Raw genomic sequence first — 144,179 nt, forward strand, 5'->3', positions numbered from 1 at the left:
ACGCTCCAGGTCATAAAATCATTGTTTGTTTATATGTTGATGACATGTTGATAATGAGCAAAAACATGGCAGATATAAATGCTACTAAGCGCATGTTGGCTAGCAAATTCGATATGAAAGACTTAGGAGTTACTGATGTGATCTTAGGAATCAGAATTCACAAGACTCCACAAGGTTTAGCATTATCACAGTCTCACTACATTGAAAAGGTACTTGACAAGTTCAAGTATTTGGATTTCAAAATTGCCAAGACTCCAATTGACGTGAGTTATGCACTTCAAAAGAATGAAGGTGAAAGTGACTCACAACTGAACTATGCAAGAGTATTGGGAAGTTTGATGTATATCATGAATTGTACGCGACCAGATATAGCATGTGCTATTACTAAACTGAGTCGGTTTACAAGTAATCCCAATCACATACATTGGATGGCAATGAAACGAGTTTTGGGGTATCTCAAATATACCCAAAATTACGCTTTGCATTATAACAAATATCCCTCCGTGATCGAGGGATATAGTGATGCAAATTAGATCACTGGATCATCTGAAGTTAAATCCACGAGTAGATATGTTTTCACAATTGGGGGTGGATAAGTGTCTTGGAAATCATCCAAACAAACATGCATCGCCCGTTCTACAATGAAATCTGAATTCATAGCTTTAGATAAGGCCGGTGAAGAAGCTGAATGGCTCCGGAATTTCTTGGAAGATATTCCATTTTGGCCCAAACCTTTAGCACCTATTTGTATACATTGTGATAGTCAAGCGGCAATAGGCAGGGCAGAGAGCGTTATGTATAACGGAAAATCTCGTCATATACGAAGGAGACACAATACCGTTAGACAACTACTCTCTAGTGGTGTTACCACAATTGACTACGTAAAGTCAAGAGATAATGTGTCGGATCCACTTACAAAAGGCCTATCTAGAGAGGCAGTTGAAAGATCAACAAAGGGAATGGGGTTAAGGTCTAGGACAAGTCATCATGGCGGTAACTCTACCTAGCATACTGGAGATCCCACGAGCTAGGTTCAAAGAGATCAAACAAAGTTATGAATGACGGTTCAACATTGTCAAATAAGTCAACTCATTCTCGTGATGAAGACAATGTTCAGAAATTGAGGTAAAGCATTAAGGCTTTTTTATGAGTCAACAAAGCTTAAAGGTTTTTTAATGATTTGCTAAGTCTTGCAGGATATGACCAGATAGTGTGTCAATAGGATTACACGTTTAGAAATCACCTATGTGAGTGTGAAGTGTAAGCCGCTTCAAGGAGAATGAAAGTAAAGGCTCATTCTCTAAGCACTCATGAAACTATGCGGTGTTCATGGCTGAAACGAACACAACCGTGAGAACCATATATGGTTAAGGATTGACTGTGTGACTTATGTTGTCTAGGTATACAACAAAGCTCGACGGTTCAAAGATATCAAATCTACCGATTGACCGAGTATATCCGATATAAGTTCACTACGGAAAGTTCAAAGGGAAAACTACTTATCCAGATGCAATTAATTATTGCATGTAAAACATACACGCGTCCGTGCATTCCTTTATTTTATAGCCATTCCCCATTCATGTGGGGGATTATTGGGATTTTAAGCTTGTGTAGCTTAAAGATGGTGAATGAGAAATGGAGGAAAAATGAAATATTTGAGTTTTCCTCCTTGGCAAAGGGACATTGTCCCATATTGGAGGAAGAAAAGGCTTTTGATGGGTATATATATAATTGCTCTTCTTCTAGCTCTTAAAGAGTTAAGAAGAAGGCAAGCCTCGCGCCGCCGCCGTCGTCGCTCGCTCGGCTCGGCTTCGGCTTCGGCTTCGGATTCGGTCAACGATTGATTGATTAATCTTTTTGGACAAAATTTCTTTCAATTATTTATTTAATTAATTAAATAATTAACTAAGAATTCAATCCGGAATAACCCATGACCCGCGACTCAGTCCGGTCAGGCCCGTTTTCTTTCTCGAATTATTTTAAATCCATTTTCCCGCAATATTTCAAACAACCTGTTCCAACAGCCATGGCTGTTTCTGAAAGGTTGCAAACCTTTTCAAAAATAATGCCAGCAACTCTATAAATATACTTTGAATCCCAGAATCTTTGCTTATGAAATTTTCTGATCTTCTTCTTTTTCTTCTACACAAAAAATTCCAGTGTGTTTTACAGCCTTCGAGTGGCTCGTTGTTCACCGGCGTTTTTGATACCAACACTCCGGTGAGTTAAATCGTTCTATCCTGGGAAGATATATTCCAGCACCTCGGGTACTTGAGGGGAATAATTTTCTTAAGGACACACTGTGTATTCAGTGGGCTCGATTTATTCCTATACTATTTTTTCCAGAATTTATTTCGTTAAACAAATATTACTAACCTTATGTTTTGTTTATATATTTCAGAAATTTTAATGGTTTAATTGTTTATTATAGCAATACAGATTTATAACAATATCGTGGGTTAGCTAGCACACAATCACACACAAAGTAAATAGAGAAGAAAAATCAACACAAAGATTTAACGAGGTTCTGCTAAGTCTAATCCTCGGGGCAGAAGCAGAGAGAGTTTTCCACTATGAATGAGGAGAAAAACACAATACAATATGTAGAATCCCCAACTACAACCCATATATATATATATATATATATCCCAAATAGTACCAAACCTATAAGAGAAATGTTTCCCAATTTGACAAGGACTATATGTTTTCCTTTCCCAAATCTATTAGGACAATGAGTTTTTCTAAACCTATAGGGATTATGAGTTACCTAAAAATACAAGCCACAAAATAACATCAAATAAAATCTTGTTTAACTCTTAATTAATAATAACTACATTGCATCAGGCGAAACATACCAGGTGGCAATCTTTCTAGAAGGATGTCGTTGCCACTGCGTTTGTATGTATGTATGCATCTTTGTCTTTCTTTCTTGCATGTGACGAAAAGGAGAAGTTAATTGTGGTGGAAATCAAGAGACTTCTTGTGCTATTCAATGATTAAACTAAAGGGTGACATTTCACCACACCTCAACCGCCCGGCCTTTCAGCTATTTCTTATGTGCATATGTATAAAGGGGAGACCCCTCTTCACTTCTAAGGCAGTATAATGGAAATGGCTTACTACATAGTGTTATCCTTGTTTGCAGTTACATCAGTAATATATGTGTGGAAGTTGTTGAATTGGGCATGGTTTAGGCCAAGGAAATTGGATCAGTGCCTGAGACAACAAGGTCTCAAAGGGAACTCTTACAAACTAATATTTGGAGATCTCAAAGAGTTGTCCAAAAGTATTGAAGAGGCAAAATCCAAGCCATTAAATGTTTCTGATGATGACATACCCCCAAGAATCCTCCCTTATTTCATTGAAGCTATAAAGAAATATGGTAAGTTTTCAAAACTTAAAAAGAATTAGGGTGTGTTTAGTATGTTTTCCTGGAAAACGAGTAGTTTTATTTCTATTTTCTCATGTTTAGTTGGTGAGTGAAAAACTTTTTCGAGTGGGTGTTGGTGGGGGTGGGGGTGGGGGTGTTTGTGGGGTGAGGTGGGGAATAGGGGGGAAATAAATTCATGGGAAAAATATTTTTCAAAATATTTAAGCCAATTAAACATAAAAAAGTTAGAATATTTTTCGAAAAATATGTTTCATTCCTACCAAACATACCCTTAATGTAACAAAAAGTTGATGAGCAAGAATGTTGGACTTACCATATATGTTACAGGTAAAAACTCTTTTATATGGCTTGGGCCGAATCCTTTGGTATTTGTAAGGGACCCTGATGTACTAAAGGACGTGCTTACTAAACATTCTCTTTACCAAAAACCAAAATCTACTCCCCTGACAAGGTTGCTGGCACAAGGAATTGTAAGCTATGAAGAAGATAAATGGGCAAAACACAGAAAAATTCTCAATCCTGCTTTCCATATGGAGAAGATAAAGGTATTCCACCCCCCCCCCCCAAAAAAAAAAAGCAAAAGATTTTCTCACGTATTTTAGCCTACAAGAAAATAGCAAGGCTTACACGCGAGACATGTGGAAGATTTAGTTTAAATGTTAACTGAACACAGTTCAAAAAAATAAAATAATAACACCCTCATCTCCAAGGAAGTTAAAAAATGGTTTAGACTTGTATCGATATCACAAATTTATAATATCAACTTTGCTTTGTTTTTGGTTTTTCTTTTTTCCTTTTTTTTCCTCTCTAGCTTGCAAATATAGCTAGGTTTTCAGGAGAGAATTTTTATAAAATTTCTACAAGATGTAGTTGACTTGTATTAATGAGTGGTTTACAAATGTGTAGCATATGCTTCCAGCAATTCAATTGAGCTGCAGTGAGATGGTGAGCCAATGGAAGGAGGCTGCATCAGTGAAAGGATCCTGCGAACTCGATATATGGCCTTACCTTCAAAGATTGAGTAGTGATGCAATTTCTCGGACAGCCTTTGGGAGCAACTATGAAGAAGGCCGAAAGATATTTGAGCTTCAAAAGGAACAAGCTGAACATGTCATTGCAATTTCTAGCACCTTATATATTCCAGGATGGAGGTAACAAAATGTCCATTTTTCCCGAGTTTAAGTTTTGTATACTGACAGTCACTGCGGAGCTACCCTTATGGAAGGGGTGTCAATTGGTCAAATTTGCGTAGATGTGCATTGGATTATTTGATGGTGATTACATGTATTTGTTTGTTAATTAATGTAGGTTTATGCCAACTAAGAGAAATAGAAGGATGAAGGAGATTGAGAAAGAAGTTCAAGCAACAGTTAGGGGTATCATTGATAAAAGAGTGAAGACAATGAAAGCAGGGGAGGCAAATGCTGATGACTTATTAGGCATATTGTTGGACTCCAACTTCAAAGAAATTGAACAACATGGTAGCAAGAATTTTGGTATGAGTACACAAGAGGTCATTGAGGAGTGTAAATTGTTCTATTTTGCTGGGCAAGAGACCACCTCTGTACTGCTTGTATGGACTATGGTTTTGTTGAGCAGGCATCCAGAGTGGCAAGCTCGTGCTAGAGAAGAGGTTTTGCAAGTCTTTGGCGATGGCATGCTAGAATTTGATGGATTAAACCGCTTAAAAATTGTAAGTTATTTATAATTTACCTTCTTTAATTTCAAAATCTCCACAATATATGGTGTTAGTTCTATTCTGAGGTGGATCTAAGATTTAAGTTTGATGAGTTCAATGTTTAAGGTTCTTAGCACTAAACACATTGTACATTATGGTTCAGAATTTAATATTTGTTGAAATTGTAGTTGTTTTTACATCTATATCTATATTTTGTGTCAAAAATACTGGGTTTAGTTGAACCCCTCGAACATAATCTAGCTCAATCAGCTTCTCATTCTATGTTCTTGCTTTTTTATTACTCTGCTAATTCAATAGTTAACTCCTTTTAACCATAGGTGACAATGATTTTGCACGAGTCGTTAAGGTTATATCCACCAGTTGGAGCGCTTGGTCGAAGGATTACAACTAAAACCAAGTTAGGGGAACTAAATTTACCAGCTGGAGTGATGCTGTCTTTGCCAATGCTTTTAGTGCATCATGACGAGGAAATTTGGGGCGAAGATGCAAAAGAATTCAAGCCAGAGAGATTCAGTGAAGGCGTTTCAAAGGCAACAAAGGGCCAAATGACGTTTTTCCCATTTGGTGCAGGACCTCGGATATGCATTGGGCTAAACTTTGCAATGATAGAAGCGAAGATGGCTATGGCTATGATTCTGCAACGCTTCTCCTTTGAGCTATCTCCATCTTACACACATGCTCCACAGTCTGTAATAACTATGCAACCCCAATATGGTGCTCCTCTTATATTGCACAAATTGTAAGTGTTTAAGACTTACATGAATTGCCTTATCGGATGAATAACTATGTCAAGCAAACATAAGTTTAAGATATTTTGAAACTATGGTCTATGCTTTAATTCGATCACAGGCTAGATTATTCAATTCGCGTTTATTTATGTGGAACAATGTTAAGAATTATCTTAATAATAGTTACAGTGATCTGAGTAAAATTTCTGATGGACACCAACAACTTGCTAAGTACTTCTGTATTAATGTGAAACATTAGATTATTACTTGTATTATAAGTATAATGTACAAGAGTTAAGGAAACAAGAATTTGATATTGCACCTTTCTTCCCAAATATTTGGTTCATGGACATAAGTAACTTAGTATAATTGGAGAAAAGAACGAGAAGAAATCATTACACAATCACTTCAATATTGAGGCACCAAATCCACTGTGAAGGCTATTTGTGTGACCACATACATTATAAGAAGTAACTACTCACTCAGATTTTAAAACAACTATTTCTACGCCACAATCCCAATCCCAAGTAAGTTGAAATCGCTCAGAATTTACAAGTTACGTAATATTACTTGTGCTCCATATTGAGCTTGGAGTGTCACCACAAGAAAAGGAGCATGTGCATAAGATGGGGAAAGTTCAAAGGCGAAATTTTGCAAAAATGTTGCAAGTGCGACTTTAGCTTCCAACATAGCAAAGTTTTGTCCAATGCATACTCGAGGACCATAGCCAAATGGGAAATAACCAAATTTTCCATTTGTTGCACTTGCAACACCTTCACTAACTCTTTCTGGGTTGAATTCATTAGCATCATTGCCCCATATTTCTTTGTCTCGATGCATGAAAAGTGTAGGTATGCAGATTTGAACTCCAGTAGGTAAAGTTATATTTCCCAATTTGGTTGTTTCGTCAAGCACACGTGAAAACATAACTCCTGGTCGATATAGCCTTAGAGTCTCAAGTAGAACCATATTGACCTGTGAAAAGAGTTTATCAGAAAGAGTAGTAGTACTATTTTTGGGACAGTGAAGCAAATGAAAGAAGAACGTTGTTTTAGGAGTGTCAGATGAGCAAGTTGACTACATTTTGGCTAGTTAAAATGGATCGAATCAATGAACATGATGAGTTTCATAATCCGTTCAATATTTTCTTGGATGAATATGGACTGATCAATCTGGACTACTAACTAGTAGGTCATAACCCAACTTGCCTGACTTAAAACCGTTTTTCATTTGTGTATACGGTCGAAATAGATTTCAGCATTGGCATGTCCGATCGAGTTCGAAGGGTGATGTATCGAAGTAAGATCCCGAAGGGGGGACGAACTAATCTCGAACCCGGGGAGGCCGGTCCGTGTCGAGATCGATATCATAATCAAACTCGAATAAGAATCGAACCATGATGCAGGGTAGACCTATCGTGCTGATAATCCAGAGACCAACCAACATTGACCTGGAATCAATTCGAGGGCTCGAACCAGGATTGGGCTCGAACCAAGATCACAAGTTCGAGCCGAAATCAAGCTCAAACCAAAATCGAGGATTCTAAGCAAGATCGAACACGCAGACAAAAACCGTTGCAATCCCACTAGAGAGAATCTTGGCAGAAATTATGGAAAAGCTGACTTATCATGGGTCTCTCACTGAATGTTTATTTTATTATGCTTGGAGCCGAATCCCTCCACTATAAAAGGGCTTGGTTATCATTTCTGTAGGACAAGTTTTCTGAGACTTATATTGTAATAAAAGTACTATATTCTTCTACAGTAAAGAATCGCTCTTTCAGTTTCTTAGATTGATTCTATTTGTCGAATCCTAAGGTTCATTGTTCTTGATAACCTTATCTAGATTGCATTCTCTCCAATCAAAATTTATATTTTATTTATCCTTGCATTTTGTATCAAGTTATGCCACATATCCTCGGAACTGCATATAAATTCAACTCTATCCATTTTTCGGGTAAACAATTTGGCGCCCACCGTGGGGCCGAGGATAACAGTGGTCATTTGATATAAATCTGGAAAAAAAAATATGCCATTGTGCTTTGCACTTATTTCCGAAAACATCTAGAATTTCGGGTCAGCTACGAATAACCACCGATTGAATGGCTTCACCGATCGATTACGAAGCCGACCTTCAAGATGAAACCTACAACTTGGCACCCGAGGCTCGAATCGAAGTACCTGAAATTCGAGCCGAAATACTATTGGATATCAATTCACAAATAGCTTTGGAGGCGAACCAGCATTCCGAACCGGAAAGAAGCATTCAGGGCGGTACTCGATCCGTAGCCCGAGACACCCAAAACCCAGGGGAAATCGGGGCCAGCTTACGTATGATCTTCAAGATGCTGCAAGCCAAACAAGCAGCGATAGCTCAGCTACAGAGCCAAACTAGCGCACAAAGCAGGCCGGTTTCCAATCCACTTCGAGAAGTCACCCCCAGAACAGAGCCTGCCATAGTGAAATCTAACGAGCAAGAATTGGGGACTACTCCCGGAATTACTAAATTGCTCGAGAAACTCACAAAATGAGTCAAAGCCAACGACAAGAGGGTGAAAACGTACAATGCCAGGATCGACCAAATCCCGGGGGCTCCACCAATGATAAAGGGGCTTGATTCAAAAAAATTCATACAAAAGCCTTTTCCGTCGAGTGCGGCACCGAAGCCAATCCCCAAAAAATTTCGTATGCCCGAAATTCTCAAATATAACGGTACGACCGATCCTAACGAACATGTCACCTATTACACATGTGCCATAAAAGGCAACGATTTGGAAGACGATGAGATCAAATCCGTCCAGTTGAAAAAGTTCGGGGAGACCCTCTCGAAAGGAGGTATGATCTTGTACCACAATTTATCACCGAATTCCATCAATTCTTTTGCCATGTTAGCAGATTCATTCGTAAAGGCATATGTTGGTTCCATAAAGGTTGCAACGAGGAAATCATACCTCTTCAAAGTAAAGCAAAGGCAGGATGAAATGCTGAGGGAATTCGTATCCCGATTTCAAATGGAACGCATGGAATTACCCCCGGTCACAGACGACTGGGCCGTACAAGCCTTCACCCAAGGGTTGAACGAGCTAAGTTCGACAGCATCACATCGGCTGAAACAAAATTTGATCGAGTATCCAGCGGTAACTTGGGCAGATGTGCACAACCGATATTAATCGAAAATTAGGGTCGAGGATGATCAGTCGGGAGCCCCGTACGGACCCGTTCATCAGAACATGACAGTTATTAATCAAAAGTAGATCGACAGAGAACAAAGGTCGAACAGAGACCGATATAGACCGTACGTCGCAGATCGGGTGAACAACGGTTCAGCACGCAACACAGTTCGGAACAATCGAAGGATTGATCGAGGACAAAATTCTCAGGGGCTTATGAGTAAGAGCGACTTCGATAAATATGCCGATCCTATAGAAGCACCTCGATTATCAGAATATTACTTCAGCATTGGTGCATCCGCTCTCATGTCGGCCATCGGACGCATCAAAGACACTAAATGGCCTCGACCAATGCAGACCGATCCTGCCCGAAGAAATCCCAATCAAACGTGTGAATATCATGGTACAAAACGTAAGATTGCAAGCAACTAAGAGAGGAAATAGCTCGCTTATTTAACAAAGGGCACCTTCGGGATTTTCTGAGTGATAGGGCAAAGAGCCATTTTAGAAGTAGGGATTTCAGCAAGCAAAACGAGCAAGAAGAACCGCAGCACGTCATCCACATGATCATCGGCGGCATCGATACCCCTCAGGGACCAATGCTTAAATGCACTAAAACATCGATGGTGAGAGAAAAGCGATCTCGGACTCAAGATTACGCACCCATGGGGACTCTGTCCTTTGATAATGAAGATGCAGAGGGGATCATCCAACCTCACAACGACGCACTGGTAATATCCGTACCCGTGAATAAAACTAAAATTAAGCATGTGCTAATCGATCCTGGTAGCTCGGCCAACATCATCCGATTGAAGGTAGTGGAGCAGCTCGGCCTACAGGATCAGATCGTACCCGCAACTCTTGTCCTAAACGGGTTCAATATGGCATGCGAAACCACCAGAGGTGAGATAGTCCTACCAATAAACATGGCCGGAACCATCCAGGAAATAAAGTTTCACGTGATCAAAGGCGATATGAGATATAACGCCCTTTTCGGAAGGCCATGGATCCACAACATGAGAGCTGTGCCTTCGACCCTATACTAGGCCCTCAAATTACCGACGTCGGGAGGTGTCAAAATGGTGTACGGAGAACAACCATCCACGAAAGAAATGCTCGCCGTCGACTAAGCTAAGCCAGTGTCCTCACTTTCGCCGATAAAAGGATCGGGCCCGGAAGGAGAACGGGACACCAAATAGCAATCATAGACATCGGCTTCAACCCAGCCAGACAACCAGAAAATCGAAGAGGATAGTGATCAAAGGGTCCCTCGATCTTTCGTGATTCTCGATGACTCCGACGCCACAAAATAGACGATCGAGAAGCTAGAGCAAGTCATATTAATCGAGCACTGGCCCCAGCGAAAGGTATACTTGGGAATGGGGTTGAGCCCTGAACTCAGGAAGAAACTCGTTCAATTTCTTATCGATAACATCGATTGTTTTGCCTGGTCCCATTTAGATATAACAAGGATCCCGCCGGACATAACGACACATCAGCTAAGTTTGGACCCCAGGTTCAGACCGGTGAAGCAAAAGAGAAGACCCCAGTCTGATAGAAAGCACGCATTCATAAAGGACGATGTAACCAAACTTCTCAAAGTAGGGTCCATTCGGGAGGTGAAATATCCCGAATGGTTAGCCAACGTAGTTGTAGTCCCTAAAAAAAGGGAACAAACTTAGAATGTGCGTGGACTATAAGGATTTGAACAAAGCATGCCCCAAAGATTCCTTTCCGCTGCCCAATATCGATCGCATGATCGATGCCATGGCCGGCCACGAGATCCTCACTTTTCTCGATGCCTATTCCGGGTATAATCAAATCCAGATGAACCCGGAGGACCAGGAAAAGACTTTATTTGTCACCAAATATGGAACGTATTGTTATAATGTGATGCCCTTCGGGCTAAAAAACGCAGGGGCTACTTACCAACGCCTAGTAAATAAAATGTTCGAAGAACAAATAGGAAAATCAATGGAAGTTTATATTGATGACATGTTAGTTAAGTCCCTGCGCGCAGAGGACCATTTAACTCATTTGCAGGAAACGTTCTAGATTTTAAGGAAATACAACATGAAGCTCAACCCCGAGAAATGTGCTTTCGGGGTCGGTTCGGGCAAGTTCCTCGGCTTCATGATGTCACATCGGGGAATAGAGATTAACCCCGATAAAATCAAGGCCATCGAAGACATCATCGTTGTGGATAGCGTGAAGGCCGTACAAAGGCTAACGGGTCGGATTGCGCCTTAAGCCAGTTCATCTCAAGATCATCTGATCGAAGTCATAAATTTTTCTCTCTATTAAAAAAGAAGAACGATTTTTCTTGGACCCCGGAGTGCCAACAAGCATTAGAAGAACTAAAGCGATATCTATCAAGCCCACCACTGCTTCACACTCCAAAAACAGACGAGAAACTTTGTTTGTACTTGGCAGTATCGAAAGTCGCCGTAAGCGGTGTCCTAGTTCGAGAAGAGCAAGGTACGCAATTCCCCGTTTATTATACGAGTCGAACCTTAGGAGAGGCAGAAACTAGATATCCGCTCCTAGAAAAATTGGCACTTGCACTGATAAGCGCCTCAAGAAAGTTAAGGCCGTACTTTCAATGTCATCCCATATGTGTATTGTCCACTTACCCACTTCGTAATATTTTTCACACACCCGAGTTATCAGGCCGGCTGGCCAAATGGGCCGCGAACTCAGTAGGTACGATATCGAATATCAACCCCTCACAACCATCAAGTCTCAAATTTTAGCAGACTTCGTGGCCGATTTCACACCAACCCTCGTACCCGGATTCGAAAAAGAACTGTTGAAATCAGGTACATCATCAGGGGTATGGATCCATTTTACGGACGGGGCTTCGAACGTAAAAGGGTCCGGGCTGGGCATAGTTTTGAAACCACTCACGGGTAGCACTATTAGGCAATCTATTAAAACTATCAGGTTGACTAACAACGAGGCCGAGTATGAAGCCATGATTGCAGGTCTCGAGCTAGCTAGAAACTTGGGAGCAGAAGTCATTGAAGCCAATTGCGACTCCTTGCTGGTGGTGAGTCAAGTAAACAAAACCTTCGAAGTTCGAGAAGGTAGAATGCAAAGGTATTTAGATAAACTGCTTATCACTTTGCGCCATTTCAAACAATGGACTTTACGTCATGTACCACGGGAACAGAATAATGAGGCCGATGCGCTTGCGAATTTGGGGTCGTTAGTCGAGGTAGATGATACGGGCTCGGGGAATGTTATTCAACTTTCGAGATCGGTAATCGAAGAAGGTCACGCCGAAATAAATTCTACAAGCTTAACTTGGGATTGGAGAAACAAGTATATTGAATACATGAAAAGCGGAAAACTCACATCGTACCCTAAAGATTCCAGAACCCTACGGACCAAAGATGCTCGATTCACGTTGGCTTCGGACGGAACGTTGTACCGAAGAACGTTCGATGGACCGTTGGCGGTATGCTTGGGTCCGGGGGATGTCGATTACGTCCTACGGGAAGTGCATGCGGGTACTTGCGGGAATCACTCTGGAGCCGATACATTAGTCCAAAAAATAATCAGAGCAGGGTATTATTGGATCGATATGGGCAAAGATGCGAAGGAATTTGTTCGTAAATGTGACAAATGTCAAAGGTTCGCACCGATGATCCACCAGCCCGGAGAGCAACTCCACTCAGTCCTATCCCCGTGGCCATTCATGAAATGGGGAATGGATATCGTCGTCCCTCTGCCATCGACCACAGGTAAAGACAAATTTATTTTGTTTATGACTGACTATTTTTCTAAATGGGTTGAAGCGCAAGCGTTCGAGAAAATAAGAGAGAAAGAAGTTATATACTTTATTTGGGATCATATCATATGCCGATTCGAAATACCCGCTGAAATAGTATGTGACAATGGAAAACAATTCGTTGGCGGCAAAGTAACAAGATTCCTCGAAGACCACAAGATAAGAAGGATACTGTCGACGCCATACCACCCCAGTGGGAATGGGCAGGCCGAATCAACAAATAAATTTGTCATTCAAAACTTAAAGAAGAGGTTGAACGACGCTAAAGGGAGATGGAGAGAAATCCTGCCCGAAGTCCTTTGGGCATATCGGACAACGTCAAAATCCAGTATGGGGGCGACCCCGTTCTCCTTAGTATATGGGTCCAAAGCATTGATACCAGTCGAAGTTGGTGAACCCAGTGCCAAATTTTGATTCGCGATGGAAGAATAAAATAACGAGGCTATGAATACAAGCCTCGAACTATCGGACGAAAGACGAGAAGCTGCTCTCGTCCGAATGGCCGCCCAAAAGCAGCGAATCGAAAGATATTATAATCGAAGAACCAAGCTCTGCCATTTCAAACCTGGGGACTTAGTGTTGAGAAAAATTACCATCAATACCCGAAATCCGAATGAAGGAAAGCTAGGACCGAATTGGGAAGGACCATATCAGGTACTCGAGAACATCGGAAAGGGGTCGTACAGGATTGTTGTTATAAACGGCAAACATCTATCAAGCAGCTGGAATGTATCACATCTAAAACGGTACTACTGCTAAGGTACAACCTTTCCATATTCATTTATATCTCAAAACTGACCCCTGTAGAAGTCCGAACAAGGGACGGATCTCTCGCTAGAAAGCACGCGTTGCACTCTTTTTCCCTTAGACCGGTTTTATCCCAAATGGGTTTTTCGGCAAGGTTTTTAATGAGGCAACTATTGATCGTGCAGCATTTACGACAATATCCGACGTCCCGCAAGAAAGTTATTTCACAGCAATAGGGTCCCAATAGGAAAAACTGTAAGAGCCAAATAGTCGAAGCGAACCATGCTCATACAGATTGGCCCGAACCCAGGCGTGTAATAACGTGCGAAGAAAGTTCTCTTCATTATCGGTATCTTATATCCAATGAAAATTCCTCTATTTTGAGATTTATTGTGCAATCAGAATTAAGATACATTCGACCATTAAGCCTACGGGCTACATTACTTCGAGTTCGAATCATTCACTCGACCAAGCCTACGGGCTATTTTTATTTCGAGTTCGAGCAAACACTCACTCGTCCATTAAGCCTATGGGCTACATTACTTCGAGTTCGAATCATTCACTTGACCAAGCCTACGGGCTATTTTTATTTCGAGTTCGAGCAAACACTCACTCAACGATTAAGCCTACGGGCTACATTACTTCGAGTTCGAATCATTCACTCGACCAAGCCTACGGGCTATTTTTATTTCGAATTCGAGCAAACACTTACTCGACCATTAAGCCTACGGGCTTCATTACTTCGAGTTCGAATCATTCACTCGACCAAGCCTACGGGCTATTTTTATTTCCAGTTCGAGCAAACACTCACTCGACCATTACGCCTACGGGCTACATTACTTCGAGTTCGAACCATTCACTCGACTAAGCCTATGGGCTACATTGATTCGAGTTCGAATCATTCATTCGACTAAGCCTACAGGCTACATTAATTTGAGTTCGAATCATTCACTCGACTAAGCCTATGGGCTACATTAATTCGAGTTCGAATCATTCACTCAACTAAGCCTACGAGCTACATTTTTGAGTTCGAGCAAACACTCGCTCTACCATTACGCCCATGGGCTATATTTCTTCAAGATCGAATCATTGACAACTAATAAGCCTAAAGGGCTACATTGCCCTAAGTTTGAGTAAATGCTCGCTCGGTTACAGAGGCTACGAGGTCCAAATTTGATTAAGTTGTTTAAAACATTGTGGAAACATTCATAAGGCGAATAAAGTCCTCGCAAGACGGGAAACAAAAACAGAAGCGAGTCGGCAAAAGGGGAGATATGTCTATACACAAATTTATCTGCATGGGTGACTACAACATAAAAACTAAGAACTAAATTTCTCGACCGGGAGCGGTCTCTTCTTTATCAGGTTCCCCCCCATTTTCGGATCCGCTCTTGCTCCCATCATCATCGTTATCACTATCAGAAACCAGAGCTTCAGCATCAGCTTCGAGTTCTTTTGCCCTTTTTTATCTCTTCAGCGAGATCGAAGCCACGAGCATGAATCTCCTCGAGAGTTTCCCTTCTGGATCGGCACTTAGCAAGTTCGGAGACCCAATGCACTCGACTATCGACGGACTCGGCTGCCTCTCTTGCCTGGACTTGGGGAGCTTCAGCATCGGCCCGATAGACGGCCACGAGCGCATCTGCATCGACCTTTGCCTTTTCAGCATCGGATTCGGCCTTGGCGAGTACAGAGGCCAACCGAGCCTCAAGTTCCTCAATTCTTCTTGCTTGAACCAGGCCTTTTTCCTTCATTTTCTGAAGTTGGGTTTTGGACGATGATAACTGGGCTCGAGCAGTCTCATTTTCTGCAGCAAAGCGGTCCATACCTTCTTTCCACCGCAAGGACTCCATCCTTATCACGTCGACCTCCTTACAAAGCTTCCCGATCATCTCGATTTTTTGCTGCAACTGTGAAATCAAAATATTAGCTATAGTTCCGGTATCAAGCCCATAGGCCTTCAAAAGCATCATTACCTGCTCAGACAAATCATTCTGATCTCGATAAGCCTTGGCCAGCTCAGCTTGGAGGTCTTTTATTTCCTCATCTCTCTGCCCTAAGGAAAGTCTAAGGGAGTTCCTCTCGTCAGTAGCGCGGTATAGGTCGGCCGCGTATCGATGCAGCTCATTCTGGGAACGAGAACATTGTTCTCGATGGACTGCCGCTTCCTACAAAGAAACAAGAAGCGAAGTTAACGAAAAATGAACATAAAGATAGTACCGACAAAATAATTTTAAAGGCTCACCTGATTCAAAGCCTGCCGCAATCCGTGAAAAAGAACCGATTCATCACCGGCACCAGCAACGTCCTCAATACGGGTAAACAGGTCACGAAATGGATCTTCTTCATCGTGAGGCCTGTCTAGATCGAGGGCTCCCAGAGCTTGAGCTTCCCGAATCACCCCTGCAGAAAAAGCGGGAAAGGTAGGCGAATCCTCGATCGCTGCTGCCCCAAATGACTCGCTTGGAGCATTCCCCTTGGCTCGGAGGGGTTCAAGGGGATCTTCGATCGTATCCCCTGCCGGTTGACTCCGATGAGAGGCATCTTCGACATCCGATAGTTCGGGGACTCGACCTGAATCTTTCTCCGGTATATCTTCAGTTCGAGGCGGAGCCTCATAGAGCATCATCGATCCAGCCGGCGATGAGGCATCGATAGCTCTCTTCGTTTGGACCGCCAGCGCGGACTCATTGTTCTCTTCTTCTTCTTTTTCTTCTTCATCTTCATCCCTTAGACGCAGAATGGATTCCACGGTCAAAGGAATGACATTTTTATTCGGCTTACGAGCCGTCCTCTTCTTCGATTTTGGATATTCGGGAACCGAGACTCTCTTCCTTTTATTTTCCTTCACCGGCTTTGGGATAGAGGACGAAACATCCTCCTCATTGGATAGGGGCCTCAAGACCGCGTCTTTACCCAAACCTGCATATGGGAAACCTTATAAAAAATATTTTGAGAAACGCATCCTTCGAATCATCAAAGTCCGAGAAATGAGCTTACCGTGATTTTTGGCCTCCCACCGACCCTTTGACAAATCACGCCATGAGCGCTCGGCTTATGTGGAGGTCGAAACAAGAGCTCGTACCCAAATTTTGAGATCGGGAACCGCTCCGGACATCCAGGGAACCGCTACATCACAAAAGAAGGAGTGTCGATAAGAGAATAAATGGAAGAACAAAATAGAAGCAACAGCAAGATCACACTTACGTTTCATATTCCACTCCTCGGGAAAGGGCATCTTTTCAGTCAGAATCAGGTCCGAAGTTCTTACTCGAACGAACCTGCCCATCCAACCCCGGTCCCTGTCCTCATCAATACTCGAGAAAAGAGCCTTGGTAGCCCGACGCTGGAGTTTTATTAACCCTCCTCGAAAAAGTCAGGGACGGTACAGCCGGATAAGATGATCGAGGGTGAACGACATCCCCTCGATTTTGCTCACAAAATATCGGATCAGGATAACGATCCGCCACAAAGAAGGATGGACCTGGCCTAGGGTTACCTGATATTGTCGACAGAAGTCAATAATGACGGAATCGAGGGGACCCAAAGTGAAAGGGTAAGTATATACATTCAAAAACCCTTTCACGTAAGAAGTGATATCTTCATCAGGGGTAGGTATTATTACTTCTTTTTCACCCCAATTGCAATCCTTCTTTAACAGATCGAGGTGCTTCTTGGTTAGCGAACACATGTACCTCGATACCGGCTCATACCGGTCAGGGACCGATGAACCTTTATCAACCTTAAAATCTGAAGTAAGGACGCACGCCCCGGGAACACACTCCTCAGGCCGTGGTTCTGCCGGTGTCTCATCGGCGACACACTGTGAAGATGAAGCCTTCTCTTTCTGAGGAATGGTTTGCGATGTTTTCGCCATTTTTGAATTCAAAAGTAAGGAATAGAAGAAAGTGACAGAGATTTGGTAGAATTGAAGAGGGGTTTTTGCGGAAAGAAATCACAGCTTTACTGGTAAGTTGGAGAGTACGAAGAAGAACTTGGGAAATTTTGGAAGATAGAAGATGTAAAAATAGTAAAAGATAAAAGTAAGGGTTATTTATAGGTTCAAATGATGGCGGTTCAGTATCAGCAGTGACCGACCACCGCCTGGCATGCATTAAATGCCTTAAAAGACTAAACCGACGGGACAGCTACCACATGCGTCATGGTCGAACCCGATGGAAACGATAAGATATAATCCGATCGAGCTGTTGAAAATCATATCGTTTCTCGCCATATTCTTTCTGAGAAACGAGAGGACTATCTGTATACGGACGAAATAGATTTCAGCCTTGGCATGTCCGATCGAGTTCGAAGGGTGATGTATCGAAATAAGATCCCGAAGGGGGGACGAACTAACCTCGAACCCGGGGAGGCCGGTCCGTGTCGAGATCGATATCATAATCAAACTCGAATAAGAATCGAACCATGATGTAGGGTAGACCTATCGTGTTGATAATCCAGAGACCAACCAACATTGACCTGGAATCAATTCGAGGGCTCGAACCAGGATCAGGCTCGAACCAAGATCACAAGTTCGAGCCGAAATCAAGCTTAAACCAAAATCGAGGATTCTAAGCAAGATCGAGCCCGCAGACAAAAGCCGTTGCAATCCCACTAGAGAGAATCTTGACAGAAATTATGGAAAAACTGACTTATCATGGATCTCCCACTGAATATTTATTTTATTATGCTTGGAGCCGAATCCCTCCACTATAAAAGGGCTTGGTTATCATTTCTATAGGACAACTTTTCTGAGACTTACATTGTAATAAAAGTATTATATTCTTCTACAGTAAAGAATCGCTCTTTCAGTTTCTTAGATTGATTCTATTTATCGAATCCTAAGGTTCATTGTTCTTGATAACCTTATCTAAATTGCATTCTCTCCAATCTACATTTATATTTTATTTATCCTTGCATTTTGTATCAAGTTACACCACATATCCTCGGAACTGCGTATAAATTCAACTCTATCCATTTTTTGGGTAAATAATTTGTTTTTTTTTTAATTTAATTGTTTAATCACCATACGGAACGAATAAAACTAAGCTTTTTCTTTCATTTATCATGGCTATATCAAACAAATCAAACTGAAAAAAGCTTATTTCCCCATGTTCTGATAAATATTCATATGAGCCGGTTTAGGATGTGTGGGTTTATTTGAGCTTCATATCAACTCAAACTGACCCAAGTTTTTAGATAGATTGACCTGGATTATGTCAAAAATGACCTGCAAATGAATATCTATCTATTTCAACCCACTCAAATTTGGACGAGTTGGATGAACTATATATTCATGAGCTAAATTTGACATATCTAAATTTTATGAGTTTAATTCCAGAGAATGAGAGGATGACTTTTAATCGAGATAAATCATCAAAATCTGGTTTTTGGCCTCCAAGAACTTGTAAAATCTCTTCTCTAGCACGTTTTTGCCAGTCCAAATGCTTAGATAATAGAACTAATGCCCACATAATCAGAAGTGACGTTGACTCGTGCCCAGCAAAATAGAAAAATTCACATTCTTCAATTACTTCGTCCATACTCATTCCCAGATTCTTGTTTTCATGACCTTCTTTAATTTCCCTTAAATTGGATTTTAGTAATACTCCCAGTAAGTCATCATTATTCCCAACTTCTTTTGCTTCCATTACCTTCAACCTTTGACTAATAATACCTTAAGTGAAGATCTCACTTCCCTAGCTATCTCCTTTACCCTTCTATTTGTTTTAGTTGGCAAATAACTACAAGTGAAAAATAAGCTTGTCAATGGACATATAAAGATATTTCTCTATTTGGATTTTACTTATGAACACCAACAGAAGGAGAGCCTTGGAGCAACACTAAAGTTATCTGTATGTGATCTATAGGTTACGGATTCGACTGGAATCAGCACTGATGCTTGCAACAGGTAGACTGCCTACATCACACCCCTTAAGGTGCGACCCTTTTCCGAACGCAGGATACTTCGTGCACCAGGCTGCGTTTTACTTATATACATGCACCAACATGCATAAAATATTTTTATACTATCATTGTATTTTAATAAGTTAATGTGTGAATTGAGGAAACAGGATGGTGGTGGTAATTTTAATTACCTTGCTCCTGGAAGAGGAAATGGTTTCATAACTAGCTCAGTGAGTTCCATTTTGGAGATCAAATACCTTTTTACCTTCTTCATAGTTTGAACCAAATGCAGCTCGTGTAAGTGCATCAGAAGTCAAAGTTTCAAGATTGGGCCACAAATCCAACTCATATGACCCTTTTTCTAAGACAATCTTCTCCCATTTGCTCACCATATCACAACAACTTGAGTAAAATATTGGTACCTGAATCTATGAAATATAAAAAAAACTTTATCAGTGATAATAATAAATAAATATAAGTATATCCAATTGAGAATATTATTCATCTAAATTAACAAACCTTAAGCTTTTCAAGGTGGAAAGCAGGGTTGATGATTTTACGGTGTCTCGACCATTTGTCTTTGTTAGCTGCTGCTAATCCTTTTATTAGAAGCTTAACTATATGATAATTCTCCTGCTTCAGAAAATTGTAAGGCTTTGAGAAAATCTCCTTAACGATTTCAGCATCATTGATGAACACAGCTGATCTTGGCCCAACCCATGTAAAGGCAATTTTACCTGCAATTATTAATTTGGTTATACCAAAAAAACCTCAAAATATATGCAGGCTAGCTAGACGAATATTTAATACTTTAAGCGGAAGGATGATAGATTGGGTTTTTCCAAAATGTTCACAAAGCTTTTTCGCCGAATTTGGTTCAGGATTTAACTTATGTACGCTGAATCATCTAAATGTAACTATATATAGTTGTTCATAATAAGTGAAACAGTACCATATTTTGTGAAGGTATTATGGATGAGAGGTGAGACTCGTGGTGCAATATCGTGGGAGAAATTCATTGTTTTGGACATGGCTTCTTTAGACAACATGTAACCTTCTTTCAGGTCTCCAAAGAATAACCTATACGAGTTTCCACTGAGACCTTGTTGCCTGAGGTATTTCTCTACCTTCCTTGGATTGAACCAAACCCAGTTCAAGAATTTCCATACCCAAATCCCAAGAAATGCTGCAGAGAACACTGCAATTGTGCTGGTTATTGTTTCCATCTTTGGTTATTTGGTTTGCAAATATCACAGTATGATTTATGACGAATCTTTGGACTAGTATAACTAGTATATAGACATATGCTGCACCTAAGGGTGGTTTACCAAGGGGTTTTTAGACCTCCACCCCTATGTTAATAGTAGATAAAATATAGTATAATTAAGTTATATATATAGTCAGTGTAAAGCACTATCAGAGTTACGGGTTCAGCCGAACTCGTAACTTTTGCTCAAACATTATATTTTGTGTTAAGAAATTTATTAAATATGTACAATATTAAATTTAAAATTCAATCATTACTACTTGAAGTTCTAAAATTTATTAAATTGCCGTTCTAAAATTCAGAACACATAAATTTAAAATTCTTGCTCTGGCTCTGCATAAAATGTGAGATTTGTAATCTCGAAAATGAGTAAGGTAATCCACTACAACAGGTAAAGATGCCATGATTTTGTAAAACACTGCATACGAATGATGTATATATACATGTACATATTGGAGAGCGGACATGATACCTGTTGAGGTTTTTTTTGTTTTTAAGATGAAATAGTTTTAAAATGAGGGTGAATGGGAAATGGAGGGAAAATAAAATTTTTGAGTAAAATTTTAAGTTTTCCCCTCTTGACAATGAGACATTGTCCCATATTGGAAGAGTAAAAGATTTTTGGTGGGTATATATATAATTGCTCTTCTTGTAGCTCTTAAAGAGTTAAGAAGAAAGCAAGCCTCGCGCCGTCGTCGTCGCTCGCTCGGCTTCGGCTTCGGCTTCGGCTTCGGATTTGGACCAAATTTATTTGTTAATAGTAAATATTAACGTAAGATTATCCGCATTTGTAACGGATATTTTTCAATCCGTGTATTGACCACCAGCTGCAATAGCAGCCGCCTAATGCTCTTCCCACCATGAATGTGCTTGCTCCGCAAATAAGTGCTTGCTCCACAAACAAGCTAATGCTTGCTCCACCATGGAGGGTGGACGATTGTTCTTCTTCAACACTGGCTGCTACATATATGTGCAGCAGCTGTTGAAGAAAGATACACACAATACACAAGACACAAAACTGAAATCGCTCAACAGATTTGGCTATATATTGCACTCCTTCCTCTCAGCATTTCCATATGATTTTCTGAGTTTCTACTCCTTCGTTCTGCATTATTTTAACTTCAAACAAAGCAACTGTAAGTGTAATTTGCTACCGAACTTTGTGTTCGCTGAAACACTGGGGTTTGAAGTACCACTACACCAGTGTGTTATTCGTTCTATCCTGGGAGAAAATAATCCATAACCTTGGGTACTAGGAGGGGATTAAATTCCTTAAGGAAACACTGTGAATTCAGTGGGCTCGAATTAATTACTGTTTCATTACGATAACTTTTATTTTTGCAGAATTGTTATTTACAAATACAGCAATATTGACGGAAATAACAATCTTAAGGAATTTAAATATTTATTTCTGTATTTGTGTTATTCTTATTATTCTGCAAACTAAAACCTTTGTGGTTTTGTGTACTCTTGTATTAGAGAGTAAAGCCTTCGTGGCGTTTTGTTGGAGATTCAAATCTACGTGATTTTTACTCCAGTTTGAAAACGTGTATTAAACGTTTGTTTGTGTCATATTTTTTTTTTCCAGAAAAAAAAAATGACGACTGAAAGCGAAAACCAAGCTATTCCGATGGTGACTGCCAACGCACCGACAAGCCGAACACCGGCGTTGGCACCGGCAGAAAAACCCGAAAAATTTTCTGGGATTGATTTCAAGCGCTGGCAGCAGAAGATGTTCTTCTACTTAACTACGTTATGTCTACAGAAGTTCATCAAGGAAGATATTCCTGATCTGCCAGATAAAACTCCAGAGAATGAACGCTTTATCGTGATTGAAGCATGGAAGCATTCTGATTTTTTGTGCAAGAATTATATTCATAGCGGATTGGATGATAATCTGTATAATATATACAGTGGCGTGGAGACGTCAAAAAAATTATGGAATGCGCTTGAAAAGAAATATAAAACTGAAGATGCCGGGATGAAGAAATTCGTTGCCGCAAAATTTTTGGACTACAAAATGGTAGATAACAAGTCTGTTATTACCCAAGTCCAGGAATTGCAAGTGATTATTCATGATCTACTTGCTGAAGGTCTTGTCATCAATGAAGCATTCCAAGTAGCAGCAATGATTGAGAAGTTGCCTCCGTTGTGGAAGGACTTCAAAAATTATTTGAAACACAAACGAAAGGAAATGTCCCTTGAAGATCTCATTGTTCGGTTGAGAATCGAAGAGGACAATAAAGCTGCTGAAAGGAGAGGCCGTAGAAATTCAACAATAATGGGAGCAAATATTGTTGAAGATAACAAAAAGAGGAAGAAGGCTTCTGGTCCGAAATACAACCCAAGCAAGAAACGGTTCAGTGGAAACTGCTACAACTGTGGAAAAACCGGACACAAATCTACGGAGTGTCTTGCTCCAAAGAAAGACAAGAAAAGGTGTCAAGCAAACATGGTAGTAAACCATGATGATGTTGATAACTTGTGTGCCAAGCTTTCTGAATGTAACTTGGTGGGAAATCCTAAACTGTGGTGGTTTGATTCAGGAGCCACTCGCCATGTTTGTGCAGTTAGAGAAGCTTTTGCTACTTATGCTCCTGCTGGACCCGGAGAGACAGTTTATATGGGAAATGCTTCAACAGCAAAAGTTGAAGGATATGGGAAGATATTTCTGAAAATGACTTCTGGCAAGGTCATGACTTTGAACAATGTCCTTCATGTTCCCGAAATGAGAAAGAATTTAGTCTCTACTGGACTTCTTGTTAAGCACGGTTTTAAGTGCATTTTTGTGTCCAACAAGGTTGTCATAAGTAAGAATGAAATATTTGTAGGAAAATGTTACTTCACCGAGGGCCTTTTCAATCTGAATGTAATGGTTGTGGAAAACAATAATAATATTTCAGCTTCTTCTTACTTACTTGAGTCAAATGATTTATGGCATATACGTTTGGGTCATGTCAATTATAAAACCTTGCGGAAAATGATTAACTTGGAAGTACTGCCTAAGTTTGAATGCGAAAAATCAAAATGTCAAACATGTGTGGAATCTAAGTATGTTAAACATCCTTATAAGTCAGTTGAAAGGAATTCAAATCCTTTAGACTTAATTCACACAGATATTTGTGACATGAAGTCAATACCATCTCGCGGTGGAAAGAAGTATTTCATAACTTTTATTGACGATGGTACTCGATATTGCTATGTTTACTTACTGAATAGTAAAGATGAAGCAATAGACGCATTCAGGCAATACAAAAATAAAGTTGAAACGCAACTTAACAAGAAAGTAAAAATGATAAGAAGTGATAGGGGTGGTGAATATGAATCTCCTTTTGAAGAAATATGTTTAGAATATAGAATTATTCATCAAACAACAGCCCCTTACACGCCCCAATCTAATGGAATTGTGAAAAGAAAGAATCGCACATTAAAGGAGATGATGAACGCATTGTTGATAAGTTCTGGTTTGCCACAGAACTTGTGGGGGGAAGCCATTCTTACGGCTAATCGAATATTAAACCGAGTGCCCCATAGCAAAACACAATCCATTCCATATAAAAAATGGAAAGGAAGGAAGCCCAACTTGAATTATTTTAAAGTGTGGGGGTGTTTGGCAAAAGTGCAAGTTCCTAAACCCAAAAGGGTAAAGATAGGACCGAAAATCATTGATTGTGTTTTCATAGGATATGCGACAAATAGTAAAGCATATCGATTTCTGATTCATAAATCAAAAAATCCCGACATTCATAATAATACGGTTATAGAATCAGATAATTCTGAGTTCTTTGAAAATATATATCTGTATAAAAAGGAATGTGAGTCGTTTGGTGAAGGATCTAAACGACCTCGGGAAGAAACAAAAGAAAGTATATGTAATCAGGAGGATCCAAGACGTAGTAAACGTCAAAGAACGTCTACTTCATTTGGACCAGATTTTGTGACTTTCTTATTGGAAAATGAGCCTCAAACATTTAAAGAAGCTATGACTTCTTCGGAATCATTGTTTTGGAAAGAGGCAGTCAATAGTGAAATAGAATCCATATTAAACAACTATACATGGGAATTGGTTGATCTTCCTCCTGGAAATAAACCTTTGGGTTCTAAATGGATTTTTAAGAGAAAAATCAAAGATGATGGCACTATTGATAAATTCAAGGCAAGACTCGTAGTCAAAGGATATAGACAACAAGAAGGTCTAGACTACTTTGATACATACTCTCCAGTTACAAGAATTACGTCCATACGGATGTTAGTAGCATTAGCTGCGGTGTATGGTCTTGAAATTCATCAAATGGATGTTAAGACGGCCTTCTTAAATGGAGAGTTGGAGGAAGAAATTTTCATGGAACAACCTGAAGGGTTTGTGGTTCCAGGTAAAGAAAAGAAGGTATGTAGACTTGTTAAGTCTCTTTACGGACTAAAACAAGCACCCAAATAATGGCATGCGAAATTTGACCAAACAATGTTGTCAAATGGTTTTAAGATAAATAAATGTGATAAATGTGTGTACATTAAAAATATTCCAAATCACATAGTCATTATTTGCCTATATGTGGATGATATGCTGATAATGAGTAATGACATTGCCAACATAAATGCTACTAAGCGTATGCTCAATAGCAAGTTTGATATGAAAGACTTGGGAGTTGCTGATTTAATTCTGGGAATTAAGATCCATAAGACTCCTCAAGGTCTGGCATTGTCACAATCTCATTATATTAAGACAGTACTTGAAAAATTCAAGCACTTGGGCTTTAAAGTTGCAAAGACTCCAATTGACGTGAATCTTGCATTAGCAAAGAACAAAGGCCAAAGCATATCACAATTGGATTATGCTCGTGTGTTGGGATGCTTAATGTATATCATGAATTGTACACGACCAGATATAGCTTGTGCTATAAGTAAACTGAGTCGATATACGAGCAATCCAGGCCAATCTCATTGGATGGCAATGAAACGAGTTTTGGGATATTTAGAACATACCCAGAACTTTGACTTGCACTACAGTAAATTCCCTGCGGTGATTGAGGGATATTGTGATGCAAATTGGATCACCGGTTCAACTGATTCTAAGTCCACGAGTGAATATGTATTCACTATTGGTGGAGGAGCGGTATCTTAGAAGTCGTCCAAACAAACATGTATTGCCCGCTCTACAATGGAGGCTGAATTCATAGCCTTAGATAAAGCCGGTGAAGAAGCTGAATGGCTCCGGAATTTCTTGGAAGACATTCCATTTTGGCCCAAACCATTGGCACCAATATGCATACATTGTGATAGTCAAGCGGCAATTGGAAGGGCTGGGAGCGTTATGTATAACGGTAAATCTCATCATATACGACGAAGACATAAAACCGTTAGGCAATTACTCTCTAGAGGAATTATCACGATTGACTATGTAAAGTCAAGTGATAATGTGTCGGATCCACTTACAAAAGGCCTAACTAGAGAGGTAGTTGAGAAATCATTAAGGGGAATTGGGCTATGACCGAGAACAAGTCATTGTGGCGGTAACTCTACCTAGAAGACTGGAGATCCCAAGATCTAGGTTCAAGGAGATCAAACAAAGTCATTAATGATAGTTCAACATTGTCAAATAAAATTTTAGTCTGTTCTCGTGGTGAGACAATGTTCAGTACCAAGGATAAAGTATTAAGGCTTTTTAATGATTTCTAAATTTGATACGGGGTATATCAAATAGTGTATCTATAGGATGACACGTTTAGGAATCACCTATGTAAGTGTGAAGTGTTAGCCGCTTCAAGGAGAACTTTGTAAGGCCAGTTCTCTACGCACGTATGAAACCAGGCGGTGTTCATGGCTGAAACGAACACAACAATGAGAACCAAAGACGATTAAAGGTTGATTGTGTGACTTATGGTTGTCTAGGTATACACCAAAGATCGACGGTTCAAAGATATCAAATCTACCGATTGACCGAGTATATCCGACATAAGTTTACTACAAAAAGTTCAAAGGGAAACCTACTTATCCAGATGCGATTAATCCTTACTTGCAAATCACACAGTTTTTCCATGCATACTTCCGTGATATAGCCATTCCCCATTCATGTGGGGGATTGTTGAGGTTTTTTTGTTTTTAAGATGAAATAGTCTTAAAATGAGGGTGAATGGGAAATAGAGGGAAAATGAAATTTTTGAGTAAAATTTTAAGTTTTTCCCTCTTGACAATGAGACATTGTCCCATATTGGAAGAGGAAAAGATTTTTGGTGGGTATATATATAATTGCTCTTCTTGTAGCTCTTAAAGAGTTAAGAAGAAAGCAAGCCTCGCGCCGTCGTCGTCGTCGCTCGCTCGGCTCTGCTTCGGCTACGGCTTCGGCTTCGGATTCGGATTCGGATTTGAATTTGGATTTGGATTTGGATTTGGTCGAATGATCGATTGATTGATTAATTTTTTGGACCAAATTTATTTGTTAATAGTAAATATTAACGTAAGATTATCCGCATTTGTAACGGATATTTTTCAATCCGTGTATTGACCACCAGCTGCAATAGCAGCCGCCTAATGCTCTTCCCACCATGAATGTGCTTGCTCCACAAATAAGCTAATGCTTGCTCCACCATGGAGGGTGGACGATTGTTCTTCTTCAACACTGGCTGCTATATATATGTGCAGTAGCTGTTGAAGAAAGATACACATAATACACAAGACACAAAACTGAAATCGCTCAACAGATTTGGCTATACATTGCACTCCTTCCTCTCAGCATTTCCATACGATTTTCTGAGTTTCTACTCCTTCGTTCTGCATTGTTTTAACTTCAAACAAAGCAACTGTAAGTGTGATTTGCTACCGAACTTTGTGTTCGCTGAAACACTGGGGTTTGAAGTACCACTACACCAGTGTGTTATTCGTTCTATCCTGAGAGGAAATAATCCATAACCTTGGGTACTAGGAGGGGATTAAATTCCTTAAGGAAATACTGTGAATTCAGTGGGCTCGAATTAATTACTGTTTCATTACGATAACTTTTATTTTTACAGAATTATTATTTACAAATACACCAATATTGACGGGAATAACAATACCTAATCTCCTCTCGTGTGTTTGGAATGAATATTCCAATTCATTACGAAAGTTTCAGTTTTAAGGGTGTAGTTTGTACGACGGAATTCATTTTTCTAGAAAATGTTCACTAGATAATGACTAATTTTTCACAAATATTTCTTGGAGATGTTTTCAAGTTTTTGGTTAGAGACTTTTAGAGTGTGAATTAATTTTAGAAAAAAAAACATTTACTTAAGATTAATGACAAGATTAGCAAATCTGTGCTTTTATAATATTCTTGAGTAATAAAGATTGACAATAATATCTAATTGTTGATTAAAGAAGTAATATATAAAATTAAGAGTTGAGATAATTGTGAATTAAATTAAATGACTGCTGCATAATGTCCCCCTTTTGATGATAATGTTTTCCCTGAAAAATATTTCTTGACCACAAAGCCCCAGAAAATTATATAATTTATGTTCTGAAAAAAATCCGAAAAATATTTTCCATCATACTACACATATGCACTCATTCAATGAATACCTATTCGGTTTGTAACTAGATAAAGCAATCCACTTATGGCCATTATTAAGTCGCTACAATTGTGAGGAAAATGTTCTTTAACTCACACTATCTGGTGGCAAAGTTTACTTAATCAAACTCTATATGAAGAATGTTTGTTGAGTTGAATCTATCCGTTTGTTAGTATTAACTAGAGGAATCTTTCAACAAATTTAGTTCCTTTTTGTTTCTTCCATATTAAGAATGGTAGCTTTTATAAATATAAATTTTCTGTTTAACTGTGATGACCCAAAAGGTCATCTTATGTTTTAGAACTCGAATCTGCGCTCTTAAGCCTTAAAAATCTCATTTTTACCCTCCTCGATTTGCGTGCGCAGTCCGGGCAGGTTTCCGAAAAGCTTTTGTGTTGAAAACTAATAAAAATAAGAATTTTTGCCTTAAAAGTTGATTTTAATTGATTTCGATCAACATTTTTGGTAAACGGGCCCGGATCCGTACTTTGATGGTCTCCGTAGGTCCGTATCGAATTTTGGGACCTGAGTGTATGCCCGGAATCGAATTCGGAGGTCCCTAGCTCAAGATATGAATTTTTGATGAAAATTAAAAGTTTAGAAATTATTTATTTTTAAGAATTGATTGATATTTGACATTGTTAGTATCGGGTCCGTATTTTGGTTCTGGAGTCCGGTACAGTTTTATTATGATATTTAAGACTTGTCTGTGAAATTTGGTGAGAAACGGAGTTGATTTGACATGATTCGAACGTCTAGTTGAGAAGTTATAGATTTTAAAGTGTTTTTGAGAATTTCATTTGAATTGGTGCTAAATTAAAGTTCTAGATGTTATTTTGGCGATTTGATCGCGTGAGCAAATTCGTATGATATTTTTAGACTTGTGTGCATGTTTGGTTTGGAGCCCCGAGGGCTCGGGTGAGTTTCGGATAAGCCACGGGATGTTTTGGACTTGGGAAAAATCTGGATTTCTGCAGATTCTGGTATCTGTCATATCCTTCTTCGCGTTCGCGAAGAGTAATCTGATGAGGCTAAAACTTCTTCTTCGCGAACGCGAAGGTCTGGTAGCGAACGAGAAGTGATGAGGGATTTACCCTTGGCGAACGCGACTGGCTCAACACGAACGCGAAGCACGTGGGGGCCTCGGGGAGGGTTGGTCGTTCCTTCATCGCGATCGCGAGCAACGTCTCGTGAATGCGAAGGCCAGAGGGGCGTAACCATCGCGAGCGTAATCTGGGTCTCGCGAACGCGACAGCGGCCTCGCGAACGCGATGCACACTGTCGCCCAGTGCATAAAACAGAATCAAAACACGGGTTTAAACCATTTCTTCAACATTTTTCAAGAACCAAATGGGTAGAGGCGATTTTCAAGAGCCATTTTCTTCCCCAAAGTGTTGGTAAGTGATTCTAAACCATTTTCTTTCAATTACCCATTACATTTCTTGAATTTTCGACCAAAAATCTAGCGTTATTTAGTGGTTAGGGTAAAAAATAGGGATTTCGGGAATTTGGGGATTTAGACCTCAATTTGAGGTCGGATTCCAAAACTAATTACATATTTGGGCTCGAGGGTGAATGGGTAAAAAGATTTTGGTCTGAACCTCGGGTTTTGACCAAGCGGGTCCGGGGTCGATTTTTCGACTTTTGGAGGAAAAATTGGAAAATTTAATTTAAGCAATATAATCGATTCTTTTAGCAATATTTGATATTATTGAGTCATTTTTGAATAGATACGAGTGGTTTGGAGGTGAATTCCAAAGAAAAAGCTGTGATTGAGAATTAAGTGGCCTTCGGAGCGAGATAAATGTTGTGTCTAATCCTGACTTGAGGGAATTAGGAACCTTAGATTATTTGCTAAGTGAAATTCATGTGAGCGGCGTATATGTGAGGTGACGAGTACCTATGTGTCGCCAACTTACCTGTTTTTCCATGTTTCTCTGTTTTTCGTATATTGTCTTTTCCTATGTCAAATTGCTATGTGTTATACTAGTGTTGTTCAAATTATCGTTCTTATCATGTTTACGGAAATTTTCTGGTGATAATTGAGTTTTTATTTCAAGTTGAGATTGATAATATGGAATCAAATATTGAAGTAAGGTTTGTATTTGTTATTCTATCTCCCTGTTGTTATTTATGCATTGCATTATGGTAAGAGAGAGTGTTAATGCAGGAAGGGTGATGTCGTGCCATATTGTGAGTGTTAATGCATGAAGGGTGATGCCGTACCAAATTGTAAGTATTAATGCACGAAGGGTGATGCCGTGCCATGATATGAGAGTAAAAGCACGAAGGGTGATGTCGTGTCGTTTCTATTAATTTTATGGTGAGATTGAGAATAAAAGCACGAAGGATGATGACGTGCATTTTTCTTTACTGTATTCACTATTCCTGTTGATTCATGGTATATTGATTGCTCCGATAATCATTTTATTGTAGTTCTTTATCTTGTATTCCCCTCAGTATGTTTCCCCTCCCAACATTTCCTGTTTAGTTCTTCATTACTGTTATTTGCATATACACTGTTAAATTCTACAGGTTGATTGTAGGTGCCTTGCCTTAGCCTCGTCACTACTTCGTCGAGGTTAGGCTCGACACTTACCAGTACATGGGGTCGGTTGTACTGATGCTGCAATCTGTACTTTCTGTGCAGATTTTGATACCGGCTCAGGTTGATCGAGATTTGCTGTTGGTCCACTGTCCGGAGACTCAAGGTAGATTTGTCGGCGTTCACAAACCTTGAAGTCCCCGTCTATATTTTTATGTCCTACTGTTTTCTTTCATTCAAACAGATGTATTTCATTCAGACTATTACTTGTAGTAAATTCTAGAATGCTCGTGAATTGTGACTCCAGATCCGGGTGGTAGTAGTTCATACAAATTTATGAAATCACGCACTTGTTATATTTCATTGTAGTTAATTAATGTTAATTATTGAATGGAAATAAGAATTTGGTAAATGGTTCTCTAACGTTGGCTTGCCTAGCAAGTGAAATGTTAGGCGCCATCACGGCCCCGTCGGTGGGAAATTTCGGGTCGTGACAGTTGGTATCAGAGCACTAGGTTGCCTAGGTCTCACGATTCACGAGCAAGCTTAGTAGAGTCTGGAGGATCGGTGCGGAGACGTATGTGCTTATCTTCCAGAGGCTATGAAGTTTAGGAACAAGTTTCACTTATATTCTTCTATGTCGTGCGATTTTTCTTTCTCAATACTGATTGAACTCTTATACTCTTATTCTCTCACAGATGGAGAGAACGAGTACTGCTTCCTCAGCTGAGCAGCAGCCAGAGCCTCCAGTGACAGCTCATACGCGGGGTAGAGGTCGAGGCCGTGCCAGAGACCGAAGCAGGACTTCAGGACACTTTGGTCCGTTTGGTGGGCCTTATGGAGAGTGTGGCCTAGACTAGCGCATTTACCATGGCACCAGCAGTCTCTCACGCTAGAGGAGGAGCCCAGACTCCTACAATTCCCGCTCCGGAGCAGATAGCTCCCCAGTATCAGGTTCCAGCAGCTCAGCCAATCAGATTAGTTCAGCTGGTTATTGCGGCACAGGTCGGAGATGGGCCAGCTATGTCTTCTGAGGCTTTATAGAGATTGGATAGGTTTATCAAGCTCTTTCCTGTTCACTTCAGTGGTGCTCCTTCAGAGGACCCCCAGGAGTATCTTGACAGCTGTCATGAGGTTCTACGGAATATGGGTATAGTGGAGACCAATGGGGTCGATTTTGCTGCATTTCAGATGACTGGTTCCGCCAAGAAATGGTGGAGAGATTACTTGTTGACCAGACCAGCTGGGTCGCCTGCTCTTACTTGGGACCAGTTCTCTCAACTCTTCATAGAGAAGTTTCTGCCTATCACATTGAGAGAGGAGCATCGCCGTCAGTTTGAGCGTCTCCAGCAGGGCAGTATGACTGTTACTCAGTATGAGATCCATTTTGTGGATTTGGCCCGACATGCTATTCTTCTGCTTCCCACTGAAAGAGAGAGAGAGAGTGATGAGGTTTATTCATTGGACTTGCTCAGCCTATCAGATTGGAGATGGCTAAGGAGACTAGGAGTGAGATTTCTTTTCAGACGACTGCCAATGTCGCCAGACGAGTCGAGATGGTTCTTACTCAGGGAGGTCAGGGGTCTGACAAGAGGCCTCGTCATTCCGGTGAGTTCAGCGGTGCCTCATCTAGAGGCAGGAGTACTTTTGGTAGAGGCCATCCTCCCAGGCCGTTTCATTCAGCACTCCAGGCATCCCACGGTGCCTCAGGTGGTCGTGGCCCTCAGATGCACTATTCCGACCAGCTTGCCTACAGTACACCACCAGCTCCTATTAGTGCACCTCCACTCCAGAGTTATCAGGGTGGTTATTCAGGTCGACAAGGTCAGTTTCAGGGTCAGCAGTCACAGTAGACGAGATTATGTTATACTTGTGGTGATCCGAGGCACATTGCCAGCTCACAGAATCAGAGTTCTCGTGCCATGGTTTTGGCACCAGTTGCTGCACCACCTGCTCAGCCAGCTAGAGGCAGGGGTCAGGCAGCCAGAGGTAGGGGCCAGACAGTTAGAGGTGGAGGTCAGTCCATTAGAGGTGGAGACCAGCCAGCTAGAGGCCGTCCCAGGGACGTAGTTCAGGGTGGTGGGGCCCAGCCCCGGTGTTATGCTTTCCCAGCCAGGCCTGAGGCTAAGTCATCTGACGCTATTATCACAGGTACTGTTTCAGTTTGCAGTAGAGATGCTTAAGTTCTATTTGATCCGGGATCTACTTACTCCTATGTGTCATCCTATTTTGCTTCCTATTTGGTTGTGCCCCGTGATTCTTTGAGTTCTCCTGTGTACATGTCCACACCAGTGGGAGATGCTATTATTGTAGATCATGTTTATCGTTCGTGTGTGGTCATCATTGGGAGTCTTGAGACTCGTGTAGATCTTCTACTTCTCGACATGGTTGATTTTGATGTCATACTGGGTATGGATTGGCTGTCACCTTATCATGCTATATTAGATTCTCACGCCAAGACGGTGACCTTAGCCTTGCAAGGGTTGCCTCGATTAGAGTAGAGAGGTAATCTTGGCCATTCTGCCAGCAGGGTTATCTCTTATGTGAAGGCTCGGCATATGATCGAGAAGGAGTGTCTAACTTATTTGGCCTATGTCCGCGATTCTAGTGCGGAGGTTCCTTCCATAGATTCGGTGCCAGTTGTTCGTGAGTTTCCAGAAGTGTTTCCTGCAGACCTGCCGGGGATGCCACCCGATAGGGATATTGATTTCTGCATTGATTTGGCTCGGGCACTCATCCGCCATATCGCATGGCCCCACCATAGTTGAAAGAATTGAAGGAGCAGTTGCAAGATTTGCTTGATAAGGGCTTCATTAGACCTAGTGTCTCGCCCTGGGGTGCACATGTGTTGTTTGTGAAGAAGAAAGATGGATCGATGAGGATGTGTATAGATTATCGGCAGTTGAACAAAGTCACCACCAAGAACAAATATCCATTGCCGAGGATTGATGATTTATTTGATCAGCATCAGGGTGCCAAGGTGTTTTCAAAGATTGATTTGAGATCTGACTACCATCAGTTGAGGATTAGGGCATCCGATGTTCCTAAGACAGCTTTTCGGACCCGGTATGGGCATTATGAGTTTCTAGTGATGTCATTTGGGCTAACAAATGCCCCAACAGCATTCATGGATTTGTTGAACCGGGTGTTCAAACCTACCTGGATTCCTTTGTGGTTGTGTTTATTAATGATATCTTGATCTACTCCCACAGTCGAGAGGAGCATGAGCAGCACCTTCGGATCATTTTTCAGACTCTGAAAGACAGCCAGTTATATGCTAAGTTCTCAAAATAGGAGTTTTAGTTGAGTTCAGTTGCTTTCTTGGGTCACGTTGTATCAGCATAGGGTATTCAGGTGGATCCCAAGAAGGTTGAGGCAGTCCAGAATTGGCCTAGACCCACATCAGCTACAGAGATCCGTAGTTTCTTGGGTTTGGCAGGCTATTACCATCGATTTGTGAAGGGGTTTTCATCCATAGCAGCCCCGTTAACCAGATTGACCCAGAAGGGTGCCCCGTTCAGGTGGTCGGACGAGTGTGAAGCGAGCTTTCAGAAGCTCAAGACAGCTTTGACTACGACACCGGTATTAGTGTTACCCACAGGTTCAGGATCTTATACAGTATATTGTGACGCATCTCGTATTGGTCTGGGTGCGGTATTGATGCAGGGTGGCAAGGTTATTGCCTATGCTTCACGGCAGCTGAAGGTTCACGAGAAAAATTACCCTGTTCATGATCTAGAGTTGACAGCCATTGTTCACGTGCTGAAGATTTGGAGGCACTATCTTTACGGCGTGCCATGTGAGGTATTCACTGATCATCGGAGCTTGCAGTATTTGTTCAAGCAGAATGAACTCAATTTGAGGCAGAGGAGGTGGCTAGAGCTATTGAAAGACTATGATATCACCATATTGTATCATCCCAAGAAGGCCAATATGGTGGCCGATGCTTTGAGTAGAAAGTCAGTCAGTATGGGTAGCCTTGCATATATTCCAGTTGGTGAAAGGCCGCTTGCATTGGATGTTCAGGCCTTGGCTAACCAGTTCGTGAGGTTGGATATTTCTGAGCCCAACCGTGTTCTAGCTTGTACAGTCGCTCGGCCTTCCTTGTTTGAGCGCATCAGATATCGGCAGGATGACGATCCTCATTTGCTTGTCCTTAGAGACAGTGCGGCACGGTGGTGCCAAGCAGGTTACTGTTGGAGATGATGGAGTTTTAAGGATGCAGGGTCGTATTTGTGTGCCTAATTTGGATGAACTTCGTGAGTTGATCCTTGAGGAGTCTCACAGTTCCCGGTATTCTATTCATCTGGGCACCGCCAATATGCATTAGGACTTGAGGCACCATTATTGGTGGAGGCGAATGAAGAAGGACATAGTTGCCTATGTAGCTTGGTGCCTAAATTACTAGCAGGTAAAGTATGAGCATCAGAAACCTGGTGGTTTACTTTAGAGGTTAGATATTCCTGAGTGGAAGTGGGAGCGTATCACTATGGACTTTGTTGTTGGACTCCCACAGACTCAGATGAAGTTCGATGCAGTTTGGGTCATTGTGGAAAGGCTGACTAAGTCAGCGCATTTCATTCCTGTGGCAGTTACCTATTCCTCGGAGCGGTTGGCAGAGATTTATATTTGTGAGATCGTCCGTCTTCACGGTGTGCCTATGTCTATCATTTTTGATCGAGTTACGCAGTTTACCTCACACTTTTTTAGGGCAGTTCAGCGTGAGTTGGGTACGCGGGTTGAGTTGAGCATAACATTTCATCCTCAGACGGACGGGCAGTCTGAGCATACTATTCAGATCTTGGAGGATATGACCTGTGCCTGTGTTATTGACTTTGGAGGTTCTTGGGATCAGTTTTTGCCGTTAGCGGAGTTTGCCTACAATAACAGCTACCAGTCGAGCATTCAGATGTCTCCCTATGAGGCATTATATGGTAGGCGGTGTAGATCGCCAGTCGGGTGGTTCGAGCCGGGGGAGGCTCGGTTATTGGGTACATATTTAGTTCAGGAGGCCTTGGACAAGGTCAAGATTATACAGGATCGACATCGTACAGCATAGTCCAGGCAAAAGAGTTATGCTGACCGTAAAGTTCGTGATATTGCATTCATGGTTGGAGAAAGAATATTTCTTCGGGCATTGCCCATGAAGGGTGTTATGAGATTTGGGAAGAAGGACAAGTTGAGCCCTAGGTATATCGGCCCATTTGAGATCCTCGAGAGAGTGGGGGAGATATCTTATAAACTTGCGTTGCCTCCAGGGTTATCCTCAGTTCATCCGATATTCCATGTGTCTATGCTTCGGAAATATCATGGTGACCCGTCCCACGTGTTAGATTTCAGCTTTGTCCAGTTGGACAAGGATTTGACTTACGAGGAGGAGCCGGTGGAAATTCTAGCCCGGCAAGTTCGCCAGTTGAGATCAAAGAGCTACCCTTCAGTTCGAGTGTAGTGGAGAGGTCAGCCTATTGAGGCAGCTACTTGGGAGTCTGAGTCCGATATGCGGAGTAGATATCCCCACCTTTACACCAGCCCAGGTATTTTTCTATGTCCGTTCGAGGACGAACGGTTGTTTTAGAGGTGGAGAATGTGATGACCCAAAAGGTCATCTTATGTTTTAGAACTCGAATCTGCGCTCTTAAGCCTTAAAAATCTCATTTTTACCCTTCTCGATTTGCGTGCGCAGTCCGGGCAGGTTTCCGAAAAGCTTTTGTGTTGAAAGTTAATGAAAATAAGAATTTTTGCCTTAAAAGTTGATTTTAGTTGACTTCGGTCAATATTTTTGGTAAATGGGCCTGGATCTGTGCTTTGACGGTCTCGGTAGGTCCGTATCGAATTATGGGACCTGGGTGTATGCCCGGAATCGAATTCGGATGGCCCTAGCTCAAGATATGAATTTTTGATGAAAATTATTTGTTTTTAAGAATTGATTGATATTTGACATTGTTAGTATCGGGTTCGTATTTTGGTTGCGGAGTGCGGTACAGTTTCATTATGATATTTAAGACTTATTTGTAAAATTTGGTAAGAAACGGAGTTTATTTGACGTGATTCGGGCGTCCAGTTGAGAAGTTATAGATTTTAAAGTGTTCTTGAGAATTTCATTTGAATTGGTGCTAAATTTAGAGTTCTAGGTGTTATTTTGGCGATTTGATCGCGCGAGCAAGTTCGTATGATGTTTATGGACTTGTTTGCATGTTTGGTTTAGAGCCCCGAGGGCTCGGGTGAGTTTCGGATAGGCCACGGGATGATTTGAACTTGAGAAAAATCTGGGTTTCTGCAGATTCTGGTGTCTGTCATATCCTTCTTCGCGTTCGCGAAGAGTAATCTAATGAGGCTGAAACTTCTTCTTCGCGAACGCGAAGGTGTGGTCGCGAACGCGAAGTGATGGGGGATTTACCCTTCGCGAACGCGACCGGCTCAATGCGAACGCGAAACACTTAGGGACCTGGGGGAGGGTTGGTCATTCCTTCATCGCGAACGCGAGCAACGTCTCGCGAACGCGAAGGCCAGTCGGGCGTAACCATCGCGAAAGCGAGCAACGTCTCGCGAACGCGAAGGCTAGAGGGGCGTAACCATCGCGAGCGCGATTTGGGTCTCGCGAATGCGAAGGCTTGGCAGCCAGTACCCTTCGCGAACGCGATGCACACTGTCGCCCAGTGCATAAAACAGAATCAAAATACGGGTTTAAGCCATTTCTTCAACAGTTTTCAAGAACCAAACGAGTAGAGGCGATTTTCAAGAGCCATTTTCTTCCCCAAAGTGTTGGTAAGTGATTCTAAACCATTTTCTTTTAATTACCCATTATATTTCTTGAATTTTCAACCAAAAATCTAGCGTTTTCATGGTAGAATTAGTGGTTAGGGTAGAAAATAGGGATTTCGGAAATTTGGGGATTTATTCCAAAACTAATTACATATTCGGGCTCGGGGGTGAATGGGTAAAAAGATTTTGGTCCGAACCTCGGGTTTTGACCAAGCGGGCCCGAGGTCGATTTTTCGACTTTTGGAGAAAACATTGGAAAATTTAATTTAAGCAATATAATCGATTTCTTTAGCAATATTTGATATTATTGAGTCATTTTTGAATAGATACGAGTGGTTTTGAGGTGAATTCCAAAGAAAAAGTTGTGATTGAGAATTAAGTGGCCTTCAGAGCGAGGTAAGTATTGTGTCTAACCCTGACTTGAGGGATTAGGAACCTTAGATTATTTGCTAAGTGAAATTCATGTGAGCGGCGTATATGTGAGGTGACGAGTACCTATGCGTTGCTAACTTACCCGTATTTCCATGTTTCTCTGTTTTTCGTATATTGTCTTTTCCTATGTCAAATTGCTATGTGTTATACTAGTGTTGTTCAAATTATCGTTCCTATCATGTTTACGGATATTTTCTGGTGATAATTGAGTTTTTATTTCAAGTTAAGATTGATAATATGGAACCAAATGTTGAAATAAGGTTTGTACTTGTTATTCTATCTCCCTGTTATTATTTATGCATTGCATTATGGTAAGAGAGAGTGTTAATGCACGAAGGGTGATGCCGTATCATATTGTGAGTATTAGTGTACGAAGGGTGATGTCGTGCCATATTGTGAGTGTTAATGCACGAAGGGTGATGCCGTGCCAAATTGTGAGTGTTAATGCACGAAGGGTGATGCCGTGCCATGATATAAGAGTAAAAGCACGAAGGGTGATGCCGTGTCGTTTCTATTAATTTTATGGTGAGATTGAGAGTAAAAGCACGAAGGGTGATACCGTGCATTTTTCTTTACTGTATTCACTATTCCTGTTGATTCATGGTATATTGACTGCTCCGGTGATCATTTTCTTGTAGTTCTTTATCTTGTATTCCCCTCAGTATGTTTCCCCTCCTGACATTTCCTGTTTAGTTCTTCATTCCTATTATTTGCGTATACACTGTTAAATTGTACAGGTTAATTGTAGGTGCCTTACCTTAGCCTCGTCACTAATTCGTCGAGGTTAGGCTCGACACTTACCAGTATATGGGGTCGGTTGTACTGATGCTGCACTCTGCACTTTCTGTGCAGATTTTGATACCAGCTCAGGTTGATCGAGATTTGTTGTTGGTCCGCTGTCCAGAGACTCAAGGTAGATCTGTCGGCGTTCACAGATCTTGAAGTCCCCGTCTATCTTTTTATGTCCTATTGTTTTCTTTCATTCAGACAGATGTATTTCTTTCAGACTATTACTTGTAGTAAATTCTAGAATGCTCATGACTCCAGATCCGGGTGGTAGTAGTTCATACAGATTTATGAAATTCCGCACTTGTTATATTTCATTGTAGTTAATTAATGTTAATTATTGAATGGAAATAAGAATTTGGTAAATGATTCTCTAATGTTGGCTTGCCTAGCAAGTGAAATGTTAGGCGCCATCACGGTCCCGTCGGTGGGAAATTTCGGGTCATGACAGCTGGTATCAGAGCATTAGGTTGCCTAGGTCTCACGATTCATGAGCAAGCTTAGTAGAGTCTGGAGGATCGGTGCGGAGACATATGTGCTTATCTTCCAGAGGCTATGAAGTTTAGGAACAAGTTTTACTTATATTCTTCTATGTCGTGCGATTTTGCTTTCTCAATACTGATTGAACTCTTCTACTCTTATTCTCTCGCAGATGGCGAGAACGCGTACCGCTTCCTCAGCTGAGCAGCAGCCAGAGCCTCCAGTGACAGCTCCTACACGGGGCAGAGGTCGAGGCCGAGGCCGTGCCAGAGGCCGAGGCAGGGGCAGGGCTCAGCCTAGGGCCTGAGCAGCAGCCCCAGCAGTGGAGCCTCAGATAGAGACTGACGAGGAGGTTCCATCCCAGACTGTTTCTGTCGGGCCAGCTCAGGTTCCGGAGGGGTTCATTGCTACCCTATTACTTCAGAATGCTTTGGTCCGTTTGGTGGGCCTTATGGAGAGTATGGCCCAGACTGGCGCATTTTCCATGGCACCAGTAGTCTCTCAGGCTGGAGGAGGAGCCCAGACTCCTACCACCTCTCGCTCCGGAGCAGATAGCTCCCCAGTATCGGGCTCCAGCAGCTCAGCCAATCGGATTAGTTCGGCCGGTTATTGCGGCATAGGTCGGAGATGGGCCAGCTATGTCTTCTGAGGCTTTATGGAGATTGGACAGGTTTATCAAGCTCTTTCCTGTTCACTTCAGTGGTGCTCCTTCAGAGGACCCCCAGGAGTGTCTAGACTCAAAACTTTAGGTACAGTTTATTGCAACAAAAAAAACGACAATTTTAGACGTTGGTGTCTCGCTGCCGATGGTAGAAGAAATAAATGAAGAAAGAAGAAAAAGAAAAGGAATAAAGAAACGTTAAAAGTGCATTACGGATTGTTTTTGAAGGATTTAATAGGCACAATTTTTGAAGAAATGACATCAGATAGCCACTCTAAAGGGCTGTTATTTAAAAATTAACCGGTGTATCCTGAATTTGAATTTTTCGGTTCAAAATTTCGAGACAAAAATGTTCAGAATTGTCCTGAAATTAAGATTATTAGTTTAAAATTTCGACTGGTTAATTTTTAAATAACATCCCTGAAAATAGTTATTTGTGCACTTACCCCACAATTTGAGCATATCCTAAGTGTTCATTGTTCAATAGGTCAAAAGCTTAATGTAAGTGAATAATTGAATAACTTTAAGAATTATCTATGTATTTCACCTTTAACTTTAAGTTTGGCTTCGTTCATGCTTTGGACCCTCAAAATATATCTGTGGTGACAGTTTTCTCAATAACGCCCCGGCCCAACACAAAAAATTAATATTTTGGTACTCTGAAAGTGATATTTTATAAATTAAAATGAAAATCGGTTCTCTCACAATTACTGGGTAAAGGGAAAGGAAGATTCCCTATGAGGGACAATGAAATATCATGAATACGCTATGGAATTCTTCACAGGTAGCTTAATTTTTCATAATTCCTTTTTTCCCATTTCTGAAACGTAATGTAGAAGTAGAACCTACGTGTTGCTATCCAGAATTCTCACCCTCGATATCGTGATAGCGCCTAACTATTCATTTGTTAGACAAGCCAACGTTATAATAGCTTTTTAGCCTTTTTCAATAAATCAAATTAACTGATACCAATTAAACTAAAATAACTGAAATAGAGTGTGAAAAGTCATAACAACCGTAATATCTAGATACAACCCCAGATCTGGTGTCACAAGTGTACGAGCGACTAGAATAGTACAGATATTGGTCTGAAAGAAAGTAAAACTGTCTGAAAAGAAATAAACAGCTAGAATAAGGTAGAAGGGGACTTTAGGGCTGCAAACGCCGAGCAGTTGTAACTCAAGTCTCCGTCCTATAGTCAATCCGAGCAATCTACTGATCGTCGCTGTGACCGACTCCAAAATCTGTACAAGAAGTGTAGAGTGTAGTATGAGTACAACCGACCTCATGTACTCTGTAAGTGTCGAGCCTAACCTCTGCGGAGTATAATAATAATAACAGGAAAGGAATACAAGAAAGTAAGACAGTTAACTTATGAAAATAAACTCAATCCTCGGAATCGGTAAAACTAGAAACACCAGTACTCAGAATCTCGTATGAAAGAATCGAAAGCTAATATAGTACAACAATGAATACAAAACACACAATCCGTTGCGGCGCACAACCCGATCTCACCGTACAAACACAATCGTCCCTTATTTCACCCGTTGCGGCGTGCAACCCGATTTCACCGTACAAACATAATCATCTCTTATTTCACCCGTTGCGGTGTGCAACCGATCCCATCATACAAACACAATCCTCCTTTATTTCACCATATCAATAACAATAATAACATGAAAAATCTGTTGCGGCGCGCAACCCGATCCCGCCATATAATCAGAATCAATATCATATTCCTCCCTTAATTCGCTATATCAAAATCACATATAAAATCTATTGCGGCGTGCAACCCGATCCATAAATAAAAATCAATAATTATAATCAACTCAGTAACTCAAATCACAAGAATCTCTACAATTAACAAATAAGAAAGCAAAACCATAAAGAAATCTCGTACCAAATCAAGAAATGCTACAATTAATACTGAGCAACTGTAATAACTCGATTTTTTTTAATATACACTTATTAAGTGTGAGATTAGCGAATTAATTTAGTTTCTAACTATTTGGCCAAGTACTAAATTAGCGAAAGATAATTTATACAAGATAGTGTAGTATATTAAATAAGTAGCTAGTAGGCCTATGTCATATTATAAATTTTGGTTATCATTTGAAAAGATTTAGAAGTTAGCCAGGCCCATCATTTATCTTATTGGCCACGGGAGATTACTCTAGGTTATATTGATGGAAATTAAAGTCCCTAGTTATTAGAAAATAAAAAGGAGCAGACATTGGCTTGAAGAAGAGGGACAGCAACCAAGGATTCACGGTAGGTGCAATCCGTACCCAATTAGGAAGAAAGCAAAATATTCAGGTAATACCAAACGCTGATATGCCTTTTGTATTGGATCTTTTGGTTTATGGATATGATAATTATTTTCCCAGTGAATTAGACAATGATATTTGAGGTGTTAAAAGTTACTGCTATAAAATATATTTTTGGATGTAGCTTGCCACTTTTTATTTATTAGAAGACATCATTGACTAATAATTGTACTAATGATAGCAAATACCATTACGAAAAAATTGAGTTCACAAATAGGATATTGAGATATTGGATATGTCTTTACCTTTAAAATATGGTATTTAACTGGTAGAATATTAAGATACAACTCTAAGTTTGAAAGTTAAGGATATTGAGATTTGAACCCGACTAGAATTATTGATATCGTTAATTAATTTTTGGATAGATGGAGACTATTGGAGACCGTTTGGTTGGTTGGTTGGGCATTGTAAGATTGGAGAACTTTCCATTAGCGAGGTAAGTGAGACTTTAAGCTTTGATGCTTGCCTTTTCAAAATCCGTTTTAAAAGTATATTTTGTCTGTCTGGTCCATGTGTTGGGATGAGCGTACGCTTGGCAGAATCGGTGATCTTTGACCAGCCACAAATATATATTATTTTGTAAAAAAAAAGTTAAAATTATTTAATAAGTAATTTGTGGTGTAGTGTGATGTGACGTAACCTCGTGCTATGGCGTTGGGGCGTTAGAAATTATTCCTTTGTTGTCGTAATATATTTGGGGCATTGTGTATGCCGCCGTGGTAGATTTGGGGCATTGTGTATGCTGTCGTGGACTCGTTGGAGTGTTTGGTTAATTTTCTGCAATGCCGTTTATGATGAGTCCTTAGTGTAGATTGTGCTAAGATATATAGTGTTGTTGATGAATAATTGTTTGGACATATAGAGTAATTATATGGTAAAAAATATTTTGTGCATATTATTTTTGTGCTCTTTGTGTGTTTGTATTTTCTAATACTTGATCCAGAGATATTCAGAGTGGCGGGTCGAGGATCTTACTTAATTATATTTACGTATAACTCACTCCTTACCTACATGTCTATGCAGATACTATTGGTGAAGACAAAGGTAGTAGCTGACGATTTCGCTAAAGTTGATTCAATTATTGAGGTGAGCCGCCGCATTGTTCGTGGAGGCTGCCAAAAGAGTCTTTATTATTTATTCATAAGATGTCTTTTGCAATTTTTTTAGATGCTCCATGGTCTAGTGTGAGATTTGGGCTAGCGTTTCAATATAATATTTCGAGATATTAATTGTTCTAATTAATTACCAGATTATTTGGATACTCATTTAATTAATCAGATGCTGCAAATTAGTGGTTAAGGTAAGAAAGTATGGTTTTTCGGGCGGGTGGTATTAGTTAAGTGTCAGTCACGTCTAGGGAGTAGCTTGGGACGTGACATCAAGAAGACAAGCCTAATATGTGATAGTTAAAGTGTTCAAGTAAGACAATTAAAACAAGTAGCAATTAATCGTGGAAGCATGGAAGAAAGTAGCATTTTAATACGAGAATAATAAATGACAAGTAGCAAGTTAAGGCATAGGAGACAATTAAAGCCTGTGACAAATATCACATAGAATAAAATAATTAATGGAATGCGGGAAAGCATGGAAACAAATACTTTGACGGCGTATATACACTCGTCACCTCGCATATACGCCGCTACACATGTAATTCACATAACACATAGCTCAAAAGTTCATATTTCCTCAAATCAAGGTTAGACCCAACACTTACCTCGCTCCGCAAGTAAATCAAAGCTCTATCAGTGCCTTACCTCTAAAATTCGTTTCCAAACCAATCGAAACTAACCAAAATCGACTCAATAACATCAAATAATGCTAGGAAAATCAATTACAATATATAAAGTTAAGATCTTTACACTTTTCCCAAAAAGTCAATCCCGGGTCCGCTTGGTCAATACTCGAGATTCAGACCAAAATTTAATTACCCATTCACCCCCAAGACCGATTATGTAATTATTTTCGAAATTCGACTTCAATTTGATGTCTAAATCTCAATTTTACAAAAAATCCACAAATTCTTTCCAAATCTCCAATTTTTTACCATGAAAGAACATGGATTAAGGTTAGAAATTAATGCGTGATGATGGAAAAGAAAGAAAACAAGTTGAAGTACACTAACCTATGAAAAGGTGATAAAATTTCTCTCCCAAATCGCCTGTAAGCCGAGCTCTAATAAAAAGATGGTGAAAAATGGGTGAAATCCCAATTTTTGGAAGTTTAAATGACTGGGCGCCAGGCCTTCTTCGCGTTCGCGAAGGGCCTGTCACGTTCGCGAAGCACAACAGCCAAATGGCCTACGCGTTCGCGAAGGCTTGTCCCCCAGGCCTTCGCGTTCGCGAGCCAGGGCTTGTGTTCGCGTAGAGCAAGCCACTAACCCCCCTTTCTAGGTCCCTCAACACTACGCGTTCGCGAAGGAACCCCCCCCCCCCAAAGCTTCACGTTCGCATATCAGCCATTGCGTTCGCGATGAAGAAAAGCCTCCCTAGCCAAGATTACTCTTCGCGATCGCGAAGAAGAGTACACCAGATAACAACAGACTTCAAAAACCAAAATATTTCCTAAGTTCAAATGGTCTGTAGCCTATCCGAAACTCACCCGAGCCCTCGGGACTCCAAACCAAACAGGCGCACAAGTCCAAAAATATCATACAAACTTGCTCGTGCAATCAAAATACCAAAATAACACCTAGAATTATGGATCGGACACCAAAACGAATAAGATTTTCAAAGAAATTTAAGAACTTTCAATTTTCTACCAGACGTCCGAATCACGTCAAATCAACTCCGTTTTGTACCAAATTTTGTAGACAAGTCATAAATACTGAAATGAACCTATACAAAGTCCTGAAACTGAAATTTGAATCCGATAGCAATAAAGTCAACTCACGGTTAAACTTAGAAATTCTTTAAACCTTTAAACTTCTAATTTTTAACAAATTACGTTGGATCAAGCTAGGGACTTCCGAATTCATTTTCGGGCATACGCCCAAGTCCCAAATCACGATACAGACCCATCGGAACCGTCAAAATAATGTAAACCTTTAAACTTTTAATTTTCAACAAATTACGTTAGATCAAGCTAGGGGCTTCCGAATTCGTTTTCGGGCATACGCCCAAGTCCCAAATTATGATATAGACCCACCAGAACCGTCAAAATAGTAATTCGGGTCCGTTTACACAAAATGTTGATTGCAGTCAACTCATATGAGTTTTTAAGGCATGATTTTATATTTTCATCAATTTCTTCATAAAAACCTTCCGGGAAAAAGGACACGGACTGCGCATGCAACCCGAAGAAGGCTAAACGGAGCTATTCGAGGTCTCAGAACATAGAAATAAAGGGTAAAACTATAAATGACCTTCCGGGTCATCACATTATCCACCTTTAAAACAAACGTTCGTGCTCGAACGAACATAGAAAGGTACCTAGACTAGTGAAAAGGTGTGGATATCTACTTTGTATGTCCGACTCGGACTCCAACGTGGCTGCCTCGATCGGCTGACCTCTCCACTACACTCGAACTGAAGGATAAATCTTAGACCTCAAGTACCGAAACATGTCGGGCTAGAATAGACACCGGCTCCTCCTCATAAGTCAAATCATTGTCCAATTGGACTAAGCTGAAATCCAACACATGGGACGGATCACCGTGATACTTTCGGAGCATGGACACATGGAACACCGGATGGACTACTGATAAACTAGGTGGCAATACAAGCCTGTAGGCCACCTCACCCACTCTTTCAAGAATCTCAAAGGGTACGATATACCTAGGGCTTAACTTTCCCTTCTTTACGAACCCCATCACACCCTTCATGGGTAAAACCTGGAGAAATACCCTATCTCCAACCATTAATGAAACATCATGAACTCTACGGTCGGCATAACTCTTCTACCTGGACTGAGCGGTGAGAAGTCAATCCTGAATAATCTTGACCTTATCCAAGGCATCCTGTACCAAATTTGTACCCAACAACCGAGCCTCCCCCGGCTCGAACCATCCAACTGGCGAATGACACCATCTCTTGTATAATGCCTCATAGAGAGCCATCTGAATGCTCGACTAGTAGCTGTTATTGTAAGCAAGTCTGCAAGCAGCAAAAACTGATCCTAAGAACCCCCAAAATCCATAACATAAGTGTAAAGCATATCCTCCAATATCTGAATAGTGCGCTCGAACTGTCCTTCCGTCTGGGGATGAAATGTTGTGCTCATCTCAACCTGCGTCCCTAACTCACGTTGTACGACCCTCTAGAAGTGTGAGGTGAACTGCGTACCTCGATCAGAAATGATAGACATGGGCACATCGTATAGACGGAGGATCTCGCGGATGTAGATCTCATCTAACCGTTCTAGAGAATAGGTAACTGCCACTGGAATGAAATGTGCCGACTTGGTCAACCTGTCCACAATGACCCAAATCGCGTAGAACATCCTTTGAGTCCGTGGGAGTCCAACAACAAAATCCATAGTGATACGCTTCCACTTCCAGTTAGGAATCTCTAGCCTTTGAAGCAAACCACCAGGCCTCTGATGCTCGTACTTTACTTGTTGACAATTTAGACACCGAGCTACATATGCAACTATATCCTTCTTCATCCTCTTCCACCAATAATGCTACCGCAAGTCCTGATACATCTTGTCGGCACCCTTGTGAATAAAATACTGGGAATTGTGGGTCTCCTCAAGAATAAACTCACGAAGCCCATCTACATTGGGCACACAAATACGACCCTGCATTCGTAAAATTCCATCATCTCCAACAGTAACCTTCTTGGCACCACCGTGCCACACCGTGTCCTTAAGGATAAGAAAATGGGGATCATCATACTAACGCTCTCGGATGCGCTCATACAAGGAAGATCGAGCGACTGTGCAAGCTAGAACATGACTAGGATCTGAAACATCTAACCTCATGAACTAATTAGTCAAATCCTGAACATCTGCAGCAAGCGGCCTCTCACCAACGAGAATATATGCGAGGATACCCATACTCACAACCTTTCTACTCAAGGCATCGGCCACCACAATGGCCTTTTCCGGATGATACAAAATGGTGATATCATAGTCTTTCAACAGCTCCAACCACCTCCTCTGCCTCAAATTGAGATCATTTTGCTTGAACAAATACTGTACACTCTGATGATCCGTGAATACCTCACGCGATGCGCCGTAAATATAGCGCCTCCAAATCTTCAGTGCATGAACAGTGGCTGCAAAAATCTAAGTCATGAACATGGTAATTCTTTTCATGAACCTTCAACTGCCGCAATACGTATGCAATCACCCTGCAATCCTGCATCAATAATGCATCGAGCCCAATACGAGATGTATCATAATACACCGTGTAAGATCCTAAACATGTGGGCAACACCAACGCTGGTGTCGTAGTCAAAGTAGTCTTGAGCTTCTGAAAGCTCAACTCACACTCATCCGACCATGTGAATGGGGCACCCTTTTGGGTCAATCTGGTTAATAGAGCTGTTATAGACGAAACCCCTCCACGAACCGGTGATAATAACCCGCCAAACCCAGAAAACTCCAGATCTCTTTAGCTGAAGAAAGTCTAGGATAGTTCTGAACTGCCTCATCTTCTTAGGAACCACCTTTATTCCCTCTACTGATACCACGTGCCCCAAAAAGGCTACTAAGTCTAACCAAAACTCACACTTTGAAAACTTGGCATATAACTGATTATCCCTCAAAGTCTGAAGTACAATCCGTAGATGCTGCTCATGCTCCTCTCATCTGCGTGAGTAGATCAAGATATCATCAATGAATACGATCACAAAAAAATCCAAATAGGGCTTGAACATCCGGTTACTCAGATCCATAAATAATGCTAGGGAATTTGTCAACCCAAATGATATCACTAGGAACTCATAATGCCTGTACCGAGTCTGAAAAGTTGTCTTAGGGACACTGGATGCCCTAATCTTCAGCTGATGGTAGCCAGACCTCAAACCAATCTTCGAAAACACTTTGGCACCCTAAAGCTGATCAAATAAGTCATCAATCCTCGACAGCGGATACGTGTTCTTGATAGTGAATTTGTTCAACTATCGATAATCTATACACATCCTCATCAATCCATCGTTCTTATTCACGAACAACACGGGCGCACCCCAGGGCAAGGCACTAGGTCTAATGAATCCCTTATCCAGCAAATCTTGCAACTGCTCCTTCAATTCCTTCAACTCCGGAGGGGCCATACATTATAGTGGAATAGAAATGGGCTGAGTGTTTGGAGCCAATTCAATACAGAAGTCAATATCTCTATCGGGTGGCATCCCCGACAGATCTGCAGGAAATACCTCTAGAAACTGACGCACAACTGGTACTGAATCCATGGAAGGAACCTCCGCACTCGAATCACGAACATAGGCGAAATATGCTAGACACCCCTTCTCGACCATGCGTCGAGCTTTCACATAGGAAATAACCTTGCAGGTAGAATGGTCAAGAGTCCCCCCCCACTCTAATCGAGGCAACCCCTGCATGGCTAAGGTCAACGTCTTGGCTTAACAGTCCAATATAGCATGATAAGGTGACAGCCAATCCATACCCAAGATAACACCAAAATCTACCATATCAAGAAGTAAAAGATCTACGTTACTCTCAAAAGTCCCATTAGTAATCACACACGAGCGATAGACATGATCTACAATAATGGAATCTCTCACAAGCATGGACACATACACAGGAGCACTCAAATAATCATGAGGTACAACCAAATATGTAGCAAAATAGGATGACACGTAGGAATAAGTAGAGACCGGATCAAATGAATAGAAGCATCTCTATGGAAAACTGGAACAATACCTGTGATAACGGCATCAGATGACTCGGCCTCAAGCCTAGCTGGGAAAGCATAACATATGGGCTAGGCCCTACCACTCTCACCTACGTCTCTGGGACGTCCTCTAGCTGGTTGGCCTCCACCTCTAACAACCTGACCTCCACCTCTAACGGCCTAACCTCCATCTCTAATGTCCTGATCTCTACCTTTGGCTTCCTGACCCCTGCCTCTAGCTAGCTGAGCGGACAGTGGGCTAACTGGTGCCGCGACCATGCCACTAGAACTTTGCTGTGGTATTTTGCCCAACAATCTTGGACTGAACCTCCTGATGTGACCAATATCTCCACACTCAAAACATTCATCCTGCTGTTATGGCTACTGAAGCTAAAGCTGACCCGAACGGGCCGGATAACCACGATGATAGCTCTGAATCGGAGGCACACTGGTAGGAGAAGATGGTGCACTGTAGGCTGGCTCCCCCGAATGAGGCACATAAGGACCACGACTCCCTGAAGCACTGACTGAAATGGCCTGGGAGGATGGCCCCTACCAAAAGTACCCTTGCCTCCAGATGAGGCACCACTCAAACTGTCGGAATTACGAGGCCTCTTATCAGACACCTTCCCTCTCTCCTGAGCACGAACCAACTCGATCCGTCAAGCAATATCTACGGTCGTATGGAAAGAAATATCACTTCTGGTCTCCTTGGCCATCTGAAGTCTGATAATGTAAGTGATCCCATCAATGAATCTCCTCACTCTCTCCCTCTCAGTAGGAAGCAAGATATTGTCATGGCGAGCTATGTCCACAAATCGATTCTCATACTGGGTAACAGTCATACTACCCTACTGTAGATACTCAAACTTCCTATGGTACTCCTCTCTCAGAGTGATAGGAATGAACTTCTCTAAAAATAGTTGTGAGAACTGATCCCAAGTAAGTGTAGGCGAATCATTTGGTCTAGTCAACATATAATCTCTATACCATTTCATGGCGGAACCAGTCATCCTAAATGCTGCAAAATCGACCCAATTGGTCTCAACTATACCCATGTTGCGCAACACCTCGTGGCAACGGTCCAGAAAATCCTGTGGGTCTTCAGAAGATTCACCACTAAAATAAACAGGAAAGATCTTAGTAAACTTATCCAACCTCAACATGGCCTCAGAAGACATGGCAGGCCTATCATTGCCTATGCCACAACAACCGGCTGAACCACCCCAACTGGCGGGGCTGCTGGAATTTGATACTGGGAGCCACCTACTTCGGAGTGTGAGTAGAGGGAGTCTATGCTCCCTCCCCCCCAACCCGAGAGACGGCTGGTGCCATTGGGAATGTACCGGTCTGGGCCACACTCTCCATAAGGCCCACCAAACGGACTAGAGCGTCCTGAAAAATTGGAGTGGCTATGAGCTGGTCCGAACTGAGATGGTCCGACGGGTACAGTCTAAGCTGGAACCTCCCCCTCAAAATCTACCTGAGTCTCCACTGTGGGTGGTGCTGCTCGAGCCCTAGGCTGAGCTCTGCCTCTTCCTTTGCCTCTAGCGCGACCTCGGCCCCTGGTCATAGCTGCCACTGGGGTTCCAGCTCATGTTCGGCTGTAGATGTAGTACGTGTTCTCGCCATCAACGAGAGGACAAGAATAGAATGGTTCAATCATCAATGATAGAATAAAATTGCATGATAGAGAAAAAAAGAAATGAAATTGTTCCTAAACTCCATACCCTCTGGAAGATAAGCTCAGACGTCTCCGTACCGATCCTACAAAATCTACTAAGCTTGCTCGTGACTCGTGAGACCTAGGCAACATAGTGCTCTGATACCAACTTGTCACGAACCAAAATTCCCACCCTCGGGACCTTGATGACGCCTAACATTTCACATGTTAGGCAAGCCAACATTAGAATAGTTTTTTAGCCATTTTTAATAAATCAAATTAAGTGATAACAATTAAACTGAAATAACTGACATAGAACTCAAATATAGTGCAAAAAGTCATAACAACCGCAATATTTAGATACAACCCCAGATCCGGTATCACAAGTGCACGAGCGACTAGAATAATAAAGATAATGGTCTGAATGAAAGTAAAATTGCTTGAAAAGAAATAAACAACTCGGATATGGTAGAAGGGGACACCAGGGCTGCGAACGCCGAGCAGTTGTAGTGTTGTACCTCAAGCCTCCGTTCAATAGTCAATCCGAGGAATATACTGACCGCCGCTGGGACCGACTCCAAAATCTGCACAAGAAGTACATAGTGTAGTATGAGTAAAACCGACTCTATGTACTATGTAAGTGTCGAGCCTAATCTCGACGAAGTAGTGACGAGGCTAAGGCGGGTCACTTACAGTAACCCGTACGGAGTATAATAATAATAACAGGAAAGGAATACAGGAAAGTAAGCCAGTTAACTTATGAAAATAAACTCAATCCTCGGAATCAGTAAAACTAGAAACACCAGTACTCAGAATCTCGTATGAAAGTATCGAAAGCTAATATAGTACAATAATGAACACAAAACACAAAATCCGTTGCGACGCGCAACCCGATCCCACCGTACAAACACAAATCGTTTCTTATTTCACCCGTTGCGGCGTGCAACCCGATTTTACCGTACAAACACAATACTCTCTTATTTTACCCGTTGCGGCGTGCAACTCAATCCCATCGTACAAACACAATCCTCCCTTATTTCACCCGTTGCGGCATGCAACCCGATCCCACCGTACAAACATAATCCTCCCTTATTTCACCATATCAATAACAATAATAACTTGAAAAATTCATTGCGGCGTGTAACCCGATTCCACCATATAATCAGAATCAATATCATATTCCTCCCTTATTTCACCATATCAAAATTACATATAAAATCTGTTGTGGCATGCAACCCGATCCATAAATAAAAATCAATATTTGTAATCAACTCAGTAACTCAAATCATAAGAATGTCTACGATTAACGAATATGAAAGAAAAACCATAAAGGAATCTCGTTCCAAATCAAGAAATGCTACAATTAATATTAAGCAACAAGACAAGCCAAATATGTGACAGTTAAAGTGTTTAAGTAAGATAATTAAGTCAAGTAGCAATTAATCATGGAAGCATGGAAGAAACTAGAATTTTAATACGAGAATCATAAATAACAAGTAGCAAGTTAAGGCATAGGAGGCAATTAAAGCATGTGACAATTAGGACATGGAATAAAATAATTAATGGAAAGCAGGAAAGCATGGAAACAAATACGTTGACGACATATATACACTCGTCTCCTCGCATATACGTTGCTACGTATGTAATTCACATAACACATAGCTCAATGGTTGCTATTTCCTCAAATCAAGGTTAGACCCAACTCTTACCTCGCTCCACAAGCAAATCAAAGCTCTACCGGGGTCTTTCCTCCGAAATCCTTCTCCAAATCAATCGAATCTAAACAAAATCGACTCAATAACATCAAATAATGCTAGGAAAATCAATTACAATAAATAAAGTTAAGATCTTTATACTTTTTTCCAAAAAAGTCAACAAAATTCAACCCCGGGCTCGCTCATTCAAAACTCAAGATTTAGATCAAAACCCAATTACCCATTTACCTCCGAGCCTGATTATGTAATTATTTTCGAAATCCGATCTCAATTTGAGGTCTAAATCTCAATTTTACAAAATCTCCCCAAATTCCTAATTTTCTACAATGAAAGAACATAGATTAAAGTTAAAAATTAATGGGTGATGATGGAAATGGAAGAAAACAAGTTAAAGTACACTAACATATGAAAGGGTAATGCAATTTCTCTCCCAAATCGCCTATAAGCCGAGCTCTAATGAAAGGATGGTGAAAAATGGGTGAAAAATGAGCTCTAATGAAGTTTAAATGACTGGGCGTCAGGGCTTCTTCGCATTCGTGAAGGGCATGCCGCGTTCGCGAAGAACAACATCCAAATGGCCTACGCGTTTGCGCGTTTCCTCACGTGTTCGCGAAGGTTTCTCCCCCCAGGCCTTCGAGTTCGCGAGCCAGGGCTCACGTTCGCGTAGAGCAAACCATATATCCCCATTTTCAGTTCCCTCAACACTACACGTTCACGAAGGGCAATCCTCTCAAAGCTTCGCATTCGCGCACCAGCCAACGCATTCGTGATGAAGAAAAGCCTCCCCAGCCCAGATTACTCTTCGCGATCACGGGAGTATCTTCGTGATCGAGAAGAATAATACACCACATAACAGTAGACTTAAAAAACCAGAAATTTTGCCTAAGTTCAAATGGTCCATAGCCTATCTGAAACTCACCCGAGCCCTCGGGGCTCCAAACCAAACATGCGCACAAATCCAAAAATATCATACAAACTCGCTCGTGCGATGAAAACACCAAAATAATACCTAGAACTACGGATTGGACACCAAAACGAATGAAATGTTCAAAGAAACTTAAGAACTTTTAATTTTTCAACTGGACATTCGAATCACATCAAATCAACTCCGGTTTGTACTAAATTTTACAATCAAGTCATAAATACTGAAATGAATTTATACCAAGTTCCAGAAGCGAAACCCGAACCTAGTAGCAACAAAGTCAACTCATGGTCAAACTTAGGAATTCTCTAAACCTTTAAACTTCTAGTTTTTAACAAATTACATTAGATCAAAATAGGGACTTCCAAATTCGATTCTGGGAATACGCCCAAGTCCCAAATCATGATTCGGACCCACTAAAACTATCAAAATACTGATCCGGGTCTATTTACATAAAATGTTGATCGTAGTCAACTCAAATGAGTTTTTAACGCATGATTTCACGTTTGCATCAATTTCTTCATAAAAGCCTTTTGGGAAAAAGAAGACAGATTGCACATGCAAATCGAGAAAGGCTAAACGGAGCTATTCGAGATCTCGAAACACAAAAATGAAAGGTAAAACTATAAATAACCTATCAAGGCATCACACTACATCTACTCGAACTATTGTTTTGATCATAATTCACATGATATCACCTTATTGAGATTAATGTGTCATTTCATGCTGTTTTTCCTTTTGAATTTCTTGGTCACCTTTACTCTAAATCTTGATAAATTATCTGATTGCGCTGCTCATGCATTTTTTCTTCCTTTTCCCTAGCTCTCATGTGGACTTTTCCCCCCATCTTGTATCAGTGTGTTCTTCCTTGGTCTGAGGCTCTGAGCACATGTGGGAACATATTTAATCCTCATGCGTACCTCGACTATTTCACTGCTACTTTCTCCCAACACAGGTACTCGATAAGTAGAATAAGTAGACCTCTTAGAAATATAAAATGTGTTACCTATGAAGATGTATTGATACAGAAAGATGCAAATTAGAAAACAAAATTGTATCCAGCTCGGCCATGGATATGTTAATTGGTTAGCTATTCAGGCTACTTTAGTTTTCCTTTTATATTGTGCCATCTACTAATGTACCCGATTAATAGCCAAATTTAAAACTCAAAACCTCTTAAGCTTATTGTTCACCTTAGTCCGGATAAAATTGAAGGCAGTATTGAACTGATAGTGGGTTCCCTCTGTTGGTTGCCTACCATAACCTGAGTTATGTTTGTAAAATTGTAATCCAAGTTGTTTTCAACAGACACCAAACCTTTCAGCGCCTTAACCACTAATGTCATGGAAGGCCTCTTGGTGTAATCTCCCTGTAGACACCACGCGCGTTATTTATGTCACTTCTTCTTTGTGGAGTTGCATATCCATGAGTTGCTCTTCTTCCACTTTTCTTCTAAAAACTCTAAGAAAATGGACATCTTCTTCATCAGCCTGGGACCAATCCAAATTTTTTCGCCCACAGCTCGTGAAAGTGCATCAGAAGTCAAAGTTTCAAGATTGGGCCACAAATCCAACTCATATGATCCTTTTTCTGACATTCTTTCCCCATTTGCTCACCATATCACAACAACTTGAGTAAAATATTGGTACCTTAATCTATGAAATATATATAAAAAAACTTTATCAATGATAAAAATAAATAAAGTAAGTGCATACAATTGAGAATATTAATCATATGATAAATTAATAAACCTTAAGTTTTTCAAGGTAGAAAGTAGGGTTGATGATTTTACGATGTCTTAACCATCTGTCTTTGTTAGATGATGATAATCCTTTTATTAGTAGCTTAACCATATTATAATTCTCCGTCTTCAGATGATGATGTAAGGCTTTGAGAAAATCTACTTAACGATTTCTAACGACCCGACCGGTAGTTTTGAAAAACTAATAATTTTAAAGATATAACTTTAAATAAAAATTATTTGCAAACTTCTAAGTAATATTAAAGCTATTTCGATTTTATACGTGAATATAAAAATAATAAAATAAACGTAAGGTTAAAATTAGAAGAAGCCACTTATAACTATGTTTTATGTAAGCAGAAAATTAAAACAAGAAAAGAAAAAAAATAAAAAAAAATTCTTTTAGGATATCCGCAGGTACGGGTGTTGCTGGGCAATGTTATTCTCACAGATGCGAGTTATTTCCGCAGAAGCGAGGGACGCAGGTACGACCTCTGGTCCGCATCTGCGAAAGTGCTGGGCAGAATCCTTTAAGTTCGAAGGTTTGACATTTTCACCCATTTTCGGATTTTGGAGCTCGGTTTGGGCGATTTTGGAGAGGGAGTTTTCCACACGACTTGGGGTAAGTGTTCCCGACTTTCTGGTGATTATATTGCATGAATTGATCTTCATTTTTGGTATAAGATTATCGAATCTTCAAGAGAAATAGAAGGAAATTTCTATAATGTTACAATATGAATTTTTGAATTTTGAACATCGAATTGGAGTCAGATTTGAGTGAAAGTAGTATGGTTGGACTCGTAATTGAATGGATTGTTGTATTTTGTAAAAAATTTCATGTTCCGAGGTACAGGCCTGGGTTGGGCTTTTGGCCGGTTTTGGGCTTTTGATTCAAGATTTGATCTTTTTCGATTGGGATTGGTTCCTTTAGCATTGTTTGATGTACTTGAGTTGTTTTTGGTTAGTTTAGAGCCGTTCGGATGTCGGATTGCGCGGGATGGCAATTTGGAGCATCGCTTGATTTACTCGGTGTTGGAATTGGCTTGTTCGAGGTAAGTAACTCTTCTATTCTTGGAGCTGAGGGTATGAAACCCCGAAGTACGTGTTATGTGATTTGGGTTGAGGTGACACACATGCTAGGTGATGGGCGTGTGGGCGTGCACTATATAAATTGGGACTCTGTTGTTTCCATGGCACTGTATAGTGGCCCTATTTTGTTGATATCCGTGTTTTCACCATGTGATAAAGTAATTGAGCTGTCAATCATGCTAGATATAATGTTTAGGCTTTATGTCGATACTGTTGGGACCCATAGTGGTCGTTTCTTGCTGTCATTTCACCGATTCATTGATATTTCATACGCAGTCATATTCATGCATTCATATCATATCTCAGTCTCAGTTATTGTTTATTGATACATCATATCATTGTTGTCGGGCTAGTTTCATGACAATGTGAGCCCGTGAGTGAGACTGGAGATATTGATGATTGAGTAAGGCTGGGAACCTGATTATGAGTGACAGTTATGGGATCGGGCTGCACGCCGTAGCATGCTATATTGATTTATGCCTGGATCTGGCTTATGATAGCGCTTGGGCTGTAGGAGCTCCTCCGGAGTCTGTACACACCCCCAGTGAGCGCAGTTGATTATATTGAGGGATGGATCTTCCCTGGACATGGATCTTGTCCGAAGCATTTATATACCTGGAGATGAATTTTCTCCATGGGGCCGGATTGGCCTTCCTCGGTACTGAGTGCCTGATGGTCAGGGATGTATATATTCCGGGATGGATCTTTCCTAGGCCATATACAGTACCGAGTGGTTGAGCATGATGAGTGGAAAGTGTGAGACAGTGAGATTGAGTACTCTGAGAGTGTGAGTACATGATTCATCTTTGAGATACATGGCATTGGCATGCACACATGACATACAGGTATAGAGATGCATATTTCCTCATGATGAACTATCTCACGTCATTCATGACTCTTTACACACATTGATATATGGACATAGAAAGGTATTTCATACTTGCTATCTGGAAAGAAAATGAAACATCTTATTTATTGTGGAAAGGATATTTGGAAAAAATTACAGTTTTCAAACGTACTCGTAATTTTGGTATTTTTGGTAAAAGATTTGGGTTTTCACTAAGATACTTGAAAGGCATGACTATTTTATGGAACTGTGAACGAGCTGATCATTTTACTTCTGAGATACATCTTTTATTACTTGTATTATGCTGTTATGAGCTATTGTGGGATATAGGTATTGGACCCGACCTCGTGTTAGCTCGTCACTACTTTCAACCTAAGGTTATGTTTGTTACTTACTCAGTACATGGGGTCGGTTGTACTGATACTACACTTCTGTACCTTGCGTGCAGATGTTGGTTGTTGATGTTGTTGTGTTCGATGGGAGCTGGATTGAAGATATACCTGTGTCCCGGCTGTAGCTGCTTCTTGTTCATGGTAGTTTTAGATATGTAAAACTCTATTTATGTACTATTCAAATAGACTATATATTTATTTCATTTTCGCTTTGTAAACTCTATTCTTAGAAGCTCATGATTTGTACTACCAGTTCTTGGGGAATGCATAAGATTAAGATATTTCATTACTTAATTACTTTATAAATTGTTATTGGAAATGGTTAATGGTTAATTTGCTTACCTAGCGGGTTGGGTTAGGTGTCATCACGACTAGTCGGATTTTTGGTCGTGACACGATTTCAACATCATTGATGAACACAACTGGTCTTGGCCCAACCTATGTAAAAGTAATTTTACCTGTAATTATTAATTTTGTTATACCAAAAAAACTCAAAATATATGCAGGCTAGATGAATATTAATTACTTTAAGCAGAAAAATGATAGATTGGGTTCTTCCAAAATATTGACAAAGCTTTTTCGCCAAATTTGGTTCAGGATTTAATTTATGTACACTGAATCGTCATAAAAGTGATATATATCTGTTCATAATAAGTGAAATGGTACCATATTTGGTGAAGGTATTATGGATGAGACGCGAGACACGTGGTGCAATTTCATGGGAGAAGTCCAATGGTTTGTGTTGTTTTATACTTCAATACCACACAAGAGGGGGAGGTGGTGATTTGTGTGTTGCCTGTTTTTTGCGTGCACTGGATTATCGAAGGACCTGGTTCTTCTATGCGTTTCTTACACTATAGTTGCGGAATAAATAATGCAGAAAGTAAAGAGCACAAGGATTTTTATGTGAAAAATATCCGGCTCAAAAGGTGAAAAAACCACGACCTACTACCCAGTAGGATTTTTCCAAAACACTTCACTACACCTCTGAGCCAACAACAAAGTTTACATACTCTTGCAAATCTAATGATTACCTCTAACCCTTGTAGCAACCAGCCACATATTGTTGCGACTGCTTCAAGTTAACTCTAACTTGAACAATACAACTAGAGTATACAACCTCTTTCAAACCTATGGATTAACTCTAACCCTTATAGAAATATGCCACAGGCTGTTGCGACTACTTCAAGTTAACTCTAACTTGAAAGATACAACTCAGGTACCTAGTACAATTTGCTTCTAAAATGCTGAAAGGTACCACTCAAAGCACCTACTACACTTTGAACTAGAAATAAAGAAAGACACATGAAACTCTTTATGGAGTCATTTGTTCAATCTGGTTCATGTAGCTTCAGGATCGCACTCTTAAATCTCACAGGAATTTATCACAAAATACCTTGCTATTTTTCTCTCAATTCGTGCTTAACTTTAGTATGTGTGCACCACTTGTAAAAGAGAACACAACTGATATATATATATATATATATATATAGAGAGAGAGAGAGAGAGAGAGAGAGAGAGTTACTAAATAAAGATTAACTAGAGTTTTAATGCTTTACTCTTCCTTGGTGGAAGAGTTCTAGTTATCTTCAAGTTCTAACTCTTTCTTTATCTTGAATAAAGTTCTCTTCAAGTAAGGTGTCCTGCTCCTTATCAAATATTCAAACTTTTCGTTTAGGGAATATAAAATATAACCACTTATACTTATCCCTTTCACGTGCATGCCTTTTGCTTGATTCTGCCCGTCACATGTGTACACTGTCCATGGACCTGGTTCATGCATGTGTTTATTTGTCAATCATCAAAACCAAAACCGCTCAGGTAAACAAATTCCCCCTTTTTGATGATGACAAACTCAGTGCTTTTCATAAGCATGGAACCTGTTTTAACTTAGCTCAACATCAACACAATGTTAGAACACTTTTTATTTAAAGTCACAAATCATCATGGATCAGGTTCATTAGGTTATTAATATCACAGTCCAAATCAAAATCACACCTTATCTTCCCACACCTTTTGGTATCATCGAAAAGTTGCACAATTAAGGTAAGTAACCAGATTTTAATAGATATCACTCATGGCCACTGGGACTACTTCAAATGCAATCATGGATTCAATTTTTTCTTTTTCAATCTAAGAATATTAGCCACCTAAGAAATATCAACAAATAATTAGAGCAAAAGCAGTGAATTTCAGTGATTGATAAGATCCTATCACAAGGCATAAGAAAAAATAAAAACATAGAACCCTGAGTCAAAAACCAAAAACATCCCACTTGAGTTACTTGTTACAAACTAGGCTTAGGAATGGTTAAAAACTGGGAAGGACCGGGTTCTTGGTTCTTGGCTTATAGCAGTTTCAACATATCTTGAAGAATACTATCATTATTCTCCTTTTACTTTAAAATCTCACACTTGAGAGAGTTTCTCTCATCCTCTACTTCAGCCAATCGTTTCTTCAGCCTTTCAATCTCAGCATCCTTAGCCATTTTCTTCCATTATTTGAGCCTCATTGCTCCTTTTGGCAGACCTAGTTCTTTTAGACACAATTGAGCCCTCAGCCTCTGTTTCTCGAGAATTCTTTTGATAAGTCTTTCTCTTTTTGGCACTAGGTGTGTGTACTTCCACATCCTCATATTCATCTTCAAGAACCAAGTTCATCTCCTCAATTTGGACTACTCCACTTGGCTTACCAGTCTTTTTTTTTCAAGCGACTTTCTTGGCATTCTCAGTTAAGGCCCTTGTTACATTGGCCTCACTCTGCTTCTTCTGGATCCTTGTAGTTTTTCCTCTTGTGGGAGAAGTTGCTACAGGGATAGAATGAGCACTCTTTCTCTTAGTTCCATCCATGCATTTTCCTGTAGTCTTTCCAACTTTGTTCTTCTTCTTTTGATTGTACCTACCTGACACCTTTTACAGCAGATCAACACTGTTGTCTATTTTAGCAAGAGAAGGAACTAGTTCATGAAACTGTTTCCATAACCTAACCAGCCTATCTACTGCACTTCTATCACTAGAACCATCACCTATCTCCTGTGATTCTATCTCCATACTTTCATTCATTGTCTCATCATTATCACTAATCTCTTCACTTAATACAATCATTGCTCCAGCTTCTTCAGTCAAACTAATAAAATTGGATGAAGAAGATTCGGCCACTCTTTCTTCTCCCTTTCCCCTCACATCTACTCCAACACCCTCACTCTTTTTTTTTTCATTTTTACCACCAATTTTACCATACCGACCAGTTTCTACACCAGCAATCGTACCAACCAACACAAACCTATTTTCAAGATTCTCAGCAATTTTAGCAGCAACATTAGAATTTTATAACCCAGAAGCTATCTGCTGCAGTTTCAGATGAACTAGTTCTTCCCCCTCAGTCGCAAACTTGAAGGACTTATCAGATTTTTAAGGTTCTTCTGCTTGACTGGCTTGTAGCATCTCACTCAATTTCTTAGCTTGTTCTCCATTGACCACTGTGTTGCGTACAATCACTTTGATATGCTTTTTCTTAGGGGTTTGGGTGGTTAAAAGTATGGGTGAAGGTTCTTTGGGTGGTAAGGAAGGGTTCAGAGTTTTTGGGATTCTCATGGGTGTTTTCCATTTGATCAGTTCAGAAACTTGAGAGAAATAGAGAGAGTTTTGAGGTTTTAGAGATTTTGATATTTCGAAAAAAATTGAGATAAGAGGGTAAGGTCAGATCAATTTAAAGAGAGAAAGATTGAGTATGTAACGATACCTTTTTGAAGTCTAGAAGTTTAATCACATGGGAAGTTTCAGTTTGAAAAGACGTTCGACTCTTCCCCAAATATTTCGTGGTAGTTTGTGATAAAGTGGGATAGAACCAATTGGTTTAAAAGTAGTTTGTGATAAAGTGGGATTCTTTTCAGTTCATGATCCATATGAAGTTATTTCAAATTATGCGAAGTGTAGAATACATACCTTATAAGCTCGATGAACCAGGTTCTTCACTGAAATTTCTCTTGTGTAAGACTGATTTTTTCCAAGAAAATAAGGATAATATCATTAGACATCAGTGAGACATTTTAGCACATGGCACAAGGGTATACTAATAAAAGCATGAGACTAAGCAATATATAATCTAATTATTCAAAAAATTCACAAATTATCTAACCAATCATTGAGTTAGAACCGATTTCTTTTAGATAATCTTAATCATCCCTAACTCTAACATATTCCTTTCAAAGTGACCCCTACTCAAAGATTTTGTGAAGATGTCAGCAATTTCCTTATCAGTACCACAAAATTCCATAGTGATCAATACCTCTCAAAATTATCCCTTTGAAAACGATGCCCAATATCTATGTGCTTAGTTCTTTTGTGATGGACTGGGTTCTGGTCATGCTAATTACACTAGTGTTATCACAAAAGATGAGGATACAACCTATATCAATTCCAAAATCCATTAATTGTTGTTTGAGCCACAAAAATTGAGCACAACATGAGGCAACAACAACATACTCAGCTTCAGCAGTAGATAATGCCACATAATTTTGCATTTTGGTGGCCAAAGACACAAGACATGAGCTAAGAAAATGTGCCATACCTGAGGTGATTTTTCTATCCATAAGAAAATCATCATAATCAGCATCATCATATCTCACTAAGTTGAATTACTACCTTTGAATACCATAGACAGAGGCCAGTGGTGCCTTTTAGGTATCTCAAGATTCTCTTGATAGCAGTCAAGTGCAACTCCTTTGGATTTGCCTAAAATCTAACACAAAGTCCTACACTGAAAACAATGTCAGGTCTGCTAGCAGTAAGATATAACAAGGAGCCAATCATTCCCCTATACAACTTCTGATCAACAGATGAACCAGGGTCATCCACATCCAGTTTTGTGATTGTTGCTATAGGAGTGTCTATTTCTTTGGAATCTTCTATTTTAAACTTTTTAAGTAACTCTTTCACATACTTCTGTTGATGGATCATAGTTCCATTTGAATTTTGTTTAATTTGTAAGCCTAAAAAGAAATTAAGCTCACCCCATCATACTCATTTCAAATTCACTCCCCATTAGTTTAGCAAATTCCTAACTTAACTTATCAGTAGTTGCTCCAAAGATTATATCATTAACATATATCTGAACTACCAAAAGATCTTTACCTTTTTCTTTCAAGAACAAAGTATTGTCAATTTTACCTCTCTTGTAGCCATGCTTAAGCAAGCATTTTGACAATCTTTCATACCACGCTCTTGGAGCCTGTTTGAGCCCATAAAGTGCCTTGTCAAAGCTTGTACACATGATCAGGGCATTCCTTGCTTTCAAAGCCATGAGACTGCTTGACAAATACTTTTTCCTTTAGATAGCCATTGAGGAAGGCACTCTTGACATCCATCTGATGAAGAGTGAATTCCATGTAAGCCGGAAAGGCTATAAGAAGTCTAATTGCTTCCAATCTTGCAACTGGAGCAAAGTCTTATCATAGTCAATGTCCTCCTCTTGACTATATCCTTGAACCACTAATCTTGCCTCGTTCCTTGTAACTATTCCATCTTCATCAAGTTTAATTTTGAAGACCCATTTTGTGCTAATTACTGATCTGTCCTTGGGTCTTGGTACTAGATGCCGAACTTGGTTGAGTTTATCTTGTATTGCATTCACCCAGTCTGCATCCTGCAAAGCCTCAACAATATTTTTAGGTTCAATAAGAGATAAAAAAAAACATCAAAGGCATAAAGATTCTTCAAAGAAGATCTGGTTTTGATTCCAGATGTTGGATCATTAATTATGTTCTCAATGGGATGAGAACTTTGATACTTGTAAGGTTTCACAACCAGCTGGCTTCCCCTAGATTTTCCTTCAATGTTTTGTTGCTGAGGAACAGGTTCATGGTTCATGGACAGGTTCCCTCGAGGTTTGAGGATCAATTCCTCTTAGTTCAGTTCTCCCTGTCAAGTTGCCCTGGGTAAAAAGGACATGTTCCTTCCTCTGGTGCAGCTTCAGCCTGGACTGTGGTTTCATTTGAGTTTCTTACTAGCCCAACTGCTTCATCATCATGTTCCATCCTCTCAGAAAGAATGTTAGTTTTATCAAAACCACATGTACACTTTATTCTATACACATAGTTCTTTTGTTATAAATCTTATAAGCTTTACTATGTGAAAAATATCCCAAGAATACTCCCTCATCACTTCTGGGATCAAACTTACTTAGGGAGTTTTTACCATTATTGTGCACAAAGCACTTGCATCCAAATGCCCTAAGATGGGATATATTTGGCTTTCTCCCTTTAAGTAACTCATAGGGCATCTTCTCAACAACAGGTCTAGTCATGCACCTATTTTTGATGTAGCATGCAGTGTTCACAGCTTCTACCCAGAACTATGGGGCAGTTTACTAGAAAGAAGCATAGTCCTAGCCATTTCTTCCAATGTCCTATTCTTTCTTTCAACTACTTCATTTTGTTGTGGAGTCCTAGGAGTAGAAATATTATGATTTATGCCATGCTCATCATAAAATTCAACAAATTTAGCATTCTCAAATTCAGTACCATGATCAGACCTAATTGATGCAAGTTGATTACCTAATTGTTTCTGAGTTTTTCTAAAAAAAGAAGTGAACATGTCAAATGCTTCATATTTAGATGTTAAAACCAGTGTCCAAGTAAACCTAAAGTAATCATCAACAAGCACCATAATATATCTCTTACCACTTGTGCTTAGTGTTCTCATTGGACCACAAAGATCCATATGGACTAGTTCCATCATCCTGGTAGCGCTTACCATTTTCTTGCTTTTGAAAGGGGATACCTGCTTCCCCCTTGCACAAGCCTCACAAACATTATCTTCCTTGAACTTAATGTTAGGCAGCCCTATCACTAAGTCCTTGGAGACTAACTTGTTGAGTTGACTTAGACTGGCATGTCCAAGTCTCTTGTGCCAAAGGAGGGGATCATTATCCAAAACACTTAAGCAAGTGAGTTCATTATCTGAGAGTCTGGACAGATCCACAACATATATGTTGTTCACTCTTTTTCCCTACAAAACTATCTTGTCAGTGGTAAGATTAATCACAAAGCATTTTGTAGAGGTGAATGCTACCATGTTACCTCTATCACACAATTGTGATACACTTATTAGACTGTACTTTAGTCCATTTATCAGGTAGACATTCTCAATAGAGTGAGAATCGGTCTTACCTACCTTTCCAACCCCAGCGATCTCATCTTTCTTCCTATTTTCAAAGGACACATTACCTCCTTTAAGGTCCTCAAGTGAAAGAAACTGGTTCTTGCTTCCTGTCATATGCTTTGAGCAACCATTATCCATGTACCATATTTGGATGCTCCCCTTCACTTGGACCTGCAAAAGAAAATCAGGGGTTAGCCTTAGGAACCCAAACTTGTTTGGGTCCCTTTCGAAAAGAAAAAGGATGAATCAAATTTTTTTTAGTCCAACTTGGCATCCTATTCTTCCCTTGAACAAATTCTTTATTCTTTTGACTTGCCTTTTCTTTTGCAATGCATTCACTTTTATAATGACCAGTTTTACCACAGCGTGTTCAAATCTTATTCTCGGAAAGTGTGAGGTACTTGCTTTTGGGATCCCACTTAGGTGCAGAGTTCCTAAAGCCAAGTCCTCTTCTGTTGCTACTATGATGTTCTTGTAGCCATGAAAGTGCATTAGAGGACATGTTCCATTTACAAGTTCTGTCTAGCTCATGCATGACCTTGTTCAAATCCTCTGTTAGGACTCTTACCTGTTCATCCCTCTTATGTAGCTCATCTTTTACCTTTCCTAAATCATTTTCTAGTGTGAGTTGTGTGACATTAGCTATTTCTTTACCTGTTCCTAACTTCAATTTAAGATTATTAGATCCAAGTTCTAAGACAACTGTGTCAAGTGCATGAACTTGATTTTTCAAAACAGTATTTTCTTTTTCAGTTTCACAGGCCATAATTTCCAGTTTTTGCACTTTGCTTTTAAAAAGTTAAACTCTTTTGACAACTGTTCTTTTTCAGAACTTATATTCTTAGATTCATCAAATAAAGCTAGCAATAGTTCTGATAGTCTATCTTTAGAAAGGAATTTAATTTTATCCTTTAGGTCGAGAAGACTTATCTCAGATTCTTCATCAGATTCATCTTCAGATTCTTGAATTGCTATAAGAGCTCGTTCAATATCATCATCATCATCATCAATGTCCTCATCTGAACATTCTTCCCAGGCAGCAACCATTGCTTTGGATGGCCCTTTGTTATATTTCTTCTTATCACGAACATGTTCCTTCTTTCTTTTTCTTCTTTTAGATCTCTCCTTAATCCACTCGACTTCCCACATAGAACAGTTCTTAATCATCTAGTTCTTTTTACCACATTTGAAACATCCTTTAGTCATCTGTAAGTGATCTCTTCTCCTCCCCTTCCATAAGCAATAGTAGTGATCATTGGATAGTGGTGGCATAGTGGTGGATTGCTCTTTATAGTTTTCAGGCAGTACACTCATCTTGATCTATTCCTAAGGTGTTAGCCTTTTCAAGTTTAACCTGCTCTGATACCAATTGTTGTTTTATACTTCAATACCACACAAGATGGGGGTGATTTGTGTGGTGCCTGATTTTTGCGTGCGCTGGATTATCGAAGGACTTGGTTCTTCTATGTGTTCCTTGCACTATAGTTGCGAAATAAATAATGCAGAAAGTAAAGAATACAAGGATTTTTACGTGAAAAACACCCGGCTCAAAAAGTAAAAAAATCATGACTTACTACACAGTAGGTTTTTTCCTATACACTTCACTCCAACTTTGAGCCAACAACAAAGTTTACAAACTCTTGCAATCTAAGGATTATCTCTAATCTCTTGTACCAACCAGCCACAGGTCGTTGCGACTGCTTCAATTTAACTCTAACTTGAACAATACAACTAGAGTTTACAACTTCTTGAAAACATAAGGATTAACTCTAACCCTTATAGCAACATGCCACAGGCTGTTGCGACTACTTCAAGTTAACTCTAATTTGAAAGATACAACTCAGGTACCTAGTACAATTTGCTTCTAGAAAGTTGAAAGGTACAACTCAAAACGCCTACTACACTTTGAACTAGAAATAAAGAAAGACACATAAAACTCTTTATGGAGCTGGTTCTTCAATCTGGTTCGTGTAGCTTCAAGATCGCACTCTTAAATCTCACAAGAATTGCTCACAAAATGCCTTGCTATTTTGCTCTCAATTCGTGCTTAACTTCAGTATGTGTGCATCACCTGTAAAAGAGAACACAACTGATATATATATATATACACATAAAACTCTTTATGGAGCTGGTTCTTTAATCTGGTTCGTGTAGCTTCAAGATCGCACTCTTAAATCTCACAAGAATTGCTCACAAAATGCCTTGCTATTTTGCTCTCAATTCGTGCTTAACTTCAGCATGTGTGCATCACCTGTAAAAGAGAATACAACTGATATATATATATATATATATATATATATATATATATATAAGAGAGAGAGAGAGAGAGAGAGAGAGAGAGAGAGAGAGAGTTAGTTAGTTAGTTAGTTAGTTAGTAAATAAAGATTAACTAGAATTCTAATGTTTTATTCTTCTTTGGTGGAAGAGATCTAGTTATCTTCAACTTCTAACACTTTTCTTATCTTGGATAGAGTTCTCTTCAAGTAAAGAGTCCTGATCCTTATCAAATATGAAACCTTTTCGTTCAGGGAATATCATATATAACCACTTATACTTATCTCTTTCACGTGCATGCCTTTTGCCTGATTCTGCCTGTCACCTATGTACACTGTCCATGGACCTGATTCATGCATGTGTTCCTTTGTCAATCATCAAAATCAAAACTGCTCAGGTTTAAAACTCAAAACCCATAAATTTTAAAATCGGGCTCCGCCTCTGCATAAAACGTGAGACTTGTAATCTTAAAAATGAGTCGGGTAATCTACTACAATAGGTAAAGATAATATGATGGTGTAAAAGTCCTTGTACTAATGAGGTATATATACATGAACATATTGGAGAGCGTACATGACACCTAGTCTCTTCTCGTGTGTTCGGAATGAATATTCTAATTCATAAGGAAGGTTTTGGTTTTAGGATGTGTTTGGTATGAAGGAATATGTTTTCCATGAAAATTATTTTCTTACAAAATATTTTCAAGGAAAATGAGTGATTTTATCACTTATTTTCCCTTGTTTGGTTGGTGGGTGAAAACCTTTTCCGGTAAATATTTTCTAGTATTTGGTTAGAGAGTAGAAAATATTTTTTTATGGTACTCTTTTCACCCCCTTCCCCCCAAGTCCACGTGTTTCCTTGCTCCTCCCCCCTCCCTCCAATACCCAACGTTTTCAGGACTCAATTTTTTTCAAGAATTTAATTATTCTTCTAAATGTTCATACAAACCCAAAGGAACTAATGTAATGCTTTAATTTTTTACATAAAAACAATGTTGAAATTTGTGCTTCATAGCTAAAAAGAAAATACTCTTTTGGTTGAAAAAAAGTACTCTTCTACAATGACAGAAAATATTTTTTCTATATCATGAAAATAAAGTAATAATTTTGTTAAAATGAAAAAAAAATACTTTTTTATATCATGAAAAGAAAATACTCATTTGTTGAAATGAAAAAAAAATCTATCTATAACATAAAAAAGAAAGTACTATTAATAATATTTTTATTTATGTTGGGGGTGAGATAGGGTGGGCGGGGGTGGGATCAGTAGGTGCGGGGTGCAGGAATGGGTTGGTAGGGATGGAGAATAGGGCGAGAAAAGTTGAAAAAAGAGTTTTGAAAATATTTTCCTTTCTCTTGATAGAAAAAATATTTTCCTCCAATTGGAGAAAAATAAGTTCATGAGAAAAAATTGAAAAACATATGTTTCCCTTCGTACCAAAAAACACCCTTAAAGGTGTAGCTTGTATGACGTAATTCATTTTTTCAAAATATGTTCACTGTCATGAACTTCTCAACACAATTTGTAACAGGAACTGAGAATGGAATTTGTTTGGATTAAAGGAGACTCAATACAAGGAAATAGTAAATAAATTGATTGACATTGTAGAGAAAATAAGATAGAACAGAAAGAAAGAAAAGGGGGGGGGGGGGGGAATAGAGCCACAGTTAGGGGGAAGAAGATTCTAATAAACTTTTGCCTACCCCAACACTGCCTGCACTACTCTATTTAACTAATTATCGTCCTCAACTCCTGATATTGCCTTGCTTCCTACGCTCTTTCTTAGCGAGCATCCAAAACATAATCAACCAACCTTTGATTGGGCCTCTTTCCCCTTTTGCTTCTTTTCGGCAAGCCCCTAGACCCATATGCATTATTTTCGTGCAGCCCAACATCACCCTCAATTATGAAAATACCCCCATCTTTAGATGGAACCTTGTCCTAAAGGTTCGATTGTGGTACCTCCTTAAGATGGAACGGGGTAACGTGGTTCTCGGGTGTGCCAACACATTTTCGTAACATAGAAACATGGAAAACCGGGTGAATTCTGGCATCTTCTGGAGAATCCAGCTTGTATGCCACTTCCCTAATTTTCTTAAGTATTTTATACGGTCAAAAGTAACGGCGCCCCAGCTTCTAGTGTTGTTGTAGGTGCAAAGAGTGCTGCATGTATGGCTTCAGCTTTACAAAGACCCATTCTCCCACTGTGAATTCCACGAAAGTGCGCTTTTTATCAGCAAATTCCTTCATCTTTTGCTGGGCTTTAGTGAGATTGTGCTTTAATAGATTCACGACCTCATCTCGTTGTAACATAAACTGCTCAATGAGCTCATTCGAATTGCTGCCCAGCGCATACCGTAAAAGAGTAGGAGGTTCACGACCATAAAGCGCTTGAAAGGGAGTCATCCTCGCAGAGGTCTGGTATACCGTGTTGTACCATACTCAGCCCATGTAAGAAGAGGTAGCCATTCATAAGGACTATCAACTACAAAGCAACGCAAATATTGCTCAACACATCTGTTTAATGCCTCGGATTGCCCGTCCGTTTGGGATGATATACGGTGCTCATTGATAGAGTCGTCCCATGCAGTCAATGGTTTTCTTTCCAAAAGTAGTTTGTAAACCTTGGGTCACGATCTGTTACAATTACCTTAGGAAGCCCATGAAGCCTTATAACCTCAGAAACAAAAGCTATAGCCATGGTTTGAGCTGTGAATGTGGATGGTAAAGCTATAAAGTATGCATATTTTGAGAGTCGGTCCACCATGGTTATTATAGTCGCTTTCCCCTTAGAACTAGGAAGACACGTAATGAAGTCCATGGTGATTTCTTCAAATACCATGTCCGGCACCGGTATAGGTTGCAACAGGCCTGCCGGTTGTTTAACCAGGTCCTTCATTTGCTGACACACCTGGCAAGAGGCTACAAAATTCGAGCATCCCTGCGCATCGCTTTCCAAAATAAATTGGAAAATAGGCAATGAAACGTGCGAGAGACCCCAGCATGTCCTCCAACAGGAGAAGAATGAAATTCTTCTAGTAATTTCAGCCTTAAGGAAGAGTCGGAAGGCAAGACTAGACGTCCCTTAAACAGGAGCAGCCCATCTCTAACATATAATTCAGCGGTTGAATTGTTACTTAATTTCACCTACTTTTGAAGATCCAGAAGCTCAGAATTGGTCTGATTTGCAGCATGTAACTCCGTAATAATGTCAAACTGTTGTCCGGAGATTGCAAAAAACGAAGCTTCAGGGATACGCAACAAGGCATCAACTGCTACGTTATGTTTCTCAGGCTTATAGAGTATTTTGAAATCATAGTCGACCAATTTATTTAACCATTGCTGCTGCTCTGGGGTTTGAATGACCTGGTTAGTCAAGTTCTTTAAGGCTTGTTGGTCGGTGTAAATGATGAACTGTCGTCCCAGCAAATATTGCCTCCATTTAGCCAGCGCTTGAGTTATTACGTACATCTCTCTATGATACGTCAATGCATACCTCATTCTAGGACATAACTTCTGACTGTAAAACGCTATGGGGTGCCCATGTTGTGATAGCACAACCCCAATCCCAGATCCTGAGGCATCAGTCTCGACATGAAACTCCTGGGAAAAATCAGGTAATGATAGAACTGGAGTGGATCCCAAGGCTTGCTTGAGAGTATAAAAGGCCTGTTGAGCTTGTTCAGACCACTTAAAAGGCTTTTTGCGTAGCAAGTCTGTCAAAGGTCCCACAATAGCAGCATATTGACGAATGAATCTGCGATAGTAGCCGGCGAGGCCTAGAAAGCTACGAACCTCCTTAACATTTTTTGGTATAGGCCACTGCAAAATGGCCTGAATCTTTGCTGGATCTACTGATAACCCCTCTGCTGATATCACATGGCCCAATTAATCAATCTTTTTTTAGCCAAATAAACACTTCGACTCCTTCGCGACCAACGGGTAGTCCTTGAGCAATTGAAGAACCATGGCTAGATGATCTAGATGCAACCCCCATGATCTGCTATATATCAAGATATCGTCGAAGAAAACCAAGACAAAACGCCTAAGATGGGGTCGAAATATGGAATTCATAGTGGCCTGAAACGTGGACGGGGCATTAGACAATCCAAAGGGCATTACTAGAAATTCGTAATGACCCTCATGTGTTCGAAAAGCCGTATTGGCTACATCCTCTGGCCGAACACGAATCTGGTGATAACCAGATAGCAAATCCAATTTTGAAAAATAACAGGCCCCATGAAGTTCATCAAATAATTCGTCCATCGTGGGTATGGGAAACCTATCTCGCACTGTGATGGCGATGAGTGCCCGATGGTCCACACAGAAGTGCCATGTCTCGTCCACACAGAAGTGCCATTTCACCAGTAAGACCGGAGTTGAAAACAGACTTGTGTTGGCTCGGATAACCCCTTCTTTCAGCATATCCGACACCAATTACTCCATGACTTATTTCTGAAAGTATGGATATCTATAAGGCTTAACATTCACCGGTCCAGCCTGAGGTTGCAAGTGAATGGCATGATCTTGGGGCCTTGACAGAGGTAATCCATATGGCTTGCAAAACACAACCTTATCGGTGCAACACTGTCATTAAGTCCTCTGGATAAACGGGTATCACTGCCTCGTTCTCCTGACCTGGTTCTAATCGGTAATAGCTCGAGATTCACTCAACCTCTGCTAAACGTCGAATACTCTGAAGTTGTGCTGGCTGGACATCAATGGAGGCTTCTTCATGCTAACTGTATCGAACTCCATCCAATGAAAATTCAAAATAGCGCTCACGATAGTCTTTGATCACGGGCCCTAAAGTCGTAAGCCACGAAACACCCAACACCAAATCAGAGCCATGAAAGGACAAGACAAAGAACTCCAGGTTCAAATCACACCCCTGAATAGACAAAGGCACATTACGAACCACACCCTCACAACGAAGTCTTTGGACACTGCACACCACAACAGAACTTGTAGGGGTGGCTTCAATTACCAGATTCACAAATTTTGCCACACGAGGTTGGATAAAATTATGTGTACTGCCCCCATCTAGTAGGACATGTACTGGTACGCCGCTCACTTCGCCCTTAAATCGTAAAGTGGTTAAGGAATTACCTCCTACCAAAGCATGATAGGAAATCGTAGAGTGCGATTGAACCTCCAAGCACTGCAAATCTTCGGCCAACACGTCATCAGCAACAAATAAGTCTGGTGGCACGTCAATAGTCGACGTACCTTGTCCTAGAAGAAAGAGCTTAGGCGTTGTTTTGCACTTGTGATTGGGAGAATACTTCTCATCGCAATAAAATAGAGCCCATGTTCTCGTCGTTGTTGTACTTTTGCCGGAGAGAGTCATTTCAAAGAAAATCTAGGATTCCGAGATTTTGTTGAAGAGATGGTAGAAACATGAGGTGCACCAGGCGAGGTTGATAACAAGGGAGGGGATTTAGAATATGTGGAGTTAAAAGTATTGGGTCCTTTTTCCAAAGCAATTCGCTGCTCATGGTTATGGGACAACTAAATAAGTTGGTCCAACGATTGAGGCTCGTGGGCCACTACAACTGATTGTATGTCGGGTCGAAGCCCATAGTGAAAACATTCCATCATGAAGCCCTCCGATAGCCTCTCAGTTTTGTTTGCCAGAGCCTCAAAACGGGACTTATATTCAGCCACCGTGCTGTTCTGAGTAAGTTTAGCCAAACGTCCCCCATGGCCAACCATTGTACGTTTCCTGAAACAGAGTGTCAATTTGGCAAAGAAATGATCCCAGTCAACTAGTTCCTTGTTACGGTGAAGCCACCTGTACCACTCGAGGGCCTCACCGTCCAAATAAAATGAAGCTATCGTCAGTCGTTCCAGCTCCTCAATGGAGTAAGAATTAAAATAACGATTCGCTTGAAAAACCCATGCCTCTGGGTTATCACCGCTAAATCGCCCAAACTCAACATGAGCTGGCTTATGGCGTAAAGGAGACTAATGAGTGCTGACAGGTGCAAGAGGTAACAGTGGGTCATGCGGTCGAGAACGTAACGGCTCACCAGCAGAAGGATGAAGATGAGCTATAAGGGTCGCCATCTGAGAAACCATTTCTTGCGTAAAGCGTTGGTTGGACTCAACGACTGACCGAAATTCCACCATGTATGGTGAAAATCCCGAGGGAGGGTCACGAACGGACTGCGAAGGATCGTCGGCGGACAACTTAGAATCTACCATTGTAGATAGATCAATGAAAGCACCAAAATGTCATGAACTTCTCAACACAATTTGTAACAGGAACTTAGAATGGAATTTGTTTGGATTAAAGGAGACTCAATACAAGGAAATAGTAAATAAACTGATAGAGATTGCAGAGAAAATAAGATAGAACAAAAAGAAAGAAAAGGGGGAGGAACAGAGCCACAGATAGAGGGAGAAGAAGATTCTCATAAACTTTTGCCTACCCCTACACTGCCTGCACTACTCTTTTTAACTAATTATGGTCCCCAACTTCTAATATTGCCTTGCTTTCCAAGCTCTTTCTTAGCCCGCATCCAAAACATAATCAACCAACATTTGATTGGGCCTCTTTCCCCTTTTGCTTCTTCTCGGCAAGCCCTCAGGCCCATATGCTTTATTTTCGTGCAGCCCAACATCACCCTCAGTTTTGACATTCACCATAAAATAACTTAGTTTTTCACAAATATTTGATGGAGATGTTTTCATGTTTTTGGCTATAGAGTGTAAATTATTTTTCGAAAAAAGTTATTTACTAAAGATTAATAACAATGTTAGCAAAATCAGTGCTTTTATAAAATACTTGATTACTAAAGATTAATAATAATATCTAAGTGTTGGTTAAAGCAATAATATATAAAATTAAGAGTTGAGATAATTATGAATTAAATTATATGGCTGCTGCCTAATGTCCCCCGTTTGATTTTCCCTGAAAAACATTTCTTGACCACAAAACACCTGATAATTAAATGATTTATGTTCTGAAATTTTTTTCGAAAAATATTTTCCATCATACTACACACGCACTAATTCAATGAATAGCTATTCGGCTGGTAAAGACTAAAGAGATAAAGCAATCCACGGATTGCCGTTGTTAAGTGGCTAAAATTGAGGGAAATGTTCAAAATCACACTATATATCTGGTGAAAAAGTTTATATAATTAAATTCTAAATGAAGAATGTCTGTTGAGTTGAATCGATCTCTGTTTGGTAGTATTAATTAGAGAAATCTTTGAACAAATGTAGATCCTTTTTTGTTTCTACCCATATAAGAATGATAAGAGCTTGTATTCGAATAGAGTAGCATTTTAAGACAAAGAAGAGATAATCATGAGACCGAACTTTTGTTTTACTTGTAAACATTATTATTTTCAGAAATGGTCATTGCCTCAATACTGAACTATATTCTCGAACTTCCACCCTATACCAAATTTGCATATTAGAACATGAAGCAATTAGTGGTTGGCATAAAGGAGATAAAGCTTTTATCAATATAAATTTTCTGTTTAACTTAACATGGACATGAATGTGTCGTATTCTTAGATCTATGTTATTACACGTTGTTTTATTTGTGTCGATGTTTAATTACTTTGTTGTTGTTACTGTCTTTTTATTGCTTCATTTTCACTTTTCTTGAGCCGAGGATCTTCCGGAAACAACCTCTCTACCGTCATAAGACAGAGGTAAGGTCTGCGTACACTTTACCCTCCTCATACCTCACTCGTGGGATTTCAATAAGTTTGTTGTTGTTGTGTTGTTGTTAACATGGACATTAAATTAAAATTTGGGGAAATACAATTTTTTTTTATTCTTTTCTATATTGAATTTTCTGAGGGATGGCATTTAGTTCTAATTATATAGGCCGACAATGAAATAACGTTGGGACATGAAAAAAATTGAACTAATTATAGTAAAAATAACACGGGCTAGTCAATTTTCGGACTGGTAATTCAAAAATAGCCAGCGTTTGCAAAGTCATTGAAAAATAACCACTATTTTGCTGCAACACGGACCGGTCCAGTATAATATACTGGAGAATGGTGCACATGTGTATGAATTTCCAACATATTAATTATGCTGGAACTTCAACATGCGAAAAGTTCCAGCATAATATACCGGAGATTGGAGCACATCTGTATGAACTTCCAGCATATTATGTTGGACTGGTATATTATACTGGAACTCCAGTATATTATGCTGGAATATTTTTCGGATTGTGAACAGTGTTTTCGTTCAGATTTATCTTTACATGAAAGTGGCTAAAATTCGATTACTTTTGAAACTGTGGCTATTTTTCAATTACCACTTATAAATCTAACTATTTTTGAATTTTTCCCCCAATTATATAGGCCGGCAAAGAGGGTTATATAACCAATTTATCTTCTGGATATTCACAAAAATCAACATATATTGGCACTACTGAGACTTGTGTGATCAAGGGTGAATTATTAAAATTGGAATAGCACAAAACTTGAAAGAGAAAAATCTAAACATATACAGTCATTTTTTTTTTTTTGAATAATTAATTTTTCATTTCTATGTCAATCACCAAAAATATTTGAAAAGGTTCCATAAGTACAAGTATGGCTACAGAGCAATGTTACATTTTTACTTGAATTGGTAAAATCATTCCATCACATTGGTAGTTTGAGATTAATCGAATATGAATTTTTGGGACTTTTACATGATTATTCAGGCGGAATAAAAAAATTATGCACGGGTCAATTAGTTTTGTGGCTTAATATAAATTTTATTTTTAGACGAAATAAATCAGAAAAAAAAAACCACTATAAATTTTTGATACATTTTCTTCAATTGAAATGGTTATGTTGAACTGCTCCAACACAGCCCCGGTCCAACATAAAAAATTGAAAACCGGTTCTCTCACAATTACTGGAGAAGGGAAAGGAAGATTCCCCAGTATATGAGGTCAATATATGGAATTCTTCACAGGTAGATTAATTTTTCATAATTCACTTTTTCCCATTTCTGAAACGTTATGTAGAAGTAGAACCCACGTCTACTCTAGAACTATTGTTTTGATTACAATTCACAGGCTAATCACCTTATTGAGATTAATGTGTCATTTCATGCTGTTTTTCCCTTTTGAATTTCTTCGACACCTTTACTGTACGTTTTGATCAATTAAATCTGATTGCGCTGCTGATGCGTTTTGTTTTTTCTTTTTCCTTTTCCCTAGCTCTCATTTGGATTTTCCCCCATCTTGTCTCAGTTTGTTCTTCCTTAGCCTGAGCACATGTGAAAACATATTTAATCCTCGACTGGTATGTTCTAGTGCAGTTTATGCTGTTATTCATTTATTTGTTTATTATTATTTGAGAATGGTATCCGGCCAACTTGCGTGTACCTTGACTATTTTACTGGGTACCTGCTACTTCCCACCAGCACATGTACCAAGTAACTCTGTCTACCAAGACTTAAGTACATCAGAAGAAATTATATTTTTTTGCCTCCGCAGAAGTTTGAACTTGAGACATCATAGTTGTCCTCCCACACCCTTAGTAGAATAAGTAGACCTCTTAGAAATATAAAGTATGAAGATGTATTGATACACAAAGATGCCAATTAGAAAAGATAACTGTATCCAGCTCTGCCATGGAAAAGTTAATTTGTTAGCTACTCTAAGGTGTTTTAGTTTTCCTAAAAGGGTCAAATATATTCTTGTATTATGAGAAAATATTTAAATACACTCCTCGTTAAACTTTGTGTCTAAATATACCCCTTCTGTAATACAATTGGTTCAAATATACCATTTTTCCGTTAAGTTTGTCCAATGTGGATATCGAATCTTACGTGACACTGACATATGATGAGGTGAATGCCATGTAGCGCCCCTAACCCATTTTACCCTCCACCCTTCTATTTTTTTTCCACCACTAAAATTACTTAAGTCTTGGAGCACCTAATTAAATGGAAAAGAAGTAATTTTTTTCCATAGTAGAAAACATCAAAAGATAAACATTGCCCGCAGAGGCGGATCTAGGATTTAAATCTTATGGGTTCAACTTTTAAAGTTTTTAGCATTGAACTCATTATATTTTTCAACTTATGGGTTCATATCTATTATTTTTGTAATTTTAATAAATTTTTATACATAAATTTTTATTCCGCGTCAAAAGTTATGAATTCAGTTGAACCCGGTAATACTACACTACTTGCGCCACTAAACATTGGCACCAGTGACAATGTTGGACTTATCACAAGGTTTGCCCTCAGCTTTGCGTTTGTTTTGCCTTTTTCTCTTGTAAGTCAGGCCTGCTAGCATTATGGCCTCCGATGAACTTACTGTTCCCACTCCAAGTGCTGTCTCCTTCTCTTCCAATGGCACGCTGAATAAACGTGCTATCATGTTCACGCACCGATTCTGCAATTTTATTCAAGTGTCGAGCTTTTTAATAATAATACAAAGTAATAAGTGTCCTAATAAAATAATTCATTGATTATTGGTCAGTAGTGTTTTTTTACCCCGTTTACTTATGTCTATTTCCAAAACAGCGACCTTCTGTCTTAAACACCATAATGAAGCCAAGTAAATGAAACATGAAAAGTAGTGTTTGTTTTTGTGTATGGTTTTTCGGGGGAAGTGCACGATTAGCCACTAATTAGAGATGTCGTTACTCTTTAGTCATTGTTTAAAATGTATTTACTTTTTAGTCAGTGCTTAATAATTTTTTACCCGCCCGGACGAAAATACCCCTATGCTAATATTAAGGACTTGGTTTCCTTAACTTCATGAATGCTGTGTAAATATTAAGGACAAAGTATCTTGTATTTGCACTTTCTGTTGTTAAATTTTAGGACATCATGTCCTTAACTTCATATGTGCAGTGAAAATATTAAGGACATGGCGTCCTTAACTTCATGTGCGCAGTGTAAATGTTAAGGACATAATGTCCTTAACTTGTATTTGCACCTTCTATTGTTAAACTTTAGGACTTCATGCCCTTAACTTCATATGTGCAGTATAAATGTTAAGTACATGGTGTCCTTAACTTCATGTGTGCAGTGTAAATGTTAATGACATAGTGTCCTTAACTTTATGAAGTGTTGTGTAAATATTAAGGACATGGTGTCCTTAACTTCATGAATGTTGTGTAAATATGAAGGACAAAAGTGTCTTGTATTTGCACCTTCCGTTGTTAAACTTTAGGACATCATGTCCTTAACTTCATATGTTCAGTGTAAATGTTAAGGACATGGTGTCCTTAACTTCATGTGTGCAGTGTAAATGTTAAGGATAGCACTCATGAAGAAAGGGTAAAAATATCTTTTCGTATTAATTTTAATAGAGTAGTGCTTTTTTTTCTCAATATTAAAAATACTGGATAAAAATTAAATATCATGTTAAAAAGTGACTATCCCACGCCATTTCTACCGGTTTTTCTCGGCATGGGCTTGACATTGATTGCCATTAAAACCCCATGCCCTTTGGAAATACGTTTCGCACACTTTGATGATGTTACCTGGTTTCTTTTATCTTCTATCAAAACAGATATAACTAACTATTGTGAGCACCTAATTTTTTATTATATTTGTATTTTTACCACCATCTACTATGTAATTACTTTTAGAAATTTAATATATATTTTTTTAGCTTTGTTATTTTTTTTTATATAGGGTAAGAATTAAAAATAATTTAAAAGGTCAGATTATTACTATTAGTATTATTTTTATTTTTTATCTTTATTTTTTAAATAAAATAAATTTTTAAAAAAATGAAAAAATTAAATTTTTTTTAATTTTCGGATGAGAATAAAATAATAGAAAAAGTAAAAGTAGGTGAAAATTATTTTTTAAAAAAAGTAAAAGTAGGTGAAAATTATTTTATTTAAAAAGTAAAAGAAAGTGAAAAATTTAAAAAATGAAAAGTAAAAGAAATTGGAATTAAAAAATAAAAGTAAAGGAAAGTGGAAAATTATTTCTTTTAAAAAAAGAAAAAAAATGGGAAGTGGGAATTCTTTTTAATTAAAAAATAATAAAATAATAAATCTGAAAAAATTCCGAATTTGTGCTCCTGGTACGTTGCCCCCACCTTGGCTCAAGCTGTCTGCTTGGGTAAGCCAGAGTCTAACCCCTCCCCCCCCCCCCCAATATTTTAAACGTAGAATAACATAGCCTCATGCCGGATCCCTAGTAGGAACGTTTGTTTGCATCACGTGCATTTGTCTTTGGGGACTCAACATAGAGGTTGGGTCCGTCTAGGACACGTGTACCCAAAAATAAAAGACCATCATGATGCATTAGGGGTGTTCAAATTTGCTATTCTAGCTAGTTACTATTAGATAATTTTGATGTCATGTATTATACCCAGTGTTCTCTTCTATTTCTTCTAAAAAATCTTTTTCCCAAAATTCTGTCTTTTTAAATTTACAAAAAAATATTTTCTATCTTATTTAAAATTACAAAAACAAAAATCCAAAATATTTTCTTTCTTTTTTAAAATTCTTTCTTTCGAAGATTTGAAAAATATAACAAAAGAAAAGAAAAAAGCGAAATAAAAAAAAAATTCTTTAGAAATTTTCTTTCAACAAAAAAAATCCAAAATATTTTTCTTGCTAGGATGTTTCGTGGGGTTATTTATATATGATTAAAAAAAGGGTTAATTTATTTGCTTTATTACTGATCCTCCCTGAACTACGCAAGATCAGATTCATGTTCCCACATGATACGTAGGCAACCCACGTCAGGTTCGATCGAATGAGTTTTTTAAAAAAAAAGAAAAGAAAAAAAAGAGTGTTCATACTAATATGTTTGTTATTTTGAAATAAAACCCGGTTTAAGGTGGTTGGTTTGTAATGACGAGTCCAGGATCCCTCAGAAATAAAAGCATCTTCTCAACCAAAGGAACAAGAACCACTATTGTTGATCCAACTATGGTCACGAAAAGGCAAGTAGACAAGTTGGTGATAAAAATGGAGGCAAATATTGGCTGAATTCTACTAGTTTTGAAAAACAGGACATGCTCTGCTTGGATGATCTGTGATGATAGGGAGACATGAGAATTTGTCCAAGTCCTTTAGCAAATTAGTTACTGTGAAAGTTCCCATGCTGTAAGTCCTAAAATCCGACAGCCAATATGGGGAGCAGTTTGATCAAACGTCAAAATTCGAGTGTTGAATCCATAGTAATAAAAATGATTGAATGTCGTAGTAATGTTGATGTGCAAGTCCGTGGCTAAGATGTCGCTTGGTAACTGAAAAGTCACTCTTCTTTAGCTAGGGAGGAATCTTGGTAGCTTATTTTATCGTCTTTTTCTGTTATTTGGGTTATTCAGGGTTGTAACCCAGATTTCAATTTGTTTGTCTTGTCGTCCAATCTTTACATCCTTTACTCAATGAAATACAGTTTGTCTTTTGTGTCATTCCGTGCTTAATCCCCGCTAGTTCTAGTGACATGACATGCATGCAAAGTTTTTGGCCAGATCTTAGAAAACTGATTTAGTCTTGAACTGGATAACTGAGAACAAGACACTTTCGAGGATGAATAAATAATCAAAACACTTTGAAATTAAGCTCAAGAAAAATTCATGTGGAACTATAATAGTCATATCTGTGGAGGTTAACGATCTTTACCTTCAAATCATTGTGAAGATCGGGTTTGAGGAAGAATCAATTGAAGATTGGTGTAAAGTTTGACATCAATGGATGGAAATTGTCTTTCGACCACGACATACCAAGAAGACAGACATGTTCATCAATGTTGTAATCGCGAAAGGTTACTGTATTTGGCGTTCTCGAGGCTGGGATGCCCTTTTTCTGCTATCCAAACATGTTATACCCTTCGTTACCCTTTTTGAGATTGTGTTATTTTCTTTGATCACCCTCTTTTGGAATCAAGTTTCGAGTTAAAAGTCCAAAAAACAAATTTGAAATAAAACAAAAATGAAAAAAAAAGTACATACCCCAAGAGTACAAACCGGTGCAACTGAAAAAAGAATAAGAAAAGAACATTCAAAGGTCCATGCCCCCAGGAAATAAAAGTTGGGGCAACTTGTTTTGAAAAAATAAAAAGAGAAAAAAGAAAGAAAGATAAAAAAAAATATAGTTAGGCCAGATGTTTGAACTACGTTTGACCCGATTCCTTAAAAAAGGGGATACGTAGGCAGCCTTACACGGTTCGGTCCAACCAAATAAGAATTCAAAAAAAAAATCTAGTATCTAAAATTGGGGCATTAGTTTTTTTTGTCGTTTTTTGAAAGAGCCGATTCTAAGAGTTGAAAGTGTAAAACTCATCATATTGAGTCTACTTTGAGCCTTCATGCCGTCATTTCTTTCTAACCATATCCAAAAGCCTTCCAAACAAGACCTCCTGATCAGTTTTGAGAATGCCAAGGGAAATCCACAATGAGCAATGGTTGTCATATGGAGGACATGGTCATGGTTCTCACTCAAGGAATCAAGAAAAGAAAAAGGAAAAAAAGAGAAAAAAAATGAGAGAGTCTTACTAGTGAAAACCCTCACAGGCACTGTAAGACGACGGAAAGTAGAGATAAATAAATAAGAGAGACTTGTTGGTGAAAATTTCTCAGGGAACCACTAGTCGAAAGTAAGCCGTGAAACTGATGTATAGAATTAACACAAACAAGCCCGACTTCAAGGCCCGAAGGAATAACGAAATGAATGATTAGAACAATTTGATAGATCGGGCCGTTGAGTCCAAAATGCATGTCATGATCATTATGGCTAGTTACCTCATTAAAAAAAAACATTTTCCTTCTTTATATATATATATAACTCTTCTTTCTTTCCTTCATGATGAAGGCATCTCTTGTAAATATTATTTCTTCGTATCATTATATCTTTTGCTTTGAATCAGTCCTTGTCAAAACAAGTAAGAAAGGATTTCAAAATCTGCTACCAACTTTTCAGTTTCACAAATCAAATTCTGGCCAGAACATTCAAGATAACATTATCGAAGAAGTAACATGTACACAATTGTTACAGTCGACAGGTATTAAGGATTCGTGCAGTACAAAGGTTCCCCCGAAAGATATTTCTGTCTGCCTACTTGTCAAAAACAAGCAAAGAAAAGACCGCAAGATTGATTACGGGTTCCCTGTAGTACTGGACAGAGAATATGAAGTGTGCACATCATGTTAAAGGCACATACCCAGTTGCGATTATCTCTGACAAACAAAGTGCTCAAAAAGCAAGAAGCCATTCAAGATATCAGAAAAGATCACCTAAGTAAAGATCTCCAATTGGAATAAGACTGATTGAGCCACAAACACAATCAGGGTTGGTACAGAGAGCAAAAGTCTCTTGAAAGCAACAATAGAGTCTACCAGCAATGTAGCCAACTACCAATACAGTTGGTCTTCCTGAAGCGAATGGGCACAAAGCCAAGCTGTCAAAGATATCAAGGCCACAAACTGACCACCACTTTGAACACTCATGATTTTTCTTTGTTTGCAGTAGGAACAAAGCAGTGCAGAATGGCGATTCCTAAAGGACGAATGCCGCCAAAGGTAAGTTTCCTCAAAATCTCCATTTTCCTTTATTTTTAGCATGCATCACTATTGTTCATATCTCTCATTTTCGTAGCTTAACCCAGGTAGAACCTTTTCGCCTAGGGGGATCCAGCTCATAGTTCCGGGTAGAAGTACTCTTCGCTCAGGTTGTTTTACAGTAGCTTAACCCAGGTAGAACCTTTTCTCCTAGGGGGTCCAGCCCCTAGTTCCGAGTAGAAGTACTCTTTGCCCAAGCTATTTTTAGTAGCTTAACCCAGGTAGAACCTTTCGCCTAGGGGGATCCAGCTCAGAGTTCCGGGTAGAAGCACTCTTCGCCCAGGCTGTATTTCGTAGCTTAACCCAGGTAGAACTTTTTTCCTAGGGGGATCCAGCTCATAGTTCCGGGTAGAAGTACTCTTCGCCCATGCTTGTTTTCGTAGCTTAACCCAGGTAGAACCTTTTCTCCTAGGGGGATCCATCTCATAGTTTCCGGGTAGAAGTACTCTTCGCCCAGGCTATTTTTCGTAGCTTAACCAAGGTAGAACCTTTTCGCCTAGGGTGATCCGGCTCATAATTCCGGGTAGAAGTACTCTTCGCCCAAGATGTTTTACGTAGCTTAACCCAGGTAGAACCTTTTCGCCTATGGGGATCCAGCTTATAGTTCCAGGTAGAAGTACTCTTTGCCCAGGCTGTTTTTCATAGCTTAACCCACGTAGAACCTTTCGCCTAGGGGGATCTAGCTCATAGTTCTGGTTAGAAGTACTCTTCGCTCAGGCTTGTTTTTGTAGCTTAACCCAGGTAGAACCTTTTCTCCTAGGGGGATCCAGCTCATAGTTTCCAGGTATAAGTACTCTTCGCCCAAGTTATTTTTCGTAGCTTAAACCACGTAGAACCTTTTCGCCTAGGGGGATCGAGCTCATAGTTCCGGGTACAAGTACTCTTCGCCCAGGCTTATTTTTCATAGCTTAACCGAGGTAGAACCTTTTCGCCTAAGGGGATCCAGCTCATATTTTCGGGTAGAAGTTCTCTTCGCCCAGTCTTGTTTTACGTAGCTTAACCCAGGTAAAACCTTTTCGCCTAAGGGGATCCAACTCATAGTTGCTGGTAGAAGTACTCTTCGCCCAGGTTGTTTTACGTAGCTTAACCCAGGTAGAACATTTTCACCTAGGGGGATCCTGCTCATAGTTTCGGGTAGAAGTACTCTTCGTCCAGGTTGTTTTACAGTAGCTTAACTCAGGTAGAACCATTTCGCCTAGGGGGATCCAGCTCATAGTTCCGGGTAGAAGTACTCTTCGCCTAGGCTTGTTTTTCGTAACTTAACCCAGGTAGAACCTTTTCGCCTAGGGGGATCCAGCTCATAGTTCCGGGTAGAAGTACTTTTTGCCCAGGCTATTTTTCGTAGCTTAACCAGGTAGAACCTTTTCGCCTAGGGGGTCCAGCTCATAGTTTCCGGGTAGAAGTACTCTTCGGTCAAGTTGTTTTTCGTAGCTTAACCCAGGTAGAAACTTTTCGCCTAGGAGGATCCAGCTCATATTCCGGGTAGAAGTACTCTTCGCCAAGGCTCGATTTTCGCACTTTAACCAAGGTAGAACATTTTCGCCCAGGGGATTCATTTTCATTTCAGTAATACAGGGCACCAACCCCTGATTACATTTCTTTTCCGTAATAGAGGGTGCCATCCCCTGGTTACATTTCCTTTCAGTAATACAAGACGCCATCCCATGACTACATTCTTTTCAGTAATACAGGGTACCAACCCCTGATTACATTCTTTTTCCGTAATACAGGGTACCAACCCCTGGTTATATTTTCTTACCAGGATCTGGGTACACTAATCCCTAGTCGCTTTTCCAATATAGGGTCTCCATTTCTTAGTTTCTTTCATTTTAGACATAGGGTCTCCATTCCCTAGTCTCTATATTTTTCGGGGTACACCATTCCCGACCCTTTATTGCTTTCAATAAATAAGTAGTTTATAATTTTTTTACAATTACTCACGAAATTTTTCTAGTGCAAACTGGGGCAGAAAAATTGTGTTCGTTTGTTTGTTTTGGTGTCTGAGTAGGTTTTACCTCGAGGCACAAGGTTCGAGATGACTAACAGAAGAAGTCTCAATTCAGAATAAAAGAAAATAAAAAATAGGTGAATCCAAAATACAAAAGCAATTGAAAAGATGTGGAATGCTCAAGACATGACTGAAGCCACGAGCATTGCAGACCTGTTTTGATTAGAAGAAGCTATAGAACAATGAACTAGCACCTACAACTAGCGAGCATCAAGGTTTAAATCAGAGTCTACATGAAGAATCAGTCAAGACTTAAGATCAAGTTTCAGAAAACTCATAGATAGGAATCTTGTAACTCATAGTTGATAGGCTTGTTGAGTTTTATTTTTATTTTGATATAATAGCAGGACCGCGGACTAGAGCCTCGACGGAACCTTACTCGACTCCTCAACTCATCATTCCACCATTCTGCTTGAACTACACGTGACCTGATTCCCCTATAACCCGAGATATGTAGGTTGTCCAAAATCAGGACTCGGTTGCACCCTATCTTTTATTTCTTTTCCTTTTGAATAACGGTTTGGTAAAAAATTAGTCACATGGCTCACCTAGTCTTTTCCTGAAAGCTCTTCATGTTTCCAAGCAAAGAGGGGCAACTGTGAGCACCTAATTTTTTACTATATTTGAATATTTACCACTTTCTACTATGTAATTATTTTTAGAAATTTAATATATATATTTTTTAGCTTTGTTATTTTTTTTTTTATATAGGGTAAGAATTAAAAATAATTTGAAAGGTCAAATTATTACTATTAGTATTATTTTTATTTTTTATCTTCATTTTTAAATAAAATAAATTAAAAATAAAATCGAAAAAATTAAATATTGTTTTTTAAATTTCAGATGGTAATAAAATAATAGGAAAAGTAAAAGTAGGTGGAGATTATTTTTTTTATAAAGTAAAAGAAAGTGAAAAATTTAAAAAATAAAAGTAAAAGAATGTGGAAATTTAAAAAATGAAAAGTAAAAGAAATTAGAATTAAAAAATAAAAGTAAAGGTAGCTGAAAGTTTTTTAAAAAAAAGTAAAAGAAAGTAGAAATTAAAAAAAAGAAAAGTAAGATAAGTGAAAATTAAAAATAAAGAAAAGTAAAATAAGTGAAAAATAAAAAAAAGAAAAGTTAAAAAGTGAGAAATTAAAAAATAAAAGTAAAGGAAAGTGGGGAATTATTTCTTTGAAAAAAAGAAGAAAAATGGGAAGTGAGAATTCTTTTTAATTAAAAATTAAATCTGAAAAAATTCCGAATTTGTTTTCTATAAATAGAAGAGAAATGCGAGGAGAAAAGGGAGGGAGAAGGAGAAAAAAAGAAGAGAGGAGGGAATTGAGAGAAATCGTTTTTTTTCTTCTACGCTAAGGAAATTTCTACTTGTATCATTCTTTCTTCGTCTCTTTTTTCGAAAAATCTAGCTATTCATCAACAAAAACCCAACAAAAATACTTCATTACATCCTTTTTTTTTACACGCCAAAAAGTGAAGTCAATAGTCGAGGTTGAGGACTCTGTTGGAGCTCCGTTCACTAGCTTTGATGTTCTTCTTCGCTTATGCTTGTCCAACGTTCGTCTGAGTTAGTGTACCTGTTCTTGGAAACTCATTTAATTGGAAATTTTGCATTAAATGTTTATTCTTTCCTTTATTCTTTTAATCTTATTTCATGTGATTTTATTTATTTGCCTTTAAACTTTATAAATAATAATATAAATTAGTCCTTAAATGTTATATACTTAATCATGTTTTCTAGAAATATGGTATTCAAACTTGCCTTAAAGTTGGGAAGATTTGGACCGTAATAAGTTTGGGATTCAATTGTTGGATTGTATGGTATTAGTATATGATGGTTTATTTATTCAAATATCTAAAATCATACACTTCTTCCACAAGTAATTCCATAATTCACGATCTTACAATAATCTCAAAAATATAGGAAGAATAATGAACACCGATAGAGTGCTTTAGGCACGCTTTTAATTAGTTTATCGCGATTATGTATACGTTCGCGTGACATAATTGTAATTTTCAAAAATAAAACCGAAGTATGTGTTAACTTTGGCCAAAACAATCTTAATAATAAAATGCTATTAATTGTGTACACGTACGCGTGACAAGATTTTGACACAATAAACAAAACGGATTCACACACGTGATTCGTTTCAAAGATAATTCCATATTTTAATATAAAAGCGGACAAATAAAATATGGAAACCAATAAATCACAGTTCACCTAAAATTAATTCAAGCCAAGTTGTAGTCAATAAAGCGACCGTGCTAGAACCACAGAACTCGGGGAATGTCTTACACCTTCTCCCCAGTCAACAGAATTCCTTACCCGGACTTTGTTTTCGCAGACCAATGATAATAGAGTCAAACCTTCATTTGACTAGGGATTCAAATAAAAGGCAACTTGGAACACCCAAAAAAATCAATTCCAAGTGGCGACTCTGTAAATAAAATATTCCATATTCAAATTTGTCACTTTAATTGGAAAAATTCTTTAACCCACAACAATCCATAACACATATATCTTTTGGGACAAAAAGAGGTGTGACAACTATGTTCATCAAAATTTTGATAGAATAAATAGGATTACCTACGGTTATGGTGGCAATGGTGGTGGAGAGAAAAAATTTTTAGTAGTGGAGGGTAAAATGGGTTAGGGGCGCTGAGGTGGCATGCCACGTGGCATCTATCTCATCATATGTCACTGCACATAAGATTAGATGTCCACCTTGGATAAACTTAATGGAAGTTGGGTATATTTGAACCAATAGTTTAACGGCAAGAGTATATTTAGATTCAAAGTATAATGAGGGTATATTTAAACATTTTTTCGTAGTACATGGCTATATTTGGACCTTTTTCGTTTATATTATGCCATCTACTAATTTACCCAATAGCCAAATTTAGATGCTAACAAAGCCAAAGCTGAGGGAAATTTTTTGGGAAACAATATGTACAAGAGATAGCTGGATCTAATGATGAAGAATGCAAATATAAAGGTAGATACAGGCATTCTTCTATTCTTCACAAAATAAAGGATAGAAAGAAAACAAAACTCAAAACCTCTTAACCTTATTGTTCACCTTGGTCCCCATAAAATTGAAGGCAATATTGAACTGATAGTGGCTTCCCTCTGTTGGTTGTCGGCCCTAACCTGGGGGTACTTTTGTGAAATTGTAATCCAAGTTGGTTTCAACACACACCAAACCTTCCAGCGCCTTAACCACCAATGTCATTGAAGGCCTCTTGGTGAAGTCACCCTGTAGACACCATGCAGCGATGCTCATCATTTCTGTCACTGCTTCTTTATGGCGTTGCATGTCTTCATTGGTTTTGTCAACCATGTCAATGAGCAGGTCTTCTTCTGATTTTCCTTCAAAAACACTTAGCAAATGGACATCATCATTAGACTGGGACAAATCCAAATTCTTTCGCCCACAGAGAACTTCCAAGAGCACACTTCCAAAGGCATACACATCTACTTTCTCAGTGATTACTGACCTTAGCCATTCAGGGGCTAAATACCTTGGTGTTCCTCTCATTCTAGTTACAATTTTACTTTTGTATTTCTCAATCAGTTTCGACAACCCAAAATCAGAGATCTTAGCATTGAAATTTTGATCTAGAAGGATATTTTGTGGTTTGATGTCCAAATGAATTATCTTCTGGCTGCATTCTTCATGTAAATAAGCTAAACCTTTGGCAATATCTGATATTATCCTTCGCCTTGCATGCCATGTAAGCCCATTTTTTGGATTTTTATGAGAAATCCACCTATCTAGTGATCCATTTACCATGTGCTCATATATCAGAAGCCTGTGGCTCTTTTCAGCACAAAATCCAATGAGTTTTACTAAATTGACGTGGTGAATGCCACCGGCTATCTTTACTTCTGTTAAGATTGATTCTATCACATGACCTACACCATCCAGATGCTTCACAGCTATTTTGGTGCCGTTACTCAATGTTCCTTCATATACAGAGCCAAATCCTCCTTCTCCGAGCTTTGTGCTGAAGTCTTCTGTCTCATTGTAAGAGAACCGAGTTAGTATTCCCGGTAAGATTGATTCTAGATCCAGAAAATCCCCAGTCTTGCTGGACTCATGCGTCCACTTTTTGAAAAGGACAAAGCATGTAGTGATACTTAAAATTATCCCAAAGAAAGCTGCTAGAGTAGATCCTATTATCACTCTGATTGGAGGCTGATACTGTGCCTTTGCGGAATTTGTGCCTTTGAGGATTGCACCTTAAGAAGTACTCTCTTGTCCATTCCGTCCTCATTGTCTACGAGAAATAAGACTAAATTCAGTAACAAACAGCTCCCTCTTCGATCCCCATCAGAATCATATTCGAAAACAACAGCTTTGCAGGAACAGATGCTAAGGCAGGCCCTTTTGCAATCTTCCAACTTTTTCCCCTTAAGGCGTGATATGCTAGAAGTTAGTTCCCCATTGAACTCAATTGCAAAATATGTGGTAGTCCTCAGCTCTACGAAACTATGATACTGCGAAGAGTTGCAGTAAATGGGTGCCAGCTGTGAACATCCAAGATCTTGTTTCCTCTCAGAAAATGGCCTGAAGAAATTTCTTTCGGGCAGACAAGTAAGTTTCCCTTTATTTGTGAAAATGCTATATCTTCCACACACCATTGGGTAGCCACAGTTCCCTGCATATGGCGTCAAAAGATCAGATACGTCTTTCCAATCAAATACTCTTATCTCCCATTGGTAAACCCGTAAATGTCCATCAGGCCCAAGCTTTGTGAATTGAGCTGGTGATGTAGGAGGGTGTTGCAGAGCAGTAAGGGTTTGACCATCAAAACTGTAATAAGAAATATCCGGAAAAGGTGAAGCGTAGTAAAACTGAGGTGGGTCAGAATCTACATCAGTGGCAAGGCTTCCATTGAGGATAGTTAATAATAGCAAACCTTGACTCTGATTGGTTGCTGAAATGCTTGCTATGAGTTTCTGCCCAGAAACCAGACTCTGCCCCGGGAGCATAGAATCCGTAGGATGATCAAAAGATTGCCAAATTGTGTGATTGGTTTTATCAAAGAGCACGAGATTCCCCGTTTCTGTCAAGTTTAAGCCTGAAACAGATTTCCCATTTGTATTTGTAGACCAAACAACAGTACCATCAGAGTCTGACAAGACCAAGTTACCATCTTGGCCTAGTTGCAAGGTTGCATTGGCTACAGAATGGTTTCGGTTAGCAGACCAAACTAACTGGGAATCCAAATAATATGCCTTTTCGCTCCGAGTAGCAAAGATGTCAGGGATTGCAAAAAGGATACCAAGAAAGCAGTTGTTGCTTCTGCCAATGCACTAAGACGTAGCACTTAGTGCCATCAGTTCCACTCAGAAGGATGGGTGTCAAGACAGTTGTGGTGGAATGAGCAAACGGAAACGGCTTGTTGATCCAGGAAGTGGGAAGTCCTGCAGCAAAATTCGAAAGACTGGCATTTAGGTGCTGCGAAACCTGGGATGACAAAAGGTGGAGATAAATGATGAGTAGTACAGGAAAATACAATCTCTGCTTCACAAACATTGCTTTCTAAACGAAGCCAAAGCTAAGAAAATGTTTGAAATCTGGACCAGTTTGCTAGCTACATCTCTCTATGTTATACTAATGCCTGCTGTTGTACCTTTTTCTTTGAATGCGTCTCTTGGTCAATACAAGAGAGCTGCCTCAGAAAAACTTTAAATTAATGCTTTCCAAATGTGTTTATCGCCTTTTAACACTTATTTTGTAATTGTCAGAAATAGAAACCTATCATGCTTAGAGAATATTTTTAAACACGTGAAGTATGGATATCATATTGTTTCCCCTTCCCCACTATTCTGAAGCAAAGTGGGAAGACAAACTGGTCCTCCTTTTCCCTATTATTTTAAATTTTAAAAGATCTGGAGACTAGAGACCACCACTTTCACTTCTTTATTCTTATGAGTTTTATGACAAGAGTGAGTTAATCCAGTAGTAAGCAGCCTCCACTTTCAATCAAGAGTTTATAAGTTCGAGTCACCCCAAGAGCAAGGGGGATTTCTTGGAGAGAGGGAGCCGAGGGTATATCGGAAACAGTCTCTCTACCCTATGGTAGGGGTAAGGTCTGCGTACACACTACCCTCCCCAGACCCCCACTAGTGGAATTATACTTGTTGTTGTTGTCGTTGTTTATTCTTACAAGTTTCAGGTTGCTTCTTGATAACTATAAAATACGTAATAAAATAAAACAAAATAAAAGTAGAAGAGAAAAGGAGGAGACCATCTGCAGAATCTACAACGTGAGCGCCAACTGCAGTTTTTTTCTTATAAGTCAAAGAGTTTCAATAACAAACACCACTCGGTGATCGGCAACTGCAATTTGGTAAGTAAATTCTACAATCTATCATGTCCCAAGTCAAGAAACACCGTACATATATTTCATAAATTCTTAACGAATCTATTGAATCAGTGAATGTCTCTTCATACGCTAAGTACATGCATATGGAAAACACAAATACATTATAAATAGTGCTTATTTCTTATGACTATGTATTTGAATTTTATTTCAAATTATGTACATAAAATGATGTACATTTGATTTTTTTTCTTTTTTTTTCTCAATATGAAGAATTAATAGCACTTATTTCTTAAATATCTTGTCATTATAATTTAGAAAATGGAACAAGCTAGGGAGTTCAAAGTAATGGACAAGTTGGCAATTCAAAATGATTTTATTCAATGGAGTTGTCAACTACCTTTTTTTATTTTACAAAAGGGCACGGTGGAAGAAATAGAGATATATATACCTATTAGTTGATAATATTAGTCAACTTAGCACTTTTTTACTTTACGTCTCCTACTTTTTTAGGAGTTTAGCTTTATATGTCAATAGAAAATATTTTTAAAAAAAAATAGAACTTGTTATTTTTTATACATCAATACAAAATATAAAAAACTTTTAGCACTTTTGGCTTGATATGAGTTTGAATTGACTAGCATGATGGCTAAGGATTCATATAGCCGACCTCAACTTGTTTGGCACTAAAGCATTGTTGTTGCTAAGTTACCTAATTTATTTTTATCCACAAAACATAAGAGTAATACTACAGAATCCGATGGAGCATGGGATTAAGGAAATGATAATAAAATAATATAAAAGGGAAAACACACTCCTAAACACCTGCATATACAAAAAGGAAGACTAGTGATTTACAAGAACATACTGAAACTTCCCTGTTACGAGGCCATGTGGATGATCAGTAATTTTTCCCTCAGAAAAAAGAGGCAAACTTGGGCCCATTATCTCGAGTTCCGATTTTCGAAGGCTGCGGTAATTGGTACTAAGGGTTGGCCTTAGACGGATTTCTCGATAACAAAAAAAAGAAAAGAAAAAAGGAAGGTATGCGGTAGTTCTTTGATCATGGCATGATCAGTTGTTCAATACAGAAAACTCTAGACTTGCTTTGAGGACCTTTTCCGATAGCATATCACAATTACGATTACTGGACATTACCAGTTGCAGTTCCCTAATGCAAATGTCAGCACTTAAAACACACGTTGAGTAGCTGCAACGACACAGTATTATATTTACTGCCTCATACCATTTAAGGAGCCTCTACATGATAGAAACATGAGGCTCAAAAATCTAATGCAGAAGTTATTAACATTACATTTCATGAATTTTAATCTCACACACCAAAAAAAAGTTATACGTTGGAAATCTTATAATATTGACATTACACATCCATAAATTGGTTTTGAAGACAAAATCTTAAGCTTACTGTTTACCTTGGTCCAGATAAAACTGAAGCCAATTTCATACTGATAGTGGCTTCCCTCTGTTGGTTGTCTGCCCCAACCTGAGGTACGTTTGTGAAATTGTAATCCAAGTTGGATTCGACAGACACCAAACCTTCCAGTGCCTTAACCACCAATGTCATTGAAGGCCTCTTGGTGTAATCTCCCTGAAGACACCACACAGCAATGCTCATCATTTCTGTCACTTCTTCTTTATGGAGCTGCATATCCTCGTTGTTTTTGTCAACCATATCCATGAGCTGCTCTTCTTCTGCTTTTCTCCTAAAAACTCTAAGCAAATGGACATCTTCTTCATCAGCCTCGGACCAATCCAAATTCTTTCGCCCACAGAGAATTTCCAAGAGCACAATTCCAAACGCATACACATCAACTTTCTCAGTGATTATCGAGCTCAACCATTCAGGAGCAAGATACCCTGGTGTTCCTCTCATTCTAGTTACAACTTTGCTTTTGTCTTTCTCGATTAGTTTTGACAACCCAAAATCAGATATCTTAGCATTGAGATGTTGATCCAGAAGGATATTTTGTGGTTTGATGTCCAAATGAATTATCTTCTGGCTGCAATCCTCATGTAAATAAGCTAACCCTTTGGCAATATCTGATATTATCTTTTGCCTTGTAAGCCATGTAAGCCCATTTTCTTGTTTTTCATGGGAAATCCACCTATCCAATGATCCATTTACCATGTAATCGTAGATTAGAAGCCTGTGGCTTTTCTCGGCACAAAATCCAATGAGTTTTACCAAATTGACATGGTGAATGCCACCAACTATGTTTACCTCTGTTAAGAATGATTCTTTTACTTGACCTACACCATCCAGATGCTTCACAGCTATTTTGGTTCCATTACTCAGTGTTCCTTCATATACAGAGCCAAATCCTCCTTCCCCAAGCTTTTTGCTGAAATCTTCTGTAATTATTTTCAAGTCATTGTAAGAGAATCGAGTTAGCATTCCAGGTAAGATTGGTTCTAGATCCAGCAAATACCCAGCCTTGCGGGACTTATCTGTCCTCTTTTTGAACAGAACAAAGCAAGTACTGATGCTTAAAATTATCCCGAACAAAGCTGCAAGAGTAGCTCCTATTATCACTTTAAAAGGTCTTGATTTCTTTCCTCCAGGAATGATTGGAGACTGAGTCAGCGCCATTGAGGAATTCTGCACCTTAAGAAATATTGTCTTGCCTCTTCCTCCTTCATTGTCTATGAGAGAGAAGACTTCATTCAGTAACAAACAGCTTCCTATTCGATTAGAATCCCAATCATTTTCAAAAACAGCTGCTTTGCAAGAACAGTTACTCAGACATGCCCTTTTGCATTCTTCCAACTTTTTCCCCTCAAGCCAAAATATGCTCGAACTTAGTTCATGACTGAACTTAAATGCAAAATATACAGTATCCTTAAGCTCTACGAAACTATGATACCGCGAAGAGTCGCAGTTAACCTCTGTCACCTGTGAACATCCAAGATCTGGTTTCCTGTCAGAAAGAGGCCTGAAGAAATTTTCCTCTGGCGGACAAGTACATTGCCCGTTATTTGTACAAATGCTATATCTTCCACACACCATTGGGTACCCACAGTTTCCTGCATCTGGCATCAAAATGTCAGATACCTCTTTCCAGTCAATTACGGCCCATTGGTATACCCTTAAATGTCCATCGGGCTCAAGCTTCATGCATTGAGCCGTCGATGTAGGAGGATACTGTAAAGCAGTAAGGGTTTGACCATCAAAACTGAAGTAAGGACTATCAGAGTAAGTTGAAGTGTAGTAATACTGAGGTGGGTCAGTATCTGTGTAAGTGGCCCAGCTTCCATTGAGAATAGTAAGAGAAAGCAAACCTTGACTCCGATTGGATGCTGAAATGCTTGCTACGAGCTTCTGCCCGCGAACTAAACTCTGCCCTGGAAGCAAAGAATCCGTTGGATGATCAAAAGACTGCCAAATTGCGCGTTTTCTCTTATCAAATAGCATAAGATTCCCTCTTTCTGTCAAGTTTAAGCCTGAAACAGATTTGCCAGTAGTATTAGTGGACCAAACAAGAGTGCCATCAGAGTCTGCCAAGACGAAATTGCCATCTCGGCCTAGTTGCAAGGTTGCATTGGCTTTCACTGGATGGTTCCTATTAGCAGACCAAACTAACTGGGGAAAATTTATGATATCGTTCTGCCCGTCGGATCTGTTGTGGAACAAGAGGACACCAAGAAAGCATTCTGTGGCATTGTAATTACAGTAGAAGCCACAGAGGAATCGTGGGCCGGCAGTTCCTCGCAGAAGTATGGGTGTCGACCCATAGAAGTCCTCGGTGGAATTTATCAGAAGAGATGGCCTGTTGATCCATAAAGAGGAAAGTCCGGCAGTAGAATTTAAACGACTGAAATTTGTATTCCATGAATGTTGGGATATAGCAAACTGAGACAAACAGAAGAGGAGATAAATGAAGAGAAGGATAGCAAAATATTGTCTCCGTTTTGCTATCATTGCTACTCCCTCTGCGTTATAGTAATCCTCGTTGTTGTTCCTTTTGGGGGATATGATCTTCTTATTATGTACAGTTCAAGAAAGAAAAAGGAAATCATACAGAATTCCAAAGTGATATCTGTAATTGTAATTTGCTCCATACATTAGTTTCTATTAGCTTGGGTTTCTTTCTCAATCTTTGCTCAGTAGAAGGCGCATCACCATTTAATTTCTTCCGTTCTGTTGACTTCCAACACTATTTCAGCAGCCAACTTTGACTATAACAATGATTTCTCATTTTATTTACAAAAAAATTGAAAGCGAAAGAAGAGCGTTGACAAACCATTGAAGTTGTAAATCCTCATAATTCCATTAGATTTGATTTCTCAATTTGCAGCCACAAATAAATTGATATCACTTGTTTCATTAATGACGGTTGTTATGATCAGGGAGGAGGCAGAAGCCGAGCTACGGGTCCGGTCGAACCCAGTAGCTTTTGCTCAAATAATATATTTTGAGCAAATGTACACATATTTGCTCAAACAGTAGCTTTTACGAAATTCATTAAATATGTACAAATAGTAAATATAAAACCCAGTCATTAACGTTTGAATCATCGTTCTAAAATCCAAAATCCATAAAGCTGAAATCCTAGCTCCATCTCTGTTGTGATTTTCTTTGATATAGAGCTTCTCATTGTGTACAGTTGAGGAAAGAAAACTCTATAATAAAATTTCTACATCCTTGTCTCTAGGACTTTCATAGATACTTCGAGAGATAAAGGTGCTGCGTCGGGGCCGCCTCAACGAAGCAGCCCTCTTTCTTTACAAAAGAAAGGATGCATGCCCCTTTGTCAGTCTTTGCCCGGTCAATACGGAGAGGGGCCTCACAAAAACTTATTCAATGTGCTGTTATCTTCATAATTAAACTTTTGTTGACTTGTACACTCTTTCCAGTAGCTCAGTATTGACTAAGTATAATACTATAACAATTGACTTCTCATTTCATTTACTAAACTTTGAAAGCCTCATGCTCCAGGTGGTTATTAAAGTAAAGCATGATTATGGTTATTAATTTAAATAAACTTTTCACCCATTTAGCCTCTAAATCCTCAAATTACATTTCTACTGCAGATTGTTAACTGCTTAAAGATGTTCAACTTTATGCCAATGTAGTTTGGCTTCAAAGCTAGGAAGGGACTTTTCAAACACGGGAGCTGTATGTTTAGCTTGAAAATGACTTTTTTCCAACCTATAAAAAATAATCTATAAATATCACTTCAAGCGTTTGCTCGTTTGTATGAGGAGCTTGGGGGCAAAGGCGGGGACAAGAAGTTGTACCGGTTGGCCAAGGTGAGGGAGAAGAAGGCCCGTGACTTAGACCAAGTCAAGTGCATCAAGGACGAGGATATCAAAGTATTAATGGACGAGGCACTTATTAGAAGAAGATGGCAGACATACTTCCATAAACTGTTGAACGAGGAGGGGGATAGAAGCATTGTGCTAGGTGAGCTGGAGCACTCAGAGAGTCGGCGGGATTTTGGGTACTATAGGCGGATTAAGGTAGAGGAGGTAAAAGGGGTGATGCGTAAGATGTGCAGGGGTAGAGCGACGAGGCCACACGAAATTCCGGTGGAATTCTGGAAGAGCGCGGGGCGAGCAGGCTTGGAGTGGCTCACTGGGCTGTTTAATGTTATTTTTAGGACGAAGAAGATGCCCGAAGAATGGAGGTGGAGTACGATGGTTCCGATGTACAAGAACAAGGGTGATATCCAAATTTGCAACAATTATAGGGGTATCAAGCTGTTGAGTCACACTATGAAGGTTTGGGAGAGGGTGGTGGAGGCCAGGGTATGGAGGTGCATGTCTATTTCCGAGAATCATTTTGGATTCATGCCGGGGTGTTCGACTACGGAAGCGATTCATCTGGTAAGAAGATTAGTGGAGCAGTACAAGGAGAGGAAGAAGGACTTGCATATGGTATTTATTGACCTTGAGAAAGCGTACGATAAAGTCTCGAGGGAGGTCGTGTGGAGGTGTTTGGAGGCTAGCGGCGTTCCGGAAGCATATATTAGGGTGATTAAGGATACGTATGATGGTGCTAAGACTCGGGTGAGGACTGTGGGTGGTGACTCGGAGCATTTCCCTGTTGTGATGGGGTTGCACCAGGGATCGGCTCTTAGCCTGTTTTTATTTCCCTTGGCGATGGATGTACTGTCGCGACACATCCAAGCGGAGGTGCCTTGGTGCATGCTATTTGCCGATGATATAGTATTGATTGACGAGACGCGAAGTGGAGTTAACGCGAGGTTGGAGGTTTGGAGATAGACCTTGGAGTCTAAAGGTTTCAAATTGAGCAGAACCAAAACAGAATACTTGGAGTGCAAATTTAGTGACGGGACCCATGAAGCAGACGTAGAGGTAAAGCTTGATGCTCAAGTTATCCCCAAGAGAGCTAGTTTTAAGTATCTCGGGTCTATTATCCAAGGTAACGGGGAGATTGACGAAGATGTCGCACATCGCATCGGAGCGGGATGAATGAAATGGAGGCTTGCTTCCGGTATTTTATATGATAAGAATGTACCGTCAAGACTTAAGGGAAAGTTTTATAGAGTGGTGGTTTGACCGACTATGTTGTATGAGGCTGAGTATTGGCCGGGCAAGATCTCCCACGTGCAGAAAATGAAAGTAGCAGAGATGAGGATGTTGAGATGGATGTGTAGGTGTACCAGGAGGTATAAGATTAAAAATAAAGTTATCCGGGACAGAGTGGGAGTAGCCTCCGTGGAGGACAGGATGCGGGAGTCGAGGCTGAGATGGTTCGGATATGTTAAGAGAAGAAACATTGATGCTCCTGTTAGGAGATGTGAGAGGTTGGCCATGGCGAGTTTGAGAAAAGGTCGAGGTAGGCCTAAGAAGTACTGGGAGAGTTGATTAGATAGGACATGGCGCTGCTTCAGCTCACTGAAGACATGACCCTTGATAGCAGGGTGTGAAGGTCGAGGATTAGGGTAGAAAGTTAGTAGGTAGTTTTTTAGTTGCTCACCGATAGTCATAGTAGCACGCATGTTCCTTCATATTCTTAGATTTTTATTGCGTTATGTGGTTGTGTTCGCCTCAGGTATTGTATTCCCTGTTGCTATTATTTGGTACTACTTATCCATTATCTCCCTCTTTTTCTTCTCTCTTCCTTCTCTCTTCCTTTCTTGCTTTTCTTCTTCTTCTTCTCACCCTTTTCGAGCCGAGAGTCTATTAGAAATAATCTCTCTACCTGCATTAGGTAGGGGTAAGGTCTGCGTACAGACTACCCTCCCCAGACTCCACATGTTGGGAACATACTGGATTTGTTGTTGTTGATATCATTAGATATCTTTAACTAAGTAATTTCTGTACCAACTAGCAGTTTTAACTACTTGAACCGAGTTAGAGCGGTACTAGCATCAAATGTTCTTGGTTACTCAGTCATTCCAATTGAGTATTGTATAAAATAATTCTCTGATTACTTAATTTTCTCTTAGTATAATTTTTTTACATCATATAAAAAAGAGGGAGGAGTGGGGAATCTCTCCTACATTAGGCATGTACTTGACAAAGAAGGATCCATTGACGAAGCATGTAACTATATTGTTAGGATCGGTAAACCGAGTAGTGAAGAATTTAGTCAAACAATGTTATAATGACAATAACAAAGACAATGCAAGTTGATAATAACGGCAATTAAAGAAGATAAAGAAGACACAAATTTAACGTGGTTCGATCAAGGTGACCTACGTCCACAAGCAGAGAGGAGCAATTTTACTATACCAACAAGAGTACAAAAGAGAGTACAGAATTAGAGTAAATACTTTAATTAGTCCCAAATACCCCAAGAGAATAACCTCACAAGATCACTCCAAAGAAAGGGTTCACACAAGTGTTTCCCAACACTCACTCTCTTACAAAATACTCTATAATAAAATAAAGGGGGAGAAAGAAAGACAAGAGTGAAAAGTTCTTGAATTGATGTGTTTACAAATGAGGAGAAGCTCCTCTATTTATAGCAAGAAATCCTTGGCCTAATAGTGGATATTATGTCATGGAAAATGTCATGATCCACAAATTTTGTTATAGTGGATATTATGCCATGGCAAATGTCATGAAAATTTGCCCCCCACTTGAGAAGAAGCCAAATTAATGGCCATATTAGAAATCTCCACCTTGGCCTAATTTCGGCTTATATATAGTAAATTTGCTCCACCTTCTACGCAAAAACCCCAATGGGCAAAATCATTTTTCATAAATGCCAATCAAGGTCAGGCAAAGCTTGAACTTGGACACTGGAAGAGATTTTGTGAACATGTCAGTATGATTGTCTCTAGTGTTGATCTTCTGAACTGAGACTTTTCCTTCAGCAATGTTTTCTCGGATAAAATGATACTTTATATCAATGTGCTTCGTCCTCTCATGATACATATGATCTTTAGTCAAGTGAATGGCACTTTGACTATCACAGAAAATGGTAAAACCACCTTGGTGTGAATTGAGTTCCGCAAATATACCCTTCAACCATAAGGCTTCTTTGATTGCCTCGGTCACTGCCATATATTCTGCTTCAGTAGTAGATAAAGCTACTATATGTAATGTAGCTTTCCAACTAATAGTGCAACCACCAATGCAAAATACATAGCCTGTCAGTGATCTTCTTTTGTCAAGATCACCTGCATAATCTGAGTCTACAAAACCAACCAAAGTGCTAGTATTTCTCCCAAACTCCAAACGTGTGTTTGAAGTACCTTGCAAGTATCTGAGAATCCATTTCAAAGCTTGCCAATGTGCTTTACCAGGGCAAGCCATATACCGTCTTACCACGCTCACTGCTTGTGAAATGTCTGGACGTGTACAAACCATTGCATACATAATACTGCCGACTACACTAGAATAAGGAGCTTGTGCCATGTACCTCTCTTCTTCCTCTGACTGCTGGGATTGAGCAACTGATAACTTAAAATGAGCAGCAAGAGGGGTACTAACTGGTTTAGCATCTTTCATGCCAAATATCTCCAAGACTTTCTCCAAGTACTTTTTCTGGGTCAGAAATAGCCTGTTGGCTTTTCGATCTCTTTTGATCTCCATGCCAAGGATTTTCTTAGCTACTCCCAAATCTTTCATCTCAAATTCACTTTTCAGCTGACCTTTCAAATTGTGAATTTCTGTTAAATTCTTAGCAGCAATGAGCATGTCATCAACATATAATAATAGGTACACAAATGAACCGTCATTTAACTTTCGGAAGTAAACACAACTATCATACATGCTTCTCGAATAACCATGACCCAACATAAAGGAATTAAACCTTTTATACCATTGTCTTGGAGACTGCTTTAATCCGTACAAGGATTTCTTCAACAAGCAAATATGACCTTCTTTTCCTTCAATTTTAAATCTTTCGGGTTGATGCATGTATATTTGTTCCTCAAGTTCGCCATGTAAGAAAGCTGTCTTAACATCAAGTTATTTTAATTCCAAATCATACATGACAACGAAGGCAAGCAAGACACGAATAGAGCTATGTTTAACAACATGTGAGAAAATTTCATTAAAATCAACTCTTTGTGCCTAACTATAGCCCTTTGCAACTAATCGTGCCTTATACCTCACATCTTCAACCCCTGGAATGCCATCATTTTTCTTGAAAACCCATTTGCAACCAACAATTCTTTTTCTTGATGGCGGCTTCACAAGAGATCAAGTACCATTCTTGTGGAGAGACTCAATTTCTTCATTCATTGCAATCAGCCACTTGGTTGAGTCAGCACCAGAAACTGCTTCTGAATATTTCTTCAGTTTCATGTGCAACTGAAAAAGCAAATGCAACATAATCTCCAAATATTAATGGTTGTTTACCTTCTCTTCTTGGTCTATGTTTGGGTATAGAATACTTCTCTTCTTCTGGTTCAACTTCAGGAGTCTCAACTTCAGGAATTTTAGCTTCTGTCTCAACTTTAGGAGTTTCAACTATATTTTGCTCCAAAGTTGATGAGCTTGGCTTAGAAGGAATTCCAATCTCAATCTCCACCTGGTTCTGCGTATTCTTTCCTTTATTTGTATTATAAGAACTAGAAGACTCTTTTCTAGAATGTAACATAGAGGATTCATCAAAGGTTACATCTCTGCTAATTATAAATTTTGGCGTCGTGGGATCAGGATACCATAGTCGGTATCCTTTCACCCCAGATGCATACCCAAGAAAAATGCACTTTTTAGTCCTTGGCTCTAATTTTCCATCATTTACATGCATGTATGTAGGGCAACCAATTATCTTTAAATCGGAATAATTAGCAGGAGTACCTGACCACATTTCCTCTAGAGTCTTAAAGTTCAAAGGTGCAGAAGGAGCTCGGTTGATAATATAACAAGTTGTAGAGATAGCTTCTGCCCAAAAGGCATTTGTCAACCCAGCATTTGAAATCATGCAATGAGCCCTTTCCAAAAGAGTTCTATTCATCCTTTCTGCCACACCATTTTGCTGAGGTGTCATTCTCACAGTACGATGTCGAGTAATTCCTTCATTCTTGTAAAATTCGTTGAATTCATCATTATAAAATTCCAAGTCATTATTTGTTCTAAGTCGCTTAACCTGTTTTCCTGTTTGCTTCTCAATCAAAACTTTCCATTGTTTGAAATTTAAGAAAACATCGCTTTGATTTTCCAGGAAATAAACCCAATCTTTCCTTGAATAATCATCAATGAAAGTTAACATATACCTGGCACCACCTTTTGATTGGGTATGTGAAAGACCCCAAAGATCTTAATAAAGGTAATTCAAAGTACCTTTTGTTCTATGAATCGCTGGAGATTTGAAGCTGACTCTTTTCTGCTTTCCGAACATACAATGTTCACAGAACTCCATATTTCTGGTACTTTGGCCACATAAGAGACCTCTTTTGCTGAGGATGGAAAGACCTTTTTCACTCATATGCCCCAATCGCATATGCTATAATTTGGTGATGTCAGATTCTGATTTATCTGATATTGAAACTGTAGCAGCACCTGTAACAGTAGATCCCAAAAGATTATACAGCGTACCAGATCTGTTTGCTTTCATGATCACAAGAGCATCATGAGAAATTTTCAGAACTCCACCTTTACCTGTGTACTTGCACCCAAGAGATTCTAGAGTGCCCAAAGAGATGGAATTTTTCTTCAAGTCAGGAACATGTCTAACATCGGTGAGAGTTCTCACCATACCATCGTGCATTTTGATTCGGACTGTACCTTTTCTAATAATTTTGTAGGCAGCATTATTGCCCATCAAGACAACTTCACCTCCAATAGATTCATATGTGGTAAATAAATCCCGATTGGGACACATATGATAAGAACAACCCGAATCTAAAATTCACTCATTGTTAGATTTGAAACTATTATTAGTTACTAAAAAAATAGTTCCCTCAGTCTCATCAGCAACTACACTTGCTTCGGCAGTGTCAGTATTTTTGTGCTCATTTTTGTTTTCTGTATGCTTTTCTTTGTTTTTCAATTTAAAGCATTCAGAAATAAGGTGACCTTTCTTATGACAATATTTGTACATGACATTTCTGTATCTGGATTTTGACCTTGATTTAGGTTTCTCACTACTTGAATCTTTCTTATTGGATCTACCTCTTATGAATAAGCCTTCCCCTTGGTTCCCACTAGTTTCCCCGGTAATATCTCTATCTATTTGTTCTTTTGATTTCAAAATAGATTTGATATCTTTATAAGAGATATTATCATTTCCATAAAGCATAGTATCTCTTATATGTTTAAATGACCGGGGTAAGGAAACAAGCAATAACACAGCTTGATCCCCATCTTTGATTTCAACATCTATGTTACTTAAATCCATAAGAAAAGAATCAAAAATATCAAGATGTGTAAGTATAGAGGTACCGTCAGCCATACGAAAAGTGTAGAGTTTTGCTTTAGGTAAAGCCTGTTTTCTATTATTTTTTTCATATATAGGGTTTTAAGCTTTTCCCATATGCCTTTGGCTGAGCTTTCTGCTGCAACTTCACGCAAAACCTCATTTGAAAGATTTAAAATAATACTTGCTTTTGGCTTTTTGTCTATGAAGGCAAACTCCTCGTCCGTCATTTTATCTGACTTCTTCTCCTTTCCTTGCAGTGCCAAATCTAAGTCATCCTGAATTAGTATAACTTCTATCTTTAATTGCCACATTCTGAAGTTTGCACTTCAGTCAAATTTCTCAACATAAGACTTTGTTAGAGTCTTTTTGACTATTTAAACTAATCCGATTAGATCTGGCTCTGATACCAATTTGTTAGGATCGGTAAACCGGGTAGTGCGAAATTTAGTCAAACAATGTTATAATGACAATAACAAAGACAATACAAGTTGATAATAACGACAATTAAAGAAGATAAAGAAGACACAAATTTAAGTGGTTCGGTCAAGGTGACCTACGTCCACAAGCGGAGATGAGCAATTTTACTATACCAACAAGAGCACAAAAGAGAGTACAAAATTAGAGTAAATACTCTAATTAGTCCCAAATATCTCAAGAGAATAACCTCACAAGATCACTCCAAAGAAAGGATTCATACAAGTGTTTCCCAACACTCACTCTCTTAGAAAATAATCTATAATGAAATAAAGGAGGAGAAAGAAAGACAATAGTGAAAAGCTCTTGAATTGGTGTGTTTACAAATGAGGAGAAACTCCTCTATTTATAGCAAGAAATCCTTAGCCTAATAGTGTATATTATATCATGAAAAATGTCATGATCCACAAATTTTGTTATAATGGATATTATGTCATGGCAAATGTCATGAAAATTTGGCCCCCACTTGAGAAGAAGCCAAATTAATGGCCATATTACATATGAAGGCAGAGAGAAGGGCTTTGAAACTTATTGCAGCAGAATCAGACGGAGAAGGGGGTGAAAGGGAATGAAAATAAAAGGGAAAATACAGACTCACAAACACCTACATGTACATAAAGGAGGATTAGTGATTTACAAGAACATACTAATACCTCCTTGCGATGAGGCCATGTGGAGGAACAATAATTCTTTTCCTCACAAAAAAGAGACTAACTTTGCATTAGTTCTTCGATTATTGCATGATCAGTTGTTCAAGACAGCAAAATCTAAACTTACTTTGTGGCTCTTTACCAATTTTATATCAGAATAAAGCTTACTGGACACTACCAGTTGAAGTCCCTAATGCAAATGTCAGCACTTAGAACACACGTTCAGTAGCTGCAACACCACACTATTATATCTCCTGTCGCATAAGAATTGAGGAACCACTACATGATAGTAACATGAAGTTCAAAAATCTAATGCAGAAGTTACAAAAACATTACATTTCATGAATGGTAATCTCATACACCATAAAAAGTTATGCTTTGAAAATCTTTCAATATTGACATTTCACAACCATAAATTGGTTCTATCGAAGACTAAAAATCTTAAGCTTATTATTTACCTTGGTTCAGATAATACTGAAGGCAATACTGAACTGATAGTGGCTTCCCTCTGTTGGTTGCCTGCCCCAACCTCTGGTAGGTTTGTGAAATTGTAATCTAAGTCGGTTTCAACAGACACCAAACCTTCTAGTACCTTAACCACCAATGTCATCGAAGGCCTCTTTCTGAAGTCTCCCTGTAGACACCATGCAGCAATCCTCATCATTTCTGTCACTTCTTCTCTGTGGAGCTGCATATCCTCGTTGTTTTTGTCAACCATATCCATGAGCTGATGTTGTTCCGCTTTTCTCCTAAAGACACTTAGCAAATGCACATCTTTTTCATCAGCTTGGGACCAATCCAAAATCTTTCGGCCACAGAGAATCTCCAAGAGCCCAATTCCAAACGCATACACGTCTACTTTCGCAGTGATTACCGAGCTCAATCATTCAGGGGCTAAATACCCTGGTGTTCCTCTCAATCTAGTTACCACTTTGCTTTTGTCTTTCTCAATAAGCTTTGACAACCCAAAATCACAGAATTATAATGTCATACATTAGTAATGTAACTTGGAATACATTAGTACCGAATTATAATGTCGTACAAATATTAAGCTAGAATTGGATTTTTTTTAGTAACGAATATTGCAAGCCATAAACTGTTGTACACAACACTTTGACTGTTGCAACCCTTAATGCATGTTTCTAACAGATAATGAAAACTATGCCGAACAAAGCTGCAAGAGTAGATCCTATTATCACTTTGAAAGGTCTTGATTTCTTTCCTCCAGAAATGATTGATGACTGATCATTCTGTGTGTTTGAGGAATTCTGCACCTTAAGAAATACTGTCTTGTATACCTCATTCTTGTAGTCTGTGAGAGAGAAGACTTCATTCACTAACAAACATCTCCCTTTTTTTAGCCCCATCCCAATAATATGCGAAAGCAGCAGCTTTGCAGGAACAGTTACTCAGACAGGCCCTTTTGCAATCTTCCATCGTTTTCTCCTCTAACCAAAATTTGCTTGTCATTAGTGAATGAATGAACTCAAATGCAAAATATGTGGTGTTGTTGAGCTCTAGGAGACTATGGTACTGCGAAGAGTTGCAGAAATGGAGTTCACCTCTGTACATCCAAGATCTGGCTTCCTTTCGTTAATTGTCCTGAAGAAGTTTCCTTCAGCTGGACAAATACATTGCCCGCCGTTTGTACAAATGTGTATCTTCCACACATCATTGGGTACCCGCAGTTCCCCACATCTGGTGTCAAAATGTCAGATACCTCTTTCCAATCAAGGACGTCCAGTTGGTATACCCGTAAATGTCCATCATGTCCAAGCTTCATGAATTGAGCTACTGGTTTAGGATGGTGTGGTAAAGCAGTAAAGGTTTGAAGGTCAAAATTGAAATAAGGACTATCCGGATATCGGTCAGCGTAGTAAAACTGAGGTGGGTCAGTTCTGCCTGCTGTATGTTTTGAGATAGCAGTAGATTAGCTGGTGTATCTTTCCATGAAACATTGATGCTGTATAGGCTTTGCTGTTCTCACAATTCTGTAGCATTAGTGGTATCCCATAGTTGCAATATGTATTCCACACGATCCATGTTTGTGCCTATCTTTAACATCTTTTCAATGGAATGAGCACAAAATGCTAATAGCATACATTGAATCTCAGTTAAACGATAGGGCATGAAGACAGTAACTTTTCCTTTCAGATGTAATATGTATTGAAGCCCGCCGCGTTGTACTTTGGTAAAATCATACACGCAGCAGCCCACACTGTCCAGCTCTTTGTAATAATGGCTATATGCTTCGGTTAGCCTGTATTTCTTCGAAGTACAAAACCTGGGCAGTATACATTGTATGTGTTGTCCTCGTTCATTTGAAAGTACTGTACTGCTACTGATCTCTCCTTCTTTGCCTTGGCATCTTCTCAAGGTCTTTAAGTAGTTAGTAGAGGACTTTCTGGCTAAATGACATATCCCTGTAATCTTCCAATTTGATCCTAAGATTCATCACCTGCTATCATGAATGACAACAACAAAAGCAGAAAATATAATGCAAGTGGTAGATTTAACCTTCAATAAAAGACAAAAGACACAAATTTAGGGAGCTCGGCTTAATTAAGTTTCCAAAGAAGCTTAAATAAAACAAGAAACTAACATTGATAAAGTGAGACCAACCTCTCCAGGGGGACGGCTTTAATCCACCGGATTCCTTCCACTAATGATCTCCATAATAAGAATTCCAAAACTATACACATCATTTCTCTCATTCAACATGCCAGTGCTAGCATACTCCGGAGCAACGTAACTGATAGAAAAGGGGCCATTAGCAATTTATTTTTTGTTAGTAACTGATAGAAAAGGGGCCTATTTAAATCTATGTACTCATAAACTACCATGTAATCTGTGAAGTGAGTACAGACGTATGGGTAAACCATATGAGAAAATTTTAAGAACCAACAGAATATGAGTAAAAAACAACAGAACAAAGCAAGAGAAAGAAGTTAGCCAAACATCATTAGCACCTGTACTTTTGTTGCAGTGAAGTACTTTGCACTTCCGTATGTTTAAGTAAGATCAATTTCAACCTATCACTTCAATTTGCTTCAATTTATTTAATGGAACTGCATTTACAGTCCAGTGTATAAGATTTTGGATATGATGGAATGAGTGTATTACGAAGAAGATGAAAAATACATGGGAAAACAAAAGGCGAAAGTTGTTCTGTGCATTAAAAGTTGCTTACTTATTCAAATACAGCATAACACTTATTCTCATGTTTAAAGTTTGAGAAATAAAGATACTTACTTGCATAATTATTTTTAATAAAATTTACTTTTATAATAATTGTAATATTTTTACAGAATAATTTCAAACAAATCTTGGAGGAGTTCATTCAAAGTCAGTCGATTAATGATAAAGGTAGGCCAATCCAACCAACTCAAGAGGAGCTCATGGACATGTGGATTAAGGCAGCTGGTGGCATACATAAGGGGAGAGTCTACGACCTTGGATCAGAGTTTAGTCTTAGTCGTCGTACTTCTGGATTGTATGGTTCTTATTCTTCCTCACATTGCTCGGTTGATCTGGATGAGTTTGAGCAATTGAATAGGAAGGTGACGAACATTACTGAGTTGTATATGCAAAAAATTAAAAGGCTGCAAGGTAGGAAGAGGCGAAGCGGAGGGAGGAAGAAGATAGGCGAAGAGAGGAAGAGGAAAGCCAAAGGGAGGAAGAAATGAGGCGAAAGGACGACGCATTAAGACTTGTCACCAATGATGTTGAAAGCCTCAAGTCTCACATAAACTCTCTCTTAGCATCTGGTGCATTTCCTCTGCCCCGTTCTCCGACACCATCCATCTGATGATAATTAAGTAGTTTCTTGTATTAATTTGTCTTGGATGGAACTTTGGATGTTGCATATTAAATGTTGGATTTTTTGAGTTTTTGTTCTGTTGGATATTGTTTATGAAATGGAATGAATTAGATGTTATTTATGAAATGAATTGGATTGAATGTTGAGTTTGTATATAAATACTTAATTGTATTTAGTTTTGTATTGTTGGTTGTACATTAAGTTTGGTAGATGGTATAGTTCTAAAAACAGAATTGGCCATGAAAATATTTTTCAGATTTTCTACTGATTTCCCACCGACGCTGTGGGAAAGTTTTGTTCTTTTTTCCCAGAATTTCAATATTTCGCACTGGGATTTCCCACTGACGTTGTGGGAATTGTTGTTCTTTTTCCCCAGCATATTTCCCACTACTATCATGAGCAAAATTAAAAAGATTGCTAAATTAATTTTAATACTTCCCACGGGGAATTTTAAAAATTTAAATTATTATATTTTCTTACTTTTTCCAGTATTGTCGTGGAAAATTTCACTATGTGACCCCACCAAGATCACGTGAAATGCTTCCTGGGAAATTCTCTGGGAATTACTCACGAAGGTCCCGGGAAACTATTTTCCCACCCGCCCTTTTCCCACTGAGCGTTTTCCTCGGAAATGTCGTGAGAATATTTAAATTTCACACGGATTTTTCACCGATATGTCTGTGGGAAAAGACTGTGTTTGTAGTAGTAAGTGTACTGCTTGCGCTTCGCGCAATCATGAAAATAAATTAAAATATATCTAAATATAAATTCATAACTTTTATAAAAGATTATTAATCTTTACTTGCCAAACATCTTTTCATTATTCTACTATTTTCGTGATTCCTTTAACAATATATGTAATTATTTGATAGATATGTGAAAAAATTCTTTGGTCATTGGAGAGATTGTGAACTACTAGGGAGCTGCATATGGCCCGTCACAACCAGAACATTCGTCTCAAACTTTCTTTTTCAGTTTGCTGTCTACACCATCTCTTGTTTTCTTAAGCTCATGAATAATTATTTCAATGCCCATTGGTTGTTTTTCCCTTGACAACTTATTTGTTGAATAAAAATGATAAAATAGAAATTCATGAATATACAATGTTAAACTAACAAATGGGATATCAACATCTACATTCATCGTACTGAATATATATGCAGAAGAGTAACCTACAATATTTTCATCAATATAAATTCTTTTGATATCTAAAAATTCAGCACAAAAGCCTATAACACTCTTGTAAGGACATTTCTTAAAACTTGATCAATAACATTACCGTTAATGATTCTCAAAGGGATTCACGTAGGATTGACAGTTTAAAAGTTTTTAATTCGAAAATTCTATTTATTTATTTTTCCAAAAATTTCTTTCAAAAGCAGATCAATTTTTCTTCTTTGAAATAAAACATAGTAATGTGCATTATAAAGGATAAGATTTATTCATAAATAAATAAAAATCCGTTTTCTTTTTCAAATTTCTTCCATAATTTTTTCAACAACCAAACAAAAAGAAAAATGAGAAGAAAGAGTCAACGGCCGAGAGACTCAAATACTTTTTTTGTGGAAAGTAAATAGTGTTCGGGCACAATTCGCAGATCCAAAAGCGAAATATTAAACCGATAACTTATAAAGCTATTCACATTACAAATACAAAGCACTAACAAACTCTAGAATTAACAAAATGTCAATGTACTGGTAAAGTTGTATGCATAATTTTGTAGTTTTCTCAATCTCCAATGTCTCGGTTGAATACTTAAAGGATAATATTGATTGATAATCAGGGTGAGAACTTTTACTCTCTTACGAGTCTTCTACCAAATCATTCTTCTGATTTTATGTTTCTTATTAGGAGTAGTCAGAGCATGTAGGTCCTTTTGAAGCCTTCTCAATTAGTATGGATGGAACTTAAATCTTCGCTCCATAAGCAGTTTTCCCTTTCTGATGGAATAGAGAAAGAACAAAAAAAGGATAAAAAGGAAAAGATCACCAAATATAGAATTTTTAAGCACAATGTAGAGTGATGTTACTTATCTAGTAAAATAAGGGAAGCCAGACATTGGGTGAAATTGCATTCGGTGAATGCAGACACGTCCGAAAAGCCAACCTAATCAATGAAAAGAGACAAGAAATTATGGGTTTTGTTGAAGTTTGGAAACCACAATGGGCAAATAAGTACTCTAGTTCAGAATTATTTGAAGAAGGAACAACATGTGAAAGAAAGAGTAATGCCCATTAGGTAGAAGTGTAACGTTCTTGGTGTAATGCAACTTTTTTGACCAATATTGTCCCTTATCTTTGAGGGTAGGTCTATTTTGGTCCCTCAAATATAACTCTGAGCATATTTAGTCTCTTAAGTATGCTAAAGTGGAGCACCTTTAGTTTCACTCACACAATGTGTTCAAAAACTAACAGTGTTACCCAACTCTGATTCATGAAGCAAATTTCCTCTCTGAAGCAAAATGTTTCCTCTCCTTTTATTGAATAACGTAAATTATCACTTTAATTCCTCATTTTTAAATAATGTCTTTTAAAATTTTGACATTGAAAATATCCCCTTATGTACTAGTTTTCAATGAGAAAATGACATTGTATAGCTGCTGCAAAAATAATAGCCGAAAAAATATATAAAATTTGTATATTTTTTGTATGTATATAGACATTTTGTATGTTAATATACAAAAATTATACAAATTTTATATACTTTTTTCGCTACCAGATGTAAATAGTTTCTGGCACGGGCTAAAAGTGATAATACAACTTGATTATTCGTTTGCTTCAATAATATGCCTAGAAGTGATCCTGGCACCTCTATTTTTTTTTTTCAAATTTTAACTTTTTTTTTAGGAAAAATCAACCGAAATTTTTCAATGTTATATACTAATTTTATACATTTTTTCGGCTATTATTTTTGTAGCGGCTATACAGTGTCATTTTCTCATTGAAAACTGGCACAAGAGGGGATATTTTCAAGGTCAAAATTTTAGAAGACATTATCTAAGAATGAGGAATTAAAGTAATAATTTACGTTATTCAATAAAAGGAGATGGAACAGTTTGTTTCAAAGGAGAAGATTTGGTTCATGAATCAGAGTTGGGTAACACCGTTAGTTTTTGAACATATTGTGTATGTGAGACTAAATGTGCTCCACTTTAACATACTTAAGGAACTAAATATGCTTAGGGTTATATTTGAGGGACTAAAATAAAACTATCCTTAAAAATAAGGGACAATATTGGTCAAAAACTCACATAATTCACCATATCCTAATATTGAAAGAAGTTGCCAAAGAGATGAGAGAAAGAAGTGGAAAAAGAGGTGTCTTTTGGTTTTTGAAAGAAGCGGCTTTTGGAATTTGTGCACGGGAAGTGACTTTTTAAAAATAGGGGGGAAACCTCAAAAAATTGAGATAAAAGATAATTGAGTTTTTTGCCAAATAGATATGCCACATCACTTGCTAATCTTCAATTATAGATTAGTTAAGTTACACTGTCCCAAGTCAAGTAGCACTATACCTATATTTCATAAATCCTTAACGAATCTATTGGATCAATGAATATCTTTTTATACACGGAGTATATATACTGTAGAAAACATAAACACAATATAAATGGCACTTATTTCTTATGACTATGCATTTGGATTTTATTTCTTTTTACTCTAGATGAAGAATTAATAACACTTATTTCTTACAATCTATAATCAAAAACTGTTTGTGATTATTGCAGAAGAAATGAAATAAAAGATACGGATATTGGTGGGGTTTCACCTTTTTATTTTATTTTATTATATTAACCTCTTGAGGTAAGGATTTTAAAAATGAAAAAACTGCAAGCGAGTTAAAAGTAATGGAATAGTTGGAAAATCAAAATAATTTTCTTCAATGGAGTTTCTGCTTAATATTATTCATATTTTAGATTGAACATCATAGAAGAAGAAGATTCATATAGGTGATACCTATCCTTTGATAATATGTTTTAGTCATGTTAGTACTTTTACTTTACATCCTATGCTTTTCTAGGAGTTTAGCTTTATACGTTAATAAAAGATATAAAAAATTCTATTAATTTTTTATATTGTATAATATTGACGTGAGGTAAAATGGAATAACACGGTCGGTGAGGATTCATATAGCCAACCCCAACTTGTTTTGCTTGAGGCATAGTTATTATTATTGTTGCTACGTTACCTAATTTTTTCTTTTAATAGAATTTTCCAGATTTCCTGAGGTGTAGTATTTATTTTCAAAAGATAGGAGGGGGATGTGAACCTTACCTCCAAGGATTACAACACAATGATATACATCCAACAGAGGTTGTTACATAAGTTTGCGCCTCTGTTAAAGTACAAGACATTCGCTACTTAGCTAACAAAAAAATTTGCTTTTTGTCAAGCACAAAAGAACCTTTAGTTCCTTTTGGGAGTTGTTGGAAAGAAAGGTATACTTTGGCTTCAGAGTTAGTAGTCGCCCAGAGAATCTGATACTTGATTTGCCTCCCTTAAGCAATGCACCGGCTAATATTGGCATGGTTCATTATTTGTGAAGTATCCTTTATAATCTTCTTCAACCTATAGTTATTAGTATCACCTTCCTTGAGCATATTCATCACCAACATTGAGTCCAATTCAATAGTGAAGTCTGAGAACCCATTTTGTACACACCAATTAATGCCAAACATAGCAGCTTGAGCCTATGCCATGTTATTGTTGTTGGAAATAAACCCCCTACAAAAATAATATTCACGATAATAAAAGCAGAATAATAACGTAGCATCGAGATACGGTAACTAACAAGAATAAAAAAGTGACAACGACACCAAGATCTTTACGTGAAAAACCAATTTGAATAAGAGAGAAAATCACGGCCCCGAGACGAGCAACTGATATCACTATAGCAAGAAATTTTACACTTTGTAGGTCCGAGTAAAATACTCCAAAGACCACTACAACACGTAAAAAAAATAACTCTCTTTTGATATTCCCACCTCACTACAATATCGTTCTTTCTCAATTTTTCTCACAAACTATTTTCTTATACCTTGTCTGTGAAATCTCACTCTTTCTTTCTCTCTTTGTTGGTATGTAGAAATGAGAGTTGAAGCTCTCCTTTTATAGCCGAAGCCTCACTCTCTAAAGCCTACTATATTTGACAATTTATACACTCTTTTTCTTCTTTTTCTTCAATGTTGACAATTCAACAAAGTTGGCTACCTAACCAAAGAAATTCAACAAAGTTGGCTACCAAACTAAAGAAATTCAACAAAGTTGGCTACCAAACCAAAGAAATTTTTGTTAGGCACATGCCTATTACTTAGGCTTTTGAATGAGATGGACCCCTTTAATCTCCCCCTCCAGTCTCATGCATCTAGAGGAGGTAGCACTGTCTTCTAGTTTGAGTGCATGCCGACAAGTTCTTTACATAGATCGAACTTGTCTCTTGGTGCCACCTTGGTCAACATATCAGCAGGATTTTCACTCGTGTAAATCTTTTTGACATGTAAAGATTCGTTCTCCACCTGCTAACGAATCCAATGATATCTCACATCTATATGCTTTGTTCTTGCATGGTACATGGAGTTCTTGCTCAAGTCTATTGCACTTTGACTGTCACAATAGACGACATACTCTTTTTGATGCAATTTCAGCTCTTGAAAAAACCGCTTGAGCCATACCATCTCCTTTCCACCTTCAGTAGCGGCAATATACTCCGCTTCAGTTGTAGAGAGTGCAACACACTTCTGCAACCTCGACTGCCATGATATAACTTCCCCTAAAAATGTAAACAAATATCCAGTAGTGGATTTTCTGTTATCAATGTCACCTGCCATATCAACATCTGTATAGTCCTTCAAGATTGGATGAGATCCTCCAAAGCACAAACAATCTCCCGTGGTACCTCTCAGGTACCTGAGTATCCACTTGACTGCTTCTCAGTATTCTTTTCTAGGATTTTCAAGAAACCTACTAACAACACCAACTGCATGAGCAATATCAGGTATGGTGCATACCATTGCATACATCAAGCTTCCGACTGCTAAAAAATAAAGAACTCTAGCCATGTTCCCTTTCTCCTCCACTGTTGTAGGACGCATCTTCTTGCTCAACTTTAGATGACTAGCAAGAGGTGTGCTGACTGGTTTAGCATTCTTCATGTTGAAGCGTTCCAGTACACGTTCAATGTACTTCTCCTGAGACAGCCATAACTTTCTGCTGGTTCGCTCTCGAACTATCTTCATACCCAGAATTTGTTGTGCTGGACCCAAGTCCTTCATATCGAATGACTTGGATAAATCTCCCTTTAACTTTGCGATCATCCCCTTGTCTTTTCCTACAATTAACGTGTCATCCACATACAACAATAAAATAATAAAGTTGTTGTTAAAATATCTTTTGAAGTATATACATGGATCATAATATGTCTTTGTGTAAGTTTGACTTTTCATGAATGAGTCAAACTTCTTGTACCACTGCCTTAGTGCCTGCTTCAACCTATAAAGACTCTTATTCAGTTTGCACACCATGTGTTTTCTTTCAGCTACTTCAAATCCCTTTGGTTGCTTCATATAAATCTCCTATTCCAAATCTCTATGAAGAAATGCATTTTTCACATCCAACTGCTCCACTTCAAGATTTAGGCTAGCTGCTAAGCTCAAAATTGTTCGAATAGAAGTCATTTTGACAACAGGTGAGAAAATTTCATCAAAATCAATACTTTTCTTCTGTTCGAATCCTTTTACCACCAATCGAGCTTTGTATCTGACCAGCTTACCATTTTCATCTTTCTTGAGTTTAAAGACCCATTTGCATTTGAGTGGTCTTTTACCCTTTGAAAGTTCAACCAGCTTGTACGTGCCATTTTTCTGTAGAGATTCCATCTCTTCTTGCATAGCTTTCATCCACTGGTTCTTTTGTGGATGAGACATCACCTCCTTAAGATTTTCTGGCTCCCCTTCATCACTGATGAGGACATACTCCGTGGAAGGGTACTTGCATGACTCTACCCTTAGCCTCTCTGATCTCCTCAGAGGTTGAGGTTGTTCTTCTTCCTGAGTGGGGTACTCCACTTGCTTGACACCATCATCAAGTTGCTCCTCCTGCTCAATAACCTCATCAGGTTGCTCCCCCTGCTCGGCAACCTCGTCGGTCGTACTTTCTGCACTTGTGGGATAGTTAGAAGAAGAAGAAAGAATGGTAACAAGGTTAGGAATTATACCATTCTTGGCCGTCTCTGACATATCATCAGCAGATCCAACTTTACTTTGTCGAAAGACTACATCTCTGCTTCTGATGTCCTTCTTCTTTACAGGATCCCACAATATGTATCCGTACTCTTCATCTCCGTATCCGATGAATATACATGGAACAAATTTATCATCTAGCTTTGTTCTCTGCTCTTTTGGTACATGCGCAAAAGATCTGCAACCGAACACCTTCAGATGCAAGTAGGACACCTCCTTGTTGGTCCAAACTCTCTCTGGGATGTCAAACGCCAACGGAACTGATGGACTCCTATTGATCAAGTAACATGCTGTCTGAACTGCTTCACCCCAGAATGACTTAGGCAATTTAGCCATTCTGAGCATGCTTCTCACCTTCTCCACTATGGTGCGGTTCATCCTTTCGGCTATGCCATTGTGCTGTGGGGTTCTAGAAACTATCTTTTCATGACTGATTCCATGGCTCGAACAGTACTCTTCAAATACCCTTGAAGTGTACTCACCTCCATTATCACTTCGGAGACTCTTTAGCTTTTGGTCTGTCTCCCTTTCCGCCATAGCATAAAACTTTTAGAAAGTTTGAAACACCTGATCTTTGGATTTCAAAATATAAACCCATAATTTTTGTGAAGCATCATCAATAAAAGTAACAAAATATTTGTTATCGCCCATCGATTCAATTTTCATTGGACCACAAATATCAGAATATACCAAATCAAGTATATTTAATTTTCTTTCAGACGATATCTGAAATGAGACTCTATACTGCTTACCAAATAAATAGTAGTCACAAGGTTTTACCGTTGTACCTTTGGCATAAGAAATGAGTGATTTCTTGGCAAGAATCTGCAATCCCTTCTCGCTCATATGACCCATTCTTTTGTGCCACAAATCTGTAGAAATCTCATCTTGTGCCGCGTTCAATTCACTTTGGCATATTTCTGCATTTGTCCTGTACAACGTGTCATGAGCAACTCCCTCTGCAATCACCAATGATCCCTTGGTGAGTCTCCACTTTTGATTTGCAAAATAGTTCTCGTATCCATCTCAGTCTAAAGCAATTTTCGAGATCAAGTTCATTCGCAAATCAGGTACATGTCGCACGTCCTTCAGAACCAATGTACATCTGACATTTGTCTTGATACAAATATTACCAATCCTCGCAATCTTTGAGTAACTTGTGTTACCCATTCTCACAAGGCCGAAATCACCTGCTACATATCTTGCAAAAAGATCTCTTACCAGTGTGGCATGGTAAGTTGCTGCAGTATCAACTACCATTCCGACTCTGGACCTGATAAATGCATGCATTCGTCTTCCTCGCTTATACAGAGGACAATATTATCATTGTTTTGTACCATGGCAGTTGTGTTGTCGTCATTCTTCTGGCCGCTGGTTTCACCTTTGCCCTTCCTTGGATTTGGGCAATCTCTTTTGAAGTGACCTGATTGATCACAATTGTAGCAATTTCTAGCTCTTGATTTGGATCGGTTCTTAGTCTTCCCACGAGCTCCGGATCTACCATAGTTGCTCGAACTCCTTTGATAACTCCTGCCTCTACCTTCTGTGATGAGATCATGTCCTTGATTTTCAGGCTTCTTTCTCATCTTCTCATTCAGTAGAAGAGCCGATGTGACATCTTTCAACTCAATGATAGTCTTACCGTGCAGGATGGTTGTTGTCAGATTATCGTACGAAGATGGCAACGAGTTCAACATCAAGATGGCTTTATCTTCTTCCTCGATTTTCATTTCGAAATTGGCGAATTGTGTGATTAGTCCGTTAAACACATTTAAATATGACGAAAAATTCATACCTTCACCCATGTGTAGGGCGTATAGCTGTTTCTTTAGGTACAATTTATTTGTTAGCGTTTTGGACATGTATAGGCTTTCCAACCTTGTCCAAATTTCACATGCGGTGTCTTCATCAATGATGTTATTTACCACATCATCTGATAAGTGCAACCTGATTGCACTAGCAGCCCTTTCATCTAAGTCAGCCCAATCCTCAGCTTTCATGGTATCAGGAATTTTGGCATCAGCATCTAGTACCTTGTGTAATCATTATCAGATGAGCAGATCTCTCATCCTTCTTTGCCATGTTGAGAAACTGCTATCTCCATTAAATTTTGCTACCTCGTACTTTACTCCGCACATTTTTATTTTTCACCGATTATAGTACTACCTATAGTGAATAGTATTTCTGTGAACAAGCAGAACCTGTGCTTTGATACTAGTTGTTGGGAATAAACCCCCTACAGAAATAATATTCACGGTAATAAAAGCGGAATAATAACGTAGTACCGAGATACGGTAATTAACAAAAGTAACAACGACACCAAGATTTTTACGTGAAAAACCCTTTTGAATAAGGAAAAAAATCATGGCCCCGAAACGAGCAACTGATATCACTATAGCAAGGAATTTTACACTTTGTAGGTCCGAGTAAAATACTCCAAAGACCACTACAACACTTAAAAGAAATAACCCTCTTTTGATATTCTCACCTCACTACAATATCGTTCTTTCTCTATTTTTTTCACAGACTATTTTCTTATACCTTGTCTGTGAAATCTCACTCTTTCTTTCTCTCTTTGTTGGTGTGTAGAAATGAGAGCTGAAACTCTCCTTTTATAGCCGAAGCCACACTTTCTAAAGCCTACTATATTTGACAATTTGCACACATTATTCCTTCTTTTTCTTCAATATTGACAATTCAACAAAGTTGGCTACTTAACCAAAGAAATTTAACAAAGTTGGCTACCAAACTAAAGAAATTCAACAAAATTGGCTACCAAACCAAAGAAATTTTCACATACCTATTATTTTGGTTTTTGAATGAGATGGACCCCTTCAATTGCTGCTGCATTTGAAGGAATTGAGAAGGCCATTATGAGATCTCCTTGGTCGTTTCTCACTACTCCTCCCAATCTTGCTTTTCCATTACCATGAATAAAGCTTCCATCGGTGTTTACTTTAATGGCTCCCTATTTAAGTGTATTAATACTAAGGTGGGTCAGTATCTGTGTAAGTGGCCCAGCTTCCATCGAGAATAGTACTACTTTCGTTCCAGTTTATGTGAGCCTATTTCATTTTTGGTCCGTTTCAAAAAGAACGATCCATTTCTAAATTTGGAAACAATTTTGCTTAATTTGACAATTCTACTCCTAATGAGAAGCTTTTATAACCACACAAATACTCTAGATCTCTTTTTGAATTGTTTAGAACCACAAATTCCAAAAGTCTTCATTTTTTCTTAAACTCTATGCCAAGTCAAACATGTTCACGTAAATTGGAACGGAGTGAGTAAGAGAAAGGAAACCTTGACTCTGATTGGATGCTGAAATGCTTGCTATGAGCTTCTGTCCACGAACTAAACTCTGCCCCGGAAGCAAAGAGTCCGTTGGATGTTCAAAAGACTGCCAAATTGCGTGTTTTCTCTTATCAAATAGCACAAGATTCCCTCTTTCTGTCAAGTTTAAGCCTGGAACAAATTTGCCAGTTGTATTATTGGACCAAACAAAAGTGCCATCAAAATCTGACAAGACGAAATTGCCATCTCGGCCTAGTTTCAAGGTTGCATTGGCATTCACTGGATGGTTCCTGTTAGCTGACCAAACTAACTGAGGGAAATTTATCATATCGTTCTGCCTGTCGGATCTGTTGTGGAACAAGAGGATGTCAAGAAAGCATTCTGTAGCATTGTAATTACAGTAGAAGCCACAGAGGAATCATGGCCCGGCATTGCCTCGCAGAAGTATGGGTGTCAAACCATAGATGTCGTCTGTGGTGTAATTTATCATAAGAGACGACCTGTTGATCCATAAAGAGGAAAGTCCGACAGTAGAATTTAAACGACTGGAATTTGTATTCCATGAATGTTGGGATATAGCAAACTCAGACAAAGAGAAGAGGAGATAAATGTGACAGGAATATGCAGTCTCTGTACTGCAATCATCGCTACCTACTATTACGTCTCATATTTTAGCTTCATCTTCTTAATCGAAAAAGTTTCTTTTGACTTGATGCCTGGTGATATAAGTGAATCTTGATCTCAAAATATTATTGACTGCAAAGTATGAACTACTAGAAAATGTTCAACTCCATGAATGAAAGCTAGGAGGAGACCGTTTCATTCCAATGCTGCAAAATTAGCTTCAAGATGACAACTTATTTTTCTATCAATATAACTAGAATTGTAGAAATGCTAAGAAATTTTTTGGATTCTTCTTTGTTTCTTTTAATGCCTGCTTTTGTGCTCTTCTTGAATATGCACCTTCTGGTTTGTGTACAGTTAAAGGAAAGGAAACTATAAAAAAAATTACCAACATATGTGTCTTTTTGTCAATATTCTTTTCCCGGAGAGGGCCCTCACGTAAACTTCTTCAATGTGTTATTATCTTGTAACGTTTGTTGACTTCTATACTCTTTCCAGCGACTAACTATTGACTAGATATGGCAAACGGGGTCGTTCCGCAAGGGCGACTCAAGAGAATTAGCCAAACCATTATAAGAGTTCTTAAACTTATTTAATAAAACTAGTTCTTCGCACGTGTATACCAAGTTAAACACACACTTTTTAAAGTGGCACAATTACATTAAAATGAGTGTGCATAACAAATTGTAAAGGAAAACAATACAAGCTCAATAATGAATGGTAAACTACTCGAAAAGCTTTGACAGTTGAAAACATAATGAGGATGTTGTATGAAGTTGTGAAGTCGTACAAGTACTTTCTTTTTGGTAGGTACAATATGTAATAAGAGATCAAATTAAAATAAATATTTATTCAAAAGAACTGATTCATTGAACTGCTAAAAATATCTATATAGTAAAACATATATAATGAACAAATCTATATATTTTCATAATAAACACGAGTCATGCTTTCCTACACCATTAAGCATAGTAGTAAAAGAACACCACCAAAAAAATAGACGAAAACAACTTTCGACACTTCTCTAGTTAGAAGCATCAATAATACATACACTTGATGCCTCAGTTGACACACCCTCCTACCTCGTATTCAAGAATTCTACTGGAGCCTTAGAGTATTATAACCTCTACATACCCCATCATACTACCAACTATCACCAGAGAGAGATATATTCAGGTAAGAAAATTGTGAAGTAAATATTATTAATTGTTGTGCCAGAAAGACCCTGTATTTTTTAAACGAATAAAATTTACATCTAGCAGGTAACACTTTAATTTGTTTTATAAAGAAAAGACGTGAGAGAAACAGACGGTAATGTTTCATAATAGGTAATGACAATTGTAAAATAAAATTTCTAATAAATAAACATTTAAATTTAAAAGTTTTAAGTCTATATCAATGTAGAGAAAATTAAGGTGCAGCATATTTGAACCTACAAACTCCTATATGAAATTCCATACAGTGACACTAAATGTGGTATATTCCACCTCTGAGGCAGTCTCGATATAACATATCTCATATCTTGTTTTTCCAGTATTCTGAATCATTCTTTATTCCGTAAGACAAAAGCTCTTTTAGCAAAACGAATATGGTAGTGTTCCAAAAAACTAACTCGAGTTTAGGCAACTACAAGAATACTTTGCCACTAAACTACAAAGGTCACTTCAAACCCGGTGCACAAATAAAGAGTTCCAAATAACAGTACCATTTACGGAACAATAACAGTGCCATTTACACACTCATTTAGATTGAAATATCTTTTATTTGTTCCTAAACATATCCGGCACTTTTCAACATATTTGCTGAAAAGTACATCTTTATTTTTCTTTCAAAGATGAAAATCAACAACTCGAGTTTTGAACTGTTGGGTTAAAGTACCCTTTTCTCAACCTACAATTATGAGAAGCAACATGAAAATCAGGTCGTATGCAACTCATTCTTGAGCAGAGGAAGATAGACAAATGAAGGGCCAATCTCTTCGAGAGAAGAAAGTTGTCTAATTTGTCATGCAACACTAAGATCTTATCTAAACTTATCTAACATACAAATATATAAAAGCAAGTGATTATGAACTCGAAGATCGATGCAATTACCTTTTCCTCCCTGAAGTTAACTGGTTAAACATATATCCCTGATTATGTCTAAGTGCACCTTGTAAGTTGTATGTATGTGCAACAACCGCCACATGCGGATCCATGATTTAAAGTTTATGGGTTCCTGTAGAGATCTTAAATAAATATATAATAAGTAAATGGATTCACAATCAAATATTTATGAATATTTAATGGATTTTGTAATATATATACAGGGTATATCCAAAAGCTACTGGGTTCCCGAAAACCCACATGTAATAGGCTGGATCCGCCCCTGAGAACGGCTAGGGTGGAAATGATTATTTATTTAAAACATTAAACGACATACCGAATTATCTTCCATCAAATATTGTTTTGTGTATCTAGAAATATGAAGAGTCGCGTTTAAAAAGGTTACTTTTGAGAAAGTGAACATGTTAAATGCATGCATCACAATAATTACTCTAGGAATTTCAACGCATTGCTTTACAATTCCAAAGAAAATCTTTTAATTTACTTTTATAGATATTTACTATTTATTAATTAGAAGGCAAGTTTACTTTTTAGTATAGAAGTAGTTGTCACGACCCAAAATTCTAACCTGTCGTGATGACGCCTAACTCAATACTGGGCAAGCTGACAACCTCAATAAGCCACATTTTCTCTTAAATTTGAAAACATAATATTTGAATTTCATAGAAAACCACACAAATCACTGACATAAAATACATTCCCAAAACCTAGTGTCACTGAGTACATGAGCATCTAAATGATAACAAAGTCTGACTGATAAAACACTGTCTGAAAAATGTAGAACAGTACAACAACTGAAAAGAAGAGAGTCAAGGTCTGCAGACGCCGAGTAGCTACCTCGATAGTCTCCACAAATAAAGCTCAGAAAAACTAGCAACCCCCATGTGTGGAGGTACTTGGATCTGCACACGAGGTGCAGGGTGTAGTATGAGTACAACCAACTCAGCAAGTAACAATACTAAATAAAGAGCGGAAGATGATGAGCTTTACAGCTGAGTCCAATTACAATAATTTCCAACATAAGATTTAGGGCATGCTTTCATGTTCAACATTTAACACTCAACAGTAATTTCATATCAAGTTCGACTGAAAAAGAAGATAATATCTTTCAGAAATTTCCAACATAGTAATATATGACAATTGTAGTGCAATAAGAATGAAATCATATGCATCCTCTCAGGACCACAATCATTCAGCCATTTCATTCACTCAACACTCATCATTCGCACTCAGTAGGTACCTACGCTCACTAAGGGTGTGTACAGACTCCGGAGGGGCTCCTACAACCCAAGCGCTATAATCCGCACGGACAACTCACATGTTATAGTATCGATATTTGGATCTGCACGGATAACTCACGTGCTACACGGACAACTCACGTGCTATAGTATAATATATGAATCTGCACAGACAACTCACGTGTTACACGGATAACTCACGTGCTATAATATAATATATGGATCCGCACGGACAACTCTGGTATTGCACGGACAACTCACGTGCTATAATATAATATCTCACAATCAGGCCCTCGGCCTCACTCAGTCATAAATCTCGCCAGTCTCTCGGGCTCTCAATGATCATGCAAATCATCCCAAACAACAATAATATGATGCATCAATAATGAACAATAGAGACTGATATAAAATAAACAAGTAAAATGTGATTGAGTACAAAACAATAATTTAGCAGATAATTCAACATATGCATGACCTTTGTGGGTCCCTACAGTGCCAACACATAATCTAAACATGATTTGTGTTTCAATTTCCCTACTACATGGAGAATGTACAGATAATAACAGATTATTCAACTACACAGTTCCATAAAATTTGACCAAGTCACAATTTCTACGGTGCACGCCCACACGCCTGTCACCTAGCATACGCGTCACCTCAAAATCAATCATATAACACATAATCCGGGGTATCATACCCTCAAGACCAAATTTAGAACTGTTACTTATCTCGAACTGTGTAATTCTTTATTCTGATATGCCTTTGCTTCGCGAATCGACCTCCGAAGGCCTCAAATCTAGCCACAGTTAATTCAATTCAGTCAATACTAATTATAGGAATTAATTTCATATGAAAATACTAACTTTCCAACAAAATTCGAAATTTAACTCAAAAATCGCCTTTGGGGCCCACGTCTCGGAATCCGACGAAACTCAAAAAATCCAATAACCCATTCAATTACGAGTCCACACATACCAATTTTATCAAATTCTGATAACAACTCGACCGCCAAATCTAAAATTTTTATTCTAGAAAAGTTTTGCAAAAATCTTGATTTCTTCCATTTAAATTCGAAATAAATGATGAATATAACCATAGATTTATGAAATATAATCACTTTTGGATATAGGACACTTACCCAAGTCGAAATCGTGAAGAAATCCTCAAAATCGCCCAAAAATCGTGCTCCAAAAATTCAAAACGAAATGAAGGAAATAACTATTTTTGGTCCTTAAGTTTCTACCCATCCGTCACTAAAAGTCCATTTTCCGTCACTAAAAGTCAACACCACAACTTACTTGCACTAACAGTTATTGTTTTCACTAAAAAGGCTCTAACTCCATCATACGAACTCGGAATTCGATAATTCTTATTCCTATGAGTCAGCATTAATAATACGAACCTAGTCGTTCAATCGAAATTCAATTCGGAGTTCATTTTCTTAATGCGATACCAATTTTGCTCGTTAAATAATTAACTCATGTTTCGCGCTAAAAACCCAATCGCGACTTGATGAAGTTAGACCAAACTTTTCAGATCACTCATATAATTCATTATCAAAATCCCGGAAGTCTCAAAATTGAATTTCAATCTCAAGAACTAAAAATGCACCTTTGGATTATTACATGCTTATGCTGAAAACATCAAACTCTTCCAAGCCTCTTCCCCGATAGCCTGTAGTGTATCAACCATAACTTATTGTACACAACTACAACTGCCAAACAATTTAAATTTCTAAAAACTAAATACAAAGGGCTACAACTTTTATTTTTGGATCATTGCCAAATTCTTTATAGATTACGAGATATATGCTTCCAAAGTCAATCCTGTGCAGCAGAAATTTCTGCGATGCACACTGCTGTAGCAAAAAAAAAAAAACCAGCACTTAAAAATAGCCTAGAAATGGTCTGAAACCACTCTGAAACTCACCCGAGCCCTTCGGGACCCCGTCCGAACATACCAATAAGTCTCAAAATATATTATGGACTTAGTCGAGGCCTCAAATCATATCAAACAACACTAAAACCACGAATCGCACCCCAATTCAAGCCTAATGAACTAAGAAATTTCAATTTCTACACTTGATGCCGAAACCTATCAAATCAACTCCGATTGACCTCAAATTTTGCACACAAGTCATAAATGACATAATAGAGTTGTTCCAATTTACAGAATTGGATCTCAATCCCGATATCAAAAAGTCAACTCCCCAATCAAACTTCCAAACTTAAATTTTTTATTTTCGCCATTTCAAGCCTAATTTAGCTATGGAACTCAAAATAAATATCCGGACACACTCCTAAGTTCGAAATCATCATACGGAGCTATTGGAACCATTATAATTCTATTCTGGGGTAGTTTACACATTTCACCATCTGATTAATTATTTCAATTTAAGCTTCCAAAACAAGAATTGTTCTTTCAAATTAAATCCTGAATCATCCGAAAACCAAACTTGACCACCCTCGCAAGTCATAATTCACATTTCAATGCTGCTCGAGACCTTAAGCCACCGAACGAAATGCTAATTCTTAAAATGACAAGTCGGGTCGTTACATTCTCCCCCACTTAAATATATATATTCGTCCTCGAACGTGCCAAGAGTTGTTCCTAAACCTTCAAATCACTATTGCACCTTTTCACGCACATACCCGAGGGTGATCTCACGTCACCCTATTCCATATAGGCCTGACGACACCACATAAATTACTAATTTAGCATTAGCCCATAAACCTTGAAATCCAATTTTCAACATCCAAAAATTTCTTTTCAAGACCTGAATCTCATATTTACACTCTGTATGAGTCTTAACAAGCTGTATTAAGTCTTAGCCATAACTCCAGATGTAGTCACATGATTTACCGCACAACCCGCATACTCGTAATAGTTTCTAATTATTACAGTTGCTAAAAAAACCCAATACCGATATTAAATCCCATATCAAACAACATCTCATTCGAGAACCTTCGTACATTGCCGATAATGAAAAAGAACACGAGAAATTTTATGACCACTTACCAGATCAACAAGTCACGGAGCTTTCCCTTGTTCAGCAAGTACCATAGCCAGCTATTTAAGTCGAATTCTAAATTATTCTTCCAACACGCTGTAATCAAACCTGATAGTATCTATTCTAGGTTCAATGACCTTATATCACCAAACACAATTATTCTAGCTATTCCAGTGTAATCCTGCCTTTCCGGCATATAACATTATATACAACCAACTCATCAAATTCTGTGAGAAGAACATATGTGTGTGCATGTGCACATTTTTTTTCAAATTGCCCTGATTAGGCGATAGCATAACATGTAGAGGAATGAAACAATTAATTAGAGAAACGATCAAGGAAACAGAAATTCAACACACTGCACGGACAACTCACGTGCTAACAATAGAACCCGCACCGACAACTCATGTGCTAATAATATAATCCGCCCGGTATAGTCTAAGGCCCCCAGTCTAAATATATCATATGGGAGCATTTAAATACGTATACAGGTATATAATGAGTAGGATAAGATTCTCATATTCCTGGACCGGTATAAATGACATGCTAAAGTGTAGGCATTTACAAAGTGTGTTATCGTAGCTCAAATCGAAAATCTTTCATCACTGAGGCATTTATCAAGTTCATTCAGGGATTCTAACTCCTATATAGCCTCAATCACGGTTCAAATAGCTCACGCAATGTTACAGATATAAGAAACATCATAGTTTAAAGCTCAACAGTCGATTCCAGGCTTATTATAGCCAAAACGCAATCTGAGCATGGATAAATAGCCCTCTAAAAAGTCCCCAATGACTTAACCATAACACATACTATTATCTAGTTAGCTTGGACACAACTTCATAGTACACGACCCTGAAAAAATTTGCTTCTGAGAATTCCCAGTCCTCAAATTCGTTGAACACATGAACCACTGTAACTGATCATAACTCCAGCACTCGAATTACTAAAACATCCTTCATGCACGATCATCCCACTAGGAATACTTCCATAATTTTTCCGTTCCACATAACAATAATTTAAATATCAGCAGCCTATCAACCAGGTGAGTACCGCAATGCCAATGAACATCCGTAAGTCACAACACAATGCGCCTTCTGAAATGCGCACCATTGTCAGGAATTACCAAGCAGTTATAACATTCATCTAAATGTCTAAAACTGACCATGTTGTCTATAATTCATGGCCTTTCCTTCAAAACTGAACTGCCACCTTGTACATGTAATTCCCAATCCTACGGGAAACACCGCCTCTATTAGACCACCATACAAAAAGTACGAGAATTTCATATCAACTCCGAGTCACCGGTAGAATACATACCCAATTAGTTATAAATCTTTCATCTCCTCCCTTCCAGGAGGAAATCACAATACACAACATGTTCCTCACACCGATAGAAAATATCCAGATCAAACCATGATAGAAATCATCAAGAACACTTTGAAATCTGTTTGCACATAACCAATCTATCAAAACTGAATTCCTCTAACTCGATCAAGCAACGTAGATTAACAAACCCAAGAATATTTCCACCAAAATATTTGTAGAGCCTCACCATATCATAATTACCCCAAAAGAACCGAACATACCATTACCATACTGGTCTAGCCTACTACCCGATTGTCCTATTTTCTTCGAGTTTCTTCTGAATTACCCTCAAGTTGACACTTCTCCTTGACAGAACACTACGATACTTACCCAAAGCTCACTACAAGACATCCTAACATAAAACTACACCGCCCTAAGATTTATAAGCCACTGTATTCTTCTTAAGCACCTACATAAATACCACAACCGAGACACCCACTCTTAATGACCTTATGTGAATTTAAAATTGTTCCTCTTTCCTTTCTTATACTGAAATGTAGAATCCATAGTCAAACAGAATTACCGCACATCCCAATATCATCCAATGTAAGTAACTGATCCTAGTGATATACAAATTTGAAAAATTTTCAATTGCCACATATACATTTTGAATCCATTAGAACCTTCTCGAGAGTCATCCACTCTGCTCAAATCTAATTTTCTCCGCCCAAACGGGCCGAAAGACACGTGCTCTTTTAACACGATCAACACTCAAAGAAGTAACTCTACCTTAACACGACCAAACAAATTCATACTTCGTGCGCACTACATCCTTCAAAATAACAACTTAATCATTCCATAATTTTTCATATTTTCATAAAGTGCAATGTAACCCGTATCCAGGAATTTCCTTACCCGAGTCATCCTCGATCTCCATCTCTGCAAGTCATAACTAACCCACAAGTATGCCTCAGACCAAAACTAAAATTTAACATATATCCATAAAATTGAATTGTCAATAGCAGGCTCCCCCATTTGGCTCAAATCCATAGAACAAAATACTCGATAACTCACAATATCCATACTTTATTACTGCCATAATAATGCAGTCAGTTCAACGAAAATGTTTCTCAAGCTTATGCAACACCCACAATAAAATACCTCAATCATCCGCTAAGTTCGCATTTATTCTCGTGACAGTCAAGCCAACTTTCTCAACCAGATTCAAACTTAAATCCCAACACATACGCCCCGCTGGTAGAAACAAAACTCTCCACTCAATATTATAAAGAGCACACCTACGTAGATTACTCCGCAAGTGATAAGCCACATGCTTAGCCTCAAATTGGGACCTTGCTATACCCTTTCGCATCCACAATTACCACAGAATCACTTAATATTTCTGAATTTGAACTCATTAACACGACATGAAAATCTAATTCGCTCCACAATTAAACAACATGACATATCCCTCAACGCACTCACAACTCAAGACTGTACATCACATCAAAACAGGAATCAAGTACCCAATAGCAGACTCTTGAGTCACACATAAACTTTATTCGTCTCATTCAACCCACTTGAACACATCACACATTCATATCATACTCATCATATAGTCATTCAACCGCCCATCGATCCATTAATTCCACTCATAGGGATACTGCCGACGCATAAGTCCAAACGCACAAGTTCTCACATCCGAAACTACCGAGCTTAAGATGTGGTCTAACCCTGGCCTAAAGTCCTCTAGACTGGCCCATCACCAAAACATAGAATACAGGTCTCGAACCTTGTTCATGGAATCACAATAGGCACAGCGGGTGCCTGAACTGGCCCCGCCGGTTCAAATATATCTTGAATTTGCTCCTGAGCTGGAGCAACTGGTGGTGCTACAGGTGTTGCTCCAATTGTTGTACGAGTAATACCTCGACCTCTACCACGGCCCCGACCTCTCGCGACCCTAATTGGTGGCACTGGTGGCTGAACGCCCGATCCGGTAGTACGTGTCCTCATCATCTTGAGAGAATATAATCGCAAAATATTTAGTTTCCGGAACCAACAAATTCGCACGACAGAATAGAAGAAAGTGAAATTTTCCTAAGGGTTCAACAACCTCTCGAAGATAAGTACAGACGTCTCCGTACCAATCCGCAAGACTCTACTAAACCTGCTCATGACTCGTGAGACCTATATAACCTAGGCTCCGATACCAACTTGTCACGACCCAAAATCCTAACCTGTCGTGATGGCGCCTATCTCAATACTAGGCAAGTTGACAACCTCAATGAGCCATATTTTCTCTTAAGTTTGAAAATATAATATTTGAATTTCATAGAAAACCACACAAATCACTGACATAAAATACATTCCCAAAACCCGGTGTGACTGAGTACATGAGCATCTAAATGATAACAAAGTCTGACTGATAAAAACACTGTCTGAAAAATGTAGAACAGTACAACAACTGAAAAGAAGAGAGTCAAGGTGTGCAGATGCTAAGCAGCTACCTCGATAGTCTCCACAAATAAAGCTCCAAAAAACTAGCAACCGCCGTGTACGGAGGTACCTGGATCTGCACAAGAGGTGCAAGGTGTAGTATGAGTACAACCAACTCAGCAAGTAACAATACTAAATAAAGAGTTGAAGATAGTGACGAGCTTCACAGCTGAGTCCAATTACTATAATTTCCAACATAAGATTTAGGGCATGCTTTCATGTTCAACATTTAATACTCAACAGTAATTTCATATCAAGTTCGACTGAAAAAGAAGATAATATCTTTCAGAAATTTCCAACACAGTAATATATGACAATTGTAGTGCAATAAGAATGAAATCATATGCATCCTCTCAGGACCACAGTCACTCATCCATTTCATTCACTCATCACTCGCACTCAGTAGGAACATGCGCTCACTGAGGTGTGTACAGACTCCGGAGGGGCTCCTACAACCCAAGCGCTATAATCCGAACGGACAAGTCACGTGCTGTACGGACAACTCACATGCTATAGTATCGATATCTGGATCCGTACGGACAACTCACGTGTTGTACGGACAACTCACGTGCTATAGTATAATATATGGATCCGCACGGACAACTCACATGCTGCACAGACAACTCACATGTTATAGTATAATATATGGATCTGCACGGACAACTCACGTGTTGCACGGACTACTCATGTGCTATAATATAATATATGGATCTATACAGATAACTCACGTGTTGCACGGACAACTCACGTGCTATAATATAAAATCTCACAATCAGGCCCTCGGCTTCACACAGTCATAAATCTCTCCAGTCTCTCAGGCTCTCAATGATCATGCAAATCAGCCCAAGCAACAATAATATGATGCATCAATAATGAACAATAGAGACTGATATAAAATAAATAAATAAACTGTGACTGAGTACAAAACAATAATTTAGCAGATAATCCAACATATGCACGACCTTTGTGGGTCCCTATATTGCCAACACATAATCTAAACATGATTTGTGTTTCAATTTCTCTACTACATGGAGAATGTACATATAACAACAATTTATTCAACTACACAGTTCTATAAAATTTGACCAAGTCACAATTTCTACGGTGTACGCCCACATGCCCGTAACCTAGTATGTGTATCACTTCAAAACCAATCATGTAACACATCATCCGGGGTTTCATACCCTCAAGACCAAATTTAGAACTGTTACTTATCTCGAACTGTGTAATTCTTTATTCTGCTATGCCTTTGCCTCGCGAATCGGCCTCCGAACGCCTCAAATCTAGCCACAGTTAATTCAATTCAGTCAATACTAATTATAGGAATTAATTCCATACGAAAATACTAATTTTCGAACAAAATTCAAAATTTAACTCAAAAATTGCTCGGAATCCGATAACCTATTCAATTACGAGTCCACCCATATCAATTTTATCAAATTTCGATAACAATTCGACCTCCAAATGTAAAATTTTTGTTCTTGAAAAGTTTTGCAAAAATCTTATTTTCTTTCATTTAAATCCGAAATAAATGATGTATATAACCATGGATTTATGAAATATAATTACTTTTGGATATAAGACACTTACCCAAGTCGAAGTCGTGAAGAAATCCTCAAAATCGCCCAAGAACCGTGCTCCAAAAATCCAAAATGAAATGAAGGAAATGACCATTTTTGGTCCTTAAGTTTCTGCCCATCTGTCACTAAAAGTCCATTTTTCGTCACTAAAAGTCCACGAATTCGGAAGAAATCCTCAAAATCGCCCAAGAACCGTGCTCCAAAAATCCAAAATGAAATGAAGGAAATGACCATTTTTGGTCCTTAAGTTTCTGCCCATCTGTCACTAAAAGTCCATTTTCCGTCACTAAAAGTCCATTTTCCATTTTTGGTCCTTAAGTTTCTGCCCATCATACGAATTCGGAATTTGACGATTCTTGTTCCTATGAGTCACAAATAATAATACGAACCTAGTCGTTCAATCGAAACTCAATTCGGAACTCATTTGCTCAATGTGATACCAATTTTGCTCGTTAAACAATTAACTCATATTTCGCGCTAAAAATCCAATTACGACTTGATGAAATTAGACCAAACTTTTCAGATCACTCCTACAATTCATTATCAAAATCTCGGAAGTCTCGAAATCGAATTTCGATCTCTAGAACTAAAAATGAACCTTTGGATCATTACATGCTTATGCTGAAAACATCAAACTCTTCCAAAACTCTTCCCCGACTGTCTGTAGTATATCAACCATAACTTCTTATACCCAACTCCAACTGCCAAACGGTTTAAATTTCTGAAAACTAGATACAAAGGACTATAATTTTTAATTTTTGGATCATCGCTAAATTTCTTATAGGTTACGAGATATAAGCTTCCAAAGTCAGTCCTATGCAGCAGAAATTTCTGCGATGCATACTGCTGTAGCAAAAAAAACCAGCAGTTAAAAATGTCCTAGAAATGGTCCGAAACTCACCCCGAACCCCTCGGGACCATGTCCGAACATACCAACAAGTCTCAAAATATATTACGGACTTATTCGAGGCCTCAAATCACATCAAACAATACTAAAACCACGAATCGCACCCCAATTCAAGTCTAATGAAACTAAGAAATTCTAATTTCTACATTTGATGCCGAAACCTATCAAATCAACTCCGATTGACCTTAAATTTTGCACACAAGTCATAAATGATATAACGAAGTTGTTTCAATTTACAGAATCGGATCTCGATCCTGATATCAAAAAGTCAACTCCCCGGTGAAACTTCCAAACTTAAATTTTCTATTTTCGCCATTTCAAGCCTAATTTAGCTACGGAACTCAAAATAAATATCCGGACACACTCCTACGTCCGAAATTGCCATACGGAGCTATTGGAACCATCATAATTCTATTCCGGGGTCGTTTACACATAATTCACCATCCGGTCAATTATTTCAACTTAAGCTTCCAAAACAATAATTGTTTTTTCAAATTAAATCCTGAATCATCCGAAAACCAAACTAGACCACCCTCGCAAGTTATAATACACATTTAAAGCTAGTCGAGACAAGCACCGAACGGAACGCTAATTCTCAAAATGACAAATCGGGTCGCATGTAGGAGTATTTTTTTAAGTGAAGGGTAAAAAAGTTATTTAACTTTTAATGGATATTTTAGAAATTTAATTTATACTAAAGGTTTTCATGCTTATAATCTAGCATGATAAAAGGGAAAAACGCACTCACAAACACCTGCATCACACAAAGGAGGATACGTGATTTACAAGAACATACGCATACTTCCCTGTTCTGAGGCAAAGTGGATAATCAATATTATTCCCTTACAAAAAGAGGCAAACTTAGAATTAGTTCTTTGATCACGGCATGGTCAGTTGTTGAATACAAAAAACTCTAAACTTGCTTTGTGGACCATTTCCAATAGCATATCACAGTAAAGCTTACTTGGACACTACCAGTTGAAGTCCCTAATGCAAATGTCGGCAGTTAAAAACAAACGTTCAGCAGCTGCAACACCAAAATATTATACTTCCCTTCGCATATATATTGAGGATCCTCTACATGATAGTAACATGAAACTGAAAATCTAAGGTAGAAGTTACTAGGCATTACATTTCATGAATTGTAATGTCATACATCACAAATATCATGCTAAATTTCGAAATTTTGCAATATCTGATATTACAAGCCATAAGTTGGTTTTTCGAAGACTGAAAATCTTAAGCTTATTGTTCACCTTGGTCCGGACAAAATGGAAGGCAATACTGAACTGATAGTGATTTCCCTCTGTTGGTTGCCTGTCCCAACCTGAGGTACGTTTGTGAAATTGTAATCCAAGTTAGTTTCAACAGACACCAAACCTTCTAGCGCCTTAACCACCAATGTCATCGAAGGCTTCTTTGTGAAGTCTCCCTGTAGACACCATGCAGCAATGCTCATCATTTCTGTCACTGCTTCTTTGTGGAGCTGCATATCTTCATTGTTTTTGTCAACCATATCCATAAGCTGCTCTTGTTCTGCTTTTCTCCTAAAAACACTAACCAAATGGACATCTTCTTCATCAGCCTGGGACCAATCCAAATTCTTTCTCCCACAGAGCAGTTCTAAGAGCACAATTCCAAAGGCATACACATCAACTTTCTCAGTGATTACTGAGCTCAACCATTCAGGGGCTAAATACCCTCGTGTTCCTCTCATTCTAGTTACCACTTTGCTTTTGTTTTTCTCAATTAGTTTCGACAACCCAAAATCAGATATCTTAGCATTGAAATTTTGATCTAGAAGGATGTTTTGTGGTTTGATGTCCAAATGAATTATCTTCTGGTTGCATTCTTCATGAAGATAAGCTAACCCTTTGGCAATATCTGATATTATCCTTAGCCTTGTATGCCATGTAAGCCCATTAGCTGGATTTTTATGAGAAATAAACCTATCTAATGATCCATTTACCATGTGCTCATAGATCAAAAGCCTGTGGCTCTTTTCGGCACAAAATCCAATGAGTTTTACTAAATTGACGTGGTGAATGCCACCTACTATCTTTACTTCTGTTAAGAATGAATCCTTTCCTTGAGCTACACAATCCAAATGCTTCACAGCTATTTTGGTGCCATTACTGAGTGTTCCTTCATATACAGATCCAAATCCTCCTTCCCCGAGCTTTCTGCTGAAATTTTCTGTAATTACTTTCAAGTCATTGAAAGAGAATCGAGTTAGGATCCCCGGTAAGATTGTTGCTAGATCCAGAAGATCCCTGGCCTTGTCGTGCAGCGTCCTCTTTTTGAAAAGAACGAACCACACAGTGATACTTACAACTATTCCCACAAAAACTGCAAGAGTAGATGCTACTATCACTTTCAGAGGTCTTGATTGCTTTCGTCGAGAAATAATTGGTGACTGATACTGTGCCTTTAAGGAATTCTGCACCTTAAGAAAAACAGTCGTCTTGTCTCTCTCTGCCCAGTTGTCCATAAAAGAAAAGACTTCATTCAGTAATAAGCAGTTTTTTCTTGGTGTTCCAGACCAAACAACAGCTTTGCAAGAACAGTTGCTCAGACAGGCTGTTTTGCAATCTTCCAACTTTGTCCCCTCGAACCATATGCTTGAACTTGGTTTAAAGTTAGTCTCAAATGCAAAATATGTGGTCTCTTTGAGCTCTATTAGACTATGATATTGCAAAGAATTGCAAGAAATGGATGTTAGCTGTGAGCATCCTAGATCTGGGTTCCTATTTATTGGCCTGAAGAAGTTTCCTTCTACCGGACAATTACATTGCTTATCATTTGTACAAATGCTATATCTTCCACACACCATTGGATACCCACAGTTCCCTAAATCTGAAGACAAAACCTCAGATAACTCTTTCCAATCAAAGGCATCCGACTGGTACACCCTTATATGTCCATCAGGTCCAAGCTTTATGAATTGGGTTTCTGATGTATAAGGGTCTTGTAGAGCAGTAAAGGTTCGACCGTCAAAATCGTAATAAGGGCTACCTTGAGCGTCATACTGATTCAAAGCCGTATAATACTGAGGTGGATCAGTATCTATGGAAGTCACCAGACTTCCATTAAGAACAGTAAAAGAAAAAGACTGATTTGTTGAAGAAATGGTTGCTGTAAGCTTCCGCCCAGAAACCAACTTCTGCCCTGGAAGCAAACAGTCCGTTGGATGATCAAAAGATTGCCAAATTGCGCGTTTTCTCTTATCAAAGAGAACGATATTCCCTCTTTCTGTCAAGTTTAAGCCTGAAATAGATTTGCCAGTAGTATTAGTGGACCAAACAAGAGTACCATCAGAGTCTGCCAAGACTAAATTGCCATCTCGGCCTAGTTGCAACGTTGCATTGACTTTCACTGGATGGTTCCGATTAGCAGACCAAACTAAGTGGGGAAAATTTTTGATATCCTTGGGGAACAAGAGGATACCAAGAAAGCATTCTGTGGCATTGTAATTACAGCAGAAGCCACAGAGGAATCGTGGGCCGGCATTTCCACGCAGAAGTATGGGTGTCAAACTATAGAAGTCGTCAGTGGTGGAATTTATGAACAGATGAGACGGCCTGTTGATCCATAAAGAGGAAAGGCCGACAGTAGAATTTAATCGGCTGAAATCTATATTCCATGAAGATTGGGATATAGCAAAATCAGACAAACAGAAGAGGAGATAAATGAAGAGAAGGATAGCAAAATATTGTCTCTGTTTTGCTATCATTGCTACTCCCTCTGTGTTATAGTAATCCTTGTTGTTCCTTTTTGGGGATATGATCTCCTAACTATGTACAGTTCAAGAAAGAAAAAGAAAATCATACAGAATTCCAAAGTGATATCTCTAATTGTAATTTGCTCCATACATTAGTTTCTATTAGCTTGCTCAGTAGAAGAGCATCACATTCAATTTCTTCCATTCTGTTGACTTCCAACACTATTTTCAGCAGCCAACTTTGACTATAACAATGATTTCTCATTATACTTACAAAAATTTGACAGCGAATGAAGAGCGGTGACAAACCATTGAAGTTATAAATCCTCATAATTCCATTAGTTTTGGTTTCTCAATTTGCAGCGACAAGTAAATTGATATCACTTGTTTCATCAATGCCTGCTGTTATGATCAGGAGTGGAGCAGAAGCCGAGCTACGGGTTCGGTCGAACCTAGTAGCTTTTGCTCAAACAGTGTATTTTGTGTTACGAAATTCATTAAATATGTACAAATAGTAAATGTAAAACCAAGTCATTAACATTCGAAGTCATCGTTCTAAAATCCAAAATCCATAAAGTTAAAATCCTAGCTCCGCCTTTGTGATTTTCTTTGATATAGAGCTTCTCATTGTGTACGGTCGAGGAAAGAAAACTCTATAGTAAAATTCCTTCATCTTTGTCTCTTTCTCAGTCTTTGCCCGGTCAATACGAAGAGGGGCCTCACAAAAACTTATTCAGTGTGCTGTTATCTTCATAATTAAACTTTTGTTGACTTGTACACTCTGTCCAGAAGCTCAGTATTGACAAAGTATAATACTATAACAATTGACTTCTCATTTCATTTACTAAACTTTGAAACCCTCATGCTCCAGATTAGTGATGACAAAATGAATAAAAGAAACCAATTATCCTCCCATATTATTCATTAAAATATGGGTTGGATAATGAACTATTTAAAAACGGATCAAATATGGATAAGAACCATTTTATCCATTTAGAAAATGGATAAATAATGTATAACTAATATGTTTAACTTTTACGTTTGTAAAACTTCAAATTGGGGGTTCCTCAAGTTTGGAAAACTCAAAGTGATCATATTCAAAAAGACATACATAATATGGTATTATCCGTCGGTTAACCCATTTTTATCCGTATTAAATGTGGGTCGGGTCGGATAATTTATCCGTTTTTGTATTACCCGTCCCATATCCGACCCACCCGTTTGCCACTCTACTCCAGATGGCTATTACAAGTAAAGCATGATTATGGTTATTAATCAAAATAAACTTTGCACCCATTCAGCCTCTAAATCCTCAAATTACATTTCTACAGCAGATTGTAAACTGCTTAAAATGAACAACTTTGTGCCAATGCAGTTTTGCTTCAAAGCTAGCAAGAGACTTTTTAAACAGTGGAGCTGCATATTTAGCTTGAAAATGGATTTTTTTTCCAACCTATAAAAAATGATCTATAATATCACTTTTGGGATATCATTAGATACATGTAACTAAGTATTTTCTGTACCAACCAGCAGTTTTAACTACTTGAACCGAGTTAGAGCGCTAGTAGCATCAAATCTTCTTGTTTGCTCAGTCATTCCAATTGAGTATTGTACAAACTAATTCTCTGTTTACTTAATTTTCTAGTTATAATTTTTTTTACATCATATAAAAAAGAGAGAAGAGTGGGGAATCTCTCCTACGTTAGGCATGTACTTGACAAAGAAGGATCCAGTGATGAAGCATGCAACTATATGAAGGCAGAAAGAAGGGGTCTGAAACCTATTGCAGAAAAATCAGATGGAGAAAGGGGGAAAGGGAATGAAAATAAAAGGGAAAACACAGACTTACAAACACCTGCATGTACATAAAGGAGGATTAGTAATACCTCCTTGCTATGAGGCCATGTGGATGAACAATAATTCTTTTTCTCATAAAAAAGAGACAACCTTTGCATTAGTTCTTTGATTATGGCACGATCAGTTGTTCCATACAGCAAAATCTAAACTTGCTTTGTGGCTCTTTTCCGATAGCATATCAGAATAAAGCTTACTGGACACTACCAGTTGAAGTCCCTAATGCAAATGTCAGCACTTAGATCACACGTTCAGCCGCTGCAACACCACACTATTATATCTCCTATCGCATACGAATTGAGGAGCCTCTACATGATAGTAACATGAAGTTCAAAAATCTAATGCAGAAGTTACAAAAACAAAATTACATTTTGTAATATGGCAAATATTTTGACTAATGGAGTTCATCATATTTGCAAAGTAGACTTTGTTGGAAATATTCTTTGGGACCCAAAAATATTGAATTGTGTGGTGGATATCATTTGCACAAGTTGTATCTTTTCTTTTAAAACTCAGAGGCCAAGACTTTTTTGCATATAAAAGGAAAGGACATTAGTTCATTTTAAACACACCAACGAGACTTGAGTTTTCATTTATTGTTTCTTCCTTTACTCTTTTATTAAGAGTGTTTTGTATGAGAGTTGAGTATTGGGAAACACTTGTGTGAACCCTTTCTTTCTTTGGAGTAAGGGTGGCAAGTGGGCCGGTCCAGGATCGGGACCATGGACCAAACGGTCTTCTGGGCCTGAACCGGTTAGAACCGGCTAAGTGGGCTTGGTTCGGTCTTCTGGGCCGGTTCTTCACTTTAGGACCGCTAGGCTTGGGATCATTTAGGACCGGGACCGGACCGGTCTTGGCGGGCCCAAACGGTCCCAACGGTCAAAAAGAATTTAAAAAAAAATTATGCCCGTTTGGGCATTTAAAAAATAGTCGTTGGGTCTGACAAAATAGTCATTTACCCCTCCCCCCCACTCAGAGGCCAAGACTTTTTTGCATATAAAAGGAAAGGACATTAGTTCATTTTAAACACACCAACGAGACTTGAGTTTTCATTTATTGTTTCTTCCTTTACTCTTTTATTAAGAGTGTTTTGTATGAGAGTTGAGTATTGGGAAACACTTGTGTGAACCCTTTCTTTCTTTGGAGTAAGGGTGGCAAGTGGGCCGGTCCAGGATCGGGACCACGGACCAAACGGTCTTCTGGGCCTGAACCGGTTAGAACCGGCTAAGTGGGCTTGGTCCGGTCTTCTGGGCCGGTTCTTCACTTTAGGACCGCTAGGCTTGGGATCATTTAGGACCGGGACCGGACCGGTCTTGGCGGGCCCAAACGGTCCCAACGGTCAAAAAGAATTTAAAAAAAAATTATGCCCGTTTGGGCATTTAAAAAATAGTCGTTGGGTCTGACAAAATAGTCATTTACCCCTCCCCCCCACTCAGAGGCCAACTTTGTTTTAACCCCAAATGTTTTATAATTATACTTTTTTCCTATTTTCAACTATAAATATCCCCTCATTCTTTCATTTTTCTCACAAAATCATCTACCTCTCTCTAATTTTCTTCTATAATTGCTACTATTGCTTACTTTATTGTTACAATTTGTAAAAAAAAATGTGAAATTGGTAAATTGAAGTCTTCAACGACAATCAATTTTCAACAAGTTGTTCGTCAATTCGGTAAACTCGTTCCAACTCTCAATTTTTAATATTATAGTTTTGTTTGTTTTATTTATTTTCTATTATTTGATTAATTAATATGGCTTCCTTAAGGGAAAATTCAAGAGTAGCGAATCTAGTGTCCAATATGTTCCTCCTCCACTGCCCCCGGCTCCCCAACCCAAACCCCATATCCGTCCTACACCTGCTATTCTTGATAGTGATAATAGTTTATTACAATTTACTGAGAGTCAATTTTGCTATAATGTTGGAGCTGGTGAACAATTAGACCATGAATTATTGAATGCTCTTTATTCTAATCCAACTATTGATGAAAATGACGAGGAGGGAATAGATTTTGATGAAACTCAACCGGATGACGATACACCCACTAGTCCTGCTCCTGAAGTTAACCTAACTAGTGATAATCCAAATGATGCTCCGTTTAATACTCATGCTACCGGGGAATTAACACTGTTACTGGTGGTATTTTATATCATGATCCAAAAAACGATCGGGAAGAATTGACAAAAATGGTTATTGTTATGTGCTTACCCTATAGTTTTCCTTCTGACCCTAACTTTGTGCATTATATTAGAAAAAGTTTTAATCCTTCTTATAAAGGTTTTCCTCGCACAACTGTAAAGAGCGATATTTATAAATATAAACATGAATATGAACAATAATTGCGCTATTTATTTACACATATAAATTGTCGTGTTGCTATTATCACTGATATTGGTAGAAGTAGTAACGACTGTGATTACCTTACTGTTACTAGTCATTGGATTGATAAGGATTGGATAATGCAAAAGCGCATTATTGCTTATAAAATAATTAATTCACGTCACACATGGCAGTTTATTGCTAGCACAGTTACGTATATTTGTAGATATTTTTGCATTAGTGATAAAATAATGTCAGTTTCAATGGATAATCACTACTAGAAATCCGGTAAAAACCGACCAAAAAAACCGATTAAAGTTGGTCGGTAATGGACAATAACCGACCAAAACGCGACCATTTACGTGTGAACGGTATTTTAGGGGTCGGAAAGGAATACCGACCAAAGTTGGTCGGAAATTACCGACCGACCTTTTGGTCGGTCAATTAAATTCAAAAAACAAATATTGCAAAAAAAAAAACGACCAAAGTTGGTCGGTATTTTAATTATGTAATCAAAAGATTCACCATCTAGGAATCGAACCGGGGTCTGTATTGTGGCAGGATACTATTCTACCACTAGATCATATGTGCATTTTATTTTAAGACTGCCTTTTATTTGATTTATACTCTTTAATTGTATTTTCGCACGAAAATAACCGACCAAAGTTGGTCGGTTTTTTAAATGACCGGCCGAATTAACCGACCAATTTTGGTCGTTTTTTTTTAATATTAATTTTTATTTATTTTAATTAAAAAACCGATCAAAGTTGGTCGGTTTCTTGAAAAATAAATTTTGCGGGACTCAAAAATAGTTTCCCGCATTTTTGCGCAAAAGAAAACCGACCAAAGTTGGTCTTTTTTTGACCGACCAAAGTTGGTCGGTCGACCTTGGTCGGTTTTTGCCGAATTTCTAGTAGTGAATTCTATTAGTAACACAAATGTTGTAGCCTTGCTTACCACTACACTAAGTTCTGCATTTAGTAATATTTTTCATGTTAGAGGTATTTGTCATATTTACCATTTAATTGTGGGTAATGGTATGAGAATTTTAAATATTGAAATTGAAAAGATTAAAATGGCTCTTAACTGGCTTTTTTATTCAAACCGTAGAAGTAGACTTAGAGAATATTTTAAAAGATGGGATGAATTTGGCCTAAGAGAAAGAAAAGTTCCTAAACCTTGTCTAACTAGATGGAATTACATGTATGAAAGTTTAGTTGTTGCATATGAATATAGAAACCCCATAAACTCAACGTTTAATGCTCATGTAAGTGATGATGATGAGCACCTTACAAATGCGGATTGGGATAATGTTAAAATGCTTGTAGATTTTTTAGAAAAATTTTATATTGCTACAAATGAATTTTCTGGGCAATAATATCCTATTATTTCTAACTGTTTAGTTTATATTGCAGAACATGCAAATTTGTTTGCTCATTTTTCAGAGGGTGGGGAAATTTATAAACTTGCTATTAATTTTATGAGAAAAATATTTAAAAAATATTTGTTTCCCTATTCCCCCTATTTATGGTGTTGCTGCTTTGTTAAATCCTTGTATGAAATTAGGAGGTCCTCCATTTTGGTATGAAACTGTTTATAAAGGTTTAGCACTTGAAGATGCGGAGTTGTCTGAACTTTCGGAAGCAATAGCCTCAATTAGAATAAATGCTCAAACTATTTATAATGCTTATCAAGTTGCATTAGATCATGCTAGACCAAATATTCCAACTCCTTCTTCTTCTTATTCTCAATCATCCAAAAGAACTGTGGGAGTAAGAGCACTTAGTGCTTGGACGGGGTTTAGGGGTTCTCAAGGTTCTATTAGTAGTGATTTTTCACAATTAAATGAGTTTGAAGTTTATTTGTCACAGGGAACGATGGAAGGACAAAAAAAAAATACTTTCCGGTTCTTTCAAGGATGGCCTGAGACATTTTAACTATTCAAGCTTCAACAGTGGCATCGGAGAGCGCTTTCAGCCAAGCAAGACTTCAACTCGGTGATTATAGAGCGTCTGTGAGGGAGAGGTTGGAAAAATCAATACTTTTCAGAGATTGGATTCGTTCGGAAAGAAAAAAATTTGGACTTACTGAATCACAACTAGAGATAGACGAAGCTTACGAAGAAATGCTAGCTGAACTTGCGGAGGATTCTGCTTCGCCCGGAAGCGGTGATGACCAAGCTTCTTTTCCGCCACCACCAACGAAAATTCCTCCGGACCTTAATGGATTTATGAAGTTTGTAAGAGATACCATGTAACTTGTATGAACAAAAAATAGTATGTATTATGTAACTTGTATTTTGGCACATCTTGATGAGTTTCTTTTTCTTCTCAATAGTGGTATTAGCACCTTGTTGTGCTCATTCCATAAGGGGGAGGAAGAAGAAGAAAGATATTGGCATATTTTTTAATGATATAATAAAATTATAATGCAATGCTTTGAATATCTCTTTACAATATTTTTGTCTTTAAATTTGAATTAAAAAATTTAGGACACAATTCATAATAAAATTTACAAGGAATTGCCTTAGATATTTTTATTAACATCTTTTTTTCTCTAATTTTTATAAAATTTTAAAAATAAAAAAGTATCTATTGGACCCACTTAGCCCGTGGGTCGAGACCGTTTAGCCCGGGACCATTAGTTCGTGGGCTCCGTCCTAGGCCGGTTCCTACAAAAAGACCACCGGGACCGTTTGGCCCGTTTAAATTGGGACCGGCCCGGGACCATTTGGACCGATCCACTTAGGCTCGGGACCGGCCCACATGCCACCCTTACTTTGGAGTGATCTTGTGAGATTCTTCTCTTAGGGTATTTGGGATTAATTAAAGTATTTACTCTAATTTTATACTCTTGTTGGTATAGTAAAATTGTTGCTCTCCGCTGGTGTGCGTAGGCCACTTTGACCGAACCACGTTAAATTTGTGTCTTATTTATATGCTTTAATTGCCGTTAGTATCAACTTGCATTGTATTTGTTATTGTCATTATAATGTTGTTTGGCTAAATTCCGCACTACTCAGGTTCCCAATCCTAACAAATTGGTATCAGAGCCGGAACTAACCGGGTTTGTTTTAGTAGCCAATATGACTTTAACAAAGATTTATGTTGAGAAATTTGATCAAAGTGCAAATTTCGGAATGTGGCAACTAAAGATGGAAGCTATTCTAATTTATGATGGCTTAGATTTGGCGTTGCAGGGAACAGAGAAGAAGTCGGATAAAATGACGGATGAGAAGTTTGCCGTCATAGATAAAAGGGCAAAACCATATATCATTTTAAATCTCTCAAATGAGGTTTTACGTGAAGTTTCTGAAGAAAGTACAACCAAAGGCATGTGGGAAAATTGAAAACTTTATATATGAAAAGGACGATGGAAAATAGGCTTTACTTTAAGCAAAAGCTTTATACAATTCGTATGGGTAAATGTACCTCTATTCTCTCTCATCTTGACACATTTGATTCCATTCCTATGAATTTGAGTAATATAGATGCTGAAATTAAAGATGAGGATCAAGCCGTGTTACTGCTTTATTATCTATCCCTATCTTTTAAGCATATAAGGCATACTGCAAAGGATAATATCTCTTATAAGGATATTAAATTTATCTTAAAATCAAAAGAACAGATAGATAGTGATATTACTGGGGAAGCTAGTGGAACTCAAACGAAAGTTAGCTTGTTTGTTAGGAGAAAATCCGACTTCATATCCAGATACAATAATTTAGAGTGTCACTATTGTCATAAGAAATGTCACATTATCTCTGAATGCTATAAACTAAAAATAAAGAAAAGCATAAACAAAGAAAAAATGAGCACAAAAATACTGACACCGCCGAAGCTAGTGTAGCAACTGATGAGATTGAGGGAACTATATTTTTAGCAACTGAAACTAGTTTCAGATCAGATAATGAGTGGATTTTAGATTCCGGTTGTTCATATCATATGTGTCCTAGCAGGGACTTGTTTTCTACATATGATTCTGTTGCAGGTGGAGTTGTCCAACTGGGTAACAATGTTACTTGTAACGTTATTGGAAAAGGTACAATTCCGATCAGAATGCACTATGGTGTGGTGAGAACTCTCACCGATGTTAGATATGTTCCTGAGTTTGAAGAAAAATCTCATATCTTTGGGCACTTTAGAATCTCTTGGGTGCAAATTCACTGGTGAAGGTGGAGTTCTGAAAATTTTTCAAGGTGCTCTTATGATCATTAAAGCACACAGATCTGGTTCGTTGTATACTTTATTGGGATCCACTGTTATAGGCCCTACTACAGTTTCGAAATCAGACAACTTGTCTGATTTTGATGGCCTTAAATTTTGACATATGCCCATTCGGGATTTTGCGGAGAGGGTGGAGCAAATTTACTATATCAACCAATATTTTGTAATATGACAAATATTTTGGCAAATATGATAAATATTTTGGCTAATGGAGTCCATCTCACATAAGAATATTTGCAAAGTAGACTTTGTTGGTAATATTCTTTGGAACCCAAAAATATTGCATTGTGTGATGGATATCATTTGCTTTGTGGCTCTTTTCCGATAGCATATCAGAATAAAGCTTACTGGACACTACCAGTTGAAGTCCCTAATGCAAATGTCAGCACTTAGAACACACGTTCAGTAGCTGCAACACCACACTATTTTATCTCCTATCGCATACGAATTGAGGAGCCTCTACATGATAGTAACATGAAGTTCAAAAATCTAATGCAGAAGTTACAAAAACAATATTACATTTTGTAATATGGCCAATATTTTGACTAATGGAGTCCATCTCACGTAAGTATATTTGCAAAATAGACTTTGTTGGAAATATTCTTTGGGACTCAAAAATATTGAATTGTGCGGTGGATATCATTTGCACAAGTTGTATCTTTTCTTTTACAACTAAGAGGCCAAGACTTTTTTGCTTATAAAAGGAAAGGACATTAGTTCATTTTAAATACACCAACAAGGCTTGAGTCTTCATTTCTTGTTTCTTCCTTTACTCCTTTATTAAGAGTGTTTGTATGAGAGTTGAGTGTTGGGAAGC

The 144,179-nt window shown here is 38.5% G+C and overlaps 5 protein-coding genes, 2 long non-coding RNA genes and 1 pseudogene across 7 annotated transcripts in view; 3 read left to right on the forward strand and 5 right to left on the reverse strand.

Annotated features, from left to right (window-relative positions):
* The first annotated feature begins 2,999 nt into the window (after positions 1 to 2,999).
* On the forward strand, positions 3,000 to 6,127 carry LOC104112316 (cytochrome P450 CYP72A219-like). The gene is made up of 5 exons (XM_009622196.4): positions 3,000 to 3,382; positions 3,719 to 3,936; positions 4,298 to 4,542; positions 4,700 to 5,084; positions 5,408 to 6,127. The coding sequence occupies exons 1-5, from the start codon at positions 3,106 to 3,108 to the stop codon at positions 5,831 to 5,833; spliced, it is 1,551 nt and encodes a 516-aa protein (XP_009620491.1). The 5' UTR covers positions 3,000 to 3,105; the 3' UTR covers positions 5,834 to 6,127.
* Positions 6,128 to 19,256: 13,129 nt separating this feature from the next.
* LOC108944431 (cytochrome P450 CYP72A219-like) lies at positions 19,257 to 20,660 on the reverse strand. Its single transcript, XM_033655098.2, has 4 exons — positions 20,489 to 20,660; positions 19,954 to 20,171; positions 19,692 to 19,862; positions 19,257 to 19,271 (listed from the first exon to the last, which is right to left on the reverse strand). The coding sequence occupies exons 1-4, from the start codon at positions 20,658 to 20,660 to the stop codon at positions 19,257 to 19,259; spliced, it is 576 nt and encodes a 191-aa protein (XP_033510989.2).
* Positions 20,661 to 40,650: 19,990 nt separating this feature from the next.
* Positions 40,651 to 84,735, forward strand: LOC138896454 (uncharacterized). Its single transcript, XR_011409611.1, has 2 exons — positions 40,651 to 40,698; positions 75,781 to 84,735. It is a non-coding gene; the product is annotated as an uncharacterized lncRNA (long non-coding RNA).
* Positions 42,094 to 43,483, forward strand: LOC138895127 (uncharacterized). The gene is made up of 3 exons (XR_011409329.1): positions 42,094 to 42,230; positions 42,607 to 42,677; positions 43,265 to 43,483. It is a non-coding gene; the product is annotated as an uncharacterized lncRNA (long non-coding RNA).
* Positions 84,736 to 87,258: 2,523 nt separating the features above from the next.
* On the reverse strand, positions 87,259 to 89,902 carry LOC104100463 (G-type lectin S-receptor-like serine/threonine-protein kinase SD2-5; annotated as a pseudogene).
* Positions 89,903 to 91,899: 1,997 nt separating this feature from the next.
* On the reverse strand, positions 91,900 to 95,028 carry LOC104100429 (G-type lectin S-receptor-like serine/threonine-protein kinase SD2-5). Its single transcript, XM_009607659.4, has one exon. It carries the CDS (start codon positions 94,630 to 94,632, stop codon positions 92,122 to 92,124), a length of 2,511 nt encoding a protein of 836 aa, XP_009605954.1. The 5' UTR covers positions 94,633 to 95,028; the 3' UTR covers positions 91,900 to 92,121.
* Positions 95,029 to 132,177: 37,149 nt separating this feature from the next.
* Positions 132,178 to 135,235, reverse strand: LOC104100422 (G-type lectin S-receptor-like serine/threonine-protein kinase SD2-5). The gene has a single exon (XM_009607645.4). It carries the CDS (start codon positions 134,975 to 134,977, stop codon positions 132,497 to 132,499), a length of 2,481 nt encoding a protein of 826 aa, XP_009605940.1. The 5' UTR covers positions 134,978 to 135,235; the 3' UTR covers positions 132,178 to 132,496.
* An 8,747-nt stretch (positions 135,236 to 143,982) lies between these two features.
* Positions 143,983 to 144,179, reverse strand: part of LOC104100413 (G-type lectin S-receptor-like serine/threonine-protein kinase SD2-5) — a 3,156-nt gene continuing 2,959 nt past the window's right edge. The window contains exon 2 of the mRNA XM_070181421.1: positions 143,983 to 144,179. This exon is cut by the window's right edge and continues 187 nt beyond it. Coding sequence (XP_070037522.1) covers positions 144,132 to 144,179 — 48 coding nt within the window. The 3' untranslated portion in view covers positions 143,983 to 144,131.

The sequence above is a fragment of the Nicotiana tomentosiformis genome, chromosome 7 (assembly GCF_000390325.3).
Source record: "Nicotiana tomentosiformis chromosome 7, ASM39032v3, whole genome shotgun sequence".
Taxonomy (NCBI): domain Eukaryota; kingdom Viridiplantae; phylum Streptophyta; class Magnoliopsida; order Solanales; family Solanaceae; genus Nicotiana; species Nicotiana tomentosiformis.

What these genes read in the sequence shown, in the direction of transcription:
- LOC104100422 (XM_009607645.4), bottom strand. Translation starts at nt 134,977, where the DNA reads ATGATAGCAAAACAGAGACAATATTTTGCTATCCTTCTCTTCATTTAT.
- LOC104100429 (XM_009607659.4), bottom strand. Translation starts at nt 94,632, where the DNA reads ATGATAGCAAAACGGAGACAATATTTTGCTATCCTTCTCTTCATTTAT.
- LOC108944431 (XM_033655098.2), bottom strand. Translation starts at nt 20,660, where the DNA reads ATGGAAACAATAACCAGCACAATTGCAGTGTTCTCTGCAGCATTTCTT. An exon ending in CTTTGGAGACCTGAAAGAAG is followed by an intron (nt 20,172 to 20,488) that starts GTTACATGTTGT and finishes TAATAATTGCAG; the next exon opens with GTAAAATTGCCTTTACATGG. An exon ending in TCCACCTTGAAAAGCTTAAG is followed by an intron (nt 19,863 to 19,953) that starts GTTTGTTAATTT and finishes TATATTTCATAG; the next exon opens with ATTCAGGTACCAATATTTTA.
- LOC104112316 (XM_009622196.4), top strand. Translation starts at nt 3,106, where the DNA reads ATGGAAATGGCTTACTACATAGTGTTATCCTTGTTTGCAGTTACATCA. An exon ending in TGAAGCTATAAAGAAATATG is followed by an intron (nt 3,383 to 3,718) that starts GTAAGTTTTCAA and finishes TATATGTTACAG; the next exon opens with GTAAAAACTCTTTTATATGG. An exon ending in TTATATATTCCAGGATGGAG is followed by an intron (nt 4,543 to 4,699) that starts GTAACAAAATGT and finishes TAATTAATGTAG; the next exon opens with GTTTATGCCAACTAAGAGAA.